Source organism: Manacus vitellinus, unplaced genomic scaffold (assembly GCF_001715985.3).
Source record: "Manacus vitellinus isolate BGI_N305 unplaced genomic scaffold, ASM171598v3 scaffold_15_pilon, whole genome shotgun sequence".
Taxonomy (NCBI): domain Eukaryota; kingdom Metazoa; phylum Chordata; class Aves; order Passeriformes; family Pipridae; genus Manacus; species Manacus vitellinus.
In genome coordinates, this window is record NW_021939122.1 from 5430837 (window position 1) to 5572754 (window position 141918).

The following is a 141918-nucleotide window of genomic DNA, read 5'->3' on the forward strand; positions in this document are numbered from 1 at the left end:
TCTCCATCAATCAAAACTTAAACTTATTTGTGCTTATATGCTACTTCTTAAGTAGAGAAAATAAAAACTGGGTTTAGGAGAGTGCAAATATTTAACAATAAAAAAACCACATTAATTTACCCTTTTTCATTTCTACAGAAGGATCCTTAATGGAGTCACATGACTCTTATTCTAAGTGATAAACCACAGGTCATAAAGCACCACTTTATCACTCTGCACAAGCAGTATAAATAACAGCTATTACCCAACCTCACTCCATCTGATAAGCTCAGAGATTTTCTAATATACATTTCTGATTTTTTTAAATAATATTCATGATCATTTCCTCTTGAGTGTTATGAGTCTCTGGCTATGTGGCCCTTGAAACCAGGGCCTGCAAGCCCTTGTACCATCTCCCTGATTTATGGCCATGTTGGTTGGGACTGACGCCCTAATGAAATCTGTGACACTGCATTAATGGGGCTGTTTGTTACCACCAGAGTTCAGCGGCTGGCTGTAGTCTCAGGGCTGTGCTCAGGAAGGTACACGGAGAGTCTATAAAACCCACCTAGTGGGCAGCAAACCCACCCTACCTGCAGGCACTGTGGCACCACCCCGCGCCAAAGCTGTCTGGCGAGGTCAGTGAATCCTATCAGGGGTGCGGGTCGTGGCTGTACAAGGAGTGCGCGACAAGCTCAGGGTCTTCCCCGGGACCAGGGCTACACACACAGACACACGTCTCTCAAGCGTGTAATTAATACCCAGCCCCCGGTGTGCAGTCATTCAGTCGCACAAGCCACAGCGAATGTGCACCATCAGATTACCCACTAACAAGCGCGTGCGTACGGAGTGTAACCGACACACATCCCTTCCGCAGGCAGGAATCGGCAGCCTCGGTGCAACGTGCAGGCGAAGAAACATTGCCCACACCTCTCCACCACCCTGTCCAGGGCCGGGTTCCCTCTGGCTCCGGACCAAAGCTACAGGACAGCATGTAACACCTGCCTGCAATGCATGTGTGCTTCTGCAACAATGTTTTCCAGTGTGATCTACTCTCATCAACTGAGACATCTAAGCCAAACAGCCACCCAGTTCTCATCACTGATGACAGTTTGGAGGATGATGCATGTCCTCAGCTCAGAAAAACCGAGCCAGCATGTACGCAACGAAGATCTTGTGTATCCACTGCACAATAAAACATATCTGCAAGACAGTTATTTTAATACCAATATACTCTATATAGGGATACATTATCGAGAACTCAATCTTGAAGCCACCATGGTAAGCAGAAAGAACTCCAGCTTTATGAAAGCAGGGTGGGTTGGTACCTGTCCTTGGGCTAAGTAATCACCCCAGAATATTTTACCACAGGTACACGCTTTGGTATGTAGACCTATTAAAAGCTGACTGAATCTGTTAATCCCCCTTTTTTTTTTTTTTGCAATCAGACACCATCAGCATGCATGTTCTCTTGAGTTTTATTTGCTCCCATTCTTCTTTGTTTAATTTTTCCTTTTTAAAAATAGTGTAGGAAACAAATGCAAAAATTTATGTTCATGCAATGCCAACTCCTATGCAACAGGAAATAAAAATGCCAAAAGGGAATATTTAGCCTTAATTCTACCTTGGGGTAAAACACTGCTATAACCATATATTACCTATCAAATAATTCAACAGAGTACACACTTTCTTCCACCTTAGGTACATACAAGGAAGAATCTTAATTTTACAACTTTCAATGCAGGCCTATTCATTGAACTGAAAGCCTTTTTCAGAAACATTTTGGTGTGAAAAGTGGCAGTATTATGGAACATATTGTTGTGCCTATAAAATTCAGTGCCTTTTTTCAGGATTACTTTTGTAGTATTTTCAATAGTCAAAATGGCTTACCAAGAATTCAGGGCTTTGAGCAATTCACATCTTCTTGAATTATGAAATAATTACAAGTAATAAAGCATTGAGCTTAAAAATGACAATTTAAAATCAGTAATATTGACATGGCTGAGTTTCATTTATCCTGAAAAGGAAACAGCTTTGACAAGATCATATTTTTTAATAAAACGAGTGTGATATTTTTCTATCAGGTCTCTTTAATTCCAGCATCATAAAAATGTGGTATATCTTTATTGATAGACTTTAGGTTGTGCATTCTCTTCTCTACAGCATATATATGTTAATGATTTTCTCAGCACTGACATGCAATATGTTTAACCAGACGATTTTTCCTTTCACTCAGAGTTACTTCTCTGAGCAGTAATTTAGTGGGCAGTTCTCAAATGACAACTCTGAGAAATACACACACCATGTCTTGTTAAGAGTGTATTTTAATGATGTCTTGCTTGACCATGTTTCTTTTTTGTAGAATTGTAAATAATTCCTACTATTCTCATGATCTGCAGCTGCAGAGACGCAAGACTGGAGGAGACCAGCTATGCAATCACAGCCAGTGCATTTGCAATCACTTTGCAGCAGGTGTTTAGTCCAGAAGAAACCACAACTCTCTCTCTATGCCACAAACCACAGGATAACTCAAACCTTCTTGTGCTCAAAAGACACACAAAAAAAACCCAAATCAACAAACCCCTTGAAAAAAAGTAATAGCACATCACAGCAAAATAGCAAAAGATATCTGGAGCCAGAGCATCACCCACTGCTGGGAGCTGCATGGGCGAGGGAGTGTGGTACGCAAATAGTCACAGCTGATCTCACTAGCTGACTCTAGTCAGGCAGTAGATGTGCTCTCTTTAATGATATCACTGAACAGATTACATAAATGAGTGAGAATTTATGTACAGAATTTGCATGTGTTTGCAACTGATCTGAAACTTATAAATACATTTCTGTATTTACACGCACAAGTAAATTAATATTGATTTCCAACCAGCAAGCACCAGCAAAATGGCATTCAAGTGCATGTTTCCAGGTGCAAAGTATTTAGTTGGACAGCAAAGCAAGAAAATTTGCAATGAGAACAGTGAAACTGTGGATGCAGTTCTGGAAAGAATGATTTGCATTGTTTGTGTTGCAGCAGTGCTGGAGGTTGCAGACGCCCTGGGGATCTCCTGGGCAAGGCACTCTGCAATTGTATTGCAAAAGAGCTTCTCCCCAGCTCACACTAGTGAGACAAGTGCCTCAGCTCAGCAACACGGGTGTAATTGCTGAGTGGGTGCTCATTCCCTGCCCAAAGAGCTTCATTGTATTGGGTGCACAGCTCAACTCAATAGGTAGGCCATTAAAGATTTACAAACCATTGACATGAGCTGATTCAGGGACATTGTGGCTATTGCAAGTACCAAGTCTGCTCCTGCATTGCTCCTGTGTTTGAAAATGTACAAACCCCTGCACTTCATTACCTCCCTGCATAGCTGCCATCTGCACACACTCAGCACCCCTGTTCCCCAGCTTCTCACTCCCCAAGCTCTAACATATCCGTGCATTCTCCAGAGAGGACTCTCCCTGACTACCCACATTCCTGAGCCTGTATCTACTCCTTCCCTCACCTTCCTATATAGCCTCTTACCTTTCCTAGAGCCGGGCCACTACCCTGGGCACACATGCTGGGGTCCCAAGGCACCATCCTTCACTGACCTCCTGCAGTGTGTCCAGTCTGAAGTGAGAATTTTGGATCAGGACTGGAGAGGACAGGGGGAAGAGTAGCTGTTGGGGCTGTGTGAGTCAAGTCCAACCTCTCCCCTCTCCACCAGAGAAGGCAATTACTTTACCGAGGCTTTGCTTTTTAGCCAGGGTTTTACAATTACATCTCTCTGGATTTGCTTTTGGTTTTTTCCTTCTCCTTTCCCTGAAACTCCTCCTGATGTTTGGTGCATTTTTCTTGGGTATGCTTTGTTGTTTTTGGGTTGTTTTGTTGTTATTGTTGCTTGCAGCCACCAGAGAGTTCCCCTTCCTCTTGTTAATGGCTCATTAACTAGCTCTCTCCATGCAGGAGTAGGGCCTGGGAATTGCTGAGTTCTGGAAAATCCTCAGCAGCAAGGAACCTTTTGCCAGCAACAAAATCCTCTTTTCAGAAGGGGCTCTATGAGATGGGGTATCAAGGAGAGACAGTCGCTGGATGGGAGGGGTAGGGACAGAGCCCACGGGAGTGTAGGGCACAGGCATTGTTGCTATTTCTTGAAAAAATACACTGGCTCTTGGGAAGAGGGGGGAGAGGAGACAGGAGTCGGATTGTTAGAGGATTCAATGAGCTATGCCCAATGTATTCGAAAGGTGCTTAAGACAGCCAAAGCTCCTCACCAAACATACACAACTGTGAAACAGCACAGCAGTGCCCGACAGCATCAGAGAGGCAGCCCAGCTCCCCCTGCCCCTCGCACATCACACCCCTGAGAGACGGGCACTGCCCCCTCAGCCTGTGCCCCACACCAGCACGGCATGGCCAGGGTGTCAAAGCTTCCACCCGTGCCTACCTGGACTTCTGGCCACCCCAAAAGAGGTGCCTAGCCAAACCCCTCCCCTCCCATCTGCACCTTTCCAGGTAGAAAATGATTTATAGTTTTATACTGTCTTATTCAAGCAACCCCATGGCCAGGCCAGAGAGGAGATGGAGGATTTTTCATAGGTACGAAAAAGAGAATTCAAAGCAAGTCTTGGGATTGACAGGACTGAAACCTGTTTTCTGATGGCTTTGTGTTCTGGTTCCTTTCCCTCCTTCCATAACCACTACAGTAACCACAGTGGACAACTTTTCCTCCAGTGCCTCCCACTGCCCCAAAAGGACACTCAGTTTATGTGCTGTCGCTGGCTCCAAGCCATGTGCTGTTTGGCCACTGGGCATGGAGGGGTGGCTGGCCATCAGAGTAGTCCTATTGCTGGCACCAGTGGGAACATCCCTTCTTTACCCCATCAATAAACACATTTTGCAGGCACAGAATAGTTTGGTGGGCTCTGCCCTTGTGTCAAGTATGGTTGACATTGACAGGTAGGTTAAACATTATGGTAAGGAAAGGGACAAATGACAGACAGTGCAATTGTCTATGCTGAGTTACCTGAGCTTAAACTGACAAAAAGGTGATGGTTTCATTTCATCAGCGTCAAAATGTACCCTCACCTGCAGCTGCAGAACATAGCACAGCTTAGGCTCATGAACATAAGCAATCAGTTTTTTGTACTTTAATCAGGTAGCTCCCATTGGCAAAACTGCAGAAGTCACTTTTCTCGGGGGTCTTGTGGCCCAGCTCCAAAGGAAAGATGAATTTTCTTCACCCATGAGGGCTCATATCTCTGGGCCTTCTGAAATACCATAGGGCAATCAAAATTGAACCCACTCCCACAGTCTCTCTCTCACCTTGCCAAATGAGTTCCACAGCCAGAGCAGAGATGTGCAGAGCTTGATGTCATATGTGCAGTGATTGTGGCAATCATTTATGATTGCTGCACCAGGGTCACCTAACCCTGTGGCCATAGTCCCAGCAGGCCAGCCACCTCATGACAGGGCATTTTTGAGCTGTATAGTTCTAGCTTACCTACAGATTACCACACCTGATAAAAGCAACAGTTTCTTACCTTGCATTTTTCATACATCTCCAAGCTCATCACAAATGACATAATCACGATTACCCCCATTTTAAAGGTGGGGAAACTGAGGCACTGCATGATGGATGACCCAATGTCTCCCAACAGACTGGTGGCAGGGACCACAGAGACACTCAAGTTCCCTAAATTTCAGTGCAGTGTGCAGGCACCAGATTATCCTGTGGACAGCATTCACTGTGTGATGCCCACGCTGGTCTCAGTGGAAGCTTTGTAAGATCAGCTTTACACACAGGGTGGTCTAGGACTTGAGGGTGGCAGGGCAGAAAGGAGACATTCCCTGACAAGCTTTTGCCTCAGAGAAAGACTTGAAAAAAGTTCAGCTCAAGGTCCTAGTGAAAAGGACGCCTGCAGGGCCACCCGCACCGCTCTCTAGTTGATCCCAAGCAGTGAATTCATCTGGCTGAAGTTCTGGGGAAAGTGAAAAAAAAGTACATATGAGGAGACAGAAGCTAGCCCCATCGACCACTCACACTGTTTGACATTAAAAAGTGCTGACAGCAGAGAGGGAGGAAAGGAATGGACGAAGGGACACTTTCATCTCATGACAGTCTCCTGCCAGCCCCAGCCACTGCGTCTCCCTCTCGCCCCCCCTCCTGGCCCCTTGCTTTCCTAGGCATTTTATTAAATAGGGTCACAGCCTGCATTAGAGTCCCTCCCACGGCCCTGGCAAAATGAAAACACTTGCTGGTCCCCATGACCCCCACCCTCCCAGATTTCCGTCTCCTTTGCTGTTTCCCCCCACTCCAGAGCTGAGATCTCCACCCCACTGCAACCTTGGAGTTTCATAGCCAAACATCAAGGCAAAGGGCTCCAGGGAGGAATAAGGTCTCCCCCATTTTTTTTCCTCTTACATTAATTATCTCATTTAGTTGAAAGAAAAGTCAAAAAATGAAACTTTTCCTTGGCAATTTATGATGCTGGAGCAGTAATTTATTGCTTGATACAACTTTATTTTGTTCCCTCTTTACACGCACAGACAGAGATACATACACACATACACACACTTAAGGAGACACTAACCTGAATTTATCACACTAAGGACCTGCCTGCTAAAAGTAAAGGATTGGACATAATTTACAAGGCAGGATGGGGAGGGGTTCACATGTGGGGGGAAACATTTAGAAGAGTTAATGTTTGAAAGTTGGTCTTTGAAGGCAGGAGGCTCCTCTAGATAGAAAGAGAAAACCTAACTAATTAAAACTGATGTATCAGTTTCAGAAGAAGAATGTGCTGGGAATGAAACTGTGCATGGGCAAAAACAACAGGCGGCTGGCTGGGTTAGCCCTGACAGTGTAGATACCCCCAGGGAGAAGGTCCTGATTTCAGCATCAGACCAACAGGGTCTGAAATCTAATGCACCAGAGCCCCCTGCCAAAGTGACTGGTCCGATGCAGGACACAACTTGGGTGCAGAAGCAAATGTGGGTCATCAGTAGGGTTTGAATCATGGCCATGGCATGCCAGCAATGTGACCCACTGCCGCTCAGGCTGGAGGAGGAGGGAGGGGACCCTGGGCTGCAGATATGCTGAGAGTTGTTTCAATAGCAGTTGAGCATTGTGGATGGCCAAAGGAGAGGACTTGCCTGCCCCAAAATGCTGACCAACAGGGCAGGCACCAAAAGGGAACGAGGGCACAGAGAGGGATAAGTGACTGGTCCAAGGCCACTGCAGAGCCACAGTTCTGGCCAGCATTCACACCTCCCCAGCCAGCACCATAGCCTCCTTGTGTCATGCTGGGGGAGTTCAAATGGGAACATCCTGGCTTCATCTCTGTATTTTCTGGTGTACCTTCCTGAAGTGTCCTCCTCCCACTTAGGGATACCCGCGGGGGGCTCTCCTAGCACCTTTCCCAGCCAGCCCTCTTCTCCAAACCTCTATAACTGATGGCCTGGGGAGAGGTCCCTCCAGATACTGTATCTGGGAAGATGAAGACAATGAAGTCTTAGCAATGAAGGATGCTGAGATGAGAAACATGTGCAAAGCATCTCAACTGCTAGTTGCATTTCTTCTGTGCACATGAACTTCCCTAACCTCATAAGGCATCTCTATCTTCCAGCTAGGAATTTGAGCCATAGAACACATCCAGTGACTCAGACCTGGGTCACATAGCAAGAAAAGGTGATTAAATCTGTCAGCCAAGAGCCAGGTGAGCCCCTTGCAGCCAGACAATTCTTCCATTCCAGGGGACTTGCAGCTGATTTTTTTGGGCATTGACTTTAACCCCTATTCCACTGCCTTTGTACAGCACTCTGCACATGATTTCCTCTGAATCACAGAATTCTAATGCACTTACAACCCTCAAATCCTTAAAATCATTAGGAGGAGAGGTAAGTATGGATGTGGAGGAAGGAGGCAAAAAAAAAAAATCATAAAAGTGATTTCATAAATGCTCATTACCCAAATGCAGATTCTTTCCAAAATGTGCCTTGATGAAAATTGTGGTCAAGCTGTGAGTGCCCTTTTAAAGAACTGGGGCTGTGCATCAGGCAGAAGTACACCAAACAATACCCTCTGCTTGTCAGTCCACCCAGCAAATTTCTGGAGCCCACCAACAAAAATCCCAGAAGACGATTTGTATGTAAACACAGAACATCCACTCCCTTTCGTAAGGAAGGTGTTCTTTGTCTTACAGCTTTCCCTTTAGACATCAGCTTGTTTACAAATCTTACAGCAACACGCAGCCGTGGCATTAAACAGGTGAGGAGAATAAGGCTTTTTTCTTATTGATTTAGGGTCGGTTTCATTTGTAAGCGAAAGGGCAGCTGTCAATAGACTGCATGATCTAAGGCACCAATCCAGAGAAATCTTAAGCACGTGAGCGCCGGGGAGCAAGGATGGGATTCAGGGTTGTTGAATCGGGGCCAGCAGCCTAAACCAGGCTTTATTTCATGTTGCATCATAATTCTATTGTTTGAATGAAAGAGAAGCATTAATAAATGGGAGGATGGAAGGGGAAGAAGAAGAAAACATGTCTATTTCTTGTCCAATAATGTTAGCAATATATTTATAAAAATGAAATGAGACTAATCATTACTCCTCTGTGCTTCTCAGGGAGCCCTGTCTACTTTGTCTGTTTTGTTTAGATTGTGCACTCTTCATGACAGAGATTATCTGTATTTTCTGTCTTGTAAAACACTGGACACTTTTATATAACAATAATAATTTATAAAATCCACAAATAAAATTATCAGAGCAAGCGACATTGCAGAATTGTTTCTGCCTAAAAATAGCAGCAAAATTCCAGTTAAAAATACCTATGTTTACCTTAAGAACAAAATGTGTGTGTGTGATTGTGTATGCACATGCAGATATATATGTGCATGCAGGAGGGAAAGAGAGTCAAGGAGGGAATAAGTTCATCAAATCTGTAAGTATGTGGCACCTCAGCATCATGCAAACGACCCTGGGCGCAATCAAAGCCTTCTGACGCTCTGAGGGACTCAGTGGAAGTGTGCAGGATATTAAGAGTGACAAGCCATCAGGACTGCACTATCAGACCAGTAGGAAAGGAAAACTGAAACAGGGTGTCAGCTTGAATTGTCATTATCCCCGTTCGGGAGACAGCATTGGGCAAGGCAAAGTAGTGGCAGGAAGAAAGGAGGTTGGGACATCTGGGGACTAATCCCCCATCCCCCAGGGATGCTGCACCCATTCAGGACCTGGAACCGACTGACTTCTGCATCACTCCTGGTCCTGCTTTTGTCATCTTGAGCAAGGTGGTGACTATTTGTTCCCACTCCCAGGGTGCTTAGGGTGGAGGAGCAAGGGGGCAGATGCACCCTTGTGCCCAGGGAAGGGTATTGGGAGGAACTGTATGGTGCAGTGAGAGTGAGCAGCATTGGGCAGCACCAGGGATGGAGGGGAGGAAGGGAGGGTGGGGAGGGGAAGGCCTATAATCCCCTTGGTAAATCCATGCCTGAACTATAAAAGGATAATCCATGTGCAACCCTGGCCCCACTTATAGGATTTAGCTCTTAGTGTGGAATACTAATATTTGGCTGTTTGTTTACCCCTGTGAACTAATTTGGCAGATTCTTATGATTCTCACAGGGAGAATTTATTTCGATTTTGATATTACTCAAAGCCTTGGGTCCTGGAGTCATAGGATTATATGCAAAGCTCTGAGCAGACTTTTTTAATCCTTTTTCTTAAGAAATAACTATTTGTTGTGGATGCAGCAAAAAGCTTGAAAGCTGGCCTGCTGTTCCACAACACAATAGCATCAGAAAAGAAGCCACTTGCTAATTCCCCCCCCCCTTTTTTTTTTTTTTTTTAACATGGTGATTTTTAAGCCAGTTTTGCAACTGTGAAAGGTGAATGGGGATCAAGCCCATGATTTTTGAAGAGTCGGCACGGTCAAGCCAGGCTCTGCTTATAGATTCACACTGGCTTGGTGAGCCTCAGTGCCCAGTTGCCTGCTCCTAACCCAACGGCACTGCCCTGGGAGAGCGGTCCCACAGGCAGAAATTAGATCCTTCCAGCTAAAAAAATGTGCAGAGTTTGGGGAAGAGGGAGGCATGGGAAGAAAAAGAGTGGATGTTAGGATCAGGAATTCAGCCTTCAATTAAAAAGTAACTTTCTAACCTTGGACAATGCAAAGAATGGCTTGAAAATGTGATGCATGCACCCCCTTAAAACAGAAGGCCAGTACAAGAATCCCAGCTATGTTATTTTTATAATCTTGCTGGTTTGAGGGCTTGCTCTTTGATTTTTGAACAGTTAAAGTTGTTAATGCTAGGGGAGACGTCCTTTTTTAAAATGCAAAAAGAGCTTTCATTGCAAAGTGTACAGAAATGGAAGGAAAACAACAATTCTCTCTAAATGTATTTGTGGTTTTTCCTCTCCCACTGGAAGAAATCAAAGGCTGCAAATGTAATCACACATAGGAGCAGGGCAAGTATGGATATGTGCTGAAGATTTGACTCTCAATTTAGGAAAATATTTGATTTTAATTTTGTGCCCAAGACTATTTTTTCTGAGAAGATTTAAGTTAGTCCTGAAGTGGAGTAACTTCAGAGGGGCTTCACCAAATCAGGGTCTTGAGGAGAAAGCTGGTAGTAAAAGTAAAATTTATCATGAGAAAAAATTCTCTCCCTAAGTAAAAAAAAAGGCAATGCCTAAAAAAACCAAACCTTCATAAATCAGGCAAACAAGACAGGCAGATGAGAATCTTATCAGACAGTGGAAATGAGGCAAAAATAATTTAAATTATTCACACATTTTGAAACTTTGCAGGACTGAGAAGAGAGGATGAAATCTTGGTGAATAGATCACGGGCACAAGCAAAATTTGTGCCTAGCAGTTTAAGCTGGAAACACACTAGGTACAGATCCTAGGAGTCCAACAGCAGAAAGTTTTTAGAGGACACATGTGCATCGTTGGTACCTGCCTTACTTTCCTCCTTTTCAGATCCTGCTGTGTCTGGCTCTCTCGCACGACTTCAGCTTCCCGGGCTGCCTCATTCCCAGTGCCGACCGGAGAACAAACTCCCGTCGGGCCCGTTCACTCCCCGCCTCAGCCGGGCTCTGTGGTGGAGCGCAGAGAGAGGAGGCTCGGACACTCCACAACCCATCCTGTAATTCCCACTGACACCCTGAAAATCTGCGTGTGCTAAAATACACAGATCTGTTGTCGTTTTACCCTTCACTCAAATGCCGACAGCGGGTTCCGTCTCTGGCAATAGCTGTTAGTAATTAGTCCAAAATTATAGAGATTGGGAAAACATCTTTTAGGTGAGTGATATTTTCCCAAATTTGTTCTAAAGACAGTGGGAAAAGAAACAATATATTTGTACAGACAAAAAGGAAGGAGGGTTTGGGTGTCTGATTTTCCAGTGTTTTGGACTCATTTCTGTGTCCTCCTCTTTCTGTCTTAGCTTGTTTCCTGGTGACAGAATTGAAGAACCCCAAACATTACACAAAACTGGGGGGAAAATATACTACACCAGGGATTTGAAGGGAACCATTTATTTAGATTATTAAAAAGATCAAGAGGTGACTTGCTTCCCACATATAAATTTCTTTGTAGAGAAGAAATACCAGGTACTAAAAAACTTTAATCTGCCGGAGAAAGCCGTAACAAGAGCCAATGGGTAAGTGCTGAAGCCAGACAAGTCTCAATTAAAAATAAAGTACTGGACCTCTTTAAATTTTGTTTTATTTTGTCCGAGGAAGTCAGGGTGATTAACCATCAGAGCAAGCTGTTACGGGAAGCACTGCAGTTTCCCTTTCTGAAAATCTTCGGCTCAAGGCTTGTATTCTTTCAGGAAGAAAGTTATTGTGTTCAATAAAGGGGTAGCAAGGGGACAATCCCTGGCCTGTGTTACACAGGCAATCCAGTCAAATCATCACAAAATATTTTGTGAGCCTAAACCGAATAAATAACTTAGAACCCCTCAGCTTATTTTTAAGCAGGAGGTTTATTTTTAAAAATCAGGAAAGTGAGAATAAAAATCCTTGACAATTGAATAAATATTCTTAATACAGAAAAAAAAAAAAAGTGAAAAATTTGTAGAAGAGGGATCTAAAGCAAAAAGGATACCGGGATCCGGGACAGAGCGAAGCAGCGGGCTAACTGCTGGTTGGGGCTGGTGGGGCTCTCCCCCAGTGCTGTAAGCCTTTAGGGAAGGAGCTGCTCAGGCTCCATGGAGAATCCTGCCTTGCTGATTTCCAGCTGAGCAGCTTTCTGCACTCAATGGCCATCCCTGCTGCTTTCATGCAGGGATGTACTCTAGCTCGGAAGAGAGCGGTTCTGTTTAGATAGCCCCCAATCCTAGCTTTACCTCATCCCTTCCAGCAGAGTCACTGTAATTAAGATTTGTTAAGGTTTGGAAGAAATCTCATTAATCAGATAAGATCTGAACTTTATTTTCTTTTTAAAGACCCAATTTGATCTCTCTTGCTTGTGGTAATTGCTCTCCTCTTCTGACATGGAAATTCATTTTCCAGGCACATAAAACACAATAGATTTCCATTGTCAACAGCAGCAACCCCAGGAGAGTTAAAAATATTCCTCCAAAGGCTAAAAAGAGTATTGGGAGCAAATCCAGACATAGGCAGGGAATGCTGGTGCTGTGAGACCTGGTACTGTCAGAGAGAGATGGGGTGAGAAAAAGGGGTTTGTATGGCCCAAAAAGGAGCAGAGGTATACCAGGGGCAGGAAGGGCAGCAGGACCCCCACTGTACTTCAGGTTGAGCTGGCAGGTCCTACCAAGGGACCATGCACAGAGAGGAGAAAAGTTGTTGCCACTTCTGGTTTCTGACCTGGATGGATAAAAGCACCCTTCTCCTAAGTTTATGAGAAGCCACTACTTCAAAGAGCGATCAGAAAAGCTCCTGGACAGCTGACATTTCACATGAGGCAGCACCAGGATAAATGACACAGCATGAAATATACTCCACCACATCAAATCCAATCCATCAGCAGGATTCCTGGTTTCTAAATGTCAGGTGTAGAATGGGAACTCCTCAGGAACATCTGAATCAGAGGGTGGATTCCTTCCCTGCCGCCTCCCTGCCTCCCTGCTCCCCAACTCCTCTCAGCCCCCACCATGCCTCAGTGGGCTCTGCCTTCCTATCCAACCCATGGACGTGGCACGACGCCGAGCCCAGGCAGCCAAGCGCTGTTGCCAGGCCAGGAGATGTGCATGGATAAGGCAGGCAGCCCTGAACGGGGCTGGGTGTAGATACAGCACCTCTTGCCCAAGAGACTGCAGTCTTCAGGGGGAACAGCACAGAGGCACGTGGCAGCCCCCTGCCCATCCTTCAGCCTCAGCCTGCCACATCAGCCCAGTGTGTGGGCATCAAGCCAGGTGCTGGGTTCACCATCTTCCCCCTGCCCAGGGCCCTGTGCCCTGCCACCCCACTGGCATGTTGGTCCTCCCAGTCAGTGCCCTGCTCCTTACACCACCCCATTCCTGATTTCAACCTGGACCAGGAGAGGCTGAGCCCCAGCTACACTATGGGGCCAGTGGCTACAAGCAGCCTCTCTTGTCCCGAACTGTCACAGGGAGAATAAAGCTGAGCCACAGCTTTCCAGCACTTTCAGGGGGGCACACAATCCTGCAGCAGCAGCAGCCTCTGTCACAGCTCAGCCTGGCCACCTTCCGGAGATACTGAAACTTCAGTGGAGCAGACAGAGATGGAAACTGCTGCCAAGCTCATTGTGGGCTCCCAGAAATGGGCTCTCTCTGGGGCAGCCAGCCCACAAGGCTGGCTGTGGGTGACTGGGGTGGCCAAAGCAGGGAGAGTCCCCTAAGCCTCTGGCCATGGAGAAGCAGAGACCAGGCATGGTGGGTGCATGCAGAGGTACTAATAGAGACCTAGGGCAAATGTCCCAGCCCTGCCTGCCTCTCTCATTCTCTTTGCAGAGAGAATCTGCAAACATATTAATCTCATCTCACACACAAACCCTCCGTCCTGATCCCAGAATCCATATATTAGGAGATTTACATAAATTACCAGCTATCAATAGGGCACATGAGGTGCAGGGGCTGAGAGCCAGCACCCTTGCCAAGAAAACAGTACAAGAGGATTGGAAAGGAGGGAAAGGGAGGGGGCTACAGAGAAGGGCTAGGAGCACAGACCTGGGTAGCAGAGGTCTGGGATGACAGTGGCTGGCTGTGCTGTCTGGGTATCTGAGTCGCTTGCTGCAGCCGCAGTATGGCTTGGTTTTGGCGGTAGGTAAGTAACTAGCAGGGGAAAAGGTATGAGCTCTTCACAGCACCACTTTGCTTTATTTGGGGCATTGCATTTGCAACCCAGGTTAGAGCTTGTCTTAGCTGCTGGCATCCCCGAGTCTCAGGAGCATTGGGAACCAGAGCCATTTGGCTACACTGGTGAGTTCAACAGATCCTTCACTCCCTCTTGTTTCCACCTGAGGGGCTTTGCTGCTGCTGAGAGAGGAGGAAAGCATAAACTCGGCCACCTACCACACCACCTGGTCAGAGTCAGGGTCCTCTCCACCTTCGGTGCACTGAAAAGGGCATTCAAGCCTCTCTGAGCCATGAGAAACATAAGTGATGCTTGATGAGCGTTGTGAGAGCCATGTACAGAGCCCTGGCATGCAGATGCAGAGAAATCACCAAAACAGACTCCTTTCCAATGTGTTTCCCAGGACAGATCTGCTCTGTGATGGAGCTGATGGCCAAGCATTAGGCAGACCCAGAAGTGTTCCTACAGGCATCAGGGCAAGAGCACAGCAGTGACAGTGTGATGACAATTTTCTAGATCCATCCTCTTGGCATCTGGGCCTGAGGCACAGCCACATTCTTACCACCTGAAGTCTCAGCCCTGAGAAATAGACTGAGGGCAAGCCTGGGGCTAGCCCTGGTCCCAAGAGGGGATGGAGATGCGTCCTTCGATCCCGAGGCAGGCAGCGTGCCTGACCTCTTCCGCAGCATCTTCTGAGCCTCCCACGCAGCAGCCCCGGACCCACCCAGCCTGTGAAGACCCCCGAGTCGGGGTCCCTTTTGTCACCAGCCCGCGGCCACCTCGGGCTGAGCCCGCTCCTCCCGCAGTGTTCTGCTGCCCTCGTGGGTCCAGCGCGCACATTGCAGCCCCGCACTCCGCACCGGCCCCGCGGCTCCCGCGCCCGCACCCTTCCCTGTGGAGAGCCAAGGCACAGGTTGTTCCCTCTCCTGCCGGGAGGAAGAGCAAGGCGAAAAAGGCAGGCAGCTCGCTGCTTTGGGTCTGGACCGGGGTAAGTGGGGTGGCGAGCACTCAGAGGGGCCCAGGACCCAGTCCCAACCCAGACCCAGGTGTAAAAGAGCGAGCAGGACAAGAACCACTGCATCAGAGAGTGCTCACAGGAGTTAGAGCATCACCTCTGCCTTGGAAGGGGCATCACAGGTCATTTGTCCCTCCTCCTTTCCTCTGGACAGGCAGACATCACAGCTGAGCTCAATGTATCCATGGGCTGCTGGGGCTGTTTGATGGACAGCTGTGAGCACAGCAAGGTCCTGGAAGTGTCTTCCAAGCTGAGATGAGGTACACTCCAGTGTTACTTCTAGTTCAGGGAAAGATAGAAAACCAGCCAGTGATGCAAAGACTCAAAACAATGTGAGCCATGAAAAACAGGCCTGGACTTGATTTACCTGCTAGAGAAGCAGATTAAGCAGGGGAGAATTTTTCTTTTGTTTTATGGTAGTGAGGGGAAAAAACCAGTAAGGGCAAGGTGAGTGACCAACATAAGCGTTCACACATGCAAGCTCTCCCAGCAGTGTGACTAGAGGGCACACAGACCTTAGCAGGTTTGTGTTGGTATATGACAACATGTGGCACAATGAAAATATGACTTGCACCATATGCTTGTAATTGTACACATCTAGCAGAACAGACAGCATCCTTCCTGCAATGCCAGTGTTCAGGTGTGGATACCTGGTCTCATGTACATCCCCAGCACCTCTGTGTATGGTCTAGAAGAGGCAAACCCAATCCAGGTCTAGCAGATGGGTTCTAAACTGAGGCTGAAATTGGATTCAAGTTTGTGCTTGGTGTATCTGACACATCAGGGCTCTGTGCCAGGGGAGGGATTTTCATGGGAAAGATGCTTCTAAGGGACCATCTCCTACGGGACAGTTCAGAATTGGGATTTCGACCCTCCTGATAGCTCAGCTTGAAACCCCTGCAGTGGCTTGGGCCCCTCCGCAGGCTGAGAGCATCCCCCCTGCAGGGTTGCAGCAGCCCGTCCGCCGTGGCAGCCCCGCGGAGCTCTGCACGGAGCGCGGGCTCCACGCCGTGGCCATCCCGCAACAGCACACGGTAGCTCTGGGATGGGACTGCCAGCACCCTTCCCGGTGGGTCACCTGCGGCTGTGCCACGCTTACACCGCCCCGTGTCACTGCCACACACCCCTAGAGCTGCCAGTCCCGATCCTTTCCCTCACCGTCTTTCTTACAGGGGAGGGAGGTGGTTTCGTCTGTCTGCCTTCCTATCAGGAGGGCTTTTTCATTACTCTCACCCTCCACTTACCTCAGACACCTTTGTCAACACAGTTGTCCCCAAACCTGAGCACAGACACTTCAAAACTAATCCCCTTTGGGTCTGAGCTCTCGTCCCTCAGACCCACAGGATGATTATTTGCTCACTAACCAATTATTCGGCTGCCTTTAAGCATTTTGAAAGTACTGCCACTGCCAGATCCTGGGGCTTTCATATACCACCACAGCCACCACCTTTCACTGTAACCCTCATGCAGGGCCATAACATGGGAATTTGCCCACCCACCTCTGCTCTTTTATTGTGCCAGTGTGCATGGACACCTGCAGACATGTCCAGAATCAGGTAGATATTCTTGTCCAGGGTCTGGAAACTGCTGAGCTGATTGTCTGGTTGTGCCTTGGGTGTAAGACCAGTATTTAAACAGAGCCTTTCCAGGGCAACATCTAATAAACCAGCAACAAAAATCCAGTCTCTTGGATGCAAGAGGCAATCCCAGCATCAGCAGGCACTCACAGCAGCTCTGTCCTCCTGGGGAAGGAGCGAGAGAGACTGACAGCTGTACAGCAACTGCCAGAGGTGACAGCAAAGCCTTGGCCACTGCACCAAGAGAGAGCTCATCACAGGTGCTCCTGAGGAGCAGAGTGACCCTCACAGAGCTGGGGAATCACTTTGGGAAAGGCAGGTTGTCATTGTATCACCAGAGGCTGCAGGCATGGATAAAGGCAAAAGCCAGCCTGATGGCAAATCCTCCTGCACAAGGGGCCAGGCCAACCAGTGAGGTCTGGCTGCTGTTCAGTAAGGGCAGCTACAGGCCAAATAAACCAAAAATCAGCACAACAGCTGAAGCAGCACCCAGATGTCAAACACAACTTGAGCAGTGGGGACCGGGGCAGTGTGCCCCTTTCCATACAGGTTTCTGACACTGACAGGGAAAGAAAAGAACCTACAGTAAACCCAGACAAATTTCAGTCAAAAATGAGATTCAGTGATGGGTTTTATAAGAAGTGATGGGAGCCTTTCACCTCTGGAGCAAATTCTTCAGAGCAGCAGTAGATTTTCTGTCCCAGTGCCTTCAAACCCTGACAGGAGGCCCTTTGGGAAGGAGTGGTTTAGACAAAAGAAACCAGGAGAATTCCCTCAGTTACACACAGGCTTACACCAAGTGACTGAACAGCTGCTTCTCAGCTTAAATTCTCTCCCTGGCTGTGCTTGAGCTGTACAGCTCTTTCAGGTGTGACAAGCAGACCTGCCTCGAGTACCACAGCCTCCATGTGGGGGGAGACAATGGGACAGTGACTCAGGTGGCTTCATAATCTGTCACAGCAACAGCCAGCACATGCACTGTATCAACCCTACCATTTCTAGTTTGCCTATCTGAGCATCAAGCCACCTGCTACAGCAAGCAAGAGGAGCATATTTCTGGTCTTGACCTCCATAAAGAGCAACACCATCAGTTGCCTGTCTCAGGAGGGTGCTTGAGGGAGCAGTGGAGGTGACTGTACCTACTTGAAGAGAGCAGTCTTCTGGTTCACCAGCTAATTACAAAGTCTCTCACACAACAGCTTATGGACTGTCTCCTCCCCTCTGGTCATAAGCCAGAAGGAAGACCCATGTGTCATCCTCTAAAGAACCTTCCCCAGGGTGACTGCAAGTCTATTGTCATCCCTGGGCACAGAAGCAGCTGCCAGTGCAGGTAGGACCTATTTGCACTTCAGGTCCAGGAGCAGATATCAGTTGTCCAGTGGGAACCATAAAGCTCCCCCTCTATTAGTCTTCTTCAGAGCTTGTAAGCAACTCAGCAAAAGGATCTCCCAACTAAGCCACGTTTTCCCAGCAAATTCCTAAGGAAACTGGCACACATAAGCTAGGCCAATGCATGCCTCAGGCAAACACGTGACAATAAATACTTCCAAGAAAATCCAGCCATCACACATTTACTTCCATTGCACTTGAATCCCCTCAACCCTGGACCAAAGCTCTGTTCCCTTCACCCAGAGGCTTCCTGCCTGATCTGACTCCAGCTCTAGGACAGGATGGATGAAATTACTTCTGATGCATTTGAAATCCAGGAAACCTGAAGAAAACGTAAATCACAGTGGAGAGCTTTGAGTGGTCCATAGGTCCTGACGATGAACCATGCATGCAAGGCTTGCAAGAGGATTTATGGATGGACAGAGAAGAGGGCAGATAATAGCAGGGACTGATGATACCAATGTACCCAGAAAGAGGAAGCCTTACTGTTCTGTAGTCCTGCGCTTCCCTGTGGAAATCAGGCATTACATCACCACCCAAATCCCAGCAGACACGATCCTCTCTCTCAGCTGGCAGGAGGTAAAGAGTTGGTGTTCTCAGCAGAAAGCTGAGGTAGGTAGGTAAACACTGTTGCTTTGGGGACCATATGTACATGGTCTAGGAGACCTCTGCCTCCAGATCTATGTGCAGACTGATGAGATTAAGCAGGCGAAGGACAGGGATTAGTAACACCTTTTTTCATCTGAGAAAGGGAGGTTCAAACCCACTGGGTCTAGTGCTGCAGCAGCATGGAAATACCCAGAGAAAATATGAAGCAGACAACAAGCTAGTCCACAGCTAGTAAAGCCGAGAGTGGAACAGGCAGGGAGCTAGTTCAAGCAAATGCAGAGCAATTTAAAAGGGACAAGTGTTGAGAAGAACTTCACGTTTGAAACTGACCACAGCAGAATACTTTGCAAGTTTTCTGGACAATCCTTGGAGGGCTGACTTCATCTGATGGTTAAAAAGACAGGGGAATTCTGTAGGTGAAGGCATCTGTACTCAATAGCGTTAGGCATGCCTCATCAGCTTGATTTGCTAGTTGGACGATGACTTCCCTATGGTACTCATGTATCAGAAAGAGTAAAAATGCTTATAGATGTGAACAGCATGAGTGCCTAAACCAGCAGGTGACAAAAGACAAGAAATGCAATCTTTCTAATACACCACATTTAAGAAGATAAGATTAAAAGTAGGAATTTCTTAAATGGATAAAACATGTACTGAAAATAAACTATTTAATAACAATTCATTAAAATCTTCTCCCACCACAATTCTCACTAATTTTATTCAGAGTTGAATATGCAAGTGTGGCAGGTATGCTGTCTTACCAAAGTCCAGCCCTAGGCAGTTTGCTAGATGAAGCCAAAGACATCATCACATGTTTGCCTGTAATCTCAAAGTTACACTTTCTTAATGATCCAGGTACTTAGGTCTCAGTTTCCAGGATCAAACCCAAGAAAAGGCATGTTCTCTTGGTTGTGTATGAACCACTGTGAAACCTGTACAGAGCTGAAGAGAACCTACTGTTCTACTCACACCAGCTTAGGGCCCCACTGTGTCCCTTACATTCCAGGAAAGCAGTCACTTATGGCCCAGAAACACTGGTTTTGTCTATTTTTATTTCATTTGGACAGATCTTACTCACAGGTTAGTTTGAGAAGATTTCTCCCCAGAGAGGATTGGAATCAGCCAGGCTTTGCTGGACCAAGCTGCCAATATTCTTGGTTTTCCCATTTGGTGCTCTCTTCACTCCTTCAGAAACTGTTCCCCCATTAACTGCTAAGCAAGTTTGTCTACCTGATCCAGGACCTCAGGGCAGTCAGTAGAGCCACCAGAGCTATATTTCTCCTAGTATTCAAACTGCTTTCTTCTGTCCCTTGGGAAAGGTACACCCAGGTGACACTGTCAAGGTTCTCTCCTCCCCCCACTCACAATCTTGTCAGAAAAAGGGGAGTCAGCATATGGCAAGAGAAGAAAATAACCTTTCTGGTACTTCTGTCACTCAGAAGAAAACACTTCCGCATGCTGGCTTGTCCTTTGTAAGCAGTAGGATCAAAGAGAGAGGTTTGAAGACAGACCACTAGCTGAGGCAGAGTCCCATGGTGTCAGATGTGAAAGATCCAAGTGCAGTTCCAGCAGATGACAGGGCTCCTTGGCAAGGTACAAAATAGTTGCCCTGAGGAAGGATTTGGACTGCTGTTTTCTCTGCAGTATCTGGAAAGGTGCTATCCTGGGCAGCATAAGCAGATGGAGCCTGAAGGCACAGGAGATGAACAAGACCCAGCACTCCCTTTCTGGGAGGCCAAACCAGCCGCTGACCTGCAGCGCCTCCACAGCTCCCAACCTGAGCCAGGCCTGATCCACCTAGCCCATCAGTTCTGCCTCATTGATTGCACACAACCTCTTCCAAATGCTGCTGTAAACAGCAGGCTCTTGGAGGAGGCTGGAAGGTGGCACTGGTAAGGTTGATGGGCCACCTCCTGGCTCTCTCCTCTCCAAGCACAGCCACACTGCCATGTGGAGGAAACCTTTGGCAGCTGTCTTGTGCTGGGAGACAGAGCTTGTTGAGCTTGGCTGAGTAATCCCAGCCACTCCTGCCACTGCAGCTGCATGCATCCTCGTTCTCCCAACCCAAGGATCGCTGCCTCGCTGAATCACCCCATTAAATTGCTAATATCTTATTGTTCTTTAAGATTTCGAAACTTGCTGCGAAACGTTTACAGATAATTTTTTTTTTGCCTGCAGTCACTGTGCCTAATGCCCAGTCATTGAGTGCCATATGTGTTTATATGCACTGCAATTTTCCACTTGATTACATTTTACCACAAACACTTTCATCCACTCCGCAAAGACAGCAGCAACACATCCATAATGTTCAGAGCAGCCCAGACAGACAGAGCCCAGGCACAAATGTCTCCACTGGATGGGCACTTCAAAATGTGAGATTCCTAAAATCAACTGACCCAGCCTCCCATTTTGAAGTCTCCAAGGGCACAAACACCTCAGTCACCTAAAGGAAGGTGCAAAGTTAACTTCATGCTCCAGCTTTCCGATTAAGCACCAGGTGCTGTTCATATGTCTGGAACAGCTACACAACATGGAGATGCTTGCCAATATCCAAGGAGATATCAGATTTTCCAGGAGATAGAGGATGACCCAGGCCTCTATAAGGATGCTTAGCACCTGAACCTGAAAAAATCCACAGGGAAGCAACAGCAGAGACCAGTTCTGAAATTAGGTCCTGAACCCCCAAAAGTGGAGGCAAGTTCTTGTTCAGCCTTCAACTAACTGGACATAGTCCAGCTTGTCCATTGTGGGGGATTGCAGCTCCTGACTGCAACAACTTCCCATTTGCAACTAGGCAAGTCACCTTGTCACCTCATCACACTACATGGCCAGGTCAGCCTCTGCCTGGGGACAGGGGTCCCCTTAACTCCAGCTGGCTCATGGTCACAACAGTGCTGGTGCAACCAGGCCACAGCCTTCCAGGAGAGGACAGGCAACATGATCTACACAGCAACACTGGCATCCCCATGTGAGCTCATCTTTTTCACCAGTTCAGCACAGTACCAAGTAGAGAACACCAGCTCAGCTGCAGCTGCAGCAGTGAGCCAAGCCTCAACACTGTGTTGAGGGGGCAGTGCTCCTTTGGCTGTGCAGTCCTTGCCTGTGATGTCCCATCCTCCCCACTGCGAGGTATGGACACTCACTGTGGGGAAGTGACAAGCATCTGCTGTGTAATGATCAGGAGCTCTCAGTCCATTACCATCTACCTGAGCCCACATTACTGACTCTGCTGGCAGAAATGGTGCTAGTTTGGTGAGGAAGCTCTTCATAACCCTGGAGACCAAAACAAGTAGCCTACAACATCCTGCCATAAAGGATTCTACATAGAAAAAAGGAATAATCTGATACTTCCCTTACATCCTGAGTTATCTGGGCTATATAATCAATTTATGAAATACAGCACTTCAGCTGATGAGTTCTCTTGGGCAAACCCACAGGAACAGAATAACCTAGGTTGGAAGACACCTCAGGAGATCATCTAGTTTAAACTCCTGCTTAAAGTAAATAAAATTAGATCATGTTGCTCAGGTCCTTGGCCAGTCAAGTTAATATTTCTAAGGACGAAGACACCACAACCTCTCTGGGCAAGCAAAATTAAATTTAACAGATGAAACCAAAGCGAGAACCCACTGCTACTCACCCTCAGGCTCCTCTTTCCATGGTTTGGCCTCACAGAGAGAATAGGAAAGCTGACAGCATTGAGTTTGGATTGGGAGGGCAAAGACACAAATTCTGTCACTGCACTGCAGTGCTACGTGATTCAAAGCCTTGAGTGCTCGCAACAGGCAGGAACTCTTAAATACCTAGATTTCACTGTCTGTTGATGGTTTAAAACAGGTTTTTAGGATATCCAGCATTAATTGCATTGGTTGGACTTCATACATTCTCTCTGAAAACTCCCAGCCCTTAGATAAGCTCTGCCATGTTTGTTTCTTATGTTATATCCAAGAAAGAAACGTTACTACCTCTTACTGGATGTAAATTGTCCAGGGACAGGCCATTTTCTGCTAATGAACATCTTCCATCCTTGACCAAACACATGGGAGCAAACATAACAACCTCACACTGGAGAAGAGGCACTAAAGCTATTAGTGGTCCCTAGTCAGGGAGCCCAAAGCCATTCTTCCTCACCCTGGACCCACGAGCAAAAGTCTGCAGAAAACGAGCCAGATCAGTGAGCCTAGCTGCCAAGAAGGGCCACCACTGTTCTGCCAAGCATTTATAGCCTCTCATTCAACAACACTGATTAGCACCACCAGCACAAAATCAATATTTCCTTGAGAGAAATGCTGGTTGAGAGAAACCCAACAGCGACCTTGGCAGAGGTCATTCCCAAGACATGGGGCAGTATGTCTGTCAGAGGGAGCACACACTGCCTGCTGGAAAGTGCCTGTTAGCTCCTCCTTTGTTTGAGACTTCCTAAATTCCAGACATCTGATGCAGTCAGCCCTCAAGGGACAAAGCTGTTTATTCCAGATGATTTCATTGCCCTCCCTTGGAACTTAGGCTACATCAGCTTTTAGGTCTGTACCTTTTTGAGGACAAAAACAACAGGGAGGTGTAGGAGTGAGATTGTGGTTTTTCCTTAGCACCTTCACTGAACCCATTCACCCTGCTGCTAAAACTCTCATGCCTTTCATGTAGGGCAAGAACTCAAGCTCACATGGCGGACAGCAAGGCGTGATGTTTCATAGGAGGGTGTGAGCTTCCTAGAGTCAGTTGGGAACTATCACCTGCCTGACTGCTCCTCCCAGAGGTAAAGCTGCATTGAGCTTTGGGATTTGGCTTTGGGATGCTGCCTCATCCCATCTCAAGAGGTGGCAACTTCAAAGCACAGTTCATTCCATCCACCATGCTCTTCGGTCTACATGAAGAGTTGGAGCAGTCTCACTCTAGGGCCTTTCATCCAGGATGAGCCTATTCATTCTCTTCTGGGCTCAACTCAGGGTTTATTAACTTGTTTAATACATGACATTAGAGAGGATCCCTTAGGTCACTATTTCCAGTCTTCTGCCTTATGATACCCAACCACCATATCCAAGATCTTTATATCACATTTCATCTGACTTCCAGTGCATCCTCTACAACTTCTTTCTCTCCTTCACTGTCTCCTCCACTTCTCTAAATATTAGTTACAATCCACTGCTCTGCAGAAAGGGTCTCTCGTCATCCCCACAGCCCCTAAGCAGAATGGTTATTCCTGGACTCTTTCTTCCCACTGTGGACAATATGGCTTTTATGCATAAGGGGAAAAAGTATAACTCTGTAAGTACAGCATTCCTTGGTTCCATGATGAGGAGACAGTGGGTGCTGTGAAGCTTGATTACAGCGGATGATAAAATCCTTTTGGGGACATCATGCTCCCTGATCTATCCCATTTTCATTCTAGTTAGTGTGGCATTTGCAATAGCATGTACTGTGGCCTGAGAGCTTCCCAGGTTGCAGGTGAATGGAAGGCATCCTTGTGACAACATGCCAAGTCCAGGTGAACCATGACAGAGACTCCGAAGCAACTTCCTTCCTGCATAAGACAAAAGGGATTTTCCTAGGAAGACTTCCACATCCATCTGCAAAATCATCCCCATTCTTTTTCCCTTGATGATCCCAGTCTGCTCTTCTTTCTTCTCCAACAGTTTTTCCCTCCAGCCACACTGTTGAAGGCTGATATTTTCCTAAGCAGTCTGATTTCTTCTCAACTGCTTTTGCACTGAAATCAAGATTTGAAAGGGAGCCTGGGGAGACAGAGGGAGCAAAGTATGACACACTCAAGCTATAGTGAAATGACATATTCATCACAGCTAATGGGGGCCCACATGGCACCCCAACTGGATCCTGCCCCACTGCCCATTTCCCAGCTGACTCTGTTGGAGTTTCCCCCCACTCCCCCCCCCCATTTCTGGTGGTGTCATTCCAAGGGAAGTAGCTGATCTGATTGGCGAGAGAACATGAGGGGTGTCAGAGAAGGTGCTCACAGACATTTCTTGGCTGCCTCAAGGAAATAAAGGCCATCGCTGAGCCTGTCAAAATGATTAATCGCTTACAGGGAATGAGGGGGAGGAGGGAGAGGGAGGGAAAAGGAAGGGGAGGAAGGAGGAGAGAAAGACAGATGGGATGGGGAGAGTTATAAACAAACAGCAAAAGCAGGAGACACAGGATTGCCTCTGTGCTAGGAAGGAATTGGAACCAAGAGGCCCCAGGCTGTGCTTGGAGTGAACTTGTGGCAGATGAATGGGTCCTTCAGAGCCCCAAACTCCACTTGGAGATTCACACCCCAGATCTGCACCACTCCCAAAGAGCACTAAGGTCTGCCCCACCAGAGCAGTGTCAGACCTGACAGCCCAAGTAACATGGCCTGTGACTCCTCAGCTCTACAAATCTCTGCAGTTCCCATGAGCTGACAGACCAGAAGCTTATTACCTCAAATGCCAAGCAAGGCCTTGCCTCCAGTTCCACAGCCTGTACTGGCTGGCATTTGACCCAACTACCCACCAGCACCAGTAATTCTTTGCTGCCAAGAGAATTTTACCCTAGTGAAACACAGATGGTTAGGAGCAGCTTCTGAATGTCAGAGGTCCTGGCAGGGGAACTTGGAGAAGAATCAGCCCCACTGCTTGTGGTACTAATCTCTTCCACAGAAACTACCCCCTTGGATGCTATTATAACCCCATGTGCCCTCTCTGTGGGCACAGGAACTGTCCTTTTATAGAAGCAAATGATTTGACCTCACCCCTTTAGCTGCTTTCAGCTCAGCTCGAGCCCTCACACAGCTCACTGCATGAGGCCAGCGGTGCTTAAGCAGCTCAGGGAGCACACAGCATGCAGCAGATCTTGTAACACAGATTACCTACACACATGATAGCATACACTCCCCTCCCCTCCTGGCTTCCCAAGAGGTTTCAAATCACATCCAAAGCTCCTCCCTGCCAAGGCATTCAATAGCAAATCCTGACTATTCAGGAAAAACCTCCACAACTGAAACTGAGATGAAAGTCACACTCGTGCTCCTGCCATCCAACACAGTGACATTTCCTACAGTAAGGGCAATGCCCTGTCGTGTCTAAGTCTGGAATTGCTCAGGGTTTACTGCAAGTTTGTGAGGTGAATTCTGACAGCAACCCCACTACATCACAAGCTACCTTACCATACACAAAAAGCATGAAGTGCACTCCTCAAAATGTAAACGTGCATTTACCATGTTGCTGTGAATGAGAAGCAGCCCTTCTCTCACCTGCATAAGAGGGGATAATTCTCCTCACCCAAGCAATGTGACCAGTGATTCTCCTAACTTCTGTCATGGTAAAATTTGGACAAAAAGCCCTGTTAGATCCTGTCCTGAGGATCTAACACTGTTTTCTCTTTCATTTTGAGTTCCTGTGGTGAACACTAGCCATGGGAAGAAGCTGAAAAGTCAAGCTGCTACCATTTGTCTGAGCTCAGAGCCAGCTGGGAATAAGGCAACATGGCTTCAGCTCTCCCCTTTGTAAGTATCTGCTTTGATTTCCAGTCACAGAAAGAATAATCACACTGATGCAGACCTTCACCTCAAGTGAATGACCTGGCCTTGCAAAGACAGGAATTGCCACTGAAATCAATGAATCCAGTAAGCTAAAGTCTTCAGATGAACCAACCAACATTATATGCCCCACAAATAGTCTGTCATGACCCCTCCCAAGTTATAGCTGTTGATTTAATCAGAGTAAATACCTCTTCATGTAAATGATACCAAAATGTTTAATCTGACAAGACTTTAAATGACAGATGTAGAAAAAACAGGTAACATAGATTTCACGTGTATCAATAATTTGATCAAAACCCACAAAACCCAAACAAATGCATATACTGGATTTTGTATGATTGGATGATGAGCTAAGCCAGCAAATGACAGACAGAGAGAAGTCGCCACTGCCTTCTTTTCTTTATCTGTCATGCATCTATCAACAAGTTACTCCTTGCTCTTGTAGGAAATGACATTATCAAGAAAAGAGCCTAGAACTACTTTCACATTGCTCATCCTAAGCTTTCTGCATGCCAGCCAAGGCCCCTGCCTGCTCTCTTCCACACCAGAAACCACAAGGCTGCATGTGAGGTGTGGAGAAAGGAGACTGAAAATTTAAGAAGTTATTTTGCTGGCAGTTTGTGGCCAGACTGACAGAAGTGCAAGGTGTTAATGGGGCAGGGATAGGACTCCCAGATATGCTCTCTCCCTTATTAGGCAGATAGCTGAGAATCACTGACCAGGACTGGAAGGATTTTGCCTAGTTGCCTTTCTCCACCAGCTTTCCAACTCAGCCAAGACCCTTGCTGCTGCTCTGTACCTGGGTGGAGGGGGCTCTGTGGAGCAACAGCACTCAGTTATGCATCTTGTGGACTTCACTGGGGCTCTAGTGGCTGCCTCTGTTGTTTGTGGGATATTCTCCCCCCCTTTTCTCCTTCTAACAAAGATTCTGATTAATGATCGCTCATTCCTAATTGTCAAATTTCTTTTCCTTCATCCTGTGTCTAATCACCAGTGACAGAAGCCATTACACAAATGAGAGCAGACGACTTCCCACAACTGTTCTCGTTGGTAAAAGCCTTGTAATTTAAAGCTCTGATTTGTAGAGGAAAGCTGCGTTTCCCCAAGGCGTCCGGGCATCTGTTCCACTTACACTTCAAGAGCCTCGACTTCCGCTCCCTCCCCCCACAATTAGTTCTCTGCTTGCAACAAATATTTGACTTTGCGAGGCAGTAATTAGAACTTACTTTGCATGTGTTTGTCACAGTAACAGCATCTTTTCCTTTCCTTCTAGGCAGCACCAAGGCAGGGAAGATGGTGGCTTCGGGACTTCGCAGGACATTAATGGGAGAGGTGCTTTCTGCTCCGTGACAGGAACAGAAGATGAAGACCGTAAACCAGAGTGCAAGGAAGCTCCTCACACGCATGCAGCAGAAGGGAGGCTTAGAGAAAAGTACTTTGTAAAAACACATCTGCAAAGGCAGTACCCTCTGCTGCAGTTGCTGCTCTGCTCCCAGGGCTGGGACCATGCATCAACAAACATGTGCCAGGAGATTGCTGAGCCCCTGAGTGCACCACCCCCATTCTAGACTTTAAAGCACAGTTGGCTGTGTTCAAGGTCGGCTTGCTCACTGGTAAGAACTGTTACAAACAAAAGAAGCAGCAGTCTCGGCATGGACCTGCCCCTCCTTCTTTCAAGAGCTGCTTTGACACCCAGGGCGTCCCACTGCAGCCCCAGCTGCATTAGACTGCCCCTGCACCCCAGCTGTCTCATACCTCCTCAGCCCTGGCCTGATTCTGACCTGTTGGCCTCACCTTGGACTTGATTAACGATTCCAAATTTCTCTGAGCTGAGTATGACCCTAATCACCAAGGAGGTGAACCAGTGCATCCGTCTAAAAATCCATGAGCTTCTCTTTCCACAGTAAAGATCCTGAAACCTTGATTTACAAGGATTAAGAGTCTTCTCCTTAGAAAAATCTCACTTTTCAAGGAACAGGGAAATGGGGAGCAGGGGGAGGGAAAGAAGAAAAGTATTAAGGGACTTAAGGTACTAGAAGAAAAAAAATACCACCACTCAAAGTACAAGTGAAAAACCTTGGAGACTGATTTTAGTTTTCAAATTACACAGTTCTCATCTCTCAGTTTCCCTTCTGTACAACCTGAGACATTTCTCAGCTTTGTGGTGCCAGCTGTGCATGCTACCCAAGAGGCAAGTGCCCAACAGAAAGGCTACAGGATCAGTCATAGCAGACCATTAAGTTCATTGGAACAGAAGCAAGTGTGTTCAGAGACGATGATCCCAGCAGGCACAACAGGGAAGGGTGATCACCCATGGTCACAGAAAACTTCATGCACTTCTTTCCTACTGCCTTCACATTTACCCTGTCCTGTAAGAGCATGAGGAGAGAATGCCAATTGGGGTAGCCCAGGCTCAGACATCTGTCTCCCTCTCCCCACCCCAACATTCCTCCTGTCTATTCAACTCTTACCCATTTTACTATGTTAGACATTCAATCAGATTTAGCCAACATTTCACTGACAGTTAGATGTCAAGACTTCTGTACAGATAATATTACCATAAAATAACCTGTGTCTTTATTAGGTAGAGAGGACTCTAACATACAAAGGAAGCTTCCCCCCCTAATCTCCTTGACAAGAGTTCATTAGACCTCATTTTGTAGTTTGCTCCATCACCTCAACAGTGACCAGAGCATAGTGACACCACTCAGATTAGCAGGGAGGGGAATTTTTCCCTCCCCACCAACGCTTGTTGACGAGGTTCAAGGATACCATCTTATTTCCAACTTTCCTTTCACGCTTACACAACTAGTATGGAGAAAGTTGTGAAGACACACAATAATGCAGCTGGTATTGCTGTTTTGAAGGCGGTTTTGGAGACCAGCAGCTTTCACCAGTGAAGACAAGTGGAGTTGTTAGAAAGACTGATGGTAGCTTTATACACACAGGTCCTTATACAGCTCTCCTGTACAGCCACACACAAAATAAAAGCCACACAGTTCTGTTGTTCAACATTGGTTGTATTTAAGAACTACACTTCAGAAGGTACCGTGTGTTTGTCACACCCCAACCCCTGCACACACACCCCTAGCAGAGAACACACAGCTTCCCAATACCATGGCAAGGGGCATTGAAAGCACAAGGTGAAAAGGGAAGGGGGGGAGTCAGTCCATCAGTGCATTGTAAATGAGCTTTCACAAAGTCAAGTGCAGCAAAACCTGTTCAGACACTTTAAAAGTTAGACCTTTGGCAAATAAAAGGAAAAAAAAAAAGGATCCTAAAAGTTCTGCAAGTACCATTCTCTCTCCACATGGGATATGAACTCCCACCCTGAGCTTCAAGAGTTGATGGTGTCTAAGCAGTACTGAGGACTACCATGTGCTGAATAAATAGCACAGAGATGGAATTTAGTTAGAGCATCTTTCAACCAAGGGCATGTGACCAACATTCCTGGTAAGACCTTGCTTTTGGCTAGTCAGCCTTCTTTCCACTTACCCATAGGCCAAGCATTGATAAATATCCAGCTGAGTGACCTTCGTCTGGATCTAACCACAGCTCTGGAGAGTCTGCAACATGGCAGTCAGACTACTCAGTGACAAAGATATATTTCTTGAACAAGGACCCTGTAGCTGCCAATTACACTTCATTTGTTGTGACCAGTAAAGCAGCCAGAAAACTTTCTCCAGGACCTCCTGTTTGAGAAGCCTTCCATCTTTATGAAAAAGAAGCCCACTGCAAGTGGTGCTTGAGCTATTCCAGCAAAAGATGGAACCTGAAGCCAAAGATGGAGCACTTCTTCAGCAGCATGTTCTCAACACTTTTATCAGAATCCCAAGTCAGAACAAGCCCAGAAGAAAAACAGGGAAAACATTGGGAAGTCTCCACAGAACAAATTCTCTACTATTTTCTGGGATGAGATATATGGGCTATGAAACAGCTTTACCCACCTCTAGCTCCATTACAACCACATTAAATATACAAGACCTTTGCACCACCACCCCAAACCAGGGACAGCAGTGCAGCACACCTCAGGGAATAAAAAGCCAGCCTCCATATGAGCCAAAGGCTTCTGCATGGAAGGAGAGGAGGAAAGCAAAATTATTTTTCAGGGTGATTACTGAGGACTCTTATCTGGTTCGTGTGCCCTGGTCTTGTCACTTCCCAGCCTGCCATGTCAAGTCCCGGAACACAGAGAGATCAAGATAAACTTAATCACATTTAAACAGAAAGCCCTGAACTCTTTCACATGACTGTACAAGGAAGGGAACCACACACTGGCATGGATTTAACTGATGGACAGGAGCCACACAACATCATACAAACACGCGCACCTGTGCGCAGCCACACACACTTGAGTTCTTGCAGTTTCGGTAAAAAGGGCACTTTCCTGTGTTAGTCCAAGGAGCCAGCACCCTTGCTGGGGAGAAGTGAGGCTCTGTACCTATCTGACACTGTGTTTTGACAGTCGAGCTCAGCAACCCAGGGGAATTTAATTTAAAAATGTGCCTTAATCATTCAAGACTTGAAGAGTGCCCTGGCATTTATGCATCTCCCTTCATAATGCTACATCCCCTTTTAACCACACTGCAGCTTCAGAAGAGCAGGAGAGGAGCCCTCACTCCCCAGAGAAAGCTGTAAGAAAGGAGTGTTATCTAGACTCATACAAGACAGATGTTACTTGGAGAGCATAGGATTTGGTGCTCACATACTAGATAAATTCACTCTGATCTCTACCCTGTACTACATCCAAAGCATAGATGTCTTAGGTTGAAGAAACTGAATCATTTGTCCAGTTGCTTAACACACAGAGGCCATCTTACAGGTTAGTTTCCATTATACAAAAAGGTGCCAGAGTTGAGCATGGACAGGTCCTCTAACAACAGAGGACTGTGAAACCTATCACTTCCCACCTTATATCCACTGCAGGCACCAACACATAAACCCAGCCAGGAGATCCAAACTCCATGAGGCTGAGGAAAGAATATCACTCCTGGTTATCCTCCAAGCTCTTCTTCAAATGCCTGAAAATCCTGAAGTAACACATCCAAGTGCCAGAAGCCATGCTCCTTGTTGTGGCAAACAGGGCAGAGGGAGGAAAAAAAAAAAGTTAGTGAGCATGAATCCAGCTTCCAATAAGTGCAGACTCTTTCTTGGGAGGTTCAGTTAGATGAGAGTGGAAGATGAATGGGGTACTAATGGTTTTGCAGTTCCAGTAGCCCCCTTTATTGTAGTGGGGCCAGGATAGGCCAGGAAACCCATCAGTCTGTTAAGTGCTGCGTGCAATACTAGCGCTCAGAATCTTCCATTGCTCGTGAACAAAGCAGCTCCAACATCAGTCACCCGGGCAGCCAGGCATTAGTCATACCGTCCCTTAATCATCATATTCAACAAAGGACCCACCTGTTCAAAGCAAAAACAGGTTGTTAGCCAGGACAGTTACACAGAAATGGCAGGTGCAGAGCCCAGGGGACACCAAATCACTTTGGAAATATTTTCTAGATAAAACAGTGGGGCACCCATGAGAACATTCTTAAATACCCTACCAAAATTGCAGAGTTCTCTGTCAACACCCAACTTCAGTTGTCACCAAAACATTCCATCCAGGGTGGAAACATGTTTGAAACATTTTCACTTCCCACCCTAGATTTGTGATTTCTCAGTAGATGCTATTAAAAGGAGTCAACAGTCATCAGTGGTGGCTTTCTGCAGGGCAGAGAAGAAACATTCTTACTCACTGGATCCTCCCTGGTCCCTGGGGTCTCTTCAAAGGGGGGCTAGGACTGATGATTTTGCTAAGGTTTTGTTTTCAGTCAAGGCCACTCCCGTGTCTAAGCACTGCCTGATCATAGAGGGAAGTTCAGCATGCTGTGGCAGTAAAATAATCTCAGGGGAGAGGCTAAAGAGGAGCTCCTGCACAGTGGTAAGGGTTACAGACCATGAAAATATTTCTATCCACATCCCGTATTTCCATTTTCAGATCAGCAGATCTTCAAAGTCATACTCTAAGTACTTCAGTCTGGGGTTTTTTTATATACCCTTCCCCACATACAAGAACAACTCCTTCATTGTTTGCAGTGGTCCTTCCCAGAATTATAATTTTAAGAGTTTGCCTTTTTGTAAGCAAAGGATCTTCTGAAGACTGCACGAAGAACCATTCACAGCAAAAGAGCAATCCTGCTTTCTCCTACCTTCATTCTGACACCCGCAGAGCCAAGTAGCTTGACATCTTGAGTTTTGCATTAAGCCTTAACAATTTCAACAGCAGTGACCACATGGTTATCTCTCATACCTCTTGTGGATTTCCTAAGGCTTCTCCCAGCATCTTCTCAATGTTCCTCATTATGGCCACTTTCTGATGAGCCTTTAACGGATACTCAATTCTCTTTGGGGTTGGGGCGCCCTGAAATATCAAAAAGAGCTCATTTGCATTCTTCCTGAGTTGGCAGATTATTCCATCTTTTCCTATTCAACCAGTTTTTCACAAACAACTCAAAAGAGAAGCTTTTAGTTTTAAAGCAAAGGACTTGGTGCCATGAAGTTCTCATATTGATAATGCATGCCAATACGTCTCTACCTGAAAAAATCCTCTGGGATGGAGCTATCCAAGCTGTGCAGGAAGTAGCTTATACTTACCTTGTACCAGAAGTTCACAGTGATGGTAATCCCCCCATTCAGGAGAGACTCAATGTGGTGCCACCTGCATGGAAATCACACAAAAAAAGAAAAGGAACTATTGCTGTAGCTTACAGTGAAATACCTTGGATGGATGAGTTCAGACAGCACTAGACAAGCCTCGCCCTATACCTCCAGCATCAAGACCTCAGAACTTCTGGAAAGCTCTCCTTATTTAAATATAGATCCTTATCTCACACACAATAGTGGAGTATATGTACAATAGCATGGTGTCAGGAAAATTACTACTCCCATCCAACAGATAGGAATTAGAAGCAGATTGGCCCAAGATATCACAGAAAATACCACAGCTGCCTGAGAAGTTAAAACAAAATACTCAAGAGCCAACACAACACTTTTAAGTGGAAAAAACTTTTAAACCTCTGTGTTTTGGTCACTGTGCAGTCCTGCCATCCTTCTTACCAGTACATGGGTATGTACAGCACATCCCCCGGACCCACCACCGTCTCATAGCCAACCACGTTCCGAAAGTTTGGAAACTTCTCATAGTCAGGATTGTCAAAGTCCACCTAACAGAAGAAAACATTAAGAAACTCAGAAGAACTTCCTGCAGCGACAGGCTCTCAATGTCAAATAATCCTGATCTTCCCTACATGGCTTTTACATTCCCATTTGTATCGTAACTTCACTGCGAGATAGGAGCCCTGCAATTTGGCTGTCAGCAAATCTGTTTGACCAAGTGATCAGTGAAACAGAACAGAGAAGGTGGCAACTGCAGCCCAGTTGTGCTATCAGTAAGAACATATTTATGGCCCTAGCACTTGCAAGTCAGGACCAGACACAATCAGAGACACCACTGGTCCTTGCATCTGTTCTCAATGTATTCACGAATTAACAGATCTGAACACAGGTTTTGCAAAAGCTCAGCAAGTGGTTTGCAGCCTTAACTCCAGTGCAGCTTCCTCCCACCTAGAACCTTTACAACTGCCCTTTTCTGGCATGGAGCAGAGAACAAAGCTGCTACTCTCACCTGGCTCTGTCTGTCGCACGGATGGTGCACAGGATAAGGGTAGAGGCATTCAAACTGATCAGGAGGGAACAGGATACACCTCTTGTAACCCTTAATCTGAGCAAAGAAGTTCTGCTGCTCATCATAATGAGCTGGTGTCACATTCCCTACACAGAGAGAAAAGATGATAATCAAGACACTCTCATGTACAGGTATGAAAGTGAGAAGCATGTTATATTCCTTGCTAAAGACAGAAAACACACTCCCACGTATTCAGAAAACTAAACAAGGAAAATGACTACAGGAATGTAGTGATCACTATATCTGATCACTATATCAGTCAACCTTTATTGAGCAGTTGCTACTCCACTTAATTTCCATTCTAAATCCATATTCAGCAAATTATGCTCTACAGGATTAGGATTTCCAGCTTGTTTCAATGAACAGCAGATGGTGAATGTTGATGGGAAGCTTTTTCATAAAACGCTTTGTTTAAATGACAAGTTGTGGAATGGACTTTCAAAAATTATTAGTCTAGAGAAAAGGAGTTTAACAGTCTGATTTTTAAAAAAGTCCTAGAAGTTTTGCAAGAAAACAAGTAAACAAATCTCTGTCACTAGGGCTCCCAATAGCATCCCCTCAGTCTGATTAACTGTGCTTGACTGTCACCACTAAATCGTAAATTTAATCAGATCTTTAAATACAGTGGGGCATTTTGTACCCCTGACAGGCTGTTTGTCACTCAGATATTACTCTCTTGGCCTGCAAGAATTAAGATAACAGTTAGCCCCATAACTTCATTAAATAGATCACATGCTCCTGTAAAGACATTCCCTTTTCTAGCACATGCTGGTTCAAGACAATTCCTTGGTTCTCATGTATAGCCTGATTTGGGAAGGAAGTGGTGGAGGAAGTGCTGGTACAGTGCTTTTACATGAAGTTCTCTTCTCTCAGCTAGTAAAGCAAGCGGCAAGGACAAACTATTGTAAATTGAGTATGATTTGTTGCAAAGGAAAAAAACATCTAAGTTGTGTTATTGAACATTATAATTGGATGTGATGGCCACATTAATTATAGGCCATCCCACTTCACAAAACTGTGTACATTTCTTACCCAATTATTGAGATTACTTTCTGAAAGAACGTTCTCCTTGTCAACAGTGTAGTGGTACCTCTGTCTTCTAAGGCACCTGCCTATGAATCAGGCTCCATATGGATTTGGAATTTTATTCTATTGAGATATTTTTAGAATTTACCCATCTTCAAGTTCCCCAGTGCCTGCTAAGAACCTTCCAAGAAAAAATTCACCTCTTAATCAAAAGAGAATTCCTCCTCACAGTGTACCAGCTCAAATAAGAAAAAAGGCTTCACAAAACAATAAAATTTCCTCCTGGGCAGACATTGGACACACTAAGAAAAGCCCAGAGGACTAACTCTGCTCAGCTTGCAAACCGTTTTGCATTTTGAATCTGCAGACTCTGAGCTTTTTAAATCTATAGGTTCTGAAGCATGCAAACAGTAAACAGGTCCCAGAATATGATTAGCAGTTACAGGAAACACAGTCCTACCAGCATCACCCAGAGCCTTTCCATAAGATTACATCCAGGCACTCACAGTACATCCCTGGGGAAATACAGGCTATTCCTTTCATTGCTTCCTCTTTATAACCCAAGTTGTGATAAGTCCACTCACAACCCAAAGCTTTAAACTTCCTTCTCTGAAGGAATACTCAGAAACTAAAGGGAAAGCCATTTGAAAGACCTTCTAGAACTGAAATACAGAACTGCTGACCAAATCTTCTCCCCTTCTCCCCCAGTCTGAGGAAGCTGTTTACCTTCCATGCCAATAAGAAGCAAGTTAGAAGTCAGTTGGCCCCAGCCACGTTTCCCTTGCTGCTTGTTAATCCAGTTCCAGTTGAAGCCAAGGAAATCCACCACAATCTTCCTTCCAACTGTGTCATTCAAGGTTTGCTGCAGATATAGCCTGTATTTTACAGAGAAAAGCCGAAATCAAGTATTAAGCTTTGTCATGGACATACCTCTATCTCTTCAGAAAGATTTCAAAACAAAGAGACATAATTCCTAGAGATTCTGTTCTACCACTACACACCATAAACACCTGTGGAAGGAAACAGGTTCAGTAAGTCCCCAAACTTTGCTGAAAGATTTCCTGGTACATAAGAGAACAGAACTCAGTTCTGCTTGAACAATCAAGGGAAAAAGATAATTTTAAGCAAGAACAACCCTCTCTCTCAGCACAGGAGGAGGAAACTCTAAACAGACTGGCCGTTATCAAATATCAGATATGCTCATGACTAATCCCTAGGTAAATGCCACCCCTCTAACTCATCTGCAGTATCAGTTTCCTCTTCTAGTAGAAGTAGTTAAGGGCAAAAAAGGGCTCAGGAAAGCCTGCACGTTTCAGTATCAAGTTACTTTAAAGCCACGCTTACATATAGACACAGAGGATCAGAGGAATCAAACATGTACCAACAATCACAGTATTGCAGACTGCTGTCCGCAGTGCTGGGAGAAAAATGCATTTTTAAGCACAAGGACTGCCTTCTCTCTTGGAAAAAGCACATCTAAAGCTGAGAAAGAAGAGAAAGGCAGAGGTGACAAGTGGACATGGACACTGCATTGCTTCCAATTAAGACGCAATTAAGCATCCCTCCTTTTAGAGGACTGGTGACTGACAGAAGTAACTAAGGGTTTAAGTACAGTTGCTGATAGTTATATTCCATATCCACATGAAGCTCCTCTCAGTAACTTACAACTCTGTTAATGGTACAGGGCATCACCACCAAATACACAGCACGACACAACTTTGCCTCATATTTCTCCAAGAGGGTTAGCACCAAGTGCCTTGGGATTCTGTGGAAAAGCCTGAGTGCCGCAGCCTGTACGTTTTCATCAGATTACTAAGCTCCTCTATCAATACCAGAGTCTGCCAAAAGAAACTGCAGCTTAATTCCTTCTCTATTCAAATCCTGCCTTGGACAGAGAAGAAAAAAATAAACTCCTGCAGCCAGTGAGAACAGTTTATTTAACTAATGGTATGACTTTTTTAATCAGATAACAAGGCTGCTGTCAACTAACAGCCCTGCAGGTAAAGCAGGACTATTAAAAACAAACAAAAAGTTTAAAAAATTTGAGAGGATTTAATCATCAACACTCACTGAAGAGAACCTTACCCCCTACTTAGACCTGAAAAAATGGAGAAACCTCCATACTCCATGTATCACTTACCTCTCAGAACTCCCTTTTTGTTGTATTTCTTTGAGTCTGTCCACAAACTCAGCAAACTTCATCTCTTCCCTGCTCGACTTGGGTTTGAAGTTCTTAAAATTGGCCATCTTCTTCTCATCGTAGTACAAAAACTTATGTGTGCTGGCACTATACACTGAGAAGTCCCCATTGCCAATGTTTTCCTGGAGGTAGTCCAGGTCCCATTTCAGAGCAGGATAAACCAGATTCGTATCTGTCAGCACCACAGGCTCCTGGAGAGAAATAGGAAGTTTATTGATTCAAGGACCTCTTGAACTTAAGAACAATCACATTCATTACTGCACCCATGCAAACTCTCTTTGAAAATGGGGAATTGGAAAAGGGATGTGGAGTAATCAGATCCCCTGTCCTGGGGAGAAAAACAAACAAGATATGACAGGAAGTTTTAAGAAAGTGGTGGCCTGGAGTTACAGTGAGCTCCTGGTAGCAATGGGACAGTTTCCACTACCTGCTGAGCTAATCTCTAACACAGAGGTTACACAAACACCATCTGGGAACACCTTTAGGTCTGCTTGGTCTGCCGCGTAGCCAGGAGACATAGTAGATTCTGTCTGGCCTGTTCCAGCCTCAGCTGTGAAAAGGTGTTTACAAAAAGATACCTTTGCATCCATAAACAGCAACAGCACTTGTCTCGGACACAACCTTCAGTCATCAAAAAACTGACGCTACCCCCTCTCTTCTACAGCAAAAAAACCCCTCCATGACAAAAGGAAGACAAAGGACATCTCCTCATCTATTAGCAACCCAACCCGGAACGGCAGCGCCGTGTTCCCAAGCTGTGCATGCACAACATCCCTTCTTGCAGACTTCCCTTAAACACCCAGCCAGCGATCTCACCAACACGAGACTGAGCTGGTCCAGACCCAATACCAGAGCCACCACTGCAAAACAACTCCACGCCTGTGCTCACGCGCATTTAGAAAACAACCAACACGTGCCCGTGGCTTTACACAACGTTCCCACGGCCTCCATCCCGACAACAAAGCGCTTAAAGCAAACGTTTCCTGCAAATTTCACAACTCAGCGCTGCAGCACCGAAGAAAAACATCCACTACGGCAAAGCGGAATGGGACAGCGACAACGACCGAGATCGCGCGGTATCCCGGGAGGACAGGGCCAGGACTCCCCGCACCTCGTTCTCGATGAGCTCCTCGGCGCGGGGGTCGCTGTGGCTCAACCGCGGGATGGGCCGCGTCTCGAACGAGTAGCGGCGGAACTGGGAGTCGCTCCAGCCAGGCCCTGTCGCCGCCACCGCCGGGCCCTCCGCAGCCCGCAGCTGCCGCCGCGAGGAGGAAGGAGGAGGAAGAAGGGGGAAGAAGAGGAAGAAGAGGAAGAAAGAGGAGGGAGGAGGAGGAGGAGGACGAGGCCGCCGCCATCGCCGCCTCCGCCGGAGAGCCCGGACCAAGGAGCCGGAAGCGGAAGCTGCGCGCCCATGGCAACGCCGGATGCGGGGGAGCGGGGGAGCACCATAGAGAGCGCGGGACGGAGCGGCGGAGGCCGTGGCGGCGGCGCCCCCAGGCGGGGGGAAGTCGGGGGCGGCTCTGCTGCTCTCCGCATCCTGGCCCTGCCCAAGGATTTTGGACATCTGTGGGGGCTGCGAAAAAGACTCACTGCGAAAAACAGAGGGGATCGTCTGTGAAGCCTCGGTGCCGGGCGCCGCATGCCTTCAGCGGCAGCCCCTTCCCCTCAAAGGCGGCGGGCTGGACAGGAGCGCAGCTCCTCAGGCATTTCGATTTCCCCGAGAGAAACAGTGCACTGCCCGCTTCCTCTGCCTATCTGCGGGAAATGTACTGCCGAGTTCTGCGCCTCGAAACGAAAAGTTTAATTAACACTTACTGCCAAAAACTATATGTAACACTGTCCAGTGCAACCAACATCCAACTTCCAATGGTGACTACGTTGTTTTAGGAAGATTTCATGAGCTGTGTGACTGGGGCTGGAGTTGTTATTTTCTTATTCTGTGTTTATTGTGTGAGACAAAGTCTACATTTGGCTTTTAATCTGCAAACAGCAAGAACGATGATTAAACTTTCCCAAGAATGCATGCCACACTAGGCATTAGCTCTCAGGAAAGTTTTGGTCCATGTCAGTCAGTGCTTTTCATCTTACAGTAACTGGCTGTTGTTCTGGCTGCTTAGAACTTTGCCTTCAAGAGAATAATGCAGTTGATTTCCCTCTGTCCTTCCAAAATTTATTAATATGCTTGGTTTCTAGGAAAATGAATGTCCCGTCACCCTTTAAGTCTAAAGCACTTCCGTTGTACAGATTAACAAAATTTTTTTACAATGTATTTGCAAACATATTAGGGTGCTTAGGAAGCTTGAACCATGTCTGTGGAAAACAAACATAAGTCAGAAAATAAATACTCAGCGGTGAAGAGCTGATGTGAGAAGCAGCAGACCACAACCCAAGCCTGCAGGGAGGCCTGAGCTCATGTTGAAGGGAAGCGAAAGTCCCTACTTCCAGTGCTGTCCCCACACTCTTGTCCCCAGAGCACCGAGTGCTGCAGGACCAGGACTGGCACCAGCACCTAATGCTGCTCCATGGGAAACATCAGCAGCATCTGCACTGGAGGGTTGGGCTCTGTGTTAATAACTTTATTAGATAACCGAGTAACTTCATTGCATACTTGGTTGCAAGGGAGTTGGCTGAATTAAGATACCATTCCCAAAATGACATGACTAGGCCTTTCTTTGGGATAAGTGAAAGGATCCTGTTCTAGTCTGCGACAAAGGCCCTACCTTAGGCATGTTGTATCTCAGATATATTTTTGTGGTTCATTACTATCTTCATTCAGTTAGAAGGTTTGCAATTAATGCTGTTATTAGAAGGAATGGCTTTATGACAAATTGTCTGTGGTAGTTTTTGAGCTGCAAAGGTTTATAATGTAAATTGTTATAGAGACATTACCCATTATGGCTGATGTGAATAACTGAAGGAAAATGAGTTCAACTACCAAAGAGTTTACATAATGAAGTAAACTGCAAAATCCTTTAATGTTCATATTGATTTTATTTACAATAATACATTGCTTACGTTTGAGGAATCTCATTGTTAAATTAGCATGCCATTTCAGCTGTCCGCCTTTTCCAGGCTCCACGGAGATAAGGCGATTACATTTGGGTATTAACTTTAATAACATTGATACCGATACAAAAAAGGCAATTCACATAACGCCACCAGCCATGGCATCGATCCCATCGAGCATCGACCCGGCTGCTCCACAGGAGGCTGCCCCGCGTCTGAAATGCGGTGTCTGCCATAAATTCCCATTACTCCGCTTCAGATGACGGCAGACAGGGCGAAATATCGCACTGATACCCTTTCCGTCCATTAGCGCTTGGGTCAATATTATAATAACAGCGGCTGATTAATTAATGCCCCGAAAGAGTATTTAAAGCCGCGGCAAAGGCGGGCCCGGGGCGGCTCCGCCCACTCATCAGCCCCACCCCTTCCCTCAGACCCCGCCCACCAAGGACCCCGCCCTCGGCGCTGGCCCCGCCCCGCTGGCCCCGCTCTCCGTCCCTCAGGCGCAGCGGCCGCGCCTGCGCGCTGCGCGATGATGGCGGGCGCGCTGCGCGGTGTCCTCTGTCCCAGGGCGGCCGCGGGCTCAGGGCGGCCCGGGTCGCTGTGGCGGCGCCCCGGGGGCGCGGGCGGGTGAGCGGGCGGGAGCGGCAGGCCTCGGCCGGCGGCGGGGCGGGTGCCTCTGGGCGGCAGGGCTGGTGTCCTGCGGGGCCGGGGCGAGAGGGCGGCGCGACCTCCCCGGGTGGCGGCGGCCGCCGGGGGCTCGCGCCCACCCTGCGCTTTCCTCTCCGCACCTCGGAGATGTCCAAGGACATGCTGCCCGGGCCGTACCCGCGCACCCCGGAGGAGCGGGCAGCCGCCGCGAAGAAGTACAACATGCGGGTGGAGGACTATCAGCCCTACCCCGACGACGGCTTCGGGTGAGCGGGGTGGTGCCGTGCCCCCGCCGCCGGGAGCGTGCCGGGGCCAGCACGGCCCTCCCGGCTTTATGCGGAGGGGCTGCAGGCTGGTAGTTCCTGGTGAATGCCTGGCCATGCTGTGAGCTTAGAGCTTTGAAGATACATCAGTGTTTTAAAATGGGAGCAAATGGAATGAGTTGGAGGCTGTGTGAATAAAATACGAGAGACTTCGTATGTTGTTGTAGTGTAAGGTTAAGCCATCTCTAGAATAAAGATGTCAGGAATACTTTGACATGTGCCAAGACAACTGGCATTCCATATTTCAGTCAAGCTTGCATTTCACCTAGTATAGCCCAAAAAGGCCACTTTGAGGAATGCCATTTGTTCCAGTGACTGGTATCAAAGTGATGGTTGTTGTGCTAGTTGCTTTAATGCATTTTAAAAATGTTTATACATAAAAGCTATAAAAACAGAGTAATATTTAATTATTCCATTTCCGTAGGCCTATCCTATAGTGTTTTCTACAAAATGTATCTAAATTAGTACAGATTTCTTGCATGTTTGGTGTTTTGTTTGTTTCTCACAGGTATGGTGACTATCCCATGCTCCCTAATAAGTCTCAGCATGAGAGAGACCCCTGGTACCAGTGGGACCAGCCAGACGTGAGGCACAACTGGGGAGAGCCGGTAGGAATGCCAGTAGCACTTCTCAAGTCGCTCACCAATGCAGCTGTTAATACACGCACGTGGTGGTAATGTTTTCAGTGGAACTCTTTGTGTAATTGCATCACCAGTGCAGGTGTGTGTTGCCTGTGCAGGCAGGGACAGTCAGTTTGAGGGAAGCTTAAGCTGTGGCCATCAGGGTAAATATTTTGAAAGTGCTGAGGACAGTTAACAGCTTATGAGGAGGGAGACTTTACAAACTTAACTTTCCCTGTAGGAGTAAGAAACTCTCATCCATTTTATTTGCCTGATCTGACAAAGAGCCTGGTTCAGAACTGTTTAGCAAAGAATCCATCATTTGAATGTCAATCTCCAGTGGAAGTAGCTATTGCTGCTTTATTACTCCAGGGATGTTTTGAGGTAGAATACAAATAAGGATGTTCTCTCTAAAGAAAGTTGTCCTTAAGATGTCCTTAAGACAAATATGAATAGACCACCTGTGTTAACTTTCAGAATCTAAGTTCCTCAAATTCCTTGTCAGAAGTAATTCTTCATTTAGTGAATGTTCCCTTTGTGAACGACTGCAACCTGACTGGGGTTACTGAGCTTGGTAATTGACTTGAGATCTCTTTACTAAAAGCAGAGTTTATGTAAGTATGTGTGTGTAATGTATCACAGTATGAACATGCCAGAGCGTTTCAACATGTGTACCGCAGCAAAGTGCATGTTGTAATGACTGTAAAAGCACATGGAAAAAAAAACAACTGTTGATTCTGTGTTGTAGTGCTTGGTACAGGAAAGCTTGTAAACAAGCCCTTGCACATGAAGTTGGCAGTGGGGAGCCAAGAGGAATACACTGGTACATTCCAGCTGTCAGCAGATGCCTCTGTTTAGGCAACTTTGATTTCTTCTCAGTCTGGCTCTCTGGGTTTGATAGCAAATGGCTCTGTGGGAGCTAAAGCTGGGAATCTGGTGGCAGTACTTGAGCTGCAAATCAATACATTCTCTGCTCATTAATGTGAAAGGAGACTAGGCAGAATGTGCTTGGCACTTTCCTAGGTATACTTCAAGGCAGAAGCTTAAATGCCCTTCTGCTTCCATCGGGAAGGGCATTAGCTTGTTATCAGCCCTGCTCTTTTCCTGGAGTAACAGCAGCAGGTGTTTAGAGGTCCAGCTTCCAAGGGTCGTGTAGGTGCTTCTTTGTTTGAAATAACACTGCTACTTCTGTTTGGATATGTGACTGGGTTTCTATAAATGAGGGTTCTGTATTATGTCATGTTTTTCTAGTGGTGCTGGGGAGCAAAGCTGAGGTGGAATGATTGCATATAGAAATAAAAGCTGCTGCTATCCTATAATTAAGCATGTTGCCTAGTATAAGCATGGGATGAAATTTGGAGTCTTTTGCATTTTACTGGAAACACCAGTTTGTTGTGACTGTAGGTAAATCATGTACCTCCTCTGTGGCTTTATCTCCACTTTCGAGGTGGAGAAGAAGCAGCAGCTTCTGGCAGTTTTGTTGTGCATGCTGTAATGTACTGCTTCCCTTGAGAAAAGCAGCTTGACTACTCTTGGTAAATGTGCAATGGTCCTTTGTTTTTCAGATGCACTGGCACTTTGACATGTACATTCGGAACCGGGTTGATACATCCCCCACAGTAGTTCCCTGGCATACCATGCGCAAACACTTCCTTATCTTTTTGGGTACCATGCTGATCATGTTTGCTGTTGGAGAGATCTATCCATCTTACAGGCCTGTGGTGAGTGAAACCCAAGGGTAAAGGGAGGAAGAGTAGCTGTGTTTCTTGTCACTGCCAGTACCTAGAGAAGTGGTTTTGCTGAAGCTGAGTGGTGGATGTGAATGCAAAACCCTACTCCTGTCAGGGGCTGGGCCAAGGACCTCATCTAACCTAAGTTGTTCTCTTGACTGGTTTGGCTCAGCTCACAGATACTGTTTCATAGTGAGCAGGTCCTGTTCAAAGGGAATTAATTTTAAGCTATGCTTCTTACAGTATCCGTTCTTTGGTCTAGGTATTCTCCTTCCCTGTGTGCATCTGCTTAAGAGAGATGCTCTCTTCTCTTGCCCTTTTTTTTAGTTATATCTCAGGATTTGTATCATTTGGGAAATGTAATCTTGAAAAATGCATCTGAATACACAAACAGCTTCTGCAATATATTGCCCTCATGCTGTGAGATGAACTGTTGATTAAGTGCAAGACCACCTTGATGTTTCTGCTCAAGGACATAGGTTTATACAAAGAACTCCCATTTCTGAATTTACTTGCCTCATACTCTAGTATTCTGGCTGAAGCACTTAGGAAATAGAAATTTATGTTGTAAATGGCAAGCCTTGATTTGGGTGGGGGTGGGATGGGATGAGACATTTGCCTTGTACCTCTTAATTTGCTTGGTGAATGTGGTGAATTTGCCACTCTTTATCTCTCCTTGTAGGGACCGAAGCAATATCCCTTCAATGACCTGTATCTGGAGAAAGGAGGAGACCCCAATAAAGAGCCACCAGTGGTGGTACACTATGAAATTTGAAAGTTGTTCAAGTGCAATGAGTCTTGTCAGCTCTGCTAGGGATGGAATCTTCACTAGTGTTCGCTGTGGCATATGTTAACACTTGTTCTGCAATGTTCAACCACTAACTGCAGTGAAATACATCAATGACACCTACTGTGCTAGTTGTCTTCTGTTGGTTTGAGAAGGCTGAATTACAGCTGATGAAATTTTGTCATTTTTCTAAGTGGGGTAGTATCTGTGGGGCAAAGTTCTGAGTGCAGTACTAGGGCTGCTGCTCATTTAAGTACCTTGTGCACAAACATTCCTCAGCTCTGCCTGTTTATATATGAGATACTTCCTGTTGCCAAGTGGTTACTGTAGATGCTGCTTGGAGTTGGAGTGTCACCAAATACTCTGAAATGACAGACAGAACCAGACTGGCAATTGCCAGTCCTTGGGAGTCTTACACTGTGTGAATAACTCTCTGCCCTTCCTGGCAGTTGACTTTGATCTCTTCCTGGTCTAGATGCCCTCTCAAGTGAAGTTTGTACGACCAGTAGGAAGGACTAGTAAGGCACAGAGCCTTGCAGTGAGTAGCTTGAAGCTGATAGCAGAGCTGTGTGGACAGCAGTGTTATGAAAGGGCTAATGAGCAAGTCCAGCTCTGGCCACACGTGTTCTGCTGCCCCTGGGCTTTCATCCAAGCACATAGGTGCCCAAGTTGCTCCTTTATGGCCTGAGCTCATCCACCTGGGCTGGAGTTTTATCTGTCCCATGAAGTCTGCCTGTCTTGCTGCAAACCATGGGTTTGGGGCCTCCTGTGGCTTCAGTGACAGTTTGCTTGGGAAAGGTATGGATATGGTTATGTTAAGCTCATAGATTTGTCCAGCTCCACTCTTCCTTTAACATGTTCTTTTTTTCCTCCTTGTTACTGGAGGAGAAGATGGTGCCTTCAGTGGTGATTTAGAGTAAATGTTCTCTCAACTCCCTTGTGCTATGCCTTAGATGCCACTGCAGGAGTGGGTGATCAAAAAGGCCAAGGGCTTGGGCTGCTCTGAGTGCTTCCTATAAACTGGATGCTGTGCTCTGGTCTCAACACCCTATCATGACTCAGGTTTGTGCTTTAAGAGCAGCAGATATATAAGGAAAGCAATTTATGATTTTTCAATCTAAAGATTTTTTTAACCCCAAATTCTAAGGGATCTTTGCGTAGAGGTTTGTATAAGGATGTATGTTGAAGGGAGTTATGGGATTGAATGCTAGTACATAGTTTTATTTACACCTCAATATTTGTAACTCCTTCGTAGGTGCTGAACAATCAGCATTTCTCATGGCTTTTGTAAGCTTTCACCTCTTCTAGTTACAGAAATGCTTCCTTTTAAATTATGGTCAATGATATTTTACCCCAGAAGGGTTTTTGAAGTGTTTTTTTAACTATGGGCACCTTAAAACTGAAGTCTGTTGTGTGGGGTAAAACACTCTGTAGGGACACTCGAGTAAGAATTACCATTTCACAGCAGTTACATGACAGCACTTTATACAGTGTTAGGAGAATTGCAAGGAGTCTTCAAGTGAAATGAAGATGATCAGAGCAGTAATAGGAGCCTTGCTGTGTGTAGCACTTGCAGCGAGGCAGACTGAGGCCCGTCCAGCTCATTGCACAGTGTACCAGTGCTATCTGCCCCATTGGGGGACTTCCAATCCTAGTTTGTTCTAACCAGTAACTTCATTATGGTTTTCTTCATGGGGAAGGTATAATGGGTTGGGCAGATAATACAGCTCAGAAATCCTCAGAAATGGGGTTTGTAACACACGCACATTTTCTGAAAACCAGGAGAGAGGTGAGCGAAGGAGGTCTGGGCCCTTCTGCATTTTTTTCCTGGCAATTAAAACGCTTTTAGAAAAATATATTCCTTTCCCTTATGCACACTCTCCTAGGATGGATGAAATGTGTAGCTGAGGCAAAGCCCTGAGGGGGTGACTGCAGGGGCAGTAGAGCCCGGCTGCAGCTCTGGTCTCCTTGGCCTTGAGCGGCGTGACCGGTCCGGGACCGGCGGACGGAGCCAGTTCAGGTACCCTGAGAAGGGAGACGGACCGCGGGCGCTGCTGAGGGCACGGCGGGGCGGCGCCGGCTTCCGGGGCGGGGCGGCGCATGCGCGCGGGCGGGCCGGGCGGGCTCCCCGCGGCCACCGTCGGACGCCGGGCTGGGGAGCGAGAGGCGCGGAGGGACGGCAGCGAGCGGTAAGGGCCGCCCGCCCCCTCCCGCCGGCCGGCCCGGCCCGCGCCCTCAGACACCGACCCGGTGCCAGGGGCCGCCCCTGCCCTGCCCCTCCGCGCTCCCGGCCCCCCCAGCTCGGGGCTGCTGTTCTGCCCTGCCCGCCCCCTCCCCGCTGTCGCTGTCACGACTCCGTCCCCAGGGCCCGTGGCCCCGTCCTTGCCCTGGGAGCCCCGGATCCCGTTTCCCCTCGGCCGGCCGGCAGCCGGCAGGGAGCGGCCGGGGAGCTCCGCTGAGTGACCTGGGCCGCGGAAAGGCCTCTGGCGTAGCCCAGAGCCTGTGTGTTACACCCGGTGTCCGAGGGCAATGCTTTCCTCCTAGACCTTCGCTCGTCTTCACCATCCCACGGTGTAAGGCTGTTGTTCGGACAAGCAGCCTTGGGACGTACGCGCACTGCCGTGCAATGGGCAACAGCTTCTGAAAGTGCACAGGGCATAAGAGGTTTTTTCATATACCATGGGAACTGTCATGGAGGAATGTGCTGAGCCCTGCCCTGCAACAACTCCACCTTGCACACACCAGTGATTAGCTGAGATTAGTGTCTCTGTAATCGGGGTTTATAATAAGCACGTACGAAAACAGCCTGGCCACAGGGTGTTGGGGAGCTGTAAAAGGAGAGTGTCAGAGCAGTGCAAAGGGAAGGGACAGTACAGAGATTTCAAGTTGATGTTGGGATGTGGAAACTATAGGTGCAGTTTATGTCTTAACGATTGTGTCATGGCTGAAGTACCTTTTTCAGGTCTTAAAGTGTCTGCTTGTCCCCCGGGTGACCTTGGACAAGTCTTTTTTGTTCTGCCCAAGTTTCACTTTTAACTAAGTGGGGGAGATCAGCTTATCAGCTCCTTTGTGTCCAGTGCTGGAAGTCCAGTATCAGCAGGAATTGTTCAGAGAGGAATGGTTGTGTGTCCAGTGGCAGGAGGAGGATAGGGAAAATCAGTGGGAGGGGATTTCTGATTGATCTTATTTAGGTGGTGCAAGAGAGAGAAGGCCTCACTAGAGTGACACCGGGGATAATTATCATGACAGCTTTGAGGGTCAGTTAGCTCATAAAAACCCAGCCATGGTCTTTTACAATGTACTGTAAAGCCATGAGTATTTCACTTTAACACAGGTGAGGAATTTTTGTCTCTCTCAGCATTGTTTGCATGGTCATTGTGATTTGAGATTATGTGCTTTTAATTTTCACTGTTTCTCTCCGTTTCTCTGGTGGGAAGTGCTCTGATCTGTTGAGTTTTGCTTTGCAGACACTTTAAGGTCACTGTGCAGGAAAGCCATGGCTGGGGAAGGCTGTGGGGAGATGATGCTTCTGTCCTTCCACTCCCTTTGGGGCTGAGATTCCTTAATGTATTAGATCTGTAATAAGATATATGACTGTAGAAGGAGTGTGAGGAATTGTCATGATTAATTAATTAGACGTCCTGAGAAAAGCATGAGCTTTCTCAGAAGTCTTAGAGGCTATATTGGGAGATGACAGCAGGTGGCAACCTCTCCCTAAAAATCCTACTGTGGAAGAGTTCAACACTGGTGAATTTTTCTCAGGCAGCCGCAAGAGTTTGCTAAAGAAGGGCTTTTTTCTGCTTTAAGGATCGTGAATCCTGTCCTGGATACAGACATGTGCAGTGTATAGAAGGATCACTACTCTAAGAGTAAGACTCAAATCAGGCATTTTTTTCATTTCCAAACTCAGAGCCCACTCCCTTAAGGAGGATGTGCTGCTGCATCTCTGTAGAGCCTCAGCTGCAGTGGAACTGAACTGATGGGAGGTTCTTAAGAGGTGATGTGATCCTGTGATCATTTAGCTTCTTACATATCTTCTACAAGCCTTCTCAAGTCTGTTGGAACCACTGCTGGTTTGCCTTCAGGACCATGGACACAGTGTACCTGTTCAATACCTGTGATCCAGAACTTCTGTGGTTGTTTTGTTGACATTGAGCCACCCTAAATGGTGTCTTGTTTGCTTTCCTGCATCTAGGTGTGTTACTATGGCCAAGACACTTTACCTTCACATTCTGTCCTGACTTAAATTGGTGAAAAGAGAAGAGTAGTGTTGACTTTCTTATGTAAAACATTCTCTTGACAAGAAAAGCTGAACAATTGATCCATGTTGTTCTGCACAATTTTGGCACCTTATCTTTGTTTGCACCTTAAATGCAAATTATGCCAACCATGCAGTCAGTCCAGCACAGAAGTAAGGAGTGGGAGCTCCTACCATTCACCTAAGTTTCTGATAATTGCACTCTTTATTCTTTCCTTACCAGTTAATTTCCTAGAGGGAAGAGGTTTCTTGGCCATTGTCTATTAATGTTTACAGGGAAGTTGCCCTCTCAAAAGCCCAGAAACAGTGAGGCCTGGATGTAGTCAGCTCCTACAACTGATGGATTGTAACATTATAATCCATCCATTATAACTGATGGATTCCACATCTGTGGAATCAGGTAGAGCCTTGTGCAATAGACTGTTTTTAGCAGATTCACCTGACTTCTGGGGATATTTTCATTCCCCTCTGCCAATGAAGGGAGGAGATCTGGACAGCGTTCCTGCACAAATGAGTAGGCACTGGAACATCTTGGCATAGGGAATATGGTGGACCCCTAAGGAGTACCACACAAAATGTGCACTGGAAGATTGGAAAGTAAGTTTTGGAGATATGTTATGATGATGAGGAGATGACCTTTCCACTTCTGTTCCTAGGGTGCATGAAGAAATAGTTGCACTTCTTTAATTGTACAAGAGTTCTGTTCAGATTCCTTTGGGCCTTAGCAGCTAAGTTGGGATAAGGTTAATGTGAGAATAGCAGTAGGCAGTTTGAGCTTTGGGGGATACTGCTGCACACTAATGCTGAAAAACATTAAATAGATTCTAGTCAAACAGCATATCCTGAAAGTGCATGGGGGAGAGAGAGGATGTCCTTAACTTCTAACTGGTGATGGAGAAGAAACCCTAAAAAGGGTGTAGAGTTATTAGCTAGGAGGTCCAAGCCCACAAAGTAATGCTGACCAGATTTCCCCTTATGTGGACCTCAGGAGGCCTTAGCTTCATATAAGCCACAAAGTGATGGAAGGCTTTTTCAAAACTGAGTTGGTTTTTGTTGGGTTTTTTTTTTTGGTTTTTTTTTGTTTTTTTTTTTTCCTTTTTCGGCCAGACAGTGGGCTGGGAAGCCCACAACAAGGTACATTTATGAACTTGGTTGTACTCTGGCCTGAGTAAAGCCAAACTCTGAAACACTGAGACTTGTAGCCCTGCAGCTGAACAGAAGGCTGTGTGATATAGATTGTAGTTCACACAAACAGTGTCAAGTAAGCAGGAGAAGTTAATTACAGCAAGCTGACAGGATGCAGAGGGTTTTGCTGTGCTGCCTGCTGATAGTTTTACTTTATTCGTCACAATACAGTCTGAATGCATAGTTAACAGTTCTGATTAGCTAAAGCTATAAGGCTGCAATGCAGCCAAGCCTGAAAGGAACTGCTTATGGGAGTGACCTTGCTAGTCTGTGAATGCTATGTCCACACATCATTTATGATGCTTAGAAGGTCTGTTTGTCTCCATCAGCCATGGAGAGGTGCTGGGTGCTTTCTCCTTGACAAGAACGGGATCCTGCACAGGATGATAATTTGTATTTATATTCAGTTTTGCAGCCTCCCGGCTGCCTGCTGCTGATGTTTGACTTTCAGTTGCCCTGCTACATTATTGCCCAACTAATCTCTCTCCAGTGACATGGGGAAGTTTTGTTCCCATTTTACAGGTGTCAGTTGATCTATAAAAAGAATTGTCAGTGCTGAGATTGAAACCAGTAGTTACTTGTGGTTACTTCTTCTCACCTTCTACCATTTGCTCAAAGAGACTCAAAGAGAAAGTCAAGGGATTTTTAACTTTTGCTTTTCATAGGAGCAAGAACAAAGTACATTAACTGAATTGGCACGTGATAGCATTGCACTTTGTTTTATGTCGCCACGTCACTTTTCTGCTTGGAATTTAGCCTGCCCTGAGATTCCTTCTGCTTCCTTTTTGCTTATGTATATAGTGACATCTGCTTGTTCAGAGAGAGTAACTAGTGCTAGAGCAAAATACATTTGTGTAAATTAATTTCTGCAGCTGATTTAAACCGACTTGGACTGAAGACTTGAGTATGTTGTTTAATTTAGATCTGCTTTAGATCCCTCTCCTGTAATTGGGACATATGAAAAAGAGACCTATATGTGAAAGAAAATCTGAGGTCACATAGTTGGGATTGTGGGGGGTCTTCTGTAATGAAGTCTAAAATATCCTGATTCATTACAGTAAAACTGTATTCACTACCTCAGGAAGTAGCAAGTAACTTCACTCTATTGAGACCAATTTGTTCTCATGGTATCTTGGTAAGGGGAATATTTTGTTTCTGATGTGATTATTTTCATGTCGACTCTGTCTGTCTATTCTAATCACTGTGTGAAATTTCTTTCAGAGCCTAGAAAATGAAGCTAAAAGAAATCGAGCGAACAGCTGTGCAGGCGTGGAGTCCAGCAAACAACCACCCCATTTATCTAGCAACAGGTAAAGTTCTTCACAATTCACGAATAATAAAGTATAAATCACAAAGATTTTATGTAGAGTTGTATTGATTTTAACTTTCAATAGTTTCCACCTTAATAGTCTCTGGAAAACTTACAAGCAATATACAGAATTACAGCTTTATGTTTTTTTAAAGTAACTGTTAGAGGATTACTTTTATGCCCAACTTTGACATTTTTAAAGGCCAGTGATTTTTTAAAGGTTGAATACATGACTTTTTTGATCTAGTTACTAATTAAGTCTGTATGGACTCCAACACCTGCTTGCTATTGAAAAACAAAATAAGGTTACATACTTGCTATGTCTGTGGGGGAAAAAAAAGTTAATTCAAGTAATGTTTGTGTAAGCTCAGTTTTATTTGTCTGTCTTCAGTCATTATCATGTGACTTGAAAATCAAATAATAGAAACCTCTTCTCCCTAAAGTTGCCTGTTTTGGTTAACATTCAATTTTCAGTAGTTTTGCAAAACCTTACATTTCGTTTTGTTGGCTTTATTAATTATTAACAATTGTTATAGTAATTTTATTTCCTGAAGCAGAAAGTCAGCCTGTTCACTGAGTTGACAGCAGGCGAGTTTATTGTCTGTGTGGAGCTGACAGCTTGTGTGGTAAGGTTTTGGTAGAAGGGGTGGCTTCTGTATGAAGCTGCTGGAAGCTCCCACTGTGTCCATTGGAACCAATGCCAGCGGGGTCCAAGATGGACCCACCACTGTTCAAGGCCGAGCCCATCAGCAGCAGTGGTAACGCTGCTGGGGAGGAAAAAAGCCCTGCATAACTGAAGCCAAAGAGAGGAGTGAGAATATGTGAGAGAAACAATTCTGCAGTCACCAAGGTCCAGGCAGGATGTGCTTCAGGTGTCAGAGCAGAGATTCCCCTGCAACCTGTGGTGAAGACCATGGTGAGGCAGGCTATCCCCCACAGCCCATGGACATCCACAGTGGAACAGATACCCACCTGCGATCCAGAGAGGACTCCATGCTGGATCAGGTGGATGCCCAAAGGATGCTGTGGCCCTGTGGGAAGCCCACGCTGGAGCAGGCTCCTGGTAGGACCTGTGGCTCCATGGAGAGAGGAGCCCGTACTAGAACCGGTTTGCTGGCAGGACTTCTGACCTGATGAGTAACTGAGGCTGGAACAGTCTGTTCCTGGACTGCACCCCATGGGAGGAACCCATGCTGGAGCAGTTTGTGAAGAACTTAAGCTTCTGGGAAGGATTTGCATTGGAGAAGTTTGTAGAGAACTGTCTCCCACACTGGAGCAGAGGAGGAGTGTGAAGAGTCCTCCCCCTGAGGAAGAGGAGCGGCTGAAACAGTGCATGATGAACTGACTGTAACCCTTGTTTCCCTGCACTGCTGGGGGAGGGAGGAGGTAGACAATTCAGGAGTAAAGTTAAGCCCTGGAAAAGGGAGGAGTAGAGGGAAAGGTGTTTTAATATTTAGTTTTCATTTTCTCATTATTCTACTCTGATTTTGATTGGTAGTTAAAATTAAACTCATTTTCCTGAGTTGAGACTGTTTTGGCCATGATAATAACTGATGAGTGATCTCTCTTTGTCCTTATCTCCACTCATGAGCCTTTCATTATATTTCTTCTCCCCCATCCAGCTGAGTAGGTGAGTGATAGAGCAGCTTTGGTGGGCACCTGCTTTATAGCCATGGTCACCCCACCACAGTTGTCTACCCAGCTAGTCAGCTCTGTTTTCTACCTGGATTGTGCAACACTGCAATATTGTTTTGACTTTTTTCCCCATGGATGACTGTCAGAACAAAGTGACAAAATGTCAACTGTTGCCTTAGAAACAACATTATCATTTTTGGGGTAGATAGTCTATATTGTGTCTCCGTAACAAGGCCAGAGTTTTAGTTGAACCAAAGGTCTTAGCTTCAGTCTGTTTTAGATCAGAAACTACATAGTTTCATAATTTGTACTGCTTTTTAATAGTCTCTTGGGCACTTTCCATGCCACAGGCATCCCTGTGATAACTGGGGGACAGGGTGACTGTGTGCCTGGCAGTGTCCCACTAGGCAATGTGAAATCAATTTTTAGCTTTTATTCTGTAAGCTAGGGAGAAGGAAAGTAGTCAATCATTGTGTGACTGATAGCTGTCTGTGGGTCATTGAGGCATGTTTACTGGGTTAGAGTTGAAGAACTTTACCTATAGAATGGGCTCAGAAGGTCTGATTAAGACACGTGGTCATAGTTGAGGAGCAGTATACAAAAGTATTTGGGATCATAATTGTAGCTGGATTTCATGATGCAACTGCATTTGTAATTTAGAGAAGAACTTAATATTAGAAGCCGTGGTTGCTTGGAGGAGGGTGCGTGAGTTATATTTATCCCAAGAGCGAAAGTTATCTGTGCAACAGTGACCTTGGTGCCCAGAATTTCTTAAAGAACTTCTTTCTAATTTCTTTCAAGGTCTTTGTCAGAACTGTTGTTTCTTTTTTTCTGAGGTGTTCAGACATGTCCTCTCTTTGAACAGGCACCAAGACCAAGGTTGTGTTGACTATGAAGAATAGGTTTTCAGTGCCTTGTTCTTTTTGTATCTTGTGCTTTTGATAAAAGTGCCCACTTGTGTTGCCCTTGTACTTCTACTAGGAACATCTGCCCAGCAACTGGATGCATCCTTCAGTACAAATGCCACCTTGGAAATATTTGAGGTTGACTTCAGGGATCCCTCCCTGGATATGAAGCAGAAAGGAACACTTCCTGCCTCAAACAGGTACTGGAGGCTCATACTGATGTATCAATCAATAAAACTGAAAAGGGTTTTCTGGTACAAGAAAGGAGAGGAGGAGATAATGTTAGTGTATAAAGTGATCTTTTAAATCAGTTGACCTCTGTCTTCAAAAATTGAACGTATTTGTTTACACAGATCGTGTTGGGTATAAAAGTAGAGCAGTTGGACCATTAGAGAAATTTGAAATTACTTGCATGGTAGTCAGCCAGTGAGCAGAGACATTATTTGCTGGGACTAACAATTTGCACTAAAGAACCTAGAGGCAGAGTGAAACTTACCTTCTAGCTTTTTAAGAAAAGATGATTTCTTAGGCTGATCAGTCGGTAACATTTGCACCCAGTGTAAAACAAAGCCTTGTTCTAACTAGCAGATTTTAAAGAGGGTAAACATATTTTCCAGATAACAACTCTGAGAATGAATGCACATAGTCATCTAATCTATTTTTCTATATAATGTAGGCTAGAGGATTTCACCCACCGAATCCTATGTGAGGTCCTAAAAGTTTTAAACAAACAAAACTAAACAACTACAAACTCTTCCTTTTTAAGTTCCCCTTAAAAGTCTTTAGAAGGAAGCTTATTTCTTTTTTTGCATGCAAGAGCCCAAGTCCTCTTAAAAGGGGATTGTTTAAGGTGCAGACTGATGGATGTGTTTGATAGGCCAAAACATGAATGTGGGTTTTGGTAATGCAGAGGGTATCTTGAATTCCATCAAACACTGTGGCCATTGCCAGCTTTATTTTCTTCTTTTTTTTTAGGTTTCATAAGCTGATCTGGGGGAACTTTGGAAACGGATCTCCAGAGTCCTCTGGAGTGGTCATTGGTGGAGGGGACAATGGTGTACTGACAATGTACAGTGTGCACCGCATCTTGGCTTCAAAGAGTGAACCTGTGATTGGGCAGACAGAGAAGCATTCAGGTCCTGTTCGAGCTCTTGACTTCAACCCTTTTCAGGTATGTAACATCAAGGTACCTGTAACTGGAGGAAAGCTAACCTTCATGTTAGAAAATATGCTTTTCTTTTGTGAATAGAAATTTATAAAGTGAAGGAACAATTTTTAAATTAAGAGGCACGGTAATTGTGACACAAGCTTCGTTTGAGATTCATATTTGGGTTCTGTTCACAGCCTTGCTACTGAATTCTCCTGTGACTTTGATCAAGTTTCTTACTCTCTATAAAAACATGTCTTGTAAAATTGTTACATAGTAAACCGTTGTCCATCTGAAATTAGAACTTCTTTATTTTATTTGTTTGGTTGGTATTTAATTCAGTGGGGCTTCGATCACACTTGAAGGGACTGTAGCATAAATGAGGAGTGAACAGAACACTGTTCTCGTGGTAGCACAAAGGCAAGTTGAAAACTGTCTGCAGTCGGTCATGGAAGTCTGCATCTTCTCAGGAGAAATGTCCTTGGTGCCAGGATGCAGGGCAAAGGCTCAGCTGGACAGAGAGAGTTGCTTCCAGGCCTCTGGCAGAGTGTCATCGGGAGTAAGAGCAACCACCTGCACGAAATAGACAAATTTTAAAGGGTCTGTACCATGGCACAGCAGAAGGCACAGAGGCCAGAGATGTGCTTGGTTTATAATCCAGTTAGTATCCCTCTGCTTACCAATGACTGTGAAATGTAGCTCTCATCTGACTTTGGAAGATCTCAGGATTTTTGCTTCTGTTTATTTTTAAGGACTCGGTCCTCTTTCCCTGTGATCAGGAGACTCAACTGAGCTTTTCCTCTTTTTTTTGTACAGAGTAATCTCTTGGCTTCTGGAGCCAATGATTCTGAAATTTTCATCTGGGACTTGAATAATTTCAGTGTGCCTATGACTCCAGGGACTAAATCACAGGTAAATGAGTTTTCCTCTGGGCAATACCCCTGCAGTTTTATATCTCACAAGGCAAGACAAAAAGATGTGTGTGGAGACATCCTAACCTGGTCAGTCTGTGAATGACTTTGATGTCTGTCAGGAAAAAGATGAATGAGAAGTGAGTGGTTTCATTCTGGGGGGCAGAAGAAGTGTTGTAAAGGGAGGGGAGGTAGACTGACAAGCTCTGGAAGGACGCACTTTACATGGATGGGTAAACTCTTTGTGGATTTGAATCAAGTAACTGACCAGTTTATCTTGTGATCCAGCTGGGGCATGTGTGATGGATTAAGGAGGTTTATTGGACCTTCTCTGAGGAATGAATTTATTTCAGGCTTCAGCTGAGGCTTTTCACATCTCATGAAAGTCATATTCCTAGCAGAGCCAGTGAACCATTAAATGCATCTTGGCTATTGCTCCCAGATAATGTTTCCTGAGTTTGAAGAGGAAGAAGCTTCTGATCTGATGCTGATTATGTTGTTCAGGGCAATCAACTCCTGAAAGTAGAAAAATCATAGTAAACTTGCCGAAAAGGGGGCCAGGTTTTTCCTCTAGTAAATCTCGCGGTTCTTTCCTTGCTGATCTCCTGCATTGCAGTAGATACAATAACAACAATTACCTTGAATACTTTGTCATTTTCTGTCTCACTGCACTCCTGAAACATTGCACAAGGTCATCTTTCCATTTAAGTTCATCTGAGAAATCAGGGTAGAAGCATCTATGCTCCCTCATCTGCAGTTCTCTCTGGAGTGATTTATAACACGTTTAGCCAATGCAGAATCCAATACCCACTCCCAAAATGCAAAGGTGCTTTTCCAGGTGACATTCCCCTATAGAATTTTGCTGTCCACTGTACTGTCTGAGTAAAGGACTGTCCCTAGGCTTTCTGGTCAGTGATGCTGGTATTTCCAGCTAGTTGATCAGTGACTGAAGAGAGGAATCTATGTATCATCAAATCCCAAATCCCTTAGTTAAGCTAGTGACAGAATCCTGTGATTGGTGTTCCCTCAGCTTGGTAATAATGGATGTCTGGCCTTTCCTGTCTTGGCAGCCTCACGAAGACATCAGTGTGGTGTCCTGGAATCGGCAGGTGCAGCACATCCTATCCTCTGCTCACCCCAGCGGCAAGGCTGTGGTTTGGGACCTCAGGAAGAATGAGCCTATCATCAAAGTCAGTGACCACAGCAACAGAGTGAGTGTAGAGAAGGCTGTGATTCTAACTAGCTTACAACATGCCACATGTGACTACAAAGCAATATCACAGACTCTTGGGAACAAGTGTTTTTATTCTAGGAGCCGTTGGGACTCGTTCTCTTGGAGTTGTAGCATCAAAGCGCCTCTCTTTTTTTTTTCTCTAATGAAATGGAGAAAAAGACCCCTTATTGTTCCTACAATTCGGGCACTCTAGTGTTCAGTTTCTGTGTTCACAGCTCATTTATGAGGAGCCTCCTGTGTTTTGATCCCAGCTGTCTTGCTAAGTCAACTTTGAATTTCAACTTCTGTAGGGTAGTGGGTTTTTTTTTGCTGTATATAGACGGTATATACAGAGCAAGACATTGCTAGACTTGCTTTATTTCAAGCATTCTAGGCGAGTTCAGTACAGGATGCCATGGCTCTGGGCCATTTGTGCTTCTGCCACCTTGCCTTGCTGAATTTTCAGCTATGCTATTTTTGTCCCTAGATGCATTGCTCAGGAATGGCCTGGCATCCAGAAGTTGCAACCCAGCTAGTCCTTTCCTCTGAGGACGACCGCTTGCCAGTGATCCAAATATGGGACTTGCGTTTTGCTACCTCTCCTCTGAGCCAGCTGGAAGGGCACACGAGGTGAGGGCTTGCATGTGGTGTTGCCTTTTTCAAGGATCTCCATCTTCTAAAAGGAGACATCTGATAGACTGGGCTTAGGAGAACTATGATTTTCTGCTGGGCCTGCTTTGTTTCACAGATGAATCTGGTTGAAGGCAGCGGTGAGAACTAGCATTTCTGAGCCTAAGTGCTGGTGGATGGTGCTTTCTTGGTAACTGGGTGGCAGAGTGGGCTGGATAGGAAATATGGCTCATTTCTTTCTGATCTATTTTAGGGGAGTTCTGTCTGTCTCTTGGTGCCAGGCTGACCCTGAACTGCTGCTGAGTAGTGCCAAAGACAACCGGATCTTGTGCTGGAACCCAAGTGTGGGGGAGGTACGTAACCACAGCTATAAGGACACAGTGCTTTATGGAGTTGTGTGCTATGCCATGTATGTGTCCCTTCCCTGTATCCCTGTGGAGTGCCAATATAATTTTCTCAAGTACATCTTTTGCACTCTTCCTGTCTGGAGTGAATGAGAGTGTTGTCCATATCCAGACTGAAAAAAAAATGGAGACGGGCAGAGATTTTCCCTAATACATCTGTGTCCAGAGATCATAAAGGGAAGAAAACTTTAACTGGAACTCAATTTCAACTAATTATGATTACTCTTGCTATACTCACACATTAGTGTTCTCTGTTTCTATGTGTTTCCTCTTCTTCCTTCTCTTAGTAAGTTTTTTTTAGGAGGAAATTTGAAAGAGAACAAAGAGCATTTTTTAGGGTCATTGAGAGGGGCATAAATGTAGTTAAATAATGTGTGTAAACTTTATTCATACTTCACATATATGGTTATCTAGTCATGTGTCTCAGAATTACCATCTCTGGAATATTTAAGTATCAACTGAATTAAAATAGAGCTGTGTAAAAATGTTTTATGCACATTTATTCATTCAATGCTGAATTTCTGGATAAAACTGAATTTTGAACTTTGAACAAAATTCATGCAGTTGATCTTGATGATAGCATAGGGAAAGTGCTCTAACAATACTGAACAAAGTCCATCTGGGAGCCCCAGGCTAGATGAATTTCATGGGACAATTTCGCTTAGCTGACCACTTTTGCCTGGGAGGCATGGAAAAAAATTAATCAAATTTCCTAAAGTGCATGAAATGTTGCTGTTGTAGTTTCATGGGGTTTGATGCTCACTTTGGGCAGAACTCTAGTGGTTAGAAGAGAATCAGACTCTGAAACATTCCTGATGTCTAATTTTTACAAAAGTATTTTCACTGTCTTTTAGTAGAAAAATTAGAAGAAAAAATACAAACAATTTTAGTGCAGCTGACTTGTGTTTATGCATGCTGCTGTAGATTTGCAGTCCAAATTCAAGTTAGACTTTTATGTATATATATTGTTAGGCTCTTCTTGACTTGGTACCAATTGACAGAAAATTTCCAGGTGATACAAAAGTTGGGAAGGTTTGCAGTAGTAGGGATAGTACAGTTATACAGAATGACTGATCTGGTAAGTTTGGGGGAGGGGTTGGTTTCTTTGGTTTTGGGAGATATTTGGGTTTGGATTTTAGGTTTTTTGAGGGGTTATTTGTTTTTCAATTTGGCAATCTAAATTTTAGTATAAGCAAGTTATATTAGTTTGCTTATACCTGGGAACAGAAAACACAGATCATATTCCCACAGAAAATGAAGCTGTGATTGTCTATACTTTGTTCCTATAAAGCATAGAGGAAATCTCTTCATTTTACAAGCTGGAGGTTCAAAGTCAAGGGTTTGTTAGTCAGTTGCCCAACATCAGACAGGAAGGAAGTCTGTGGCTGGGCCATGAATTGAACTTTGCATTTTTGAGTGCTGGACCATAAACTTGTTGGCTGCCATGACCTTCATAGTTCATGTGCAGCTGTGACAGTCCTCTCTTCTTGTTGTCTTTTTTTTTTTCTGTAGGCTCTGTACTTTCCTTGTCATATTTGTTATTCCAGACTATTCTTTCTGTTTATAAGCTTTTGCTCATGACACCTTCTTGCCTCTTGACTTCTCTTTTTCTTGTGTTGTTTTCTGGTGTCTCTCCCTTGGTTAACAGCAGATGTGACAAAGCCGTAGTACTCTGATACAGTAGTACTTAAAAAGTAGGGCAAAAGTGACTTGCTGCTTTTGGATTTTGTTCTACAATCAGAATCCTATTTTATAGAAGCTTTTTGTGGCTTTCTGTTGTTTGGACTCAATGCACTATAACTTGGTTGCAAATGTATCCTTCAAGAAGTAAAAATAAGATTTACAATGGTGATATGTAAATTAAGTGTGACACACTTGCTGTGGGCAAGTAATTTGGGGAAGGCAGGGGACTATTTGTGTTGTGCTTCTGTCTTTTTCTGTGATAGGTGGTTTATGAGTTGCCCATTCGGAGTCAGTGGTGCTTTGACGTCCAGTGGTGTCCTAGGAATCCTTCAGTCTTCTCTGCTGCCACTTTTGATGGGTGGATCAACATTTATTCTGTTATGGGTGGGAACTTGGAAGCTCAGCAGAAGACACAGGCTGACAAGGTAAAGTCCTGTGAACGTGTTACACTTGACAGATTGGCAGTTTCTCACCTGACTGCTCAGAGTGGTACAAGTGCACGTGTGTAACAGCAGCATTTTTAAGCAACACAGTCTGTCCCATGCACCAGGACATATGGTGGTGTGGTGCGGGAATCAGAAGCTACTGCCTCTTGACAGAGTGTGTGAAGAGAACCAAGATTAAGTGGAGTTTTGGGGTCAGATATATTTTATGGTTATTATTACTAGACTAAAAACAAAGCAGCACACATGTTAGATTAACAAGCTTGTCTTGTCATTAGGTTAAAATTAAATACATTTATACTAGTTAGTAGGATATGTTATTCTTCATTAGTTTAGAAGATAATTTCATAAAGTAGCTTATAAGCCACTATTAGCAATTTTCCTCAAGTCTATTGACTGTAACTTGGTGTATGTTAATATTTTTGATACTGAAACCCATTACTTAGCCAATGAATAGATGAGCAAACTCTGAACAGATTAAATGTCACTACTGTCTAAAATTTTAGTTTTAATCTGGTGTCTAGTCTTTTAATTCCCTCCCTCTGTCCCAGCCAACAAATGCCTTACAATACAGGTTTTAAGAGAATACGTATGAGCCGGCTTAAATGTTATTTATATAGTCATTTACAGCTGACTGAGTTCAGTTTCATAGGATTTGCAAGAGGCAGAAAATACTTTATCAAGCAACAGCTGTGGGAGATTAAGGATTTATTTAACCCATGGAGAATTTTCTTTCTGTGCATTCTTCATGTTCATGTGCCACACTTCCACTGTTCAAAACTGGAGAACAGTAGTATAGAATAATTCCTAGATAAATAGAATAACAAGTAGGAACACAAGCAGAAGGAGAAAATGGCAGTTATGGTGGCAAGGCGTTTGTGACCAAGAGGTTGCTCTCTTATGAATTCAGTGATATTAGGACAGAAACTCTGTTACAGTCCTCGTGGTTGATGATACTGATACCCTGGTTGTGTATATTTGTTTTTTTAAGGTGTAGGGTGTTTGATCTCTTAGATATCAGCTGTTCCTCAAGAAATAGATCTCATTGCAGTCTACAACTCTCTTGTGAGGGGAAGAGGAGGGACAGGCACTGATCTCTTCTCTGTGATGACCAGTGACAGGACCTGTGGGAGTGGCCTGAAGTTGTGTCAGGGGAGATTTAGGTTGGATATTAAAAAAAGGTTCTTCACCTAGGTGGTGGTTGGGTGCTGGAACAGGCTTCTCAAAGAAGTGGTCATAGCAACAAACCTGACAAAGTTCGAGAAGGATTTGGATAGTACTCTCAGACACATGGTGTGACTCTTGGGGATGATCCTGTGCAGGGCCAGGAGTTGGACTCAGTGATCCTTGTGGGTCCCTTCCAACTCAGCATGTTCTGTGATTCTGTGAAATATTCTTTCTTTGGAATTGGTTTCCCCTCAAAAAGACAAAACATTGCCAGTGATTTTTTTGTTCAGCAACCTTACCTTGATCAACCTTTCGGGTGTGCTGGTTAGCTGAATTTTGGGGCTGTTCCCTATGGTCCAGTCAAACTTGAACAGCGTTATCTCTAGCAACTGATAAATCTATGCAAACAATGTTAAAAATGAAAAATGCTTGTCAACAGCATTGTATGGATGCTTACTGACTCCCTCAATGTCAGAAATCTGGATCGGGGGCCACTTTTGACACACTCTCTTGTCTAGACGAGAAAGTTTATTTCATCAGTCTCATCTAAGCTATAAAACCTTGAGACATTCCTTAAAACTAACCCATTTGAAAGACTCCAGCAACAGAAAGGGAGTCAGAATTCCTTTGTGAGCAAAACAAGAAATAAGTTGGATAACTTTTGACCATATGTTGTCACTGTCTTGCATAAAACAAGTAATTTTGTAACTCCAATGTTTGAGCTGGGTGCTGGGCCAAACAGTGTTTGTTAGGAAATTTGCCTCTTGCTAAGGAAAAACTGCTTGAAAATCTCTCAAGGTGAAACTTTCTTGAGAAATAATTTCTGGAACTGTTTGGAAGTACAATTTCTCTTGCATAGGGGCTTGGTGGTATTCCAGGAAGAGATGCTGTACTAGCCTTGTTCTTCATCAGTGAGGAAAGTAACTAATTCTTAAGCAATAGTTTTTTGTCCATACAGAGAGGAATTGAATTATATCTTGTTCCTATCACCATCTGATTCTAGATCTCTTCCTCCTTCAACAACCTGGATCCCTTTGGCACAGGACAGAGCCTTCCTCCTCTGCAAGTGCCAGAGCAAGTAACTCAGACCACCTTGATTCCACCATTAAAAAAGCCACCCAAGTGGATTCGCAGACCTGTGGGGGTTTCATTTGCAGTAAGTGACTGAAGCATCTTTAGCTGAAAATTTAATAAATGTGTTGTCTTGTGGCACAATCCTTTCCTTTCATTGGAGAAACCTTTATCTTTCTGTTGCTGGTTGTTCGAATGCCTGTTTAAGGTGCAATGTGGTGTCCCATGAAGATCTTCTACTCAACATTAAGATATATTTCCAACAAGAAAGAGTCCTGTAGCAGAGAGTGGGAGATTATAAGTAGGAGTTAACAAATCTAAGGAAGAGTCATAAAAGCTGTCCTTGTAGGCTGACATGCATTCTCATTCTCCTCTGTCTTTTTCCTATCCATATATTTAACTTTCTTTTATCTTTGCTCCTAATTTGGAGGGCTGAATTGTTCTTTTAGCCTGTGGCTTGACTTGTTCTCTGTCTGTCTAGTGCCTGCTCTTCACCTGATAGTTTCGATCATTGGAGTCTGCCTCTCCATGTCACAAAAGAACAAACAGTTCCAAATGGTACTTTTTCCTCTGTGCCTCTCTGACACTTGCAATTGGCTAGGCCTGATAAGATATGCACAAGTGATGTGAACTCCCTCAATGTCCCTGCCATCCGTACACATTTAAAGTCTTGGGTTCCTTGTGTTCACAGCTGAGCTTGAGTCTGCCTTGCTAAATGAAGAGCTAAATGAGTTGCTTTTACCTCTGTTTATAAAAATGCTTATTGTGTCTCCCCTTGTCTTTCTTAGTTTGGAGGAAAACTGATTACCTTTGGTCTTACCAAAGCTCCTGGACAGCAAATGCAGCAGACTTACCCACATCAGGTATTCATCAGTCAAGTCACTACTGAAACTGAATTCCTACTCCGATCCAAAGAACTGCAGATGGCCTTGCAGTCAGGGAACCTCCTCGATTACTGCCAGGGCAAGATCCAGACAGCCAAGCTGCCATTTGATGAGAACCTTTGGAACTTCTTGAAGGTAGGATGGCTGTGGTGAAATACAGAGGTCAGTTCTTTTATGGTCACGGGGAGAAGGTGCTAATTATGGTCTGCTCTAGCCCTGTATATTTCTCTAAAATAGAATTGAATGAGTAGGGTAGTTAATTTTCTTAAGTTTTTGCAGCTAAGATCTTGGAGGTTGTCATGTTTTTCAGTTGATATAGTCTTTTCAGTGGACTCGTTTGGGCTTCCTCAAACAGGATTTTCTCATCTCAACACACTTCCAAGCTGTATCTGCCTGCTACCTGAGGAGTTCTGTCATTGTTACTTCTCAAGGCAGAGTCCAAATGGCTGGTGAGATTCTTCAGAATAAGGGAGAGAGCTGCAGTGGCATGAGGACTGGCTAGCCCTACATAGGACAATGGTTTCATTGACAATTTGGTAATATGAAAGAGTTCAGTAATAAGGAGTGACCACTCTTCTGAAAAGACAGTGCTTAGTCTTGGCAGTGGTTTATGGACACTCATAGGCAGATTGTGTGGAGGGCAAAATATTGGTATCTTTTCCATAGTATTATATTTGCACGAGGAGTCTTGAATAGGATAGCCAGGTGTAGTCTAGGTGGTCACAGTGGTCTCCATTGCTGCAGTTATCTTCAGTTGCATTGGATGAGATACATCGACCTGTCACATTAGTCAGTTTTTATAATCCAGCTGGCCCGTGGTCCTGAGCGACCGCTCCAACACAAATAAGATCTGTTATGGTTGATTGTCTTAAACTACAAACCAGGCTTTTGTACAGAAGTGTCCTGCAGGACCATTTCTGCCTCTGCAGGAACAGTTGCTGAAATGGACTGTTTAAAAGTATCTTATCTATCTACAGTTTGATCAGTTCTGTAGTAGGAACAGCATGGGACTTAACTGAGACAGACAGATTCTCCTTGCAGAATGTTAATCATGCCTTGAAATGTACAAATAGCACCTGTCAACTAGACTGTGTGCAGCCTGTGGGAATCCTTGGGACTGTCTGAAATCCCCACCCAGAGAGCTTCTGTAACAATTAGTTAACTAATTCTTGTGAAGCCAGCTAGGAGTTCAGGCAACCACCTCGTCTCAGTTTCATCCAGTCTCAGATCAGTCCATTCTCTCTATGTAGAGATTACCTTGGCAATTCCTAGACCATCCAGGGAATTAATGACCAAGTACACTAGATATGCATGCAATCATAATCCTGATATACAGTTGTACCTCAGTTGTAACATATTTTTTGTCTTTTTAATATCCTTTGGGACTCAGGTGAATTTGGAGCAGGATTCCAGGACTAAACTCCTAAAGCTGCTGGGCTACAGTAAAGAGGATCTGCAAAAAAAGGTAAAGGGTCTCTCCAATAGAGAAAAACCTTTACAGGACTAAAGCTACTGCAGAAAAATTGTAGGGTCCCTACTGGAACCGAGCAAGTGATCTTATAGCACACAAAAGACCAAATTGTGTGAAATTTCAACTGGGAGTCACCTGAAGTATATCCCATTAAAAAGGAAATGCGAGCACAATGTAGCTGTACTGAATCAAACCAAAGGGATCTTGAACCCAGTTATCCTACTTTCAGTTGCTGGTGCTCTTGGAAGTGTGTAACACCAGTGCAGTTGCGAGAACTTCTTTTAGCGTTCTGCTCTCTGCATCTCAGAGGATTCCTCAGCACTGAAGGATAATGCACTGAAAAGGATAAATAGCCTCTGATGGGCAGCCAGACAGGAACAGGGTGAGGTAGAAGTTTTCAAACAGGTGGAAGAGCTGGGGGAATTGCGTCTGGGGCTTGCCAGTCCCTTGGTACCTTTGCTGTGCACGTGTTTACTTTGATAGGGGCTTCACTGTGTGCATGTCTGTTACTTTTTTAGATTGCCTCATGTTTGAGTAATGGGATCCCAGATAAACAGCCCCTTCCTGAGGCAGATGATAGAAACGCTGCACAACCAGATCAGGTATGTCCTGTACATCTTGCCAGCCTGGGAGAGCAGAGGAGGGCAGAATGAACAGGAAGGTTTAATTCCAACCACAAGTTGTTGGGCTCAATGCTGGCATTGCAAAGGGCAGTTCACAGGCCTGTCAGACCCTCACAGGGTCAGACTAAGTGATCATAACTGTCCCTTCTGCCTTCAAAACAAATGGGTGAATGATGAAGAAGGACTCCTGGCTGTTAACACTGCAAGAAGGCCTGCTCCACCAGTGCTGATTTCTTCAGTGATAGAATTAGCCTCACCCCAGCTTAACTTCATGCTACAGTTCTGGATTTCCTCTATGAAGCTTCTGCTGTGGTATTTCTTTTGCATTTCTTTCCTTTTCATCTCTCTCCTTTAAAATATCTTTTCACATAATTTTGGTATGTCCATCTTCTGATGCCTTCCAAGGCCTGGTTCACTGTAAATTTTTCTCCTCTAAAAACTTTTATATGTTCAAATTAGTAATCTTCTTCACAAACCTTAAACACTGGCTCAGATATTCTAGGGGTACAAATTGTGTCCTGCATTTCAGTCGAGCACGAGGCATGGCTGTGATCCAACCTGTTAGTTACAGACTTCTCTTGTTGGTCTTGTCCCTGTTCCATCCAAAATTGTTCAGCTTACTCAAGGGCTGACAGCTGAGTTGATGAATGCTGGCCAGCAACACTGTTGCATGTCTTGTACTGCCAATCTCCTAAACTTTGTCAATAGCAGCACTGCTCTTGTTGCTGCCCTGGTGACAGGTTGATAGAGCGGTGACAGGAGGCATGATGGGTTTCCAAGTTGAAGTCAGATTTATATAAGCATGTGCAACCAAATGGAGAGCAACCCCATCCCATTCCATAATCCACTAAACTGTTTTGGGTAGGATCTGTGTGTTCAGTGAATTAATTAACCTCTTCACTCTTTGCACAGCTATTGATGAATTCCAGCAATGATGTAGCTGCTGTTTCCTCCTCTTCAGCCTTTTTTGATAACCTTATCCCACAGAATATGAGCACATTGGAGATTCCTGTTACAGAAGGTATGTTACATGAAGTGTGTTTCTGCCCTCTTAGGAAGAGGGGAGAGGAGGGAAAACCAAAAAAGTAGAGAGAACAGAAAGAACCTAGTCCACTCCAACAAATGGATACTTTTAAAATACGTGACCACTCCAAGTGTCATGCAGCATATCTCAGCATCAAGCAGAGAAATACTTTTCCCAAATAAGAGACCCATTAAAAATTTAGGAGAATATTCCAGATGATGGAAGACTTAGAGTCAAGTCAGTGTTGTTTTTTTCTAAGTGTGAAACCTGATCTGGGTTTCTAAATTTTCTTTTAGCTGGGCTTGTGTATGCTTTTTACTGCCTTCTCTTTAAAACAAGCATTATCAATGCATCTGGGTGATGCCCCTTTGGATTGACTGTGCTTCTCATCTCTGTAGATACAGATGGACTCATCAGCCAAGCCCTTTTGTTGGGGAACTTTGAGGGTGCAGTGGAGCTGTGCATGCGAGCAGAGCGCTTTGCTGATGCCATCATCTTAGCTATAGCTGGTGGGGAGAACCTCCTGAAGGAGACCCAGAGGCGCTACTTTGCTAAGCAGAAAACAAATCTCTCCCTGGTAAGTGACAGTTTTATGTGCACACTGAGTAGGGGAAGGGGTGCACTGTCTTGGCAAATGTTTGTCTGAATATATGTGGAAATGCTTTGGCAGGAAGTAGAATGTCAACAGAATCTGTGTATCTCCTCTTGATATGGCATTTATTTTAATATCTTGGTAGTTTTAGGACAATTTTATGTTGTCCACATAGAATGTCTGAGTTCTCTGTTCCTTTTTGTTTTTTCCTAATAGTTTCTGTCTCAGCTCCTCATGCTTGTAACTTGTGGAGCATACTGCCCCTTTACAGCTCAACTAGGGAGTTCCTAACTTATTAATTTACAAAAAGGAAAGTGTAACAGGGGTTGGGATATCGTAACACTGTGTTCCCAGTCATTGATACCAGCTGCTCTGAAATAAGATAGGTGTTAGATCTTTAGTCCTGTCTAGTGTGGCTCTTTCCATATTCTCTTAAGTGGTTTGTTGGGCTTTTTTGCTTTCCTGAGAGGCATCAGATTCCAGTTGCTGCTAACATAGGGATGCTGAGATTGGTGGACCTTAATGTACAGTGAGGTAGTTGCTGCATAACGGGAAGCGTGCTTGAAAGTGAGCTGTCGCTGTGGGTGCCCTTGCTTAGGCTGTCAGCTTATCTTTGGCTTCAGTGATTGACAGGCCTTCTGCTTCCCTTGCAGCTGCTTTCCTCCATTGTGCAGCAGAACTGGCAAGATATTGTTTGCACATGTGATCTACAGAGCTGGAAGGAGGCACTGGCCATCTTGTTAACATACTCAAAGCATGAGGACTATACCCAGCTCTGTGGTATGCAGTGTACTATGTTTGATACAATTTCCCTTGCCAGGGCACCTCCGGACTGCTTACAGAAAGAAGTGAATAGAGTTGAGGAAGGAAAGTTCAACTCATTTACAGATACCTGGAACTTATTTAATAACTGTGGACTGTTGAGTTAGAAGAATGATAGATGCACACTGCAGCTGAGAATCATGGTGTAAAGTTATATATGCGGATACTTCCTGTCACCTCTAGGAGTAGCATGGAAAAAAACAGGACAGGCACTAGGCTGATAATTATTCTTTTATTCTGTGGAGAAAGGTATTTCCTTGACAGTAGAAGGTCAGGTGACTTCATTCCCTCAAAAACAGGTTTACTCTTCGAGCACCCTACTATTGCCTAGAAATTCCCACACCTCTTTTGAAAAAACAAACAAAACAAAAAAAGAGTGTTGGATTTTTTCACTGGCTTCATCATCTGGGCTGATATAAAAATTGGCAGATATAGAAGAAGTACTTTTTTTTTTTTCAACCAAATTGGCTTTGGGATTCTTTCATGATGCCCATTTTTCTGTGTTATTCAAGAATTATGCAATGGAGCTGTTGAAGGGTCTGGAGCACAAGTCTTATGAGGAGCAGCTGAGGGAGCTAGGGTTGTTTAGCCTGGAGAAAAGGAGGCTCAGGGGATACTTACTGCACTCTACAACTACCTGAAAGGAGGCTGTACTTCTCTCAAGTAGCAAGTGATAGGACAAGAATAAACCAGTCTCAAGTTGCACCAGGGGAGGTTTAAATTGGGTATTAGGAAAACCTTCTACACTCAAAGAGTTGTCAAGCATTGGAACAGGCTGCCCAGGGAAGCAGTAGAGCCACCATCCCTGAAGTTATTTAAAAAACATGTAGATGTGGCTTAGGGACATGGTTTAGTGGGACTTGGCAGTGTAAGGTTTACAGTTAGACTTGATCTTAAAGGTCTTTTCCAATTTAAATGATTCTAATTAGGTGCAGATCCAAAGCTGTCAACAGCTTTTCATGCCAAGCCAAAGTAAGAATGCTGAGAGATGAGCATTGGGTTTAATGAGCTCTTCAAAAAAGGAGTGTGTTAAATGTTGGCTGCATTTCTTCCTTTCTAGACATGCTGGGTGCCCGCCTAGAGTTGGAGGGAGATGGAACCTTGTCCAATGATGCCTGCCTCTGCTATATCTCGTCAGGCAATGTGGAGAGGTTGGTGGAATGCTGGGTAAAAAACCATGAGACTTCGTCACCACTTGCCCTCCAGGTACAGGTGCTATAATGTTGGTTTGACTCCTCTTTAGACCATTCTGGTAGCCCTGAACAGTTTGCATTATCCCATCAAATAGGGTATCTGGCTTCCAGCAGACAGTGAAGACCTGTTTGTGCTCACAAAAGTATCCCCTTGTAGCCTGGATTACAGGCTTAAGTCAAAAGGAGGCTTGCACTCTGAAACATTCAGGGTTTGTGTGTTTAGAGAGTACTGACCACACTGCACATAAATCCAGCCAAAGACAGGAGTCATGGCCTGCCCGCCTCTCTTACATACTGATGTCATCTCTGAGCTTCCTTTTAGTCAGGGAAGTTTGAGGTCTCCCTGTCTTCTTACCGGTAGTATCCTGGGAGTACATTTGCTGCTGTGCTTATCATGTATAACTTAATGCACCAGTTATCTGGCTGTACCTTCAGAACAGCCTCTGGCAAAATAAAATGAAGTCTAGACTGTTATTCCCACTGCAAGTAGAATGATCATGTATGGGAACTCACATTTTGCAGATGAATCAGGGCTTTTAAGTCAATGTTATTACCTACCTGTTACACTTAAACCAGTCCTGGCTGAGTCACTAACTCCTGTTGTGTCTGTCACTCACCAGAATGAGCTAGACAAGTCTTCCACTCAGATATCTGCAGATTATGCCCTCTGCTACAGAGTACCCTGGTTTTGCAATCCCACTAGTGAGTAACAGCAAAAAAAGGCATCTTCAGCACTCCTGGTTATGTTTGAAGCTGGCCTTCTCTCACTTACCAGTGGGAATGTTTCATTCTACAGCTATAGACATTACTTTGATTTCTAGGAGTTGAAGGAGTTTGGAATAACTAAAAACCTTCTGGTCCATTTGTCTGCAGTAGTAGTTTTTTCTAGTGAATTTCTCCTGGTGTGGTTTTAATCCTTCCTCTTCCAAGCTGATAGCTTATAACTCCTAGAGTGTGTAGTAACTTCCTAGTAAAAAGATTGTAGTTGATTGGAATGTCCTTGTGGCTTCTGATTTTCTTTTTTTCCCTTACTATAAAATTAGCAGTGTCAGAGTTTGCTTCCTCGTTCCTGTGTTTCTCCAAGTGTACCTGGAGAAATGGTCATCAGTGACAGTATTTGGTAGGGTGGAGTAACTTCTGTCCACGTTGGACCCGATGTCAGCTGAAAGTTGGGAGAGCCATCTGGTATTGTCTCAGCATGAGATGGATCAGTAAAGCTAGTCACGTTCTGAGTGGTCTCTTTCTTCCCTCCCCATCTTATTCAGGATCTCATAGAGAAGGTGATGGTGCTGAGCAGGTCCATTGAGATGCTCCGAGGCACAGCAGGACCAGCACCAGGCCCTGTCTTGGCAGAACGAATCACCCAATATGCCAATCTCCTGGCATCACAAGGATGCTTGGCAGCTGCAATGAATTACCTACCCAGCACTTCTAAAGAGGTGAGTGACAAGCAGGTTGTTGTAGAAAAGAGTACTATATGGGGAAAAATGGTACTTTGTATGAGAGAGAGCTTGGGTTTTGGCATATATCAGGACTTAAGGTTTCACCTTCATTATGGTAATTTGAGAATAGAGGTATGTGAGAGGGTTCCAGATTATGGCTTTTGTCTTCATTTGCTTTGTCTTTGTAGTGCCTTTTATTCAGGGAAAAGGAAAGGAGCTATGGAACTGTAGAATGGTTGATGGAGAACAACACTGGGAAGCAGCTGTCTGGAGAAGCTGCCTTTGTTCCTGAAACTAGATGGTAGAGGAAGGAGTGGTCACCTTGCAGTTTGAAACAAATCTCTCTGGTGCCCAAATGTGGGGAGAGATTGGGGAGGGAATACTCTATAAAGACTGGGCAGTGAGACTTCATGTGCCTGGGAATATGGCAGGTGATGTCCCAGATTGTCATTTACTATTTGTTGTGGGTTTTTTCCTGGTGGCTGTTGGGGAAATGGTTAGCTTTGCAGGTTGATTCACAGTGCTTTAGGTCAGAGTCTGCTTTAAATGCCTCCCCAGCATATTCCATCTGGGGCTCTCAAAGCGCTTCTTCTAAAGCACAGTTTGTTTCAGCTCCTGATTGAACAGCTCCGAGACCGGCTTTTTCATGCTCAAGGGGAGAATGTGGGCGATCAGCAGCCACCCCCTTTCCCCTACACTCGTGTCAATGTAGGGGTCATTAAACACTCATCTCCAGCAGCCAAGGGTGGTTCTGCCCTTGAAGGAGCAGCCCACAAAACAGGTCCCAGACATCCAGAGAAGGTAGGCCTTAAGCTCAGGTGTTTATGGCCTGGGGAGGGGGAGGAAGGTTACTGGGTTGTGGAAGGCATATGAAGTAATATGAGATGACACAGACTGCAGACACTGAGGAACTCATCAGTGAAGTCCTTCACTGGAACAAACACAACCTCTGTGATAATCCAAAAGTAAGCTGTTTGTCATCTTTTCAGAAAGCCCTGTCCTACATGCAGTCCCTGGAGAAGGCTGTTACAAGTGTAGTGATCCACTGAGATCTCAAATCTGAGGGTAGAGGGGCTGTGGTTCACTCTCCTATGTCCATCTTACCCTCATATCTTAGTAAAATTAGTGTAGTAGGGCTTCATCTCAGTTCCTGCACAGGAAGACTGTTCAGGAAGTTTTGCTTCTGGCCTCTTTTACTTCATTATTGTTCCTTCATTATTTCCTCTAGTTGTGTTTCCAGGAGGTCACTCTATGGGAACTGGCTCCTGAGGACTAATCCTTTTGAGAGCCAGAGAATACTCTGAAGAGTGGGATGCTCATCTTTTTGAGCAAAGTTATGTGGTAGGAAAGGCCTTTGATCCTGTTCATCCAGGGCACTGGCAGCAGCAGCACCTTCTCTTGCCTAAGAAGTGACAGGGATAAAAGTGCATCTCCTTGTGTGTGTGTGCACATGGCTCTGTTGGCCATTTGCAAGTTCCTTGTTTTTCAATTGCAGCCCAACTATCAGTCATCATTTGCCCCTTCAGCACCATCTCAGCCTTCAGTGCCTTCCCTCTTCACGCCTCAGCCGGTGCCAGCCATGTCTGTGACACCTCACCACATTGCCACTCCCCAGGCCACCACGGGTCCACAAACAAGTGTTTATTCCAGAGGGCACCCATACCCACAATACAACTTGGGCTTGAATCCAGCAACTGTCTCAGGGCCAGGTAAGCATTGTCTGGTAGTTGTGTCCATTTCCCAAGTTTTCTGAGACTAAAGTCTTCAACATGGATGGCTGCTCTACTTTCTTCCTCAGAGACCTGTTGTACTGGCAAAGAGAAAGTCAGCTGTCTGAGAGGCTTTTCAGTGCTTCTGACACATCTAGTTCTAGTAATTGTTGCTATGCATCCACTGATACTAAGCATATGTAGGGGTGGAGAAGCCACAGTTAACTTAGTGGCAGTTTGACTGTTTTAGCTAGGGTTGTGGCAAGATATGCCTGGCATGGATATTCTAGGGTATGGCTTGAAGAAGGGAAGACTTACTAGTATGAAAGAGAGCATCAAGAGTAGTTTGCACATGAAACAAGTGATGCTGATACACTCTCTTTTTTGTCTCTAGCTGTGTCACAGTCTCAGCCATTTGGACCAGTGGGAGTCAGACCTGCTGGTCCTGCTCCCTTCCCCAGCCAGCCTCCTCTGCCAGGACAGTCCATGCCCATGACATCTCCTGGTGTTCCACCACCCAGGCCTGCCCTCTTCACTCCAGCCTCAGTCCCATCATCTCAGCTTCCTGCAGCTTGTCCTCTCCCTGTGGCAAGTCAATCTCCTCTAGATTTCTCTTCAGCACCTTTCAACAGCCCCCTGAACATGGGTTACCCTCAGGGTGGTCCTGGAGCTCCATCTACTAAACCCCTGCCGGCAGCCATTCCTCCTCCTCCCACAGGTAAGTATGGCTTGTGTGACTGGTGTGTCCAGGACAAGCCCAGATGGGGTTTACAGTACAGAATGGACATGGATCTTCTGAGATCTGGTCTGTCACTGTAAAGGCTGGATACGGTGCTGAGGCAAACCTTACAGGCACATGGTCTTGAGTCTTGCAGTGGTGGTGAAACACAACAATAATGTCAGTCTCATTCAGCCTGTTAAGCTGTTGTGTCTCCCAGGTTGTGTTTGCAAGATGTCTCTTCAGATCCTCAGTGCACCCTGAGTAGTCATCCACTCCAGAGGCATTTGCTCTGACAGAAAGGGTGATGGTTCCCATGGAATGCCTCTGGAAGGCTTGGCTGATCTCACCCTTTCTTACGCAACTTACACAAGAAGTGCATTTGAAATGCTGGGAGAGCAGCTTGTCTGTCCATGAGATATGCCTTGCTTAGCTTCAGGATTAAATTCCTCTGTCTGCTGTGCTCTAGTTCTTCCATTCTTTTCCTGTTGTCATAAAGTGCTTGTCTGGGAATCACTTCTGGATTCCTCTGTGCAGTGCTTTAGACCGCTCTGCACCTATAGTTTTAATCCAGCCCAGCATGCAAGTGCTGTGAAGTCTTTGCTAGCATTATGAAGAAAAGATATATTGTTGGACCTAGCTCCCAGTGGATGGGCCTTGCTTCTTTCTATTTCCCACAGTATCACCACATCTGGTGTTTGTTAATTCTTTGCTCTCTCAGGGAGCGGGTTTAGCCAGGCTGTGGAGATCCCTAACAACAACACTGACAATCCACAAATTTTTGAGCAGACGTTTCTCCAAGCCACACATATTCTGACAGTGAAGGAACTGAGGCTGAGGTTTGCCTCCACCTGGAATCCTTTGCTGAACTGTGTTTAAGCAAGGATAGCAAATCCCACTGTGTGAAGCCTGTGGGGACTACATTTTTAAGACAGAGCTACAGCTGGACAAATTCCTTCCTGAAAAGCTGTTTAGGACAGTAGTCCAGAGACATTACTCACTGAGTAAAAGCTGTTGGTGATGATGACTTTTCCACCCTGCCTTGATTTTCAGGTTTCTTCCCTTGGCTAGATCCCCACATGGATCATGCAGGTAGTACCCAGAGAAGCCTCCAGACCTGTGGGGGAGGCAATGTTGCTGCTTCCAGTGAAATGTGGGGGGTGTGTGCACTTTTTGATGTGTGTGCATGCGTGCATGCTCGTTGCTATTGTTTCCTTGCATGCCTGGGGACCTCTACAGCTGGGGGTAGGGAACATACCTATTCTGAGGACTAGTAAGTGACAGCTGAGGATGTTGGAAGTGAAATGAAAGCTCAGTGCTCTTAATCATGAGTTTGGGTAGAGAAAACAGGATCTTCATCTTCTTCCTTCTTTACTTTCCTCCAGTCCTGGAGGAATTAGACCATTCTCAGTCTCTGTCTTTTCAGGTAGTTCCTAGGCCAGCAGGATGGGGAAGCAACCAGTTTTCCTTTCTTGGTTCTCTAGGCAAAGAACAGGCCAGTGGTTGTAACTCATCTCTCATTTTCTCCCTATTACGCTCTCAGCCTTGTGCATGGCTTTACTTGCACTTGTGCTTTCCCCATGTGGTTTGGAGGAGGTGAGTGCTAGCAGGAGCAGTGGTGGAATAGAGCTTCTCAAGCAGAATTTGGGGGCTCTGTTCCGAGGGGAACTGGAAAGCTTTTGGCTTTAGTTAAAGGAGGAGGTTTGTCTTTGAATCTTAGTTCATCTGTTGGGGAGAATTGGGACTGTAGTGGTTTTCTGACTGATACTTTGTCCTTATTTCTCTCCTTGGTATTCACTGATGTTGAGAGTAGTTATCTTCTAGTCTACATTGTCAGTGGGGTAAGGCTCAACGTCTTAGTGGCCTGTCTCTGCACAGTGACTGCTGCTCATTGCAGAGACCATCTGCCAGGCACAAAACTCTCAGCTTTACTTACGAAATCCAAGTACTTGATAGGCACTAACACCACCAACCAAATCTGTCTGTGTGGAGTGAAACTCTGGAAAGGGAGTTGTCTGTTCAGCAGAGAAACAAAATATCCCAATTTTTCCTTGTCAAAGGAAAGATGATTCCATGGCAAAGATTTCAAGCATTTCCTCAAGCTGAACTTACACTTCGGGAATTCACTGCTGTGAAATTCCCTTCTCCTTGGCAGTACTTGCTCCCAGTTTTAATGGCAATGTAGGGCGTGCCCAGTTTAGCAGTGCAAATTGGCTTCCTTGACAGTGCTTTCTTGCTTCCTGTTATTGTTCTGGTTTTGACTGGTACTTTTCTTAATCTGAAAAGGGACTGTAAAATCACTCAATCTGACTGGCCAAAATTTCTCACTTCAGAAATTTCTGTGAATATTATCACTAGTGCAGTGAAGAAAGATCTCCACTTAGAGAAATCCCATGCTCCTGGGGAGTGTCAGGGACAGGGTGAAGGACAGCAACATGTTGGCTCATCTCCTTTCTGGCCAGGATAATCCCCGACTCCAGCCTGTAATGGTCTTGTTTTTTCTAGGACAGACATTGCTGGAAATTGCTGCCATGGGGCATGTCTTTCAGGGATGGTGAGAAATCCTATTTCACAAGTAGCATAGGCAAGATAGCATTTCACTGCAGCAAAATGTCCTGTTGTCTCATGGCTGATGATTAAGTGCCTGGCTTACAAACTATAATTTGAATAGCTGTTTCCTGTGAGGATACAGAGTGCCACTGGGTTGGAATAGTGCCAAGGACTGCTAGGCCACAGGCTCAGTGGGGGCCAGCAGAGTTCTAGGGCACAGAATCCCCAAAATAAAAAGAAGTGCCAACTTAATTAAACTACTGATCCAAACTCATCAGAGACCAAGTCTTGAAATCATGGGAAAAGGGAGGGCAAAAAGAGGCTGCCAGAATTTTAATAATAAAGGTAATTAAAGTAATGAAGCACCTTTTGCATCTTTCCCCTGTGATTTTTAAAGCTCAGTTCAGGATCAGTGGCTCATTAAGTGTGGCACTGAGCTCCAGCAATTCTGATATTGTCCCTTAGAATTATTCTATTTTCTCACAAATTATTCCTATCTCATGGGCTTGAGGTTAATAATACTGGGGTTTTGTCTAAAGATGCAGATACCTTTACAGGACAGCAACAGACAAGGTAGTTGCAATTTGACCTTTGCAGAATGAAGTGTGGAAGTCTTATCATGTCATGTTGTCTGATGGATTTTTAATTACCTGAAGTGAGGTTATAGGCAAGGTACCACAGAAGAATCTGCTGAGACACCCCTCTGCTCCCAAGGCATTTACTGGTTAAGTCTATTCCCTTCTAGTTGGGGAGTCAGCAAATTTTGCTAAGCTTTGGTTCTGATCAGGATTTTGGAAGGGCAAAATTTCAACTCACCTCAAATCTTTCCCCCTTTATCAGAGCAGCCTGCCTTGCTGTGGGCTGCCACTGTGAGGCATTCCTGTGAGTCCTGGTGAGAAGCCCTGTCACCTGTAGCATGACTCTCACTGTGGTACCACACTGCCTGATTCTCTGGGGAACCTCAGGAACCCCCTGAACACACATGCAGGTCCTGACCAAGCTTCAGGCCTGACTGAGGCTGACTTCTGCAGCTTGTGCAGAATCTGGAAGGCTTCATGTAGTTGCAAAAAAGTTTCCTGTGTGCGACTGGGTGTGTGCCAGTTCAGTCTGATCAGACATCACCTCATGAAGGCTGTGCATGTTCTCAGATGCTAAGAATGCAGTTAAGAAAGAGAAAGGGAAGCAAGAACAGTTCATGGGCCTGTGAGCTGAGTCTGAAATTCCTTGACTGAAACAGTCTAAAGGTGTAATAATGGAGGAATTGGAACCAAGGACCCTTTTCCTGAAGGAAGTTCTAAACCATGCAAGCAACCATGAATTGTACTGTGGCCACCTTCTTAAAGTCTGACCTTTGTGTCTTGTTCTCTGTTCTGGCAGCTCAGGAATCTTGGAGTGATCCCTCTACTGGAAGAGGAGGCCTTCAAAAGAAAAAGGTAAGCTTTCATCTACAATGTGTGTCGGTTCTCTTTTAGCCAGGGAGCTCCATGTAGCAAATACATTCCTATAAATGCTCCTTGACAAACTCAGCAGGTCTCTATATGTGTTGGTCTGCCTACTTCTGCACTTCATGCATAGCTAGGACTGGAATCTTGAGTCATCTTGACTCTTTGCCATCCAAAGTCACATGCTGTTCTCCAGGGTGGCTGTTTTGTAACATGGTTATCAGCTCTGATGTTGCATCTTCTGTCAGTACTTCCCGTGCTGTCTACAGTTGTTTGTTATTAGAAATACAGATTTAATCTTAGGCCCTTGCCTACTCAACTGTTTTGATAGCGGCTGAGGTCATGCTCCCTTCACACCTGACAGCTGGGGGCAGCATTTCCCCTCAGCACAGTGAGACCCACAGTAATTTTCCTCAGATGCTGTTACCAACTGATAAGGCACTTCTGCTGAATGAAGCTGAGACAGCTGTAGCTGAGAGCTGCCTGCTGTATTGGTCCCGCGGCTCTCTGCCTTGTCATGATTGCCCTGGAGGACCTGTGAGCTGAGCTCTTTTGCAACAAATGCTCTCAGTACCCCATTTCTATCACTGCTGCCTGTTGGCAGGTGTGGCGAGAAGCTTCTTTGGCACTGTTCCCAGCCCCCACTCCTCTTCTTTAGCTTGGAACAGACTTCTCGCCCTTTTTTCTGGCAGCATAGCTGGGAACCTGCTTCAGGCTGTGCTCACTACAACAGGATTAGCCTCTTGTTAAAGCCATCTCCTTTTGATCTAGCCCTGTTGGAGTGAATCTGTCATGACTCTCAGGCTTAGCAGGGGCAGGATGAAGTGTTTGCAAGAGGAATCTCCCCCCATGCCGTGGGATTTTCCCCAACACTTGCTCAGTTGGACACTTTACTGCTGCTAATCTCTACATTCAGGACTCGTGCCGTTGCAGAGCCAAGGCAGCTTTCTGAGGACCAGTGCTTTCAGGGGTAACGGATCTGTTTGATTGAACAATTCCAGAGGAGTTTTCTTGTTGTCGCTTTGACTGTTCATCTCAGATGCAAGAGGAAGGGCCCCATTCTCTAAGTCAGGGGGCTGAAAGAACAGGGATGTGTTACACATCATCTTAAGAACTGGACACTGTTCAAGTTAGAAAGGAAGTTGAATTTGACTGTGGAGAGTGTAACCAACCTTTCTTCATTGGACTTGGTTTTCTTGATTTTTTTTTTTTCTTTCTTTCCTTTCTTCTTGCTGACAGTTGCCTGAGAAATTTACTCCTCCAGCCCCCATCACAGCTCCAGTAATGGGCCTGCCTACTGAGCCCCAGGCGATCCATCCTCAGCTATCCAGGTTGCAGGAATCTGGCCAGTCACCCCCAGGAGCACCCAGGGAAGGCAGCCTGCAGGTACCCAGGGGAAGTGGGGCATTCCCCAGCCACCAGCGCCTTGTCAAGTAGAAAAACAACTCAGCTTTTGAGGTTCTTATTACTTGGCAGCTACAGAGGGCTTATGTTACTCCCTAGCCCTTACAAGACATCTCTGCCTGAGTGTTAGAGGAGTTGCCAGGTTGGAAAAATGACACCTGGGTATGGCTGTGAGAGAGGGAGGGAGGCCAGGCAGGCTGTCAGCCTGCTTGAAGTTGGAAATCCACAGAGACTTGAAGCTATATTACAGTCTGAAGATGCTGTGCTTCCATGTATTTTCTGGGTTTGTGAAGGGGTGAAATTCCTTCTGTTGTGTAATTTCAGGAGGGAAATCTACCTGCTCTAGCCTTTCATGTTTCTGTTTTGTTCATTTCTCTCTGTCAGTATCACCAGCTACCCGTGGAGAGTGTTGAGAAGAAGGAGCTGCCCCCTGAGCACCAAGCATTAAAAGCCACCTTTGAAGGGTTGGTGCAACGCTGCTCTGCTGTCGCCACTGATCCAGTAAGTCCTCCCTTCCCTGATCTTTTGACTTTTTTTCCCTCATAGATGTTTGACTGGTGCTTCCTTCTTTTGTTTGGGTAAAGAGATGAAGAGTCTTGTCCCTATAGCCAAGTTAATCTCCATCTGCCTCCTTCCTTTAGGGTGTAGGCTTGTTCATCTTTGGGAACTGAGGTGAATTCTCCAGCATTTATCCACTGTTTCTCATTGCCTTTCTGAAGCAATGGTTCTGTCCTCCTGGGTCTTTCTTTTAAGAAAAGTAGAAGAATTTACTCAGCTAATTCATCTTACTGTTTCACTGGCTTGATCTGCAGATAGTTCAGATAGTTCCTACAGAGCTGGTATTGCCAACTATTCTCAGAGCTTAGAGGGAAAAGATGAGATATCCTGGCTGGAAGAGAAAGCCAAACAATCTTTTGTGCTCGAGTCACTGTAATTTCTGCAGCCTGATTCCTGGAAGGCTGTTGGCATACATGTCACATTGCGTGAATGTTTCAGGCCAGACTGTCGTGTTTGCACATTGTGCTACATTGCTAAGTCTTCCCAGAGCTTGGGGGCACCATGAAGCCTTTTAGAATACTTCTGCTTGATAGGTGTTGGGATAAGCACTGAGCCCAAACTGCTGTCCCAGAGTCAGGCAACTTGAGCAGCATCTTCAGCGTGTTTGCTCTGTGCTTTCTGAGAGTGCAACACAGCAATTTCTGGAGACCTAAAGGTTCCCTCTATGGACAGAAAGGCCTTTTGGTTTGGGCTTAAGCACTTGACTTAAGTGTTAGTTGAATGGCTGGACTGGTACAGCAGTGCAATGCACCTGAACTCCCGTGGCTGCCAGGCCTGTCCCAGCAGTGCCCAGAGCCCAGTTATCCATGGAATAATTTATCTAGATTATTCGAGATGAGCCCAGTTATCCATGGAATAATTTATCTAGATTATTCAAGCTGGGGTTTTTGAGGTCAGTCACACCAGAGCTTCAGGACTCAGGCCCTTTCCTTGGTGATTACCCAGAGTGGGAAGGATATTCCCTTTTTATCTCAAGAAGACCAGGAAGAAGCTGTTTCTTAGGTCAGTCAGGGTGTGGCTGTCTAATTGTCCCATGGGCCAAGTAGTGGATATTTCTCACACTTTGGAAGTACTCACTCTCTCCTGTGGTCTGCAAGCACTGGCAGAAGGGAGGAACGCCTAGGCTGGGAGATGGGAAAAAGGGCAATCCAGCTTCCTGTCCTGGGCAGAAAATGTGTGCATATACGTGCATGTACGCATGCACAGAGGGCATGGCTGGCTTGTATCACAGTCCCTGGCTGCCAGAGGCTGAGAGGCAGCTGTGCTGTAAGGTTGCTGTGGAAAGAACAGGGGGCAAGGACTGAGTGAGAACACCTTGGTTCTGGAGAGGTGGCTCTGAAGCTCAGGCAGAGCTAGCAATACCTGTTTCGCTTCAGAAAACCCGAAGGAAGCTGGAGGATGCCCTGCAGCGGCTGGAGTGTTTGTACGACAAACTCCGCGAGCAGGCGGTAAGTAGATGCCACCAGTCCTTGTGGTCCAGCTGGGTTCCTGATCCCACCTTTGCTCTGGGTTGTGGGTCTTGGTGTCTGTACCAGTGTATTCTCTTGGGAAAACTAAGGGAGTGCCAAACCTTGTAAAGACCATGGATCCACCCAGCCTTATATATCTTCTTCCTTAACTTTGGCCCAGACATAGTGTAAGGAAAAGCTGGGGAGGTATTTGCAGGGTGCTTTTACCACCCAAGAAGGGTACTGGCACATAGAGTCCAGATGGGAAGGAGCAATTGGGGGTAGTTAAATGTGAACACAGTGTAACCTCTGGCTTAGAAAACTGAAGCTGCTGATGCCAATTGCTCATGCCAGCTGGCAGTTATTGTAGTCTGGGAAACCAAGGGAAGAAGCAGACTATCCTTCCTGCCAGTGCTTGACTGTGTAGATGCTGTTTGGTGAAGTGGAGAACAGTAGGGAAGGGTATGGAGGGAGAGAGGCCTGTGTTACATTGCTGAACATGCGAACTCATTTCTTCTCCCTCTCCACAGCTTTCTCCAACCATCCTTATGGGTCTCCATGAAATTGCCCGATGCATTGAGGCTAAGAACTACCAACAAGGTCTCCTGGTTCACACCCAAGTAGTGAGCAGCAGCAGTTTCAGTGAGGTGTCTGGTTTTATGCCCATCCTGAAAGTCCTCATGACCATTGCAGGCAAGCTGAATGTGTAAAGAGTGGAGCAGCAGGAACAGTACACACCAAGAGCTGGTGGACTGCCTCACCTGTTGATGTGGTACAGGTTGTGGACTCTACTTCTGACTTTGGAGAAATAGGTCGGTGCCAGTGCCTGGAACGGTTCTAGGCCAGCACACCTGGCCCCATCCACTCTCCAGACTGGTGCCTGCAACTCCTGGAGACTGTTCTTTCTCTCTCTTCTTTCTTACTAGTCTGAGGCTGCTTTCAAGCCCAGGAATCTCAGTTTCAGGCTGTTCAGGTTGCACATAGATCCTTCTTCTTCCCTATCCCTGGCACAAAGTGGAACCTCCTTCCCTCCCAGGCCAACTTTTTTTTTTTTTTCAGGAGATAAACAGGGCTGGCACCTGCAGCACCACCACAGAAGAGCCTCAGGCTCTATTCCCTGCTGTAGTATAAACCCGCCTGAGTGGTAGCTGGGCTCCCTTGGGACCTAAGCTGGGGTGTCCCCACTCTGCTGGGCTGCAGCAAAGATCTCTCCTCATTCCTTCTTTCTCTTCATTCTTATCCTTGACTCACCCTTTCACTCCACATCACCCATATCCTGCTACAACTAGGGCTAACTACTTGTTTGCTCTGGCCAGCTTTGGTTCTCTTTTCTTTGCCCAGCCCTCTCTTTTTAAGTCAAGCCTCCCGTTCACCCACTGTCCACCCTCCTTTATATTTTTTCCCCCATAAGCTGCAGGCTCAAGCCCATTATGTTTCAGGTCCAGGGATGATTCCCGCTTTCAATTCCTAGGACTCTCCCATTCAGGAATGTGTGCAGGTTGGACTGCTCTGTGCACTTCTCCCAAGAACCAGTCACATCCTGTTTTGGGGCTAAAAGCTGCCCTTTCTGGCTCCTGGCCTTTTTCACTTCTTTTATGTTAGCACAGCTGGACTTTTACCCACTGGTGTTATCTGAACGCTTCCTACTTGAGGCTTTTCAGATGGCCTAGGGACTTTAAGAGCAGCAGGGATTGTTTAAGTCTCATAAAGATTTCCCTTGAGCTACCCTGACCAGCCCAGACTTGAGCAGGGAGAGACAGCTCATTGCTCCAGGTGTGGTGCATTCATTCTGTCTACAGTAATAGATACATGCAAAGGTGGTTCTCAAAGACCCCTTGGCACTGTGGTAGTAAGAATATGCTGCAGGAGATGATGCTGGGAGGACTCGAAGATGTGGATTGTGCTGAGACTTTTCATCACTGTGGCATTTCCTCTGGGGTAAAATAGATGAATGAAGCATATCTGTCCTGGGGAAGAAGTGTGGGAAGGCAGATGGGATTTCAGGGCACATCTCTGTGTGTGTATATTTCCCTCTCTTCCTCCTTCCTTGCCTTCCTCTCTCTCAACCTCCTCCTTACTAACCAGGCAGCATAATCCTTGAGCCCTAGCTGGGAGCAAGGCTTCTTCCCAACATTAGGATGCAGCCAGCCCCTGCTACCTCTTCTTGCTGCTTGAGTGATAACGCTGTCATGGGCCTGTGGTTCAGTACACGAATCAGCCTGCTCTACCATGAGACTTAGTAAGGAGGAGAATCAGAGAAAGGAGGAAGAGGATATGTCTCATTCTCTCCTTCCCAGGTCAAAGTGCCTCCTTGTTGCTGCTGTGTTGTTTCTATTGCTGCGATTTGATGCACTAAGAGATTACAGAACAGTGAAATAAAAGCTGTGTTTTGTGATGCTTTTTTTCTTAAACTTGTCACCTCTGGCTGCAGGGGACTTCCTCGGTCTGCATGCCACCCACTGAGAGCTGAGTTCCCAGCTTTGGTGAAGGGGCAGTTGAGAACTGTGGGGGGGCAAACCAGATTCTGGGCTCTGCTGATGTGGGCAGCATCCATCCTGTTGTGGTGAGACCTCAGGTCTTAACTTACTCCTTTAGACTGCAAGGTCAGAGAACTGGTCTCCAGATCACCTGCCTGAATCGTGACTGTTCATCTGCATCAAACACAAGAAGGGCCCCAGACTGGCTGATGTTCTCTTGGGGAATCACAGCAGTGTTGGGGATTTTGCACTTGACACCAAGAGTTGGAAGTATGTCAGTAAATAAAAAGAGAGCCCTTGATGAGATTCTCTCCTGTTGGAAATAAATGTTACACCACTGAAGCCATGCAGCTTAAACAAGGATGAGTATTGGACCTGTGAGGAAATTTATACCATTGAATTGTCAGTTCTTACCATTAGTTAATAACTTACAAATCCATTAGCTGATTTCATTTAAGCTTTTAAGGAGGTGAGAAGGCTGAAGTGAAACATTGGAACTGAGATAAAGTCGGGGGAATCAAACTAGCTTCTGATAAAAGAAAGTAATTCTGATGTAATCTCAATTTTTTTTTTGTTTTTGCTGTCAGCTAGCTGGTATATATACAGGCCTGCCAGACAGCACACATGAAACTCTGAAATATGCAGGACTGTATTACCTGGCCTGAGATTAGAGGATTTAGGAGGAAGCAAAGGCTCAGAAAGACTGGATGGTGAATATTTGTTGCTGGGAAGGGACCGGGATTTATGAGAGTCAGGGTCACAGCATTCAAGGAAAACCAGCCTTTTGTAATTCTGCTGCTGGCAGAGGCAAACACGAGGTGTGAAGGAGTCTTGAAGAGCTTTTGCAGCCTGGCCTAAGAACTGTCCCCCATCAGGGAGATGCAAGCTGATTTTTCAAAGGCTACACTTGTGCAGCATCAGAAGGGATCATAACACAGGTAGCCCAGGTGGCATACATTTGCTTAATGAGTATATAAGGAAAATCCCAGCCTTCTGAGATCATTTAACAAGCCTGGCATTTCTTAGATTCTGCCTTTCTTGATCCAGTTGTAGTACCCTGTGAAGTCCAGCCCCTTGCTCTTTTTAACTCAGGCCATTTCTTACCACTGAGAAATAAGCACGGATTTTTCCATGTATTTCTCAGATGCATTTGATTTTAGTTCCCTCCAGCACACTCGGCTCCTGCTATCCAAGACTTGTGCAGAGACTGGCTGTTTATCCTGCCTTTGCTGAAAGTCCTTCCCACCTGTCCCTTTGTCCCACTGTTGCTCGCTTTTGCTCAGGTTTACTGCTACAAGCACCATCCCTGAAGCTCTTGCTAGGGAAAACAGGCAGGGGAAGTGAGGTGACCCGCTTGAAAGTGTTGGAGAGGCTTGTGGCAGAAGCCCTACTTCTATGGCCCTGGTGTGGTATGTTACACGTACCCTGCTGGAAAGTGCTCCTCCATTTATAGCACTATCTCTGCTGGCTGGTAACAGCTTTTGATCTGTGGGCAGCGGCCCCTCTGCTTTGCCCCCTCCCATGTGGGCACCCCTGCACTAGAGAAACCATTTTCAACTGGGTGAGAAGGCTTTTGGGTTGGCAAAGAATTTGGGGGGGCAGGCGGTGGGAGGCAGTAGGAAAGAATCCCTGGGCACAGAGAACAGAGCTCTAATCCTGTCGCAGATAACATCATGTCTGCAGGCTAGGCTTGTGTGTGTTTGGGGGAGCTGGAGGGGCAGAGATTGTTAGGCAGTATTTGTTTGTAAAGCCACTTGCTCTGAAGATAATGCTTGCACTAACTTCTATTGAGGGAGCAGTGTGAGTCCCCACAAAGTCCTTTCCCAAAGTGTCTTTGAAGCCAAGAACCCATTGAAAGGAAGAAAGGCCAAGAGAGGGGATTAGTTTGTTCAGCAGCTGTGAATTTCAGTGGGAGGCTGATGAACTCCAAAGTCTTTGTTGAGATGTTTTTTGTAAGGAGCCCTGCTGGAGGGAGAGACCCACACGGGGGCCGCGGCCTTAGACAAGAAGGAATCTGAAGCGGCGGGGAGCTGTAAACGGGCCACAAGGACTTTTCCCAAACACTTTTCGGAAAAGGTGTTGTAAAGAGATCGGAGGGGGATTAGCATGTGAAATGACACTTTCCATTGACTCCACAGAGGGGAGGGGAAAAGGGCTGGCTGGCTGATTTATTAGCATTTTGTTCCCTGCTCTATTCTGCTCCCCCAGCAGCCCCCCTCCCCTCTCTCCCCTCCTCCCGAGCCCTCTAAAGAGGTTTGGATTGGAAAAGGGAGCGGGGGGCTGCCTGTTTGTGTGTCATCTGGGCGAAGGTGACCACCTGGGAAGCTGAATGTAAATATTTCTCCTCTGAGGAATGCGCCTTCATTAAACCGAAATGAATACATGGAAGCATCCAATCCTGCCCACAATGGCAGCAGGGCCTTTACCACTGAGGGCTCCCTGCGCCGGGAGGGGGGACCCGCTGCTGAGGTCAGCACATTTTGCAGCTGCGGTGTCGCCGTTTTCCCCCAGCGGAAGCAGCGTGTGGCGATGGGGCTGGCACGGGCCGTGCCCCACAGGTCCCCTCGCCAGCAGCCCTCACTGCGCCCAGCGGGCACATCCCGGGCTGTGCCACGGCCCTCGCGGGGCAACTGTGTGGGGCAGCAGTGTCAGCAGGGGAGAGACAGGGTAGGAGCGGGGGGAAAAGGGAAACGGCTTCCACGTCTTCTTTTCCTGTGTTTCCAGCTGGCCGTGGAACGGATGGGAGGGAGGAACAGAAGGAAAAGAGAGTAGAAGTTGTTCCTCTGCCTTGCCTTTGTTCTCTGCCTCGCCATAGTCCTCGAGCCAGCCAGTGTTGGAGCTTTCCCTGCTGGGCGAGGGGCTTTTGCCCCCTCTTTGCTCCCCTGCCCAAGGATGCAATTCCACCACGGGGTGACGGAGGAACTGCTGATGGAGATACAACAGAGACCTAGGGCAGGGTCGCTGTATTAATAAAACCTCTGCAGAAGCAGCTGGTGGATTGTGTGTGAAGTGGAAGTGTTTCGGTTTTCCTTGAAAGTGGGCCAAGATTGTTTCTTGCAATTTTTGAAGGACCAAATTCTTGGTTGACATGAATGCTCTTGTTCTGGTGAGACCCCAGCTTGCCCTAGGTCCAAATTCCCACTCTCGATGAAGTATTTGATAATGAAGGAAGGGGCTATTTGATAACAAAGAGACACATACAGACTGAGTGTCTCTAATATCTGAGCTATGAAGTGGGCAATTGGGCTCCTGCCTGCCCCCTCCCATCCCATTTCCTCCTGGCAGCTGCATTACAGTTGGATGCACCCTCAAGAAAGATCGAGAAGAGAGCATGTCCTTTCCCCTCCTGGTAGGACCCAAGGTTGTGCTGCATGAAGTGGACTGATCAGGTCTTCCTGGACTCAACAGATGGGTAAGCAGATGGGTTTTAGTCTCCAGGACTGAAACTACAAACACCCACAGATGCAATGGGATGAAAGAACGCCCAACTACTTAGACACAAGCATTTTGCAAGCACTTGGCTACTGATTTATTGCATTGGCTATTGGTTTACAAATATTGGCTACAAGACAGGTCTAATGGCCAGTAACTTAGCTCTGCTGGCTTCTCATATGGCTAAAGGACGCTTCAAACAACAAAGACATAACATCGCAGCCCCAGGGAAGATTGCTGTGATGGTGCAGTGAGCTTCCCCAGGTGCTGCAGCTGGCAGCTTCTTACCTCCCTATCCCAACCACAGCAAGGGAACAGAGATGCATCAACCAAATCTTCCTGCTGCTTGCTTAGCCTATAGAATATATACAATAAGTAGTAGAGGAAAAACTGTTATGTGTACATCACAGTAACTGTGCAATAAATTAAACTTCAAAGTGCTTCACTTTCCTATTTACACCACCATTAAATAGTAACTGACATTATTTTCTCAGACTACAAGGAAGTATTTAGTTAGTTAGCTGACAGGGTAAGAGTACTTGGCAAGTACACCAGGAGATGGGGAACGGGCTCAGCTGGCAGCTCCTCTGGGAGAGATTTGGGAGGCAAAAGGGACAGGAGAAATAAGTGTGAGGGCATCTTTGTGGCATCAATCAGGGGCTTTGGCAGGAATGCTGGAGTGAAAAGGGAGACCAGACCTGAAGGCTTGGAAGACACAGAGAAGGCATGTAAAAGCTGAGGGATGGGACCCCTTTTTTGAACAGCTGTTTAATGGGCAGGCCAAGCAGTAGCTTCAATCTTGCTGCTGCCATTTCAAATGCAAAGTAAAGCACTGGAGAGGTTACCAAAGCTGTCAAAGGATGGGAAGTGATGCTGTGGGCCTCTTGGATGCTGGCTTTCTGCAAGAAGGAGTTGCATGCCTTTTCTATTTCCTCATAGTGTAGGGCTTAGGCAATAACAACTTTATTTTAGTGCCTTTATTTTTTTAGGGTACTAAAAGCCTCTTCTCATTTAGGGATAACTGCTCTGAGTTGCCCAACTCCGTTGGTGTCATGTCAATTTCCTCGTACTTTCCTAAGTGTTGATCTCACTCAAAAGCCCAGAGTTGGTGCTTGTTTGGGGAACAAACAAACAAACTCAAAAGCATAGGAGCCACCAAGACACCCGCTGTGTTTTCAGAGATAAAACCAGATAGAAACACTGGATAGAGTGACTCTGAGTTGAAGAGACCAAATCTCACCTCATTTTTCAACACTTGACGGTATCCCCAGAAGCTGTCACCCACTGCACTAATGCCCTGTGTGGTCAAGACCTGGGGATTCATACAATGCTCTTTATCCTTGCCCAATCCCCCATGAGGCAGCAGTGGGAATGAGACAAAACTATGCCAAACAGAAATGGTGCCGGGGGCTGATGGGGAGGGCAGGAGAGGAGAGGGGCAGGCAGGACCATGGAAGCAAGTCAGAGCTTTCTCTTGAGCTTGCGGCTGGCCCCGCCACCTCCGCTCCGCTCCCGCTTCTCCTTGCGGACACAGAAGTACTTGGTGACCCGTTTGCGGCACTGCTCACACCGCACGGCGCAGCACCAGTGGAACTTGCAGTTGCAGCTGGACACCATCTCAGCTCGTCTCTCCTCCACTGCCAGCCCACAGTCCCCACACAGCCGCCGGCAACTCCGCTTCTCCCACTTGCTGAGTGCCTTGCCCCTCTTCAGGCACTCCCTGCCCTCTGTGCCCAGTAGCCCCAGTGTCTTGTTCTCCAGACAGTAGTCAGGAGAGTCTTCTAAATGGACCAGTTCCTTCTTGGAGATGGAGCTGAAGGTCTCAGCGATGGCACCCCGGCTGGCAGCGCTGTTCCCTGCCCCCTGCAGCAAGTCTACCTTCAGGGCTTTGTGGTACCTCTCCTTGAGGTAAGTCCCCACCTCTCGAAACTCGGGCAACTGCAGCCAGCAGGTCTGGGTGGTGCAGCTCCCTGACACACCGTGGCACTTGCAAGTCCGCTTCATGGTCCCTTTCACTGCCTACAGAGTGAGCAGAGAGAGGGCATTCAAGAAAAAGCCCAGAGGGTTGTTTCTATATTGCAGTGCATGCAGAAACGTGGCTCCAGGCCTGTGGAGGAGTTTGCCATCAACCCTCCCTGTGCCATAACCCTGAAGCTCATAGATTTGCTTCACAGTACACTCCTCCTTGAATTGGGAGAAAGAGGACTGCAGGAAACCATTATCGCTGTAACCACAAAGCTTTGCTACCTTAGAGCAAACACCACACATCACATTGTACTGCTGCCATCCTCCCAGAAGTTGTTTCTTCTGGACATGTGTTTTTAGCTACAGCAAATTGTAATTCTTCAAGGTGGATGGCCAGAGCCAATCTGGTATGCACTGTCAGGTCTGGAGGGAGAGAAGAACTCACCTTTCTACCCGCCTCATTGTTATGCAGGTTCATAGCAGCTCTGGCATCTTGTCCAGTCTCCAAGGCATCCACAAACTGCTTGGAAATGGCTTCCCCAAAGCCCACGTTATCACTGCAGCCTCCCCACAGCCAGCCTTGCCCCCCTAAGAGAGATGAGATGTTTGCTGTCAGAGAACCAGCCCCTTGCCTGCCTGGCTTTTGGTCTGTGATATCAGAAGTGATGGGAGGGAATGGAGGCTGTGGGGCAAATTCAGTCTTTAACCTCACGATACTCCCAGATTCCCTCCCCTTGAGCTCATAGCATTTCTGCTGAGGCCTGGATAGTATGTGGCTCAGGCAGGCAGGCAGGGAAGGGCTATGTCCTGTGCAACAAATGCAGGGGTCTCCAGGCTTTCTATAGAGCAGGATTCAGAAGCTGTCAATTATCATGCAGCCATACAGATAAACCCTTGGGTCTTTAATCACCTTCTCTCAAACCCTGACTTGAGCTCCTTCAGTCTGACTCGCAGGGACAGCACCTTGCTAACTTGGATTAGCAAACTGGTGGAGGCATCCTGGTCAGAGGGAACAGATTCCCCTCTGTCTGAAACAGCCTAAGCCTGGCGTACATGTATTGAGAAGGCACTCTTTTTGGCACACCCAGAGTTCTGGGATGATATTTGGCATCTTAGAAGGGTCTGATTTTCCAGTTATCATAAAGAAACAAAGAAGTCAGTACAGAACCGTAAAGCTGCACAAAAATATGTGGACGGTACTTTTCCTAACTGTGTGGGAGCTTGATAACTTAGCTCAGCTGACTGGAAAAGCATCACACAGTTTGCTTCTTTTACTCCTAGAGAAAAATGCCAAGTTATTTATGAAGATTTGAAATCTGGAACATTCTGACCCTAACATGCCTTAGCGGTACATCTTGGGAGTTGTGGTTTAATGGCCTTGTGCCTCTCTTGAAAGGCCTGGCCATTGCCTGGATTTCCCCAGGGCATCCCCTCTCCCAGGGAAAGTCAGGAGTGTCTCGTGGGAGGCCGGGTAATTGCAGTGGATGATGAAGTCCAAATCAAGAGCTGGGACTGAAGGGAGAATGGAAACCTTTCACCAAATTGGATTCAGTGCAACGGCTGAATTGAATCACACTGTTTTGGTCAAGCCAAAAAGTTTCCTATGCCTTACAAGCTTTTAATTCACGATGGAAAATTTTCAGGAAAAACAGATATGTTTGGGGGAAAGAAAATGTAGCATGGCTAACTTGGTTTTCCAGAGAAGATAAAATTTGGTGTGTCATTGCCCAAAAGTCTTTCTCTGCTAGAGTTAGGCATTCCCAAACCTTGGACACCTAAGCAGCAGTGGCTGTTTTCAAAACTATTAGCCAGTAAAGTGAATTACTAAATATTGGACACTCCAGAGGAGTTGTCATAAACTAACACATACTGACTGACTGGCTGGGCAGGGCATGGCTTTTAAAAGATTTTGATAATTTGAAATTTGTCCTCTTTTCATTCAAAACAAAAAACCCAAATGTCAGTGTTTTCTGTGAAAGCTGAGTGGAGAGCTAGAGCGGTGCAGCCCAGGGTTCCACACTCAGGGGTGCTTTGTGGCCGAGGACCTGGGTCCCACTGTGACATGAACAGTGTGAAGGCTGTGTGCTGCCACAGTGGTTCTCCTGGTTGTGCTCCTGCGTGCCTACCACGCTGAGAAACACTGTAGAGATTTATGAGTGCCACCCTGCTTTCCCTCCTGGTCATTCTGCTCTGGGGCCACCCTGGTCCTGCAGAGTCTGGGAGCCTCGAGGTCCCTGATCAGCACTGCTCTAACAACACCTGCCACGTAGAAGCATGGCATCAGATCCGTTCCTCTGCCCATATGATACTGTCATTGTCTCCAGCAGCTTGAATAGAGTTCTTGATTTGAACCAGGGAAACTGCAACCCTTTCTACTTTCCTGGTCATTTAGAAAGTAATGGAAAGCATCAAGGGCTTGGCCTCAGCTGGTGTAAATTGGAGGTGCCTCAGTTAGCTTCCACAGAGGTACTTTGGTTTGCTTACTTCCAAAGTCCTCAGAGTTACTTTGGTTTGAACCAGGCAAAGCTCTGCTCTGGGCATTATTCCCAGGTGAGGGGACCAGGAAGGGGAGGTGTTTCTGCATGCCTCAGCAGTGGAGAGAAGAGCTTCTCCTGCTGCCTGGTAGGTGAGTGAGGGGCAGCAGCTCGTCTCTCCTTACCCAGTTGTCCATTGCGGGAGTCATCACAGCCACAGTTGTCAAAATCCCCGAGGCTGCAGTTCCGGGTCAGTGTGTACATGACGCCTGCAGAGCTGATGGCATGGACAAAGGCAGTTTCTCTGTTCGCTGTCAAGTGGGAGCACAAAGAGAGCAGATGTGCTAAGGATTTCACAGCAAGACCACTGTTAGAAATTACTCCTGCCATGCAGGAGTCTGTGTAGGAAGAGATCCGCTTGGGGAGGGCTTTGTGGGGTGGAGAGAAGGCCCTACATGTCAGATTAGCTTAGTTTGGGCTTGAACTGCATGAAGACAGAAGCTCTCAAATTTGATCCAGGCTGATTCATGCCATTTCAAAGGGTGTGGATGAGATAGCACGTGGCTGTCCTTTGGGAGCTCAGCAATGGCAATATAGCACAGATGGCCAAATGTCCCCCAGTTTTCACCAATACTAGAGGGAATGGGCCCTCTCCAAGGGTCAAAGAGCTCCTTCCCCACAGCCTTCTCAAGCCTTACCTTCTGCTGGAAGGGCTCTGAGCAGTGACCATACCTACCCACCAGGATCAGTGTGGAGATCATCAGCTGATTTCGCCGAGCCTTTGGCTTTCATTTAATACCAGCAAGGTGTGGATCTGAGCAAATAGCCTTGACAAGAATGATTCAGGGACCTGTTCTGGGTCCCAGAGTGGGACTTGACCTGCAATTCTCTCCTCAAGGCCCCACTTTGAAATATCTGTCCACCTCTGCCTGGGGCCCTGGTCCCTTATCTGCTGCCAGTCTCTCCAGAGGCCTGAGGCTCCCTTCCACACCCAGGTCTTGCCTCTACGGGGCAGGTATGAGCTCAGCCTAGCATCATATGTAGGTCTGGAGGGCCAGATATGCACTGAAATATTTTCTGGGACCTGCAAACAGGTAAGGAAACAGGACCTGCAAACAGGTAAGGAAACAGGACCTGCAAACAGTGACAATGACCGCAGCCCCATGCCCTGCAGTGGCCCAGGACAAGGATGCTGGAATTCTGCCCAGGGGGATTCTGATATCTGGAAGCTGTGAGAAGACTTTTCTCTTGTCTCTTGGCCAGAGCACAACCACTGATGAACTCTTTCCTACTCTCTTTAGCCATACCCCTCTGCTTGGCACACCACTAGCCTGTGCTAGTTCTCAGCCTCCACGGGATACCCTGGGACACCATCTAGGCATGGCGTGTCCAGCAGCCCATGTGGAGCTCATGACGGTGCATCCTTGTGGGAAGGCATCCTTGTGCGAGTTGTCCTGCTCAAGCTGGGGTTTGGCAGGTCCGGAGGTGATGCTGACATTGAAAGGCTGCCTTGTGTTGAGGCTAGATCCCACTGTGTGTGGGAGCTGATGGGTGAAGGGGTCTTCTGGAAAGATCCCTCTGAGGGATTCCTGGGAGAGACATGTGCCAGGTGGGGATGGGAAAGTAAAGGAGGCACTTGGGAAGAGAGGAGGGGGCCATGGGCTCTAACCTGTAGTAAGGGGGTCCCAGTAGTGGTATCCAATGCTTTCCTTACCGCTGCGCAGCCCACCGTGGCTGGAGAGCTGCAGTGCCCTCTCAGGGCAGTTCCAGCGGTCCCAGGCAAACTGGAACTTGCACTCCTCGATGCCACTCTGCGCCCCGGCCGCCACGCTGCTGGAGTAGATGAGGTAGGCCTGGGAGCAGAGCACTGGGTCAGTACAGGGATGATGTGTATTTTCAACTGAAAATAACCTGCATGTCATCTTACAGAGACAAGACACACAGAGCTGAGGAGGTCTCCCAGGCTTGGCTTCCCTGGGAAGTGAAGTTCACCAGCAGCATCAGCAAAAGTATTTCCTGCTGTGCTGGGTTGGAGCCTGAGCCTCCCAGGGGAAGAAGGCTGAGCTCCTGGCTGTTAGCCGCACTGGGAGTTGTGCCAGCTAGCCTCTGCCATGGGGAAACCCTTATCTCTCCAGCATGAGAGGAGGCAGAGCCTTCTGCTCAGAGATTAGGAAACTCCAGGCCAGCAGGTACCTCAGCCTACCTCCTTCTTCACCACAGCCCCAGGGAGACAGCATTGCTTTGGGGCAAGGTTGCTCCACCAGTGCATTGAGAACTGCAGAAAGCACTAGATGGGCCTGGAGGTGTTCCTGGGAATTGCCAGAACAAAAACTGGGTGAATTTTACAACTGGTCCTGTTTAGGAAAAAAAGCCTCTGAAAGAGGAGAGCAAGGATGTGGGGGGTCAAAAATACTGAATAAAGTCCTGGCAATTCTAATTGTACTCTTTGAGGAAGTATGTTTTACAGGGCCTACAGAAAGTACTTTCCAGCTGGATCAATGCAGGTTCCAATGCCAGCCTGATCATCAGGAAGAAATAGATGACAGCCGAGAGCTTCAGCTGGCATCAATAGACAAATCTCCAGAATCTGGCCCCAACTAGCTTAAAAGAACCCCAGGTCAGTATTGCTTAGGCCTGATGTAGCTCAAGGAGTTGTAGCAGGTCCTTCTGGTCCCTCTCTGCCTTGTTGCTGGAAACCTGGGTGTGAGGGGAGCTCTGGCCAAGGCTGGGTGGAGAGGAGGGGTAAGGAGGAGCCCCTGTCTCTCTCTCTCCCTCCCTGGGTTTAGTGGAATCAGGGACAGAGATCAAAGGGATTTCTCTTACCTTGGGGCCCGTCATCAGGAAATTATTCACTGACCTGGAAGACAGAGACAGTGTCAGCAGGGAGGGGGTGATGGTGGAGGGGCCTGGGGAATGCCAGGCATCCCAGAGCCCTTCTCTCACTCCCCTGAAGTCTGCCTGTCTCCTGGCTGCAGGCACCTTTGGTCTTTCCTTCATCTCCCCTTGCTGCTCCCGGAGAGACAGGATGGTGCCATCTCCTTCCCCCCACCCTGCTCCCCTCAACCAGGCTGTACTGGGCTGCAACCCCCTCACTGCTCCCTCCTTTTGCTTTCCTCTGCTCAGCTGCCCTTTGTAGCAATCCCCCCATTATTTTAATATTATTCTCTTCCTCTAGCCTTGCTTTTTACCTCACCAAACTGTTGCTCAACTTAACTCAGAGTAGCATTTCCCCCAGCCCCAGGAGCTGGACCGTGTGCCAGCGCCATTCTCTCTGTTGGACCATGCTGAGGGAAGGAGGAGGTCACACTGCTGCTCCTTTGCAGTGTGTCCCAGCTGCATCCCTCCATATCACAGTCCCTTGTTTCCTGCAGTGCCAGCTCTGGCTGCCCACACTCTCCTCTTGGTCAAGTTATAGTGATGGCTGAACACAAGTACACATGTCCTCCCTATCCTGTTGGACACTGCAGGGAGCCCTGGGGGTTTGGGATGGAGGGGGGCCTAGCCAAAATTAAACTTTCTAGTGTTCCCACTGAAGGTGTGGAGGGATCACCTCCAAGGGTCTGGAAGTGTGTCTGATCTCCAACACTGTCCCCAGGAACTTGCTGAACCAATGCTGTCCAGTCTGAGTCTTTCTTCAGCAGGAAAGACTTTCAGTGCAAATGGTCAGTCAGCATTAGAACTCCATATGGTGCAGTGACCACCATATGGAATCTGGAGGATGTGTGGGTGAATCATGCTTAGCTATGTCATGGCAGAAAGGACTGACACTTTGAAAAGGCTCAAGAGCCAACTCCAAATATCCCTAGTCAGAAAGGAAGTGAGAAAAGAGAAATCTCTCCTACAAACACCTAATTCCAGCCTCTCTAGCTTTGCAAAATAACTCTCATCACTGTCTCTGGAGCACCTCCCCTGCTGGCACCCCAGAGAAATGTGTGAGTGCTCTTGTCCCCTGGGGAGCACACTGAGGCCAGAGAGGTGTCATGAGTGGATTGAGAGCTTGCAGTGAGTGAGTGATCAGGGGAAATGATAGAGCATGTACTGATAGAAACTGGGCCACTCTGCTTCTCCTTGAGATGATGTTTTGCTTCAAATGAGCCACAGGTATCTCCCTGGTAAGGGAGAGAAAGGTACCTTCTTTTTATGCTAAAAGTGCCGCAGACAGAGTGTGGAAGCATCCACAGGCAGAAGCAGGCACTGCTGTCCCAAGCTGTGGGACTAAGTGCAGCCCTGCCATAGACACAGAGGCAGACTGGGAGGCAGGACTGGTGCCCAGACATCAGACGTGACAGATCGAAAGAGGATGTTGCCCTGCCCCTGGAAAACTGCTCCTGGAGTTTGTGAACCTGTTTTACCTCCACTAGAACTGCCCTCACGGAGATCCTCTCCAAGGTACACGACAAAAAGGAGGTCTCATTACTTTATTTTGGTCAAAATCACAAGAAATTTGATCCTTGCTGTTACAGTTTAGAAAGAGTTGAGAGAATGAGTTTGCAACACTTCACTCTGGCAAGCCTAACTTTTTTTTTTTTTTTTATTTAGTTGGATGGTTGGTTTTGGTTTTTTGTCAGGGTTTTTGGTGAAAATGTGTCCGTATTGATGAAAGTTTGCTTTGGGAAAGATTCAAAATGCGAGTGGGCTGTGCAAGAGCAGGAGATCCTTTCCCTTTGTTCCAGGCTTGGGAATCAGACCCGGCCGTGCTCCAGCTCATGGGTACTTTAGCACGAAGTCGATGGTTGTTTTGCAGAGGAATTTTCCTTTGGAAGCTGCTTCTGCATTGTACAGCTAATTAAATATTTCCTGGGACTTGGAGAGGCGGCATCTGTAGCTGAGTGATTAGAGCATCGGGTGACCTGAATCACACAGGGCCATGAACCTGGGGCTAATCAGACTGTGTAAGCTCCATGGGTCCCCATCCTAATGCAACTGGGTAGCAGCATGAACAAGTCATTTTTCCATCTGGTTTCCCTCCTGTCCTTTGCCTTGACCTTAAGTGCTTTGCTATGGGGACCACACTCAGGATGGTGTCAGTGTGAATCTGAGCCCCTGGTAGCAGCTGTGAAAAAACCTCTGGTAAAGTGCCCCTTTGTAGGCAAGAACTAGAAAATTGCAAGTCCTCTCTTATCTTGCTTTTGTGGCCAAAACAAGAGATACATCCCATCGGCATTGCTTCCTATGTGTGTAGGAAAACCCAAATTCACAGTGTACAAGACGGATTTGCTTCAAACCCTTACTGGCATCACCTTGGATTAGGAACATCTGAGCAGTTGCAAGGGTGGCTTTAGGGGGAGGATAGTAATCCACAAATTCAGGGTTTACAGCAAACCAGCCTGTTAGCAGGAGCAAATTGACATAACTGCATTGAAGCAGAGGATCTGTTCCTCCCAGGATAAATCTCAAGTTCACAAAAAGGCCAAGTTCAGGATACGCCAATTCACCATCTGCAACTGAACAAATGATACAGTAGCAATTTCCCAGCAGGATATTCTAAACATTTTTAAGCAGTCGTAGAGACAGAAGGCATTTTCCCTGAGCTCTTGGATCAACAGGCAGGCATGCTGCTGGGCGGGTTTGTAGGGCTTAGACAAGTAAAGGATTCATTTGGACTTGGTGCATTTGACACCCTAATATTTAACTCTTGCTGCTGCAAGTGGATTCAGGAGAAGGGAGCTGGGACTGTCGTGTGGCTGGAGGCTAGCTGAAATTTTTCTTATTTATTGCTGAGAGGGAAGGAAAGATAATAATGGAGACAGAATCTCTGTGTTTTATTTTTGCTCCTATGATTTAGCTAAGAAAAATATGTCTCCGTTCTGTATAGTCTCCAGTGAGGGCAGAGAGCAATTAAGCCACAAGTTTCACAGATGTAGTGCAATATTGACCATGCCACTAGAATCATCTCTGTGCTGCAAACAGGGATCACTACAAAATGAATCTCTCTTCATTTGTTTTCTGTGTAGTGTGATTTTTTTTAAAAAAATGTTTATTTATTTCTACTAAATTTTCATAGCATTGTAAAGGAAAGCACAATGTAATTCTTAATAATTAGCTAGCTACATCTACAGTGGATGTTAACCAGCCGAATTCCCAAGACTTTGGTGACTTTTTAAAATCACACACACAAAAACAAATACTTGAAGTCATTCCTCTTCTCTGAGAAAGCTCACAAGGTTTCTAGCTACGTAAACCCCTTTCCCTCCACCTTCAAACTCCAGGACAGTATTACACAGACTCAAACCTCAGCAGGTAGAGAGAGGAGACCCACCAAGTTCCTCATCCCCCTCCCCAGCCTGTGCAGGGCTCTGGCCAGAGTACACTGCTTCACTCACTGCAACTCTGTGTCTCCAGGTAAAAAGCAAATCTAGGGCAAGAGATTTTCATTGTATCCGATATTAGGAAATTATCTCAAAGCTAATTAGTATCTATAGCAGGAGTTCTCTATCACAGGTTATTGATTCTGAAAGCAAAGAATCCTGACAAGCAGCTGTCCCACTATATTTTACATATATCAAATACTAACAAGCCTCTGATAATTCCATCTCAGTTATGACTCTAACCAATGACAGCACCCCTCTCCTCAGTTTAATATGCCCTAAGAGCCTTATCTAATCTCCCATTAAAATATTTGTTTGATATCTTATCACCCACTCAGGCTACTGTGCTGCTGGTTCAGCTCTTTAGAAAATTATAAAGCTGTATTTAGATCTTTACTGTCATTATTGTAAATACAGAAAATGGATAGAATTTCACTTTGGATCTGAGTTTCATTCTCAAATATGAACTCTCCAAGGTTATTAGAAAACATGGGAGGCTGGAAACTAAAGGCAGACCCACAGCTGAAGTGTATAAAAAAGCAGTTTAGAAACAAATTGCTGCATTAGATTTTGTTACATTATTCCCACAGGATAGGAGACTGGGCAGAAACTCAATAACATTTGGAGCGTTACTTTTTTTTCTTCATTTCTCTTTATTTTGTTATCTTTATTTCGGAGTTTTTAGTTCCTCAATGCAACCCTGACCTGTTGATCATCTACAAATACAGTGGTTGGATGGTCAATTAAATGGTAGAATGTAATCCATGCTCAGAGAAGGGAAGTGGCCATATATATATATAAAAAATAATTTCTGTTGTTCTATATTGCCCCCCCACCTGCTCCCAATTCTTGTCATTAAATCACAGGAGAAAATTAACTTGTGTTTTAAGCTGTTGGATCAGATAAAGAAAACCAGCACAAATTTCAAGCAGAATTATTTTATGATTCCCACAAACTTTGCTTTTTTTTCTCCTCAAGAGTTAAGGGATAGTGTCTGTAAAATGATAATTTCAAATAAAGGTTGTAATTTCTCTTTCTCTCATGAACTCATGACCTGTGAGCAATATGTGGAGAGAAGTAGGGTTATCTTGATTTATAAACTTTTCTCTTAGATAAAAACTTCTGAAAAGCAGACACAGAATTTAAACATCGAACTTTGGATTGAAAATGCTTCAGATTTCCGAATTTAAGTCTACTTTGTGCACTGAAATTTCTTTCCTTTGCAGCTGTTTCTTCAAAATGTTGATTTTTTTTTTCTTTAATGTATTTTAAACCTGTTTTTATTGAGGAAAGCAAGACACATACATAGGAAGGGCAGAAAAATAACAGTAAAATCAACATGAGCTCTTGCCTAGCCTTTCTGCAGAACACATATATTCCCCTTGTTCCAGAAGGGAGATTTATCTTCAGTTTGCTGCTTTATAGTATTTAGGCATATACAAATTGTTGCACATTCTTTTAATGAAGGAAGTAGAAAATCTCTGAAAGAACATAAAATTCACTCTCAGATAGCAGAAATGAGTTCCCATTTATTCCGTAATTTCTCCTTCTATAATTTTGACTTGTCCATCCGTGGTAATAACCCTAAAGTTCTGCTTTGGAGAATGCAGGGGATTTTAGTCATTCAACGGAAAAAGACTTTCCTTGCCATTAGAGATAAGTCTGTAACCCACTTTGCAGATTCCCTAAGGCATCACAACAATGGATAAAAATCACACAGGAAAAAATACCTGCAAGGAATGATATGAGATGATGCAAGTATAATCTCTTTCTATTAATCTTTGTAGAACTTCCCTGGAAATAAATATAAAACTGCCGTTAGGACAGAGCAAGTCCACAGGAGATGGCCACAGATTTGTGCACAGTGGAACTGGTCTGACAGGACTCAGGTGGTTGGAAACCAAGCTGTGGCAATCTCTGTACCAAAAGCTTCTCCCCAGGAATTCCTAATACATGAATTTCAGACATGTAATTCTGACCCTGTGTCTGCCTGGATCTCAGGCTACTCACGCAGAGTGACAATCCTGTGGATCTAACTCACCACTGCTGGCTCTGAGCTCTTAATCAGGGGCTTTCTTCTTTGGGGAGTGTGAGAGAAGCCCCACTTGATTGATTAAGACAAAAGACAAGCTGACTGTGAGCCTTTGTCCCTGGCTCTTCCGTTGGGTTATCTTCCCAGTTGGAAGCGAGGGGCTAGGTCCTCAGCATCCACTCTCCTCTATTTTACCCCAGCTCAGGATTTGGCCCATAGTTATTTTTGGGAGGCACAGGGAAAAAGGGGGACTTCACAGAGCTAACCTCTGCCAGTGAGTGTGTTGGGACTTAGTTAAATATCTGGTTCCATTAAAGACAGAACTGAGCTAAATGGGAAGGAGGGGACATTCAGGAAGGTGAAGAGGAATTTCATTCGGATATCTGGGAAGAGCACCTGCCTGTGACACAGACTGAGGTGCTCTAGATACTCACCAGGCACAGCAGGATTGGAAGAAGGGAGTGAGGAAGAAGATGGCCAGATAAGGTTCCATGTGAAATATAAAATCCAAATGAAGATGGAGAGAGGAGATCCTATAAAAAAACAGCTTGGGTACCACCACCACCAGAGAAGAAAAAAAAAAAAAAAAAAGAAGCACAACTAAATTAGGGAAGAGATGGAGTTATTTTCCACCCGGCAGTCCTGGTGTGATGAAGAGGCGTATGCCTCCTGAATCCCAACTTCTGCAAAGGGTAACCAATCCTAAAGAGCTAAAGGGGGTTGGTGAAATGGAGCCGCAGAACTTCCTAAGAAGAGATTATCTACTTAATTAAAGATTTTTTTTCCCTTAAGTCCTTCAGCCAATCAGGACTCAAGTGCCAGAGAGAGATTGAACTGATGAAAAGAACACCCCAGGTTCCTCGAAGACAAATGCACCACGAAAGGGATAAGAGGGAGGGAAAAGGGAAAACAAAAAAAAAAAAAAAAAAAAAAAAAAGAAAAAGAAAGAAAAAAAAGAGAGAGAGAGGGGGATCAAGAAACAGACAGCAAATCCCCTAAAGTAATCACTTGATTCAATCTCCACCAGCACTGTCCTGGCTCTCCATTCCCTGCAAAGGCAACTGGAAGGGCTGCTTTTGGAGTGCCCTCACCTCCTCCTGTCCTGAAGACACTGCCAAGGCTGGGGTGCTGGGTGCTCTGGGATGGGGGCTTGGGTTCAGGCTGTCTGTGTCTGCTGCTTGGGCCACAGATAAGTGAACATTGTCTCTGCCTCAGTCTCCCCTAGGAGTTAAAGGGAGATCAGGGCCAGTTCTTACCTCCATGTGCTTCTCCTTCATCCTGGTGACCTGCTCTTTCTTCCCACCTCCTGTTTGCATCATGCCATTCTCATCCCAGGAGAAAGGCCTCTGACTAAACCTTCCCATTGCCCCTTAATTTTTTGCTTTTGGGGTTTCTTATAAAGTCCATAGGAGAGTTAGTGGTCTCTCCCTGAGGGCTTATCCCTCAGTCTAGCAGCCAACAGCTGCTAGAACTACTTAGAAGTGCATCCAACCTGTGCCTGCTGGCCATGTTTGACATCCCAGTACTGTCACAGCACCCACCACAGACACCCTGACTGGCCCCAGATCAACCTGATCAGCTGCACCACTGTGTCCCAAAGCCACAGGAGGATCTTCTCCACAATGCTAAACCAAATTTTATGCTGTGGATATGATCAGCCAAAACATAGTCTGAGACCAGTCAAATTCATTTCATCCGGAGTGCAGCTGCCAGGCAGAAGGGTTGGACTCAGGCAGGATTTGAAGAGGACTGAGCCCCTGTGGCTGAGCCATGAGGCAGGGCTGGCTGGAGGCTGAGCTTTGCTTGGGGACACCTCAGGCAGATGAAAGTCCCTCCCAGGTCACACAGCCTAAGGGAGGGAAACGTGCCCAGCTAAGATTTGCTCTCCGATGGACTTCACAACGAGCTCGGATATGCCCAGGTCAGGAAGCTCTGGCCAAGCATGACCTGGGCACTGCATGTAGAACACTGCTGGCAAAACACTGCCTTTGTCTGGAGTGCTGCCCACCCAGGCAGGGCAGCACCTCAGCCCAGGACTGGCTGGACAGTTTGTGGGTACCTAGGAAAGGAAAAAATGCAGCTGCTAAAAATTGACCCCAGGGCCAGCTGTGCCACCCAGCTGTGTCCTGTTACAGCAAGGCTGATGGTATTTGCACTCATTAAAGCCCCAGCTCCTGGAGCCATGGGCATTTTAAAATCGAAGGTGCTATGTATGCTGAGAGAAAGCTTGAAAATTTGTCTAGTAGAAGATAAAACCCCAGAAAGTGAAAGGTGAGGGAAATACGCCCTTTATTTATTTTAAAATTAATTTTTATTATTAATTATATTGAAATAAAATTTCAATGCTGTGATGTTTGGCAGAGTATAATGGTTTTGGTGGTCTAATTCAAATAGTGGGGGTGGCTGTGCTCTCCCTCCCAGGCTGTCCTGGACCTGCTGAAGGGAGCAGCTGCAGGAGCTGATGCTGCCCCAGGGGAGCTGAGGGGCTGCCGAGGGGCTCAGTCCCACTGGGACAGCACTGGTGGGATGCAGGGGATGCCACCACTCTGCACTTGGCATCTATTTCCATTGATAGGAAGGGGAAGAATTTCCAGTTGTTTCTTGTAAGTCTCCAGCTGCCTGTTTCAGGACTTTGAACACAAGTTTTCACATTTCTCAGGTCTGGCAGCATCAGCATTTTGGAATCGTGCAACACTCTAGACATATCTTGACCAACTGGAAAGGAAGGACATCATTGAGTTCAGTGGGGTGTGCTGTTTTTGTTACTCCAAGACAAATGAAGTAAGAAGATTGCAAAAAATAGGAAAAAATTAATCGTAGGTGATCCAAGAAAAAAGGTGGAATTAATTTTTTTATTAACTGTTACAAGAGACACCCAGGCCTTTTTCCAAGCTCACAGAAGCACCAGCAGCTTTGGAAACAGCAGCCTCCCCTGCCAACTTCTAATTCCTATTAAGTGTAACAGTCACTTTCCTGGAAACAATCATGTTTGTCAAACCAAAGAAGCTGGAGACAAAGCCTGAAACAAAACTGTCCCAAACATGTTTCAAAATGTTTAATTACAGCCCCCAAAAGCTGTTTAAAAGACTCTGTGAAGCGCTCTCTAAAGAAACGGGATGCAATGTTGTTTTATAATGTTCTTCAAATTTTATTATTGTTTCTGACAAAAGCTCTGTAAATTTACTAAAATGGACCCGGAAGACCATTAAAATACATTTTATGGTGAGGACTGGTAGGTTACCCCACCTGACCCCCTGGCCAATACAGATCTCTTCTGACCTTTGCACTAAGTGCTGTAATGTGTGTTTGACTATTTGCTCATCTCCCAGAACAGCAGGCAGGGCTTGAGGACAACAAGAGACAGAGAATCAATCACCACCTGTCATAATTGCTTCCAGCTTGTTATAAATAACAAACCACAATATTAATATAATATGTCTATGTTTAATTTCCAGAGTACAGAGAAAATCTGAACTGTCCTAAAAGAACTTGTGTGAGTAATCATAGAAAAAGTAAAAAAAGAAGGCCTCTAATGTTCTTGCTACCTTCCACCCTGGTAGTAATACAACTAATGGATATAAAAAAGAGGTTAAGAAGTGGAGGTAATAATTCCAAGTCTGGCTAACAAATATCTCAGAAGATTCTTGGTGTCAATGCAAAGTGCCCAAAGGACATGTTTTTTAAAACAAAATGTCCATTAAAAAGGCCAAGAAAGAATTCAGTCGCCTATGTTAAAAGATATGCAAAAGGTATGAAATCAAAAGAAAAAGGAATGAATTTTGTCTAGGCAGCACACAGAATTCAACCCCAAAAGAGCTGGAATAGTCTTAGGAAGGTCCTATTTCCAGCGCAGTAAGCAGATTTCAACTGACTTGATTGCAGTTTTGCCTTTTGCACCAGCTAAATACAGCTTCGATAGTGCCTAAAGCCTTTCAAAACATCCACTAGCACCCCAAGAAAGTGTAAGTGTTGCTTGCAATCCTGCATTGAACATGCCCTGTGCTATTCTGCTTCTACAGTCAAGTGGCTCCAGAAACAAAGCCAAATAAAGGCTTTCATGAGATCAACTGACATGCAATGAAAGCAAACATGGGGTGTTTTAGCATTTTGTCTCTGAAAGTGTAGGAAAGGTGCTGGTGTGCCCAGAAGCCTCTCTGTTTATTTTTGTGCTTAGCTATATCAGTCAGAGATTGTGCCATTAAAGACAGTATTGACACACCAGGACACGCAAATGGCTGCATGACCTCTTTGCTGTTGGCTTGATTTTGTAACCTTTATGTTCCCTAATGCTGCTCTCTGCGTGGGTGACGCACACTAAGCAGCCTCCTGCAAGGTCTTCTTGTACTTTACCATTATTGAACGTACCCTGACATTCATAGGTTCTCCTTACAGTTCATGCAGGGACAGCTCAGAGGATCCTTGTCCACTGCAGTGAAGTGTGGGACTGGACACATCCATCACACATCGGATAGAAAGTGACTTCTGCCCTGCTACGGAGAAGGCAGAAGGGTCAAAGGTTTAGGCTGTTCTTCAGTTGCTGGAGAAAAGCTTAAGGTGTGCACAAGAAATCAAGAAAATTATTTCACATCAAAAGGGTCAGAAATGTTGCAATGGCTATAGAGGTTTGGTTCAGGGTTCAAGGCATGAACACCTACAAAACATTTTCCACCTCTAGCTCTCTAAGTGCCTCGGTGAAACAGCTCCCCCACTTTTCTCATTTTACAGCATGTAAAACTGAGGCTTGGAGTGAGCCAGGCAGTGGTTTGGGGATAGATCCTGCATCCTAGGCTGGCCCCAGCCTCCATCTGACTAGTCTGATGTTTAAGGCAGCCAGTTTCAAGGGAAAGGCAAGGATCTTCAGGGAAACACCCTCTTTAGTCGTGGTAGGTAGAAGTTGTCTGTGTCCTGTAACAAGTAAACTTAGAACACTTCAAAAGCTCTCGTTGATCCTTAGTGTGGGCTACAATGATTCCTTTGTCGCATATTGTCAGTTACAGTACTGGAGAAATGGTCTTGTTGTGGAAATTACTTGCACAGGCTCATGCTGTGTTGACCAAAAAAAGGTGTTCCTTTTGAGAGTTCAGAAAGCAAATACGGGTCCAGGGCATCTTTGTCCAGCACTCACAAACCAGGCAATTGAGGGCTGTGAGAGGGAAAGGGACAGGAGTGCTGAGAGGTGGGTATCTGGAGATGAAAATCAAAGGAAAGTGAGGAGGTGGTGTGCCATTAAAGGACAAGCAGGATCAGCTTGGAGAAAAAGGACAGTGACGGTGGGAGGGAAATTATGTATAGCACTCCAGGAAGGTGTAATTAGGATGAGCAGGACTGAGCAAGTCAAAGCACATTCCTGGCTGGCTGGCAGTTGATGAGATAACCCCTGGAGGTGAGAGGGACCATACTGAGCTCCCAGGTCTAGCAACATACCCTGGCAACTTTCCAGCCACATCTTGCTCCTGTAGCCATGCACCCCGCAGAAAAGCCTGATTCCCACGTGGAGTGGCACCCACAGAGCTCCCCAGCATGGCCCTTTGGGAACCACTGTCCCAGGCCATGTGCTACTGCTCATCCTGGACATGGACAACATCCTTCAGAGAGCTTTGCTCAGGCCACCACAGACAAGATCAGAGTCATGGGGTATACATGCCACAGGCAGCAATGTAGGAGGATCTGTAAAACGAGCCTCCCTTCAGCACCCACAAGGGCTCTACCTCTCAAGAGGGAATTGTGCTTGGCCCTTGGCCCCTTCATGTGAATATTTGGAGCATGGCAAAAACTTAAAAAAAGGGGAAAGGGCTATGGATTTAAGAGATATGTGGAGCTCTGCTTAAATGTTGCATTGTTGCACCCGAGACACACATTTTGTTTCCCTTTCAGGGTCCCGGCACTCCCCTCAATATTACTATTATTATTATTATCAGAAATATTTGTAAACAAAACTGCATTTCAAACTGTAAGAATTAAGCACTAAGAAGGCTTCCCAGTGACATGCTTTGAACTTCTTCAGTTGAAATCTTTCACAAACTCTGAAGAAGCCATAAAGACCTCCAGCCGATTTACAACTGGATCTCCTTCACCCAGGTCAGTTTGCCCAGCTCTAGTGCAGAGACTAACTGGTTTGGAGTCTCTTTTGTGAGGCTGACAGGAGGAGGTTTAACCGAGGGATTTACGCAACCCTGTGATCTTTTCCATCTCTAATTTGCTATGCAGCCTAATGACCGTGCCGCGGCACCCGGAGCCCTGAATTACCCTGTGATTGTCCCTCTGACGAGCCAGCCCGCCTCGTCAAAGCCAGCAGATGGTGCTCCCAGCTTGGCCTGCAGCCGGGCTGAGGCTCAGTGCTGCTGCAGAAGAGCATCCTCGGATCGCAGGGGTTCAGGGAAATACTTCTGTGCTGGACATAAACATGTCCAGTGCAGACAACAGGATCTGTAGGGGATCCAAGCTTAAAAGTTCTCCTTTTCTCCTCTCTGCTTATCAAGACCAAGTATCTCGAGGCCTCAGCATGCGTAAAGTCCAAAAATTATTCTGACTGGCTGTGTTCACAGTAGTGGTGTGGAGCTGCTAGTGGCTGTGCCCATGGGTGGAGGACAGCAGCACCCTGGTGTGAGTTCTCTGCTGCAGAGTGCCACAGGGCAGTCACCACTGGTGTGCACACTTCCCACAGACCAGCACCATGGCAGCTGATGAGTCTTCTACCAATATCTGGCCTTAGCTCAGGAAGGATCACATGCTCATCAACTCTCAGCAGGAAGATGGATGTAAAGCCATCAGCAGTATGAACAGTCTGTATCCCCACTTTTTCACAGGTCCTCAGACAAACGCCAAGGTCTGGGATGCACAAATATGTCTCAGCTCTTTGCCCTACAACAGCAATAAAAACTGCTCTGGGATGAGTCCAGTGAGGTCCTTCCTCTTTGCCTACAGATGACTATCATGACTAACTTTCTGCATTTACCTGCAATGAGTCAGACCTGCAAAATCATTAGGCTGGCTTGAAAATAATACACAGCGCGAGCTATTTGTGTCCAAGCCTTTAAGGTACTCTTGGGGCTTGTTTCCTCTGGAAATGGCAGGGCTGGGAACATGCTGTTCTCGCTCATAAAAGGCAAGCTGACAGTCTTGGGCTCTGAACAACTGGGCTTTCCAATGAACACCCAATTGTCAAAAGGCTTGCCAGAAATTACAGGAGGTAGTGAAGCCGAGCAGGCACGTAGAACCTCTCTGTGTTGACCAAGACTTGCTGAGTGTGGGTCCTGGCTGTTTGCCTGAGAGAACTCAGATGTGCAGTGTTTGTACATTAAAAATATGGAATCTTTTTTGCTCTGTCCTTGGCCAAGAACTTCTCTTGGCCTTCAGTGTAATACTTGTTGCTACTCTTCACTTCGGGAGTGGCTGCATTTTAGTGGTGAGCATCAGATCAGCCCATGGGGTGTGGTGGCCCCCAGCGAACTGTAAGGAAAGCTGAATAATTTCCCAATAAAACCCAGGGTGCAGGATCTGGCTCCAGCTCCAGCATTCCCCAGTGTCATGTGCACTGACTGAGACCATCTCTTTTGCCAGAATAGTCAGATAGTCCCAATAAATGGTGGTGATGATGAGCTTGGAGGCTGAATGACGGCCAAGATGAAGAAAACTCCAAGATAGTCAGGATGAACTGGCATCACAAAATCTATCATGTAAATGCCATTGTTGTCAGGGCCACTACCCAGCTTTCTGTCAAAATCTTAAGTGTGAAGCACTTTTATTGACGGCTGTTGGAAAAATATTGCAGGCACACAGTTGTTGGCCAACCCTGACCTCTTTTATAAGTGTCCCAAGAAACCAGCATAAATAATAAAGCATCACTTTTGTTGGCCTGTTGGGGACAAGCCCCTTGGCTTTCATTCTGCCAGTCAGGACAAGGTTTCATCACTGATGAGGTCAACCACAAAGAGGTTCTTTATTGAAGCGCAACACTCTCTGAAGGAGATGTTTCTTTTCCAGTCTAAATGGGCCAGATATTTTGGTTACAGGCTAAGAGCATGACCTGTGTACCAAGCAAGATTTTCCCTGAGTCCTAAAAATCAGATCCAGAGGGTGAAGGAAAGAGAATTGTGACTAGAAATAATAAACCTTTTCTGAGTGCCACCACTGATTCACAGGTAGGAAAGATGGCTTCATGCTGGTCAGGTGCTGCTGAGGGGAGTCAATGCATGGTGACAAACTTGGTTCTGGCCAGTTACATTCATTTGCCATAGCTGACAGCAGTCAAGTTTGCTTTGTATGAATGTTTTACAAAGTCTTCCTTATCTCACCTCCATCACTGCAGCATCCCAGGACATGGTCTACTGCAAACACTCTCAGTACATTTATGATGTGTCAGCTGTTGACTAGAGGCTGGTAACTGAGGCAAGGCACAGATAGTGACTTACCCAGATCCAAGCAGCAAAATGTTATCTCACGTGGTACATCTGAGCTGAAAACAGACCAGAGAACAGCCTGCTATTAGGGAGAGGAAGAGGGAGCTGAGGGTACCCATACAATATATCACAACTGAGAAGGGGGGTACCCTACAGTAGAAAGTGCAAGAACATCCTGGTTTCTGGCCAGAGGTTGCTGGGTGCTGAGACATACACTGGGATGGCACCACCTCAGGAGCAAAAGAGGATCCTGTATAAAGTCAGCTCTTCCCAAACATTGGTGTTTATATGGGAACCTGTATCTGGTGTCAGAATGAAAATCAACAGCAAAGTTTGCACTGGTTTTACGTTAACACATGCAAAGTAGGAATGAACCCTGTGTTTAGAGGACAAAGCAGGTGTTGCCACACCAAGAGAGAAGGGGGCAAAAACCCCAACCATCACCACATTAGAAGAAACTAATGTTCATATTTATCCATCATTGGGTGGTATTTTCTGGAATGATGTACTTTAGACAGCTTTATCCTTACCTGTTGCCACTGTGAAAGATGTGCTAACTCCCAGACTTTGTGTTGTCCGATTACATCGCAGCACCTGTTTGGAGACAGAGTCCAACCCTTCCTCTTCACATTTGTCAGAAGTATGGCAACATGAGTCAGACCTCAGACCATCAAGGTGACCAAAGAGGAATCTGTAATGTACTGTGGTACTGCAGGCACCAACCTCCGACCCATTGCCCCTGCAGTTCCCCGTCCGACTGAGGGATGGCGACGCTGCCTCAGCTCTTACTTCATCTAATAATGCACACAGTGCACTTTGTGAAAGGATTTTTTCATTAGCACCACAGGGTGTGCTGGCAGATGATTGCATATGACAGGAGTCATTCTTACAGCCACGGTCCACTTGCTGTTGCTACGTCTGAAGCCTTGCATGCAGCTGCTGGAACAGCCCTTACCCGCCCATGGATTGTAACCAGAGAAAGAACAGAATGTCCTCAGAAATTACGCGTGGCTTGTTTCTGGGATGCTTTTTATTATGAGCATTTACAGACTGTGTCAGTGATTGGTAGGTGGTTATGCTCAGAGGAGATAACAGATCCCACCCAGGACACCGGCTCTTGTAATTCCAGCTTAGTCTTTGATCATGGATAAATTATTCCTCTTTCACATGCCTCTGTCTCCTTCCCCATTCAAGTGTCTACTTAGACTGTAAGATTTTTGAGACAGTGGGTGTATCCTAGCGTGCAGATACAGAATGTAGCATAGATACTGTACAGCACCCAGAACAATGCAGCCCTTGATCTTGATGGCTGCCTTCACCCATTATCTTAATAGAAGCATCAAAGTCTATGTATGAAATAGTTTACGCGAACAATCCTTTGGCCATACTGACTCCAGAACAGACCTGTGACAAGAAGTGACAGAGGAAAATGTGTGTACATAAAACCATTCTGTATGTTTGGAATGACTGAAGATCATCTGGGTTCTGCATGGGGGTGACTGTCCTCCAAGTGGCAGCACTGCACCTTAGACACAATGTGTGTGCCATCTCCATAGCCTGCTAGAAGCTTTCTTCTATGTAGGAAAAAGAAGTCAATTCCAGGTCTTGGATCCCAAAGGGCAATTTTTTAGCAACTGTGGTGTTGCTCTGCAGGTGGCAACTCTTTAAAGAGCTCGACTAATACCACACTGGTACCAGAGAATCAACTGATTACCTCCATTACAGGGGGAGACTCTTGACCCATACGAAGAGGGAGCAAAAACCAAAGACTTGAGGAGACTGGACTCTCCAGCTACCCAGTCCCTTTTCCATTTTTAACCACCCACTGGAAACACCACAGGAGGTAGAAGGCATCAGTTCTTAAGGAAAACTCCCTTTTGACTAAAAATTCTCAAAAAGGACATTTTAAACAGGAGGTTTTGACCAGGAGTAATGTGAGGACCACTAATACTGCTCAACTGCCACTAAGAGAGTGAACTTCCCATCTTGTGCGGCAGAAGAGCAGACACCACTGTGCACCTCACCTCCAAGCGTTCATCTTCCAGCTTTGCTGGGCTGCAAGGAGCAGATCTGTGTGCAGCCTCTACCAAAGAGAGCCTATTTCATTGGCATACTACCTCTCTTCACCAAGACATCTGTCAGTCTGACTTGGTGATGTTTTTCACTGTGCTTCTTCAGGCCAGATTTGTGTCTTATGTCTCCTCTGCCCCAGCTTGGCAGACCCACATCCACACTGTGCAGGATCTTTCTGGCAACGCTAGGCATCCTGGAGCAACAGTGAACCTCTGTTAGTCATTTGCCAACCACTTTCTAATCCAAGCCTTGCTATTTTTATCCAGTTCAGATTTCTTCATTCCTTTAATAAATATATAATGTGGCAATCTACCAAATGTCTGGCCAAAGGCAGAGCAGTTTGCAATCGTTTCTGGCCCTACTGCCAGAAAACAACTAACTAATCAAAAGACATCTTGTTTGCTAAGTTGACCCCAGTAGCAAAGTCTCCTCTCAGAGGAAGGATCTGGATATCAGGACTCTGTCAGTATTCCCACACAACTGGGGGTGTCTCCACCTTTTCTCCCAAATCAACTACATTAATGATGTAGTAGAGGAGAATTCAGCAGTATCCTATCATGCCCACCCAAACACCAAAGGAGCGAGTGATCTGTGTCACAAGGAAGACTGTAGGTCCTCCAGTAAAATCACTCAATCTTCTGACATTTCTACCCTCGATGACCCAACAAATAAGGACACATGGCAGTGTCCACTGCCATGTCCTCTTGTGACCTCAGCCCCAGTGTGTCTTAGACGTGGTACCTCTCATTGAAAACTGAGTGACTCTTTTGGTTTGGACCATCAGCAGATACTGTTGAGTCTTCATCTGAGCTGAGTAAAAGCACACACATTCAAAATGTGCTAAGCCCTATAATAACAGGGAGAAGGTGACCTCAAATATGTTGTTTGTACCATCAGCTAAATGCTAATTTGGAGCTGCTCTCCCTCCCACTTTGCTGGGTTATCTTGACAGAATAAAAGCTAGAATTCCCAAAGAACTAGCAATTACTAGCAAGTTTCCAAGGGCAGAACTCAAAATAATCTAAGGAAAAAAACCCTGGTCATTAAATCTCTGATTTCCAGGAAAAAAACCCAGAGCCCCTGATCTCTGAAAAGCATGTTCTTCACAGTATCTTTGGCAGGATTTCCAAAATCACCTGTATGTATAAACCTTGGTCTGAGTGACCTCTATGCAAGGCTAAGATGGCAGATCATTCTCTTATGCTCAGTCAAATGTATGAATAAATTTCTTTCAGGCATAGTTAGGGTCTCAGCCTATGCATTTTGGAGATTTTGTAGTGAAATTAGCACAAGGTCATAACTTCTCTGTTGAGGAAAGTTGTACCTGCTCCCCCTTCCAGGTGGGGAGATTTGTGGGGAGTAGAGGGCAGCTGAGCAGTGGGACTTTCCTATAAAAGGAGCCCGCTGGGACAAGAACTTCTGGAAGGTTATTTGGGGGATGTGAGTATGTAGGGTGTTGATGATGTGTGCTAGGGGAATGATGGGCTGCAGCAAAACTGTAGTGCGGGTTTAGAGATTCAGCCTCAGAAATTCTGCTTGTGGTTTAGGCCATTGTTTAAGGCTGGTAAAGCAGCTGCTAGAGAAAAGGGGAAACAGAGGGAAACCGCTTATTATAACTGCTACTGTGCAGAGGATGGGGAGCAAAGTAGTGCATGGTCTGCTCTTGGGGAGGAAAGCATACTTTGTTGAATAGAGACTTATCTTTTTTACTTCTCTATTGTGTCTGTCCCTTTCCTGTAATTAGGTATGTTCTGGGTAGTAAAGGGAAGATTTTGGCTCTGATACTGGGAACCTGAAGCAACCCTGAGGCTCCAGAGCCTCTGTTTCTGACAGTTTAGAGTGCCCTGCTGTTGAGGAAAGCAGTGCCCTTGTCCATGGCCTTACATGTAATGCAGGCTTGTGAAAGTCTCTCTTCTGATGATGACATGGCAGCCTGACCTCCCATGTGATATTTTTCTGATCATTGCTGGGATATCATCAAGGTCTACAATCTTATGAATTAGTTCTAGGGACATGGTTGCTATTTTAAGTACCTTTTTACCCTCTTCTAGAGGCATAGGAAAGCTTTGTTTTTCAGGTCTCTGAACATCTTAATAGTTGATTTGAAGGCTCTTCCCAATGCCAGAGCAGGTCTGCTGTAGGATCCCTTTGGCCAAGTCAGGAATATTTCTCAGCTGATGACCTCACAGATGATGGAGTGGAGGGTCAGAGTCTCAGAAGTGTCATCTGAGGTGCTGGAGACCGAGGCCATCCTTTGATGAGGTCTGTCCCTGAGCTGTTATCTTGGTTGGGTGATGTCAGCCTTAGGGGGTGTTTGTGTGCTGGCAGTGCCTGGTCGGGACATTTCACTTAAGTAACCCCTTGCTCCTCACATGTCAGTGAGTGTGGGTTGTGCATCGACCAGACCTTTGCCTGGCATCAGTCTTATCTAAAGTTTACTGTTCTTGGGTTTCTGTGGTCAGCCAAAGATTCACAAACTCTCTGGTGCTTGCAGACAAACAGAAAATCTGGCACTTTTTTTTAGTGTGACCATGTCCCTGCAGTGGTTGACAGGATGTCCTGTCTGAGGGAAAATTACAGATGTTTGATCTTCAAACAGTGTCCATAGGGACTCCTACTAGATCTGAACAGCTATCATATCTCCTCTGATATCAAAAAGCAGATCCTAACTGAAAGGCTTCCAGTGGCTATATCCTCTGTTGTTTCATCACTAAGCAAATAAACCAGTTGCAAACCCTTTTATTACATGTTGTGAAATTTTTAAAGGCTTTTTTGGTCTGAAATTTACTTTTTTCTTCATCTGCAAAAAGATCTTAAGGAAGAATGTAGAATCAAATAGGCTGTGGGATGGTTCAAAACCAGCTGCTTTGCCAAGCCTCTGGCCATCTGGGATAGGTCCAATTTTTCCTTTAATGGGTGCAGCAGTATCACAGGCTGCAGCAGGGGTTTGTTGCATAAGACTCAGTGTGGTGGGGATTAGTCCCTCTTGTGAAGAAAGAAGAAGACATGGCTGAGGTTGCTCAGCTGATTAGTGGCAAAGTGGGAATAAGCATCCAAACGTCTTGTACAGTTCATATTTTATACATAAGGTTAAAAAAAGCACATTTTTTAATCTTCGTGAGTCTAACTGAGGGAAAGGGGAATTGTAAATTTCTACCTCATTGATGGAGAAGTTGATATGCTCACGTTGTTGCATACAGAGCCAGACCAGAGACACTTCTCTGAGGGGAGGGAATGGATGCCACTGGAATTTAACTTGAGTAGGTGTATAAATTACCTCATACACATTCCCTCGCCCACTCCATCTGCACTGTAAGTCATTCAAGTCCTAAAGTGATGGGATTTAATCTTAAGGTTCTTGCTGACTCCTCTCTGGCATGTCTGACAATACAGACTTGGAGAACTCTCACTTGATACCCTAAGGCTTTTTAAATGCCACAAGAGGTGGCATCTGTTTGGGTTGCTGGTAGCAGCAGTTTGAAAGCTTTAGAGGGCACTGGAGCCATGCAATCAGCCACCCTACTTGCTGGTGCACAGAAGTAAAGGCATGTTGCTTTCTGAAGTAGGAAGGTTTCTTCTTGAAGTGTGGGGATTTGACACTGGTTCAGAGGATTGCAAAGGAGTTCCTTTAGCTCAACAGGTGCTGACACTCCACAGGCTTTCCTTGAAGTCTGAGGTAGAGGTGGAAGTATTAAAGCTAAGCAAAGTTTTCAGGACTGTCTCAGCAGGACTGATATCATCCGTGTTTCACGCAGATGAAAGAGAAAAGAGGAAAAAAGGAAAGCAAGCTTTGAGAACATTGAGTAAAAATTCATGACTAATATCATTAAAGCATAGCTGAGCCAGCTCACTTTCCCCCATTCCTCGATCACACAATTTGGCTTCTTTTACTTGAGCACTAATCAAATCCAACAGCAGTAGGCAATGTGGGGGCTCAGAAGGTCCCACAGCTTGAGGGACCTTCTTTTGCCCTCAAAGTGTGGTGCCGGGCACAAAAGCAAAGCGTTTCATTGTCTGCTGTGCAGGCAGGTGACAGCAGGAAGTCAGCTGCTGATTGCAAATGTTTGCTGACCGCAGCTTGCTGGGAGTGCCGGCTCTGGCTGCCTGCACCCAGAAAGCTCTCAAAGCCAGGACCTCATCAGTGAGGACAATGAGGGGGGGGATTGGAGGAGGAGAAACACTGGAAAAGCTCTGCTCCTTATCTTAAATATGATGTTGCTGGTATCAGTGTGCTAGTATTGAAGGAGATACTGGAGACAATAGGAATATACTCATCACGCAGAAAGTTTTGGCTGAATAGTGTTTCATCTGGGCATGTGTAAGTGCCGTGCTCACGCACACACAGAAGTCAGGTGTGCATGAGGAATTTCAGTGATCAAGCTGAAACAACACCGGAAAATCTGGAAGGATATTTCGTCTGTCAAAAGCTGTTGTTTCTTTAGTTTAATCATTCCTGTCATGTTTAGGACAGATAGTTTTGAAAATACAACCTAATGGCAAGAGATTGCATTTGATTCTCAGCTTTGCTGCAAATGCTCTGGGCTGCCTCTTGCAAGGCAGCTCTGTGCCTGCAGCTGTATATGGGGGTTTTGCATCTTGGGTTATAAACTCTCTCCAGGGTAGGAGCTGCAAGATCGTGTGATCTGCTCAAACCTTTCAGCACTTCCATGGAAGGGTGAGGTTGTTGGGAGTATTAAAAATAGAGGTCCAGATATAATCTGACTGTTGTTCTATAGGGCTCAAAGCAACTGTTGCTGGCTGTGGTAAGTCAGAGGATACTTTTGGTCTGACTCAATAAAGCTAGTTTTGTTGCAATAGTTACTAAAACAACCTCACATTCTTTTTATAGATGGAGAAATCTGGCTGTTCCTTAATAGGAGGCACAAACTTGACAGCCCTGGAGAGATGGAAATGCAGGTTACCTGGAGGCAGATTAAGGGGGAGGTTTACAAGATAAAATGTCGTGGGTCTCATTTATTTGCAACACTTGCTACTTTTCTGCATTAGAAGTGCTGAGTTTGCATCTCTGTACATCTGTGACAGCCACAAGGCATTGCCTATGGTGATGCTTCAATGAAACAGCAGACTTGAGAAATGCCCCATGTCTGTAAGGTGACCAAGTGGCAGAGTTGGGTCTGCCAGTTCATGGACTCCAGCCATCCACTGAAGCATGCACAGGAGACAATGTGTAGCCGGTGGAGCAGAAAGCACTTAGTTGGCTCTTACATAGGACCTTCTCCCTTTGAACAGATCTTGCCCTTACAAACAAGCACATAGTTCCTGTCAAGTACCTCCCCAGAGCTGAATTTGACTGAATTTCCTATAGCACGTTTCAGAAGGAGGGGCTTTCCACAAACCGTTTCATGGCTGTCCTAGTTGGGTCTGCAGGTGCCACCATGAAGAAGTATGAGTCGTGTGCTGTCTTTAGCATGTTTTTCCCAAACAAGTGAAATAAATTCCTTTTTCCTTTTTAAAGAATACTGTTCAGGGAAAACACAGTTTACAACTGCTATTTCTTAAAATATCTTTTATTCATTAACTGCTGTTGTTAATAGAATCAAGGTGTTATTAGTAAAAACAGGTAATTATTCACATAACACACCAGTCATTCACGTTTGCTCACTAGCTGGAGCAGCTGTTAGAAGGCCAACCCCAATGTGCACACTTGGAAGCAGAAGGTCATCCTGATGCACCACTGCTTTCTAGGTAGGTCTCTAGAAATTCCTTCAGAAGGCACTTTGTTTCACCACCTGTATACATAACTCCGTACTCTTAATCTGCATAGAGCAGCCACTGCCCTCCTGGGTGTGATCCAAGTTATACAACCTGTTGCAGATGCTAATCTGTGCTGACAGCCTTGTACACCATTAAATCCTGGTGGTCTAAATTGATAATTTCTTGCAAATTCGTCAGAATTACTTATTTCCAAAGACTGTCAGGCCCTGGGAAACTTTCACATAATATCTTAGCATATATCTATCTTGACTTTGGCCTGTGATGTTTTCTGGTTGCTATTTCTCCATCTGAATCTACAGAAACATATAGAACTTAAACACACAGACTTGTTCAAAGGCGTCTTTTATGATACCAGGAAATGCTACTTTACTGGGGTAGTGGAAGGTGTATGTCCTCTGCAGAACACGATATTGTGGCATGAGGTGGACTTGAATTCATGGGGAATAAGCTGGAGGGATATCAGTACTTGGGCACATTGATACTGTCATCTCTACAGGAGTTGACATTTATCTACTCAAACTGTTTTAACAGCCTGTATGCAACAAAGAAAGGCTCCCTGCCACAGCCCTTTGTGTTTTGCAGACTATTTGGGGTCCCCCCCCTTCCTTTGCTGTTCCTTGGACCTCTTCACCTTTTAGAGATATATAAACATATAACAAGTCCAGGTAAACCACTACATGGAATTGAATCTGGTTTTTCCCCAGCAATGACCTCCTCTGACTGCTGTGTTGCAATGCCCAGCCCGCCTGCTGGTAAAGAACAGAGTTCCTTGTAGACACTAGAAGGGTAAAGAGGAGCAGTGTAACTTCGTGGCACCCAGCAGACAGCAATTTACATCTCTGCCCTATATGGAAACTTAGCAGAGCAGGATGCCCCAAGCTTTCAAACCAGGAGAGAGCTCTCTGGGATCTTAGCCATATGTCATATGGTGCTGGTTACTCGTGAATGGGTTTGCTTGGGGCTTTCCTATATATGTGGTTAAGGAAAGAGTGCTCCTTCAGCAGGTCTCAGTCTGGTTCCTTTCTGAGCAGCACTGGCTCAGACTGGTGGCTTTGCTAGTGCTCTTGGTTGGCTTTCCCTGGTCTTGCCCAGATGAGTCTTGGTCTGCAGCTGCTGAAAGAGGAAACACCATTTCTGGCTGCACAGCAAGGGTCTCCAAAGAAGTCTGGGCTGTAGTTGACGTGTAGCTGGCAAGCCTGAATGTAATGCCAGCCAGCAAGCCTGGAGAAAGGAGTGTTTATCATCTTAGGTGTCCACAGTGGGAGAAAGGGGTAAGTGTTCTGAAACTCTTCCTAAATCCAGCCTTGCCTTTTCCCCTTCATCGAGTCTGGCCCCCTGAAGAAGCTCCTGTCCTGAGCAGCCAAAGTGGCTGGGAATGAGGGCTGGGTAAAGGGGCACCGTAATAGAGAAGTCTGTGGGCTCCTGATCACCATTATATAGACCCTTCCCTACTGCAGGAGTACTCTGATCTTGTTCCCCATCCTACTAGGAGTGCTGACTTTCAGTGCAGCTGCAGCAGACAGAGAGGACCCTGTTGGTCTGATCTGCCAGCAGCCTGATGCTCTGATCCACATTACAGTCAGTAGCTGGGGAACCAGGATGCACAGGGGGGATCTGATTAGTGTAACCAAGGAAACAGGAGGAGTCAGCTTTTTAGGATGAACCAAAATGGAGAAACACTCTGAATGAATAACTTCATTCACCGCATAACATGGCAGAGAAAACTGAGAGGATTGTGTTGCTGTGCTTGACAACTGTTTAGATATTACCTGTGGAGGTGAGCTCAGCAGGTGTGTAGGTCAGACATTGCATGCTGGCATTTTCTGTTAGGTTTCAACAGCATTCAGAAGTCCTACATGGAATTATAAATCTAAAACAGGCAGTAGTCTGTGGTTCATATGATAAAAAGTATAAACCAGCAGGAAAATGTGAAAAGGCCATGCTGACATGTCAGTGAAGAAGAGTCACTAGCTGTGGATTTAAGTGCTAAGTGAAGTGCTACAGGTTGTTTCACAAAGACAAGTTTTTTATCCAGCTTAGTACAGAGCTGTCATTTGGGAATTCAGAGGCACATGCAGCCCTTACTGATAGACCATCCTCTGCATTGACTTTACTGGGGGTTTGCAGTGCCAAGTGCCTTTTCTCTTCTTTTCTATTTGTTTGCCAGTGTGATAGACACCCTGCTAGGCCTGGCAAATAAACCATTTGTTATCTGTCATGCCCTTAACTGGAATTAGCTCCCACCCCATTTCCCCGCTGCCTCAGTTGAGCAGCTCCTCAGCAGCCAGGTTATTTCTCAGCTTCTGCTGCCTGTTTCTTGGCGATGGCACTCTCATAATCACTGTCTTGCAGTAAGAACGCTCCTGTATCAGTGTCCCTATCTGCCCCAACAGGAAGAGCTGCCTAACCCTGTCCTCTCAGCCACGGAAAAACTATTTGCAAATACATGAGGAAGGAGGCACTTTTTCAGTAGTTATAAATCTGAGCTTTTACTGGTAGGTGCTTTTATCTATGCTAGCTAATCTAGAGTGTCTCAGTACTTTTCACTGAGGGAGGGAGTTAGTATCTTTACACTAATTCACTTTCTCTTTTACTGCTGCACTGTGGACCTCTTATGACCAGGAATGCATTCTTTCTCCCCAGTAGCCTTTTACAGAAGTGATGTTAGTGCATTTAATAGGCTAATGTGCTCTGAAGTGGGGTTTGTGTTAAAGATGCTATGCCTACCTTATAAATAATTAAGATTTGATACACCTTGAGCAGTCCTATGCATTTAAATATTGGCAGTAAACAGCAAGTGCATTTATAAGCATGTGTGGTACTACCCTTTGTGCTAAAGCTGATGCCGTGAGGCCAAGAAAGCTCTCTGCCCTATCTTGGGGACAAGAGAAGGTCAGAGGCTATTGGCACTTACACCACTCACTCTGCCCAGGCAAACATTTGGGTTGGAAGTGTCTGTATGTGCTGGCCATATGGGAGGGAGGTGTATCTTAATGGTGCAACTAAAGGGCAGAGGCTGAGCTCAGAGTTTGCCTGTGCCCCAGCTCAGTGACTGTGCTGCTGGGTGGCAGAGCAGGGCTGGGCAGGAGATGAAGAAAGGTTTCTCCAGCTGAATGGAAATCTGTCACAGCACGACACATACTGTGGCTGAATGAAAGTAACTCATCAGGGCAGGGAAAATTCAGCTGAACTGGTTACTGACAAAATATGTCGAGCAATTAGTGATCCTTGCAGTATGTCCTGTACCTGCTCAGGTAGAAGAAGAAGATGACAGTAAACATGCTGTTGAGAAATGAAATGTGTCCAGTTCCAATAGCAGAAGCATTTATTATCAGTCTGTGCTGTTCTGTTAGCTCAAGACATCCAGATAAAGATGAAGGCATAGAACAAGCTAGGAGAGCTGCACCTCAACTCATCAATCATTCAAAAGCATTATGTATTTAAATCTGCAATCTGAACTAATTTGAATCTCTTGAGAGACAAACCTGTGCATGCACCTCCTGGAAGAGGGTGCTTTAGTTTCAGTGCTTCAGTGTCTCTCATTGTACGGGAGTTTGGTTATGGCAAGGGTTTCTGCAGTAGCAAAGGATGGGATACTATGGTCTGGTTTTCCTCAAAGATTGAGGGATGGCTGAAGACCTGCCTTGTGAACTTCACAGAAACAGGAATGGCTGAAGTCTAAATAAAGCAGTAAGATGGAAAATTTCTAAGATGTTGTGCTGTTTGTGTTAGAACATCCCTAACCATGCTCTGGCTTCCGTGTGCTAGATGTGGAACATGAAGTCTTCTATCCATAGAGCACAGCAGAAAACCTGTGAAGGAGGAAAGCAGCATTTGGCCAGATTCCTGGAGGATTAAGAAGCCTGCACAGCATCACATAAGAAGCCAACAGCAGAACCAAAGAAATTCATTAGTAGTGATTTGGACTCCAGGCTGGCTCAGCCCAACGGGTATAAAATTGCATCATCCTTGTGACTGGCTAAATTCCACTGAGGGGGCCACTTGCCAGCAGAAAATGTGGTCATCATAATTGAAACATTGCCTGAAACCAGAAATATCATCTTAGAAGAGAAAAAAATATTCTGGCTGTTTTAAAATGTTCTAGTTTGGGCATTTTCAAAATGAAATGCTTCTATGTGTTGCTTGGAGAAGACTTCTCAGCTGTGTTTGTGTGCAAAGGTAGTGATCATGTGGAAGGGATATATCATGTGGAAGGGAAGGAGTCGAATCAAAGACAAAGGAAAGCAAACACTGTTAAGGCTGAAAAAGAGAACTACCTCATGAATAATCAGCCACACAAGAAAGCTGAGAGATCACAGCTTTTTGTCTGTTTTCAGACAAATCCAAAAAGTTTGTAAAGTTTTTCCTTTAATTTTTCACTTTTCTGAGTCCAAATGAAAGCTAGTTGTGAAACAAATATTTCCATTTTTGATGCTCCTCTATTACAACCTCTTATGCTCTGCCTGCATGTGACTCAGCTTAACTGGAATTGGAGAGACTAGAGACAAAGAAAAATCTCATAAACGCAGAAAATAAATCCCACACAAATATTAAAATAATGCTAGTGCATTGTTACTAACTGTTCTAAAGAGCTTTGATATTTCCTGAAAACTCTCATGTGTCTGCAGTGTATCCCACGGCATCAATCCCAGCATGTTGTGTGGTCATTAGTCCAAAGAACATATTCATTTATGAGTTTGAGATGGGCTTGTTACTCAAGATGGAATACTCAGTTATGAGCTTCATTCCCAATGATTCAATATTTACTGTGTGCTGTCAAACATCTTGATAGTTTGATGGCTGACCTTCTCAGAGGCTTGGAGTATTAAAAACAAAGCCTGGTGAAGAGAACTGGAAGATCTGGAAGGAATGACATGGAGGAGTAGCAGTGCTGCTTCCAAAGCTGGGTAGGATCCTGGGGCTGTGATTCCAGCCCTCTGTGTCCTCTGCTGCAACAGGGGCCATCACAAGAGCAGAATTCAGAGCAGGGTAACTACTGGCAACTATTCCTCATCCTGCTGTACCTGCCTGACATGTCATATTTTCCATCAGTGGCAACCAGAGAGGCTGTTGACAGAGAGCTTGCAAGCTGTTTGAGGCTGTTTGAGGTCTGCTCCACTCAGGCCTGTGCCCACAGATCTTTTGTGTTTTTGTGTTAGAGGGCACATCTCTGCTTTTACTGTCTGGTTATAGACTTTGTTTACTGTGAGTCTCCCTTAACGCTTGGTGAACCTGTCGGTGCTGTCTGCTGCCATGACATCCTATGGAAACAATTTCCAGAAGTTTATCACCTCCACTATGAAAAAATAAAAGTGCTCTTATATGTCAAGTGCATCTAAAAATTTCCAGTTTCAAATTTCCAGTAGTTCTGGGGGCATTTTGAACCCCCTTAGCTTCAAAGTAGGAAGCTTACTCTCAGACCAAAGCCACCAGATGACATGTTTCTCACTGTGAGCACTCAGAGCCCATGCTTAGAATTGAGGGCTCTCCTCATAAAAATCCAGGTGTGGAACTCATTGCACCAAACTCATGATCTAGAAGACAGGCATCCAGAAACCAGTCCAGGTGTCCGTATATAGAAGTTACAAATGCACCACCAGCAGATGATTCACCCTTTTCTAAAACAGGTATCTCAGATTACTGCTGTGAGTCACTGTGGGAACCGCCTCCCTGTCTCCCTTGACTGGAGGATGCTTATTTAACCAGAGTGGATTTCATACGTGTTTAAAATTGCTGAAGTTAGTTGAAACCTGCCCCCACCATCTTTGCCCTGTGAAAAGAGACACCTGAATTCTAAATCATCTTATAAGACTTTTGGCTGGAGGGGGATAGAGGGCAGGTGAGTGTAGGGCAGCCTGATGCTCCATCACCTCTTTGAGGTGAGAAAACATCTTGGCCTCAGTCACGGTCTTTAAAATTAATTATCTTGGTTTTATGATGATGCACTTACCAGTGCTCACCCAAGAACAATGTATCAAAACATAGTTTATTTGGGATCCAGGGTAGGGCAAATCTATCTTAGATGATAAAATGGTAGTAAAATGTGTGATATTTGAATCACCAGTATTTAATTAGGCATCTAAAAAAGACAAGGAAGAAGAGCAATATTATGATTGCATAGGTCTCCTCCTGTTTTGCATGTTAAAAATCACGTGTGATTAGCTTAGAAACCTTTAATTTTATATAACTGTGTAAATGTGACAGAATGTCAGACATCTCTGTAGATGAAGGAAGAAGTATTTAGGATAATTTTTTCAAAATGACAACTTCACTTAGTCAGCATATAAAGTGCCTGAAGGTCACAGGCATTTCCAAAAGGGATAGGCATTTCTTCTATTTGAGTGATAAAGACCAGAGTTTCGTAAAAAGCTATTTTAGGAAAACTAAAAAAAAAATAAATGTAAAACAAGCAGCTGCATTTGTTACGAAGCCAAAGTGGTGTGTAAGAGCTGTCGTCACCATGGTTTCTATTATGAAATACTATTTGTTCTGCAAAGTGCAGTATCTTTCCATGCAGTTTAAAAAAATAATAAAAGACACAGTTTTACAAGTTGCTTTTTTCAGTTAAGAATTCCAAGTAAGGACTCGATTATTTTTATGTAATGCCAACTTTCTATATAGAGTCACAGAATGACAAGATTACAACACAGCTAACATTTATATGGGTGGAAATCGTATTTTCAACCCTCCCTCCCAAGTATACTCCTTTATGATTGATACCTGTGTGTTGTTTATGTATGTTATGTGTACATATTTCCGTGTGACTATGTGTGTCTACACGCATACTGAATCACGATTTTTTTTTTTGCGTCCTGGGTTTCTTTTATACTTTTATACGACGGTCTTTTTAAAGCTAAAACCGGAGCTCATTTTTAAACGCAAGTTGAAGCGCTCGCATTTCCCACGACTCCAGCATCTGACGCTTTTTTGAGAAGGTCCAAAGGCGGCCGGGGCACGGAACGGGGCCGGGCCGGGGCCGGGCGGCGCGGCGGGATTGGCCCGGCTCGGTCAGGCGCCGTGGGCTGTTGTACACACGCGGTGCGGGCCGGGGTGACCGGCAGTAACCCCCGGGGAAGCCCAGCCCACTGCGGTGTTCCCCTCGATCCAGGCCGTGCCCCGTCAGCCGGTCGTGGCCGTGCCGTGCCCGGCGGGGGCTGGGGCTCAGGGCGGAGGGCTCCGTTCTCCCCCGGCCGCCGAGCGAGGGGCACGGCCGGGCACGGCCTCCCCGGCCACAGCCCGGGGGCACCTCGCCCTCCTGGGGGATGTGCTGCACCCACAGCCCCGCTGCTGGCCGTGGCAGCCATGGCCGGAGTGCTGCCCACCGGGGCTACCCGGGAGAAGAGGTCTGTCAGGGGCTGAGGCGAGTCGGCTGTGCATTCAGCAAATGCCACCCCATCTGTCCATCTGCTGTACAGGGTTGCTGTGGTGCCATCTCCTCCACGTGCTCTCCTAGGACTTTGTTCGCTCCCCACAGCCTTCCTGGAGTCCTGGCCCCTCACAAAGGGTCAGCAGCAGCTGCTGGTTTCTCACTGTTGTGGGAGCCTATGGCTCAGTGCAGGGCTGGTACTCAGCCCTGCTCCTGGGCAGCTCCCGGTGGGACTCTCTAGGACAAGCTCCCTGGGCCTCTCCCAGCGTCCTGGGCTGAATACATGGGCTGCTCACAGATGTGGTCACTGCATCCCAGCTCTGGAGAGAGGATTGCAGCTAGAACCTTGTCTCCCCTAAAGACCACACTGGTATCTTCTGCATGTTGTGTTCAGAGCAAGAAGATGCAGCAAACCCTCCCCTGACAGCCTGCAGCCCTCCCTGCTGTCCCTCCCTTGGGTCTGAACAAGTAGGCACTTGTTTGCCTGTCCTCTCCTACCCAGCAGAGCTGGCTGGTGTATTAACTCTTTCATTCCTTCCCTGGTGGGTGGGAAACCTTGAGAGGAGCAAAGTTGATGTGCGCTGGAATTGCAACCCAAATTCACAGATTACATAGGAAACATGTAATTAATTACCGGGAATAATAATGCATGAAACACTTCCAGGCAATGAACTAAAAATGCTGAGCTGGCACTGCTGAAGGGCTTGATAGGATAAGAAAATGTATTTTGGGCAGGGGATTTAGTAACAGTCTTTAACGAAGAGGGAGAGGCCGAGATTGGAGTTGCACTTATGAAATCCAGACAGAGGGATCATTAACTTTATTTTTAGGTTTGGCTGAATAATCATGAGGTTTGAAGATTTGCCTTTTGTTTCACTTGTTTTAGGAGGGCCTGTGCTGACATAGCTGGGATCAAAAGCACACCAATTATCAGAAGCAACACCTCTGTCACTTTCGGAGATGTACTTCTGTGACCAGCTGATGAGCAGGAGCATTTAGTTTACTTTTTCCCACAGCTCAGAGCAGCCACACATCAAATTGGTTGGGCTGGTCATACACCTCCAGGGGGAAGAACACAGCTGCTGGAAGAGCCTCGACCTTCCTCTGGAGTAACCCTCTTCTCCCTCCCTCGATTCTACGCTCTCCCCCGTGCTTCAGTTTGCAGTGCACTGGCTCTGGTCTTCCCACCCAAAGGCAGCAGTAGCTGCAGCTGGAAACCAAAGTGTGGGCCTATTTTGCCAAGGAATTCAGCATGCCAGCTGCAAGGGTCCGATGGTGCCAGCAAACGTGAGCTGGACCAGGGATACCTGTGTGCTGCAGGTGGCAAAGTTGCCACAAACAAGGCCATCCCCTCTGCCCGCTCGCTCGTGCATGGAGCAGGCTGGTGACATGCGGACATGGCCTTATTCACCACTCTGATTGGATGTTTAAAGGCGTTCGGGTGAGCAGGGAAGCTGCTATCAATTAAAGTGAGATTTGGTCAGGGGATTTCCCCCTTCGCCTTTCACTTCCCTCCAGCTGCAAAAGGGGTGGGGAGAGCACAGATGCGCTCTCTCATAAGGAAAATTCCCCTCACTGAGGTTGACGAACCCGCCTGACAGGAGAGTGGCTCCCAGTATTACGTGTTGTGCTGCATGTGTATCCACCAGCCGCAAGGCCCTGGCAAGGGGCCCCGGCATGAATTAACCTGCAGTAACCCCGGGCGCAGGGGCAGCCTTGGCGGGGTGTGCCTGCCTGGCCTGTGCTGGAGTATGAAAGCCATTATAATCCACTCATTCATGGTGCTTAAAGAGCCAGAGTTTTTTTTCCTGCTTCTCCTGGAAGGGAGGAGGGTTTGGAAACAGTAATGCACAGCATTCCCCATTCTGATGGACATTGTGTGCTTTACCAAGCCCAGCCCACCGTGTCATCAGTAGTCCAGCAAGTTTTAAAGTAACATTTATCATTTTTATTATGAACAAATAAAATTTCAGATCAGCACAACCAGATGTCTGTTTCCATATTAGTAGAAATTATTTCAAAAATTTTTTTTTCTTTTCCAGTACACAAAACAGAGATACTACTATGCAGAAATCCCTAAGCTGTGAAAAATCGTATCCTACTCACATTTCAACAGTGACAGAGCTTAGACAATGTGCAGATTCAACTTTCCAATCCTTCCCTGATCATCCAACACTTGGACATCTGCTCTTCACAATACCAGCGGGGCTGGGAATGGTTTTGGAAAACAAACCAGTCCATGCTTCTGCCAGCAGTGGTGTGTGTGGTACTTCCTCTGCTTGGCTGATCAGCAGCGAGCCTCACCACACCTCTGGGAGGCAGGGCATAACTCCCTGTTACAGATAGGTAAACTGAGGCACAGAGAGTTTTTAAGTGACTTTGTCCCAAATCACGCAGTGAATGAGTTGCTAAACTGGAAACAGGTCCCAGATACTTTAGCTGTGAGGTCCCACTGCTGCATTCTCTGCTTCCACCTTTCACAGACTCATTTAAGCTAAACATACAGACGATGCGTCCAGGATACAAACATGCCACCAAAAATATATATATATATTTATAGGTGTGTATATATATATATATATATATATATCAAACAAAATTCTAATTGAAGTGTTGTATCTGTTTCTTAATCTAACAAAAATTCTAACTCAAATACATTCAAAAAATCACCTGCACCCACAGTTCAATGTAGGCAATTAAATAATTAAGAAACCCCTCAAATGTTTGTAATTCAGGAAAAAAAATATGGCAAATAGCTGTCAATACTTCTATGTATATTAAAGAAAGATTTAAGGCACCCAGAGATATTTGCCAATCTACCTTTAAAGTGACTGGACAAACACCAGGACTGTTTGGTTACTGCTCCTCAATTTCCACTCTAATTCCAGAATCTGGACCCAAATCAGCACTTGAAATTTGAAAGGAACCCTTGATGTCAAGCCCTGCTTCTCTGCTGAGAGGATGTGAAATATTGCAGTATTTCACAGCATGCATCTCTACTGTAGGGTATATCACTCTACACCTTAAGGGCACCAGGAGCAAGGAAGTCATTCTCCCCTTCTCCCCTCCCCACACCCCTTTCAAATTATTGACTGTAGGAAATTCATCCTCTCTAGGGACTTCCACGAGTTCAGAGGGGTTTAGTCTAGAGTGAAGTTAGCCCGCAATTACAGAGCTAACACTGTTTCTCTCTTTTTGGAAGGTTTTTTCTTTTTTTTTTTTTAATGGTAGGATACAGCTCTAACCACAACCTCCTTTGCCCCAGCTAGCACCCAGGCAGTCAAGAGCCTCGGAGCAGTAAGGACACTGTTTCCTGAAACCAGGAGCTGAAGGACTCTCTGCTCCGTTTCTCCTTGTTCCTCTTGGCTAAAGTCCACATCAGTCCAGATGGCTCAAAACCTTGAAGGGTCCCATTGCTGAGCAATAACAAGGTCATGGTGGTGGCAGGGAGGGGAAGGTAAGAAGAAGGACTTATTCTCTGAGTAACAAGTGTGTTCTTGTTAAGGGGAACATCACAGAGCTGTCCTGGCTCCTGGTGAGTTTCACAGCAGTAGAAGGAAGCAAAGCTGCAGAGATTCGCTCCCATGAAGCGTCCCTGGCTGCTACGTGGCAGAGCTGAGGCGAGGAAGTTGGCATCCACTCCATCTCTGCCCTCCCTGGCCTGCCTGAATAAGGGAGATGCTGCAAACCCCACTCCAATACCACTTCATTCTGGCTACCTCTTGTGCTTTCCTCCAGCTCCGATTGATGCATTTAGGCAACAAAAACAATACTATTGCTACAACTACTACTACTAATAAAAATTAATAACAGGGAGAGTTAAGGGGGGAAAAAAGCACATTCAGCCCAGTGAGGGGCTTGAGGCCATGACATCCAGAACCTAACTGACCGCCTGAACTCAAGCTGGTCTCTGAAACTTGCAGGAAACAACACCCGCATGGACTTTTTTCCCCAGCACACGCTGCGTGCCCACATCGGCTCAGTGATGTAACTGACCTTTCTACAGGCTCAGCCGCCCTCACTGCCTGTCTCGCTGGCGAGGGAGCAAAGTGCCAAGGTGGCTCGCCAAGGGGGCTGGGAGGCAAGATAAGGAATTAACAAGGAACTGTTTTTGCCTCTCCTTCCCACTCCCTCTGAGCAGCAGGGAATGGCAAACCAACACAGTGGACCCTGGGCTGGAAAGGCCAGAGGTAGCTCACACTGGCAACTTGAGCCTCCTGTGCCACCTGGCCCCACATTGGTGTTTCTCAGGCACTTGTTGAGTGGAGCCCCCGAGGATGAAAAGACCTGTTCCTGTGGACACCCTCACTCCTCCCTGCACTTGCAGGTGCTCCCTTGTCCTGTCCCTGTGCCCAGCACAGGATGTGGATCTGCAGGGCAGGCATGCACATCTGCCTGGCACCCAGCAGGGACCCTGTTCCTCCAACACACAAAGCAGCTTAACTCAAGAGGTTTACATCCTTCTCCCCCTCTCCATTTTGGCAAAGTCCTATTTGCCAGCAAAAATCTCAGCAGTAGAGGTGAACAAAACCACTCCAGGCTGGTGCCACCCCTTGGCAGCCAGTGGCACACCCCTCCATCTGCCCTCCTCTTCACTGCGGCTCTCCAAAAAGGCCATGGAGCCCAGAGCCATGCTCTTCCTTCAGACCCTCGTGGCACAGGACACAGTGGGTAGTGCAGGGAGGGAGGCTGTGACACCAGAGGGAGTAGGAATTAAGGCCACCAGCTCTCCCTCTCCAGTGCCCACTGCTGCTACCACATCCCCCACCGCTAGTGAATCTGGCTGGAGCTCTGAAAGAGTTTGGGCACTGTTCTCTCCCCATCCAAAGGGGCTATGTGGTGGGGAGCAGGAGAGAACACTTCCAAAGAGACGTATTGGAAAGAGACAACTCTCTTTCTGATGGCAAGAGAGGGGGATGGGGCTGCTTTTCCCAAGGAGCCATGTTTAGCCATGTCACGTCAGTCAGCAGCCCTTGAGAAAGGAGGAGGGACAGAGGCAGGAATTTTGGGGGGAAGGTGGTGGGGAGAGGGTCACTGACTTTGGCTCTACTCTTCATCTGGCTGGTACAGGCTTCCCTTGACTAAATGGCACATAGCCAGCTGCAATGGGCCTCCCCAGGCCACTTCCTACCAGCTTCTCTGCCAGGGAGAGACTGGGACAATGTAAAGCAGGTTAGAGGGGCTGGAGAGAAGAAACAGAAAGGAAAAGGAGGGAAGGGAAGGGGTAGCCTGGCGTTATAAAGGCAGAGTCCTAGATCTTAAATACATCATGTAAAATACAGTGTGGGAGGGGGGCGTTAAAACTCATTATCTTAAGCAAACTGGTAGCATTATTCAGTAGTTAGTAAACAGAACATTAAACCTTTGTCCAGCGTGTTTGGAGGGGTCAGGAAGGGAGAAAAGGAGAAAAAAGGAGGAAGGAGAGGTGTGGATGTGTGTGTGTGAAAGGGAGCAGGAACTCAGCCACTCTTGTGACTCCCATCTCCAGTCCGCATTTTCCGAGCCAGAATGACCTCCTTGGAGACCTTCTTGCGATCGCTGGCCAGCCCCAGGAGGCACATGAGGTCGATGAAGGCTGTGGTTAAGTTGAATCGCCAGCCAAACTCACTAGTGGAGTAGTCGTAGGGGAAGGTGTGGTGGTAGTTGTGGAAGCCTTCTCCTGAAAAACACGACCAGGGAGAGGATGTTGCAAAGCTCTAGGTGATGAACCCTTTATCTTGGCCCAAAGCACCACATTCCTGTAACAGGCTGTGGATTGAGTCCAGGCTCCTCTCTCCTCTCAGCCCAATTTTACCGTTCTACAATCTACCCCGTCTCATCTGGGCATGATCCAGCATGCCAGGTCTGTCCCAAATGAGGCAATGACAGTCATAAAGAATTTTTGGTACTTTTGGGAAAAACAAGTCTGTGGCAAGGAACTGAGAAAGGTCTGGCTCCCCGACTGCACCAAAACACCAGAAGAATCCTAGTGGCTTCTTCTCTGCCACCATGAGAAATCTTCTAGAATTGGTTTAGAATTTACCAGCTAGACCAGCAGCAAGTCCCCAACAAAACAGGCCAATCAATACTCCTCTGACACTGGCAGTCCTAATGCCAAATCCAAAGGGCATTTCCAGATGAGAAAAATGCAGACCTGCTTCTACTAAGCAAATCTACCCCAGTCAGCCACCACCTGCTCCGGACACTGTCAACACTGGCTTCAGCACTCACCCTGTCAAAGATATTGCCTTGGCTCCTGCTCCTACCCCCTGACTCTCTGCAGTTCAAATCCCTCCCTACTATAAGTCCATGAGCAGATCCTTCAGTGGTAGAAAACAGTGAAGCCCCAGTGACATACAATGATGCAAACCAGCTGAGGATTTGGGCTTGTGAGAATAGATAAGGGCAACTGCTGATCCTGGGATGTACTTTCCTAGGTCTTCAAAACTTCAGGAACACATGAGAGCATCTAGCTTGTCTCATCCTCAAGTAGTCCTGAAATCACCACGTACCCTGAGAACATGTAAAAATGTGCTTCTGCTGGTTCTCAAGTTGACAAACCTCAGATAGATGTCCAGTGACTGCAGCACACATTTTTCAGTCTGGTGAATGTGGCAGAAAGACCTTGGAGCAGGCTAAATAAAATATTGGCATTCAGATAAGAAGGTGCTAACTGTAGCAGAGTCCTTTCCTGCCTGGAAAGAGTCTGGTGGGAGCTGATAACCCCACTGCCCTTATGTACTCACTGGCCAGCTTGGGAAACACATCCAGATGCAGAGGCTGGAAGGGGAAATGGAGACACCTGGATTCACAGAAATTCCTAGAAGCAGTTGCAGCCCCAAGGGGCAGTCCCTGCTCTACAGTCCACCCACAGCAAAAGACAGAGATGCTGAACGTACCTAGGGCCCCCAAGCTGACCAGGGGGTTCTCCCGTGGGTTGATGTTCTGATCATACGGCCGGTTGCCGAACATGTGAGCAGCACTGTTCACTAGCCAAGTGGCATTGAGCCCTATGGTGTAGCGCAGGATGGCTGGAATGAAGAAGCTGATGACGATGGATTCATCCCAGAAGTACCAGGGCACTACAGTAGGCAGCGTGAAACACAGCAACACCACTGAGGGCTTGTAGTATCTGGAAAGGAAGGGACCAGGAGGAAGGTGTTCAGTGGCAGAGACAGGACAGGAAGGGCTGATTCAGTCCTCCATTTGGAGGATTCATGGTCAGCTATATAGGGAAAATCAAATGCAGAAATGCCTCGCTCCTGAGCCTTGTATCTTTTGCCCTGGATGCACAGAAGCCATGCCTGGAGACTCCCAAGTCCTAACATCAGGCAAAAAACTCAAAATAAATCCTGCTCTCCCCACACATGAACAAAACAATGTTCCCATCACCATAACTCTGGACACCAGCTGCTGCTTTTGGCCTCATCTTTCATTTGCTTCTCAGCTAAGTTGTCCCCATAAAGGCAACCCCAGAATACCCGACCTTCCACAGTCCCACAGAAGGTCCATTCTCTGGTTCTGGCCCAGTGCTGAAACTCCTCTTGCAGACTTGGCTCTGCCTATCAATACACCCCACCAACAAGGTACAAGCAAAGGGCACTTGCACCATCAAACAGATGAGGATGTGGGCTCTCTCATACTAGAAGGACAAGAGTAGAGAAAGCTCAACCACTCTGATGATTCACAAGAAAAATCAGTCTGGAACTGAACTAGGAACCTCCTGATTTAAGCTGGTTACTATATGGGTTCAGTCTTCCATCCCTGCAGCCCTGGTGATAGGCTTGCCTCCTAGACAGCTGAGAGACACTCCATCCAAGAGGCACCAGTGAATCAATACTCTCCTTCCTGATTACTGTCCCTCTCACATCTTCATTTTCAACCCTTCTTTCACCACACTGTTTCCAGAAGACTGACAGAAGAGGGGCACAGACATGGCCTGGAAGGTGTACAACACCATCACTAAGGATGGCTTTAGAGGCACCCACGTGTGGGCTCTGGGCCAGCCAAAGCAGCAGCTGGCCTGTGGGGCAAGCAAGAGTGGATGTGCTTCACAGTGGGAAGCTCAGCCCACTGCTGGCAAGATGCTACAGGGTAGGCAGAGAGAGGGGTGTGGGAGGGCTAGTGGTAGCACTAGCTTCTAAATACTTCCTATAGGACAGGCACAGCTCATTTCTCACAGTTCATCCCACAGCAAAGCCTTGGGCATCCCGAAGAGTCACATTTCTCACATGATGCCTTCAATCCCCTCATGATTTATCAAAGGCATTTGGGGTCACCAGCCAATTTGCAGGGTCCATCCCACATGGCTCCGCACTCGGGCTGGCCCCACCGCTCACCTGCGCTGGAACATCACCACTTTGTCGGCCTTTATGTCGCTGAGGTCCAGCTTCTGGCCCTTCTCGATGACGTCCGGGTGCTTGCGCACCAGCAGCCACCCAATGTGGGAGAAGAAGAAGCCCCGCATGGCATTGTGTGGGTCCGCATCCGTCTCGGAGAACTTGTGATGGACGCGGTGGTCTCGGACCCACTCATAGATGTCATTCTGCAAGGCAACAGGAGTGAAAACTTAGGGCCAGGGTTGGAGATGTTCCCTTCAACTTACAAAAAGGCCTAAAACATTTAGATGCCTAAATCCTATTGACCTGAACTCAGTCATGTGGAGTTCAGTTCGTCATGACCAAACTCAGTCAAGACCATAACATCAGTCATATTGTCTTTTGTTAGGGTTTGGGGTTTCTAGCCTTTAAAACAAAGGTTGGGTCTTCTTTGTTCCACCACTCCAACTTTCTCTGAAGCCCTGGTGCTTTGATGGGCTGTCTCATCTCTGCTTTTCAATTGGCTACTTCAGACTTTGGTTTGCACATCACCCACAGCATCACCAGCTCTGATTGATTCCCCACCCCTGCAGCAGCCAGCCCTCATTGGATGGTCAGTGTTCCTCCCTCACATGCTCAGCTCCTGTTGTCTCTTGTCCTTATCCCTATACAGTGCCAGCTGGAACTGATTGACCTGCCCCTTCCCTTCACCTGACATTTTCCATAGGTCATCCTGCCTTGCTTTGCCTGAGATTGCCAAATCAGATGTTTAACTTGGGGATTCTGCCTCTAGTTGGGTTTTCTACCCGCAAGACCTGGCAGCTGCAGCACAGCAAAAGGGGGGCGAGGGTTTTTTTAACCTTTTTTTTTTTTATATTGGAAATCAAACAGTCTTAACATTAAGGCCCCTCTTTAGAAAGAGAACAAACACACCATTTCAATGGCATTTCTCAAAAATACCTCTCTTCAGCCCTATAACTGTTCCATTTAAGCAGCAAAATCAATACAGTTTGGAAAACGTCAACACTGTTATCATTTGTATTAAGAAATTGTTTTGGCCAGTTTTAAGAATAGATTTTAGTAAGCCCGTGATCATTCCTTTGTATCAAGATTTAGAGGAGCTTAAAGCCATGTGTTACACCATCCTAGAAAACATGAAACAGAGATACAAGCATGCCTCTATTACCTGTATTACACAAGAGATTCCTTAATCTCCTGAGTACATAGGACTTTTCCTGAAAACACTTTGAAGGTAAGGAAATGGCATAACCATCCCTATTTCTTGCTTCGAAAGACTAAGGGACTTGTCCACACAGGGAGCCGGTAGCAGAAACACAACTCCTCAAATCCCCCTCAAATGTTGTAATCACCCCTCCTTCAACTGAGATAAAATGATTTACCTGCAGGCCATGCAAGAAAGCAGTGATAGACATGGGCCAGGATTAAACTCTCACTTGTTTCCAAATACTGGGAACTACTGTCTTCTTTCCAGCCAAATCCACCTCTAAGTATCACCAGCCCTCACTGGTGTTAGCCAGAGCTTGGTCATTCAGTGTTCCCCCAGAAGAGGGTCGCCCAGCTGCCCTCCTTATCTAATAAGCAGACAAACTCAACTAATACCTATGCTGGAAGTGTTTCACCTGTGACGAAAAAGTCTCTTTCACATTCCAGACCCTACAGAGCATCATATAACATGAGAAAGCCCAGCCTGAAAATTGACAGACAACTTGGGTTTGCACATACGGGAAGGTTTTCCCCATCTTGCTGGAGGCAGGAGGCACAAATTTGGAAAGAGATCATGTACCACAGCTGGAGCACAGTTTCACCTCATCCACCACAAATCAGGAGTCTCAAAGCTGAAAAACCAGTATGTTGACCCAAACTCTGGCACATTAACTTTTCTACAGATCTTATTTTGGGATCACCTCTAACTGCAACCTGATCGAAAATTATGACTTTCTGAGAACAGCAAGCAAAGCCAAGGAGAATGCCTTCTTCCTTGGGAGTTTCCAGCTACAGGCTATAACCAGGAGAGCTTTTGCTGTGCAGCTGCCAGGTCTTGTGGGTAGAAAACCCAACTAGAGGCAGAATCCCCAAAATCTCTGAAATTACAAGCCACAGGTCTCTGAGCAGCCAACAGGTCTGGAGGACCTAAGATAAGATAGTCTATAGAGTTCCCTGACCTAAAAAGTTACTGATCTTCTCTTCTGCCACTAATAGGAGTGAGATAAATTCAACATAAACCTTCTCTTGATCTCATTGAAAGTAACTATTAAAAAAAAAAATCCATGGGGAACGGTACTGAATTTTCAATAAAACTTTGGATTAGGTCCTATTGAAGCTGAAATATTTGTCTGTCTCTCATCTTTGTCTATTCCTATCCCCTACAGCAATAGCTCAGCAAATTCTTTCCCCCTCTGCCCTATAACCCTGTGAAAGATGGTCTTTGTACAGGACTAGCCAATACACAGCAACCCATCCCATTGCCTTGCTGAGTGCTGGACCACTAGCTGGAATGAGCAGCTTGGTCCTTCCTCTTCCGCATGAAAGACTCTGGTTTGATACTAACAGAGAAGAAGAAACTCAGTGGTGTTTTAGGAAGTTTTTCAAGGTAAAAAAAAACCATCCCCACCCTGTTCTGATTACATGTAATGAAGTTATATCCTCTGGAGTATTACTTAAGGGCAGAGCATTTATACTTTTCCGTTCACCTTCTTCTAGCAGAAAGTGCTGCATTCTGCCACCCTCCCAAGTACTTCCCACAGACAATCAAGCCTGTATGAAGTCCTTTCAGTACAGTTGGAGGATGGAATGTTGTTAGGGCTGCCTCACAGCTACAAACCTGAGAGACCACCAGGATTTTCTCTGCCATGCCAATCTGGGTTTTCACTCTGACTTCTACGGATTTCCAGTTTTGTTTGCTTTGTGGACTGTGAAGTGCCCTCACAGTGGTTAAGCAATATCCTCAGGTTATTGCTCTCTGATAGGCAAGGCAATATGCCAAGGTGCTTAACAGCTGCCTGCAGTCACTTGTGCCACTCTGAATGGGCCCAACCCTTCTCTCCTTAAAATATCGCTGACCTGGGACAACTCTCTGGAAGCCAGTGGTGTGACTTATAACATGATTATTCCTAAATATTACTCTTCTGAATCAGAGGAACATCCCCCTAAACTGCATAATCTCAACAAGTTCTTGGTCTTCATGCAGCACTAAATTTTACAGCCTGGCTCTCGGGGCTTTGCAGATGTTTTCCCCCTTTTCAGCCACACATCAAGAGGAGAGTGACGCAACACCAGGAGAACACTTGGTGCAAGCACAGGGAGACCACACCTCGAGGGAAAGGTACATTCCTGCTTTGGAGAGCTTTCCTATCCCTAGTCTTGGCCAACAGTCCTCTCCCCACTGGGTTCATCTCAGAGTCAACCTCTGACAGGACAAGGTAAAGACAATGAGACAGACTCTAGCACTGCAGCATTAGATGGAAAGGGCAGGCTTTTTCCTAACAGGAGGTAGGAGGAGAGAGGAACCTCTTAATCATACTGTGTCCCATATCTGAGACAGAAATTCATGGGAGCACTTCCTTCTGACGACCAGTGGCACACTGAGGAAGTTCTCACCTGGAAGGCCATGGAGTTTGCAATAGTCAGGAAGATCCGCAGGGGCAGTGTGGCTTTGTAGGACCGATGACTCCAGAGGCGGTGAGATCCAGCTGTGATTCCCAGAGCACTCAGCAGGAAACACAGAACGGCTAGAGAGGAAAAGAAAGTATTGGAGCAGTTAGAGCAAATCACCCTTCAGCAAAGTTTCAGACAGAGCAACACAAAGGCAGGCCCAGGCCCGTTCCTCAAAGCTGTATAAACAAGAGAGGAATTCATGGAAAGCACAGATTGGGTCTATAAAACTCAATGTGAGAATGCCCAAGCTAACACAGATATCCTAAACAGTGTGGGACAAATCACTTCACCTCTTCATCTCTGACATGCAAGGAGGCTCCCCCTTAGAAGCCTTGACACAAGGGTTGGTTCTTCAGCAGAGTGCCATCTGTCAGGGTGCAGGATAGTCAAAATTGTATAAAGTAGCTGCTTCCATAAAGCCCTGTGGTAAAAATGCTGCAGTCTACGAGGGAATAACTTCCCCTTTCCTCTCACCCTAATCCAGGCTCTTGTTTTCCTGTCTCAGTAAATCTCTTTTACATTATTTTCACCTAGAAATGGTAGATGATCTTACCATTCTTCAGGGGGATAGCTCAAGCCCAGGTTTAGGTTTCTCTTCTACTCCCTTTCTGAGCAAAAGCTGGCTAGGAAAAGATCTAACCTAGCATCCCAGTAAAACCTGGGCTTCACCTTCCGCTCCACCACTGGCTTAAAATCTGCCCAGAGGCTCCCATTCCCAGGGCCTTTTTAATTCCCCCCCTCAAGTCCTGGAGCTTTTACAGAAGGAAACTCCAAGGCCAACAACTCATTGCAAATCGTGCCTGTGGCAGAGGCAGACATTGCCGGGCTCAGCTGAGCTTTGAGACTGCTTCATGTGTTCCCTCTCCACACAGGGCAGAAGGAATTCCTTGCCTCTCTGGCAGCTAGTAAAAAACCACAGCCCTCTCCCAATATGTCGTGTGTTCATATCTGCCCTGATCTGTGTGTTCCTGCTTGTCCTCCTGGAACCTCCAACATCTGATCCTAGAACTAAAATGGAGAAAAGGCCACTAGGAAGCTAGGGTAAGAAGAAAATTGGTTCTGAAAATTGACTCTTCCTCTAGGAAGGAAGGGTCAGGAAGTCTGGCAGAAAGAGAGCAATCAACAGGCAGTTTGCCCTGCAGGCTCAGACACAAAGAAGGAAGGGTGAGCATCTGTGAATAGGTTAATTGATCCACCTTCAGTCCCCTGTGGGAAGAGATGCCTTCTTACCAGTTCCCCAGGGGAAACTCTTTCCTTGGTATAAACCTGCAGATTTCAGCCAGTTGCGTCAATCATGAAAAGAGTTCCTTATTCTTACACGAAAGCCCATGGATAGGAATTGCTGGTATGCTTGACAATACCATTCAGTCCTACCAAATGGCTCTAATCAAGCTTATTTTGAACCGGAAAACTAGATACTCTGCCAGAAACTTGTCTGGAATCAGAGATCTGAGACATGTGCAAGGCTCTGCCCTGTTCTTTCCTTCAAAGTAATCCAGGCTATTTCCTATCATCTCCTGCTCCCTCTTCCTTCTGTCACCTCCTTTTTGTTTTTCTACATTCCCAGCCTAATCTCTCATCCCCTAAAAGCCTGCCTCAGCTGATTTAACTTCCTCTTCTGTCCCCTAAAACTTGCCCAAACCCTTTTCACTTCCATCCTGCTGCACCACCTTCCCCTGCACCACCTTTCCTGTCTGCTAATCTGACCGTGACTCCCCATCTTCATCTTCTCCCATGGTTTCCCTGCCTGCAGTGCAAGCCTTGAACCAGCAGCCCTCTGCCTCATGTCTCCCAGCACCTCTGCAGTCTCTCAGAAGAGCCAAGCAGTCACTGGTCATAGATGATTTACAGGGTATGAAGAGGGATTAAAATGCATGCAAATGCAGAAGGATCCAGCCTTTGCAAGACACAACAGAGCTGAGCAAAGCTCACAAAGTTGTCCAAACCTGGAAGGGGAAAAGGGAAGGATGCTGAAACAGGGCATCTGGTTCAGGTCTCCCTTTGGCCTTGCTCATAAGACCTTGAAGGTCTTACCCAGTTCCAGGATGCTGACTTGAAAGTTATGAACCAAATCATGGCCAGTTACCTGTTAATTTTATTTAAGACTCATTGTAAATCAGTCCCTATCACCACAGATAGCACCAGACATAGAGTCCACAATAAACAACATCACCTTGCAATGGATGTGTAGGGGCAGCTTGCTAGGGAAAGAGCCCATCTGTCCAGGCAAGTAGGCCCCATGGATTAGTGGTGCACTGGGGACAGAAATGCGATCTTCCATGATCTTCAATAGCACAAGAAAGTAAATGCCAGGTTAGGTGAGTAGAGGCCCTATTGATAACCCTGACTTTTCAGCTTTCCCTGCCTAGCGAACCCTCACATGCTTTCTGGGAATTTTTTTGGTAAAAGAGGCCTCTGGAAAGATGACTCTGGCTGAGGACTGTTGTATTTAAGCTTTGCAGGAAGGAAGCTCATTTGTATCTCTTTTATACAGGCAGTTCTCAGAATTTGCCTGTGGATATCCCTGCTGGGAAAAGATGACATCAGCAACAAAGATGTTATCAGCAAGCACAAGGAATCACCAAAGAGATGTGGGGACACCAGCAGACCCAAACCCCAGACAACCCAGTACTTGCTTTTGGGTAGCCTTGCCTGGAAGCTTCTGTCAAAAATTTGAAAGAGTACCCACTGCTTTCAGGTGCTCTGGTATAGGACAGTCCCAGCCTTCATCCAAAGCCCATGTACCTCAGCGGCTCATGTTGACTTCTCTTGGAGCTACGTCCCAGGTTGCTACAAAGGTCACAACTCTCTAATTATAATCCTCTGATGTCTGGCCTCTTGCCCATATACAGAAGCTGTAGTTTATCTAAGGGTCAGACACTTTCTGTGGGAAAGGAGCTGATTCTGTTTATGCATACATGGCACCAGCCCCACAGAGACCCAAACCCTACTTGGAGACAATTAGCTCCATCAGCCATCCCTAGGAGTTGTTGTGACAATAACAGGATATAGACAGTAAGATTGAAAAGCCTTGTGGAATACAGAAGAATCCAGCACCCTAATGATTCAGAGGGTTCATCCCTGCAAACAGGTACAGTGATGACTGTTGAATAGTCAGGGAATCAACATCTCACAGGGAAGAAGAAAAACTCCTCCAAGATCATCCACTAGGAATTCAATTGGAAAGATAGTAGAGAAGGTGAAATAAAGTAGCACAAATTTTCAGCACAGCTGCCCTGTGATGCTGCCCCAGACTGAAGGACTTAGGGAGTCCTTCAGCTGAGGATTCAAAGTCATCTTCCACACCGTGCTTTGAACTATACCAGATCCAAAAGATTGTCAACTCACAGGTGATATTTCCAGTGACCCATTCAATTGGAATAAAAAGAATTATGACCACTGGCAGTAATAAGCACTCAGTGCTACAAAAATTAAACACAAAACATTCCAGATTCAGTCATGTCTATGACTCACTAGCCTTTACCTCTTTAAGGCCCAAATTCAGACCCTAGGTTATGATGGGAAGCCAGGAATGTGCTAAAAGTATTGTCACTTGCAGTCAACACCAATGATGTTTACATGAAGAGGTGTTCCTGCAAAAGCAGGTGTCCTTGGGCTCCTTGCTGTTCAGTTCCTGCTAGGCAGGTGAGTCCTGCTATCCTCAGGAGGAAGATGCCAGGAGCAATGAAACATGCAGGCTGTGTAAGGGGAACAGTGTTTAAGAGGAGCAGTAGGAGCTGCTGTCACTGAAACCTAACTTCCCTGCCACACTTGGAGGAGAACCACGCCACCTGCTAGTTAAGCCTTGGAGAGAACGCTAAGCGGAAAGGTGTTGCCAGCAGTAGTCTTGATGGGAAAGTATCAAAAAAACTGTAAACACTTTCCTGGACACATTCCTGGGGGTAGTATTGGCTGAGATTTTCAGGGTGTCAGAATTGCCCAAGTTACCCAGCAAGATTCACCTTGGTCCAAAGATGATACAGCAGCAACAAAAAATGGTATCAACCCATGTTTCTAGCACTGCTGGCACTTCAGAGAACTGAGGGGTTGGCAGAGCACCATGTCGAGAGGAACCATCACTGTTTTACAGACCCTGTTTGCCAGGCCAACAGGGGTTAAAACAAATGTTGTCAGTCTGCTGCACCCAAGGGCTAAGAAGACTACCAACAAACCACATTTCCAAGGCAGGATCTGAGCAATTAGAGAAGAAACTGTCAATCACCTTTGCATCCTGCCCTTTCAGACCCGGTCTCTTTGCCATTTGGTAAATGATGTAAAATCTGCCCATGATCCTTGAAAAGACTGCACAAGACTTTAACAAGTGCAGTGAAGAAGGCAATATATAAAAGGGAACCTAGCTAGAAAGCCAGTGCTGAAAAAGCTCAGAAAGCTCTTGATATGGTGAGCTCTCACCTGATCAACAACCCGAGCTCGTTCTGGGAAGCTCTGTACCAGAAAGAGATCAGGGGATACAATGCACACAGCAACGCAGAACAGCAAACAATGATGAAGGCAGGGCTGGAGAGCTTGAGAGACAAAGAGGAATTAGCACATAGGGAAATGAAAACAAAAGAGAACAGTCACCAATATAACTGGTTTCAGAGGGACAGGAACATCAAGGAGATGGTGGCCTGGATGAAGTGGGTATAAGCAGGGGATTTCTCCTTAGAATATAGAAGGTAGATGAGCTACCAGGCACCACAGCTGCCTGTTGCATCAAACAGAGAACATCTGGGGCCATGTTAATTTTGTATTATATGTACACAGCCTAAGGAAGGAGTGATCTGAAAAACAAACAAAGAAACAAGCAAAGACCCCAGCAGCTCCAGAGCTACCACTGGTAGAGGTGCTCTGCCATGAGACCATGGTGTACTGCCAGGAGCAACATAAGTCTCTGCTGTGCTATCCTTGTGTGCAAAATGGGAACTATAGTCCCCTCCTTGCTACCAGAAGGTGCTGGGAAAATAACAGCAAGTCACTGACATGACAGCCACAGATGCCTTTTATGTGCTAAAGAAAGATATGAGCTGAGAAAAGGGCAATGCAGGGAGCAAAGAGCCTTGTGGAGAAGGTAGACCTGTAGAGGATCCCAGTTTCAGACAGCACTGGAGAAGAATGGACTATAGGGGAACCTTGACTCAGCTGCAAGGTGCCATGAAGGGTGGTCCTTTCCCAGAACAGTGGTGCAGAGGACAGGAAGCTTTGTGCAGCTACTCTAGCTTTGGTAAGGCAGGATGCACCTTCTGCCAGTCCAGAACAGTGCAGTTCCTTCAAGTCCACTGTCCTCCCATTCCCACAGCATGTCACTCCAGGAAGACACCAAGGAATCTCACAGTGCCTCACAGTGGCAGGAGATTAACTGACACTTAACATCAGAGCTGGCTGAGCAAGGAGAGCAGGAAGGACTGACATCAGATAAAAAATTAGGAAGATTCACATGAAATGCTATGGGATGCCATACAGACATCCCAAAAAGGCATGTGGTTGCCTCAGAGGCCATTTTGGGGTAGGCTGAGACTTAGCAGAATGCAAAACAGCATTAACCTTCTGGATGAAGATGCTCAAGCCCACTTAAGTGACCCAAGGGAACTCAAGGGACAAGAGTTAGATGGATTTGGAAATCATAGCGCATCTCAGCAGCTTGAAATGAAACCAGTAAACTCACTTTTTCCTTCCTGCTTGCCCCAATGCTCCAATGCCCTGAGTGTATTTGACTGGGGTTGGAAGACCAAGGCTGACAGCTCAGTGAGTGAGAGAAGCCAGCAGTTCTTGCCTAGCCTGTGGCTGAGAGTTCAGGGATGGGACACACAGAACAGGACCAAGAGCCCTGAAATGCTCCTCCAAGGTTGTTCTGAGGCTGCATGTTCAGCCCAACCCTGCCAGTCCAGGTACAAATGCAGCCTGTCAGGTTTTCACAAGGGAAAGGCCCAGCATTTTCACAATGCCCCCCTGAAAGGCCATGCTGGCTGCACAGGGAACACATCAGTGCCTCTGCTTTTGCAAATGCTGTAGCCAAACTCTGACTGTGGCCCCCAGTGATGTTCATCCCCCCCAGGCCTCTGCCTGTGAGAGGCTGATAAGGTTCAGGAGGAAGAGTCAGGAAGACATCCAGGAAGCCATCTCCTTCCCTGTTCAGTTGTAATGCTCGTTGCACACAACCACAAGAGGACCCTCTTTGAGAGCATGGCAGACCAGGTGGATCACACCAGGTCCCATCCACAGCCAGGCTGGTCAGGAAGCTGCTCCCAGCTGAGCACTTTGCAGGAGTACCACTGAAAACAAAAGCCACGTCAGCAGGTCTCAAATTAGACTGTTGCTTTTCGTTTCAGGATGCTGTATTTCACAGGGAGGCAAGGGGCTGGATGCAATCTCTCAACTTCCCCACTGGGAGCTGTTTGGCTTCTGGACTCCTCCAGGGGTCCACACAAAGGCTCGTGGAAAGCGAGACTCCCCTGCAGTGTGGGCCCCAAGCCCAGATGTCTTTCAAGCAGTCAGTGGAGAAGTTTGGTTCCTACCCAGGGCAAGGTCTCTGAGAAAGTGGAGCTTTGCCTAGCTACCTTCTGCTGGGTTGTGCTTTCCACTGGAATTTGCTGCCTGGAGAGATGCTTATTTATTTTTTGAAAGTTGTCAAGCTTAGTTCCGGGATGATGGTGGCTAATCTGTGCTTTTTTAAGAATGATAACAGAACTGAGCTTCAGACTTAATTCTTGACTTTTATCTTTGGCACAATTGTATTTTTTCTCTTTCCCCTCACACACATATGACAACTCTGCAGGATTTACCCTCCCCTGGTACGGATGGGAATGGTTGTCATTTCTGGACAGCAGTCTCATGGCTAATGGTGCCCTATACCTTGCCTCCCCAGCTACCCCTTAAAGTGCTCTTGCTAGAATCTTTCTTCCTAACTTTCTGGGATTGTTATAGTATTCCATCAAACATTTTCTGTGCTTCACCCTGGAAGTGGTTGCACATTCAGGTGTGGGCTACTTCCAAGCCTAATGTCTGTGAATCAGGTCTGTTCTTTGAGAAGCCAAGACAAATCCCTGCCAAATCCTTCCCTCTCATGTACAACCTTACAAGAGAGACTAGCAAGCCCTTCCACATCTTGCTACGAAACTGGCTGAATAGCTTCTTCTAACAGAAGACCTCTGCTTCCTTCTTTCTCATCCCCAAGTCTGTGGGCCTGGAGGAAAGAAACAATGCCACCCAATGGATTTGGGGGTTGTGGATGCCAAGAAACAGATAGAGGAATGTGCTTACCCCATGCCAGTGTCTGGATCTTTGCAGATGGTATCAGCGTCAACGCGAATATGGCCCCCAGGTGCAGCAGGCTCATGAGGATGATATTCCTCCAGACGTATCGCAGGGGGGGCTTGGGGCCCTCTTTCTCCCGGTAGGTCTCATCAAAGAGATCATCTATCATGCCCCGATC

At 46.1% G+C, this 141918-nt stretch overlaps 5 protein-coding genes across 10 annotated transcripts in view; 2 read left to right on the forward strand and 3 right to left on the reverse strand.

Moving 5' to 3' along the window:
* Positions 1 to 29347: 29347 nt before the first annotated feature.
* Positions 29348 to 38664, reverse strand: HIF1AN (hypoxia inducible factor 1 subunit alpha inhibitor). Its single transcript, XM_008934543.3, is given in 9 exon segments — positions 29348 to 31745; positions 32635 to 32745; positions 32979 to 33042; positions 33441 to 33547; positions 34009 to 34154; positions 35821 to 35969; positions 37235 to 37485; positions 38406 to 38538; positions 38540 to 38664. Coding segments are annotated over 9 exon segments (1116 nt in total). The 5' UTR covers positions 38650 to 38664; the 3' UTR covers positions 29348 to 31700.
* A 2426-nt stretch (positions 38665 to 41090) lies between these two features.
* NDUFB8 (NADH:ubiquinone oxidoreductase subunit B8) lies at positions 41091 to 44535 on the forward strand. Its single transcript, XM_029958470.1, has 4 exons — positions 41091 to 41217; positions 41783 to 41882; positions 43460 to 43615; positions 44307 to 44535. The coding sequence occupies exons 1-4, from the start codon at positions 41099 to 41101 to the stop codon at positions 44397 to 44399; spliced, it is 468 nt and encodes a 155-aa protein (XP_029814330.1). The 5' UTR covers positions 41091 to 41098; the 3' UTR covers positions 44400 to 44535.
* Positions 44536 to 46508: 1973 nt separating this feature from the next.
* SEC31B (SEC31 homolog B, COPII coat complex component) lies at positions 46509 to 82647 on the forward strand. Of its 6 annotated transcripts, none has more exons than XM_018069095.1 (27): positions 46509 to 46600; positions 51076 to 51164; positions 53780 to 53903; positions 54679 to 54874; positions 55667 to 55762; positions 56832 to 56972; positions 57462 to 57604; positions 57858 to 57957; positions 59955 to 60116; positions 62305 to 62457; positions 63161 to 63391; positions 64647 to 64721; positions 65246 to 65329; positions 66263 to 66371; positions 66773 to 66951; positions 67620 to 67746; positions 68849 to 68994; positions 70247 to 70420; positions 71036 to 71224; positions 71919 to 72132; positions 72527 to 72850; positions 73904 to 73942; positions 76778 to 76833; positions 78082 to 78228; positions 78631 to 78747; positions 80181 to 80252; positions 80783 to 82647. In XM_018069095.1, exons 2-27 carry the CDS (start codon positions 51086 to 51088, stop codon positions 80960 to 80962), a joined length of 3657 nt encoding a protein of 1218 aa, XP_017924584.1. In that variant the 5' UTR covers positions 46509 to 46600; positions 51076 to 51085; the 3' UTR covers positions 80963 to 82647. The 6 variants fall into 6 exon arrangements, with proteins under 6 accessions (XP_017924584.1, XP_017924589.1, XP_017924588.1 ...); XM_018069096.1 differs by lacking the exon at positions 46509 to 46600 and adding an exon at positions 47659 to 47745; XM_018069097.1 differs by lacking the exon at positions 46509 to 46600 and adding an exon at positions 49089 to 49266.
* Positions 82648 to 87622: 4975 nt separating this feature from the next.
* On the reverse strand, positions 87623 to 93474 carry WNT8B (Wnt family member 8B). Its single transcript, XM_018068863.1, has 5 exons — positions 93424 to 93474; positions 92315 to 92453; positions 90786 to 90911; positions 88572 to 88714; positions 87623 to 88180 (listed from the first exon to the last, which is right to left on the reverse strand). The coding sequence occupies exons 1-5, from the start codon at positions 93436 to 93438 to the stop codon at positions 87623 to 87625; spliced, it is 981 nt and encodes a 326-aa protein (XP_017924352.1). The 5' UTR covers positions 93439 to 93474.
* A 30965-nt stretch (positions 93475 to 124439) lies between these two features.
* The window catches only part of SCD (stearoyl-CoA desaturase), a 21461-nt gene continuing 3982 nt past the window's right edge, over positions 124440 to 141918 (reverse strand). The window contains exons 2-6 of the mRNA XM_018069102.2: positions 141747 to 141918; positions 134430 to 134560; positions 130833 to 131038; positions 129393 to 129625; positions 124440 to 128173 (exon numbers count right to left, since the gene is read on the reverse strand). The exon at positions 141747 to 141918 is cut by the window's right edge and continues 114 nt beyond it. Of these exons, the coding sequence (XP_017924591.1) occupies positions 127974 to 128173; positions 129393 to 129625; positions 130833 to 131038; positions 134430 to 134560; positions 141747 to 141918 (942 nt within the window). The 3' untranslated portion in view covers positions 124440 to 127973. The remainder of the gene's footprint in view (positions 128174 to 129392; positions 129626 to 130832; positions 131039 to 134429; positions 134561 to 141746) is intronic.

Bases quoted from the DNA above. Each gene is read 5' to 3' on its own strand.
- WNT8B (XM_018068863.1), bottom strand. The intron at 88,715-90,785 runs GTAAGGAGAGAC...CATCTCTCTTAG, and splicing joins CTCCCGCAATGGACAACTGG to GGGGGCAAGGCTGGCTGTGG. The intron at 88,181-88,571 runs GTGAGTTCTTCT...CTCACTCTGTAG, and splicing joins ACAATGAGGCGGGTAGAAAG to GCAGTGAAAGGGACCATGAA.
- NDUFB8 (XM_029958470.1), top strand. From the start codon at position 41,099: ATGTCCAAGGACATGCTGCCCGGGCCGTACCCGCGCACCCCGGAGGAG. The intron at 41,218-41,782 runs GTGAGCGGGGTG...TGTTTCTCACAG, and splicing joins TACCCCGACGACGGCTTCGG to GTATGGTGACTATCCCATGC. The intron at 41,883-43,459 runs GTAGGAATGCCA...TTTGTTTTTCAG, and splicing joins GGCACAACTGGGGAGAGCCG to ATGCACTGGCACTTTGACAT.
- SEC31B (XM_018069095.1), top strand. From the start codon at position 51,086: ATGAAGCTAAAAGAAATCGAGCGAACAGCTGTGCAGGCGTGGAGTCCA. The intron at 51,165-53,779 runs GTAAAGTTCTTC...TACTTCTACTAG, and splicing joins CCCCATTTATCTAGCAACAG to GAACATCTGCCCAGCAACTG. The intron at 78,748-80,180 runs GTAAGTCCTCCC...GTTTCGCTTCAG, and splicing joins CTGCTGTCGCCACTGATCCA to AAAACCCGAAGGAAGCTGGA.